Source organism: Molothrus aeneus (genome assembly GCF_037042795.1).
Source record: "Molothrus aeneus isolate 106 chromosome Z unlocalized genomic scaffold, BPBGC_Maene_1.0 scaffold_33, whole genome shotgun sequence".
NCBI lineage: Eukaryota > Metazoa > Chordata > Aves > Passeriformes > Icteridae > Molothrus > Molothrus aeneus.
The window spans coordinates 1,884,521-2,017,872 of NW_027098761.1; the positions used below are offsets into that span (position 1 = coordinate 1,884,521).

The following is a 133,352-nucleotide window of genomic DNA, read 5'->3' on the forward strand; positions in this document are numbered from 1 at the left end:
ATTGTTACTTAAACTGAGCTTGAAATTAATTGATACAGACTGAAATATCTCATAAATATTTGGAAATAAGCTAGCCAAGTGTTACAGAAAAATGTAATTAAGTTATTAAATTCCGTATGCTATAGAGGTCTCACTTGAAAGAGTTGAATTTTTATTCCTTTCCAAAGGGAGAAGAGCTTAAATTTGAAATCTACTTTTTTGAAATCTAATTTTTTCAATGCTTTTGAGAAATCTCCAAAGCAATTCTATGTCCTTGTGTGAAAGATGCTACAGGAACACAAAATGTGATTGTTTCTCTGTAGTGAAACTGGAAGTGTTACCATTCCAGTGTTTCACAGGATATCACAATACACAGAGGAACTTATGTTTATTATACCTTTTTTTTTCTGGACATGCTTATTTTTTTCTTTTCCTTTTCTCTTTTTTTTTTTTTTTTTGTAAACAACAGTAATGAATGACAGACATCAGCAGAAAGCATCAGAGACTGAGAAAATAGTTCAAAGTGATCAGTGGCAGTTTCAAGAGGAGCAACAAAGATTTGCAGTGGAGAGGGATAACATCCACAGAGTACACCTTGCTGAGCTAGAATTCCTTTTTAAAGAAAAAGCTGAAGCAGAAATGGCTTTTCAGGTATGATGTAGTAATAGATGGAAAGTTCCATGAGATGCTGGCTGAAAGTTTTTTGATGCAAAGTGTGCGGTGGGTTGGAGTTTTTCTGGTTTAAGGGAGAAAAAAATCCCCCAAATAACTAAATACTGCAGAATAGTTCTGAAGATTACAGAAGTCATGAAGTTACAGAATTATGAAGTTACACTTGGTGTGTAATGCTGGTTTGGGGCTTTGATGGAAGGAGTTGTGCCTGTTTGTCATGGGAAACGCCTAACCCAAGTTATCAGTACACAGTGGTAGTGAAAAACAGAGGAGCTTGTGGACAGGACAGGAGCTGTGGACAGGACCTAATGTCCTTCTCAAAACAAGCCAGTTTTTATTCAAAGCTGATTCTTGTAAAGGTAGGGCAGGATATAGGCTGTGAAGAAGCCTACTTTTAGATAGGGTTTTCTTTTTTAAGTTGCCAGGGGCAGCAGGGTCAGCTCTGAGTTCTGCCTAACAGTGAGTGGCTGAGTTAGTTTGCGGAGGCTCTGGAAGGGTATTGCCTTCTGTTGTGCACAGTGTTTTGTAGAAGCTACCTTCAGAGAGTTTAATGCTGCATCAGAAATCAGTGTTGAAAAAGTATGCCATGCTCTGTCGAGTGATGTTTGTCCTTGAAAAAGGACAAGAGGAGCAGTGTATGTCTCAGGACATTGTCTTCTCTGTCAGTTCCATATCAGTGTTCTCTGACAGTGGTTGTAGAGGAAAGGGTTTTGTTGGTAAATGTATTAAAGCTACAAAATTGTAGGAAATGTAATTCACATGAGTAGACTAAGATTGCCATGAATGCATCTAGCTCGTTAAACAGGCCAGAGTGAGCTGTAGGGTTTCAGGATCTTGATGTCACTGGACTCAGAAATCTTTCAGGACTTCCAAAACTCACTGCAAGGAAAATGAGATTCCCTGCTAGGTGTCAAACCCTAACCTGCCTTCAGTAGTAAAAATGTTACATTTTTCCACTTTGCTTTTGTAGCTGTTCCCCTGCCCACCACAATAGAGTTATGTTATGTATAATTATAAAATGCTGGGAAATAAAAAAATCTTACATCTTGATTGTCCTTGACTGCATGGAAAGCTTAATTCATTTAAGCTTGTCAGATGAACATCAGTTATATCTGGGTTTATAAATGATGACTTTGAATGCATTGCAGTCTTTTGTGTTGTGTATTTATAGGCCCAGTTTAAATCCTTTAGTTATTCTGAGTTTTAAAATGAAATGAGTTATAAAATGAAAGGAGATTTAATTGTGGTCTTAATACGTGCAGAGAAGTGCGATTCTGAGCATGTAGGCAAATCCTGGCTGGAAAAACTACACTGCACAAACCGTAATTCTGAACTTGGCTGTGAAAATGCTGAGGTAGGTGTGGGAGTGGAGTCATGGAGTATTGAAATGTGCCTCTGGAACGAGCACACAGGAAAAATCACCCTCCCTGCTTTGTGACAGGATCTATTGGGCGGATCCTGGCCTGGGGTAGGAGGGGTCGGATTTGGTAGGAAGGGCAATAGCAGCAGCTCGTGGTTAGGGAGGAGTTCATATCCCTGCACGCTTTTTTCCTTCAAATACTTGGGAGAGTGTGTCGTTCACAAACGGTTTAAAAAAAAAAAAAAAACAACAAAAAACCAGCTGTGTTTTTCATGAGCAAATATTTGTATTTGCAGGTGGCTACGGGGATAGTATTCAACAGTCATATCACCTCCAAAAAGTTCAGAAATTCTTCAAAATTCTGAAATCCTACAGCTCATGCCGACTTGTTTAACGAGCTTGATATACTCACAACAATTTTAGTTTTCTAATGTTAATTATATTTCCAGTCGAAAATATTTTAAAATTTTTTGTTGTATTTCACAGCAAACTATTTGTTACTTATTTCACATTTCCCAGTTCCCATTTGTTAATATTTGGAAGATAAACCTGAAGAAATAAATATTTTTCTGTATCTTTCCAGTTATAGAGAAGAAATGTTAGAAAATGTAGAAAACAGTTAATTTTGGCTTATTTATTTATTTATTTTGCATTCTGAAAGGTAGAAACCTGTCTTGCTGGATGTGCAAAGCTAGAGGATTAGCTTAAATTTAATCCAAATTCATATGGACAATGAGGATTCTGTAGCATTGACTTGATGGAGCTGCAGTGTCCAGTAATGTCAATAATGCTTCCAGCCTCTAGCTGAGTTCAATTTCTGTATGCAGAAATTGAAGTGGGGACCATCTTATTTTATTCTACTCAGGACTTCATATTTCATAAGTTTTTAACCTCAGTTTCTAGAAAGAAGAAAATGCTTTTCAGAAAAGCAGAAATCAGAATTATTTAGTCTGTGGGACTAACTGTTTCTAAAAACATCTGAAGTTTCAGCAATCAAAATCATAACAGAAATGAACTTTTGTCCCCATGCATAATTTCACCAAATGCACTCTGTTTCTCTCATTACCACTGAGTTGGGAGACAGAAGAGATTGGAAGGGCTGTACTCTTTTAGGGAAAGGTTTCCAGTGGAGATCTGGCTCTGATTTTAGTGTTACCACAGAAGATCATGTTCACAGTGATTTTTGGGCCAACACAGATTTCTTGGTGGTGAATCAAAAGCACGTCTGCTGTTGGGTAAACACTTCTGTTGACGGGTGCTGGTGTCATAGATTTTAAAATTCTAACATCATCTTCTGATGCAGTCTCCATTCCTCTCAAACTGCAGCTGAACTCTCAACTGCAATACTTTATCTTAGAAAAAGTGCCTCTTGATATATTGATTCATTCCTTTACCTATTTATCTTTAGAAAACTAATGCTGCCCTGCAAAGCATAGCCAAGAAGTTGAAGGATATGGAGGCAGAGCACAGTGGCTGCACCAAGGTGCTGAAGCTCCAGGCCCCTGTCTGGAAATCAAGAATAAACGGCAGGAGAGGCTCCTCCAAGAACTGGAGGTAAAGCTTTCTGCCTGCTGCTGGGAGCCTCAGCAAACACTGGCACAACTGAGCAGTTTCATTTCTGAGGGGTGAAACCTCTGAGTTAGGCTATGAGTGCCCCGTGTTTTTTAATAACAAAATGCAGAGCATCACTTGCCAGGAAAGGTGGATTCACAGGTGGATGCTGCGAGCCTGACCTGAGAGTGGTGTTTGAACTGCAGATGGAAAGGGGTTTATGTCACTGGGAAAGTACTCTTAGCAATATGGGTACAGAGGGAGTATTTGCGCAGGATTTGTGATTTTTTTATTTTTTATTGAAGCATCTTAAGCAGATAGATCTTGTGGGAGGAGGCAAAGCTTAAGCCTTTTGGCTGATGCTTTTGTGGAGTGGGTTTGGTAAGCTCTGTGCTGCGACTTTCTCTTTAATAGGCCTTCCACAGATCGCTGTTTCTCAATTATTTCCTTTTGTGAATGAGTGAGCTAATACAGAGTTTAAATTTATTGCCAACAGCTCATATGTTCATTTGATGTATTAATTTATTTTTCAGTTAACGTTTCCCTAACTGAAGTGCTTGGAGTTAGGATTCAGTCTCACATGCTTGCTCCTTTGCTTTACCTGTCCAAAATCAATGACTTGACTTGTATCTGTGTAACCTTGAGTGTCTTAAATTACTTTTAATATGAATGTCCTTTTCTTCATCTTTCTGGCATCACTTGAAGGCAGAAGTCATTTTGGGGTGTATTGTCCTTTTCAAATCAATCATCAGTCAAAGTGAGATGATGCTTTTGAAAGGAAACAATGTAGTTGAAATTTCCTGTGAATTTCTATTATAGCGGCTCTGTAGTTACTGCTTCTGCTAAAAACATTTTTTCAACTGAAATACCATGTCCAGGCCTTTATGTAGAGACAGGTATCTGTGACTATAAAAACTGTAGCAAGAACATAATCCTACATCAATTTCTTTAACTAAATAGAAAATATTACTTTAATATTCTGGATATGTAATTGTTTCCTTTTATTTATTTATTGACATGAGTTTTCACAGTTCCAAAGTGCAAGTAGTTCAGATACCACAGGTTGGTTTATGGAGCCCTAATAAACTGAAGAAATTAAGTTGTCTTTGCATGATGTTATCATCTTTCTGGACTTAGGTATTTTTTAAATGTACTTACTTTTAGGCAGCTGCAGTGAAAATAAAGGAACTGGAGGATGATGCTGCAGCAGCAAGACTTGCACATGTAGAATGTAAATACACTACAGAAGTCATGCAGGTAAACTTTTGATTAAATATTTGGTAGAAGTTTGCAGTAAAATAGAAGATGAACTTGTAAAGGTGCCATCTTCCAAAAATGTTAAGACTTCCTTGCTCCAGGGAAAACACTGAGTAGAGTTTTTGCAATGATTGTCAAGACTGTAAAAGGTAATAGAAAAATATCTCCTTGATTTCCAGGGAACCATCAAGTTAATAGAATCAATGGTCAAATAAAATGTCACATTCTTGTGTTTTAGAATTCAAAGGAGCATTGAAAGAGTGAGGGAAAAGGAAATGTTTCACAGTAGTTAAACTGCTAAAATATTCTGTCCTATATCTTTGGAATGGGCACTTAGGTAATTTCAGATAGAGTGCATTCACCCAGCTTCTCTAGGTGTGAGATATTAATGCATCCTGAGACTGCAGTTCCAAATGTAACTATTCAGAATACATTTCAGCTATTACATCTGATGTTACCAGAAAAGTTTGAATAGATGAAAAAATGCGATATGCATACTTGATTATTAAATTTTTGTATTACTAAACTGTGTCACACAGGGTTTGATCCATTAAAGCAATTAGGGTTTATTAAAAAAAAAAAGTGAAAAACCCTGTAAGATGATTGTTGAGTGATCTTGTACTGACTAACGAAGCCGTCCTAGTGGATTTTTGAAGAATTAAATGAGAAAACAAAAGGGAATTTCCTATTTTTTTTCTGGTTTTCTGAGGAACACAAACAAGCATTGCCACTTCTTCAGTCAGTTATTTTCTTATGACCTTCTCTAAGTACAGGCATTTGGATTTCTGAAGTGATTATTAAATAAATTGTGATGCTTCAGGTTCTTTTATTCCCTCTCTACTTTTACAACATACAAAGGAGCTGGAAAAGTAACATTCCATGAAGTTAGAGATTTATCTTTTATGGGTGAAGACCTCAGAAGGTTTTCTTCCTTGTTTATGTACATGAACAAGCTCCACATGAGCTTGCTCTGAGTGCAAGTGTAGCTTTTACTGTTCATCCCACCCTTTTATGACTCTACTTCATAAATAGAATTCCCCTGGGAAACTTCTGTAATATAAATAATGGAAAACAGGAAAATCCAAACACCATGCAAGGAGAACAAAATGTGCTTTTGGTCAGCATATCTATTTCTCTCTGTTTTGAACTCTATGTATTAATCCATTTTTATGTGTGTTAAATGCTTTCTAATTCCATATAGAATTAATAGAAGATATTCACCTATAAAAAGCAGAAGAGAACAGTGAACAGCATTCAAGACCATGGTAGTCTTTCCTAACTTCCTTTAACTGCTGTCTTATCACTTGGTAGTTGAGAATTCAAGAACTCGAAAGCATTTTGAATGAAGAGCAATGTGGCAGGAGAGAAGATTTTCCAGAAAGGATAGCAAGGGAAGATTTCAGAGAGCCAGTAAGTGCACTTGAGACAGGGAAAAAAGCGTAAGTTTCCTTTTAAAGCCATTGCAAAATGGCAGTAGACAGCCTCAGTACAACTCGCAGTTTACAGTCCCTGCATTTTTCAGTCAGCAGAAAATCTGGTGCAATGTGCCAAACCAAACTAAAGGTTCAGAACCTGGCAGTCCATCTATAACAGGCCCATATCAGTAACCAAAGGTATCGTGAATGGTACAGATAATAACTAGCCTGTTACAGATTATTTGCCAAACCAAAAATTTTGAAAATCATAGTTATGGTTAGGTCCAGCCTGCAGCAGTGTTTGGGGTGAGTGTAGGAAAAGATATCCGGCAGGTCTAGAAAAGATGCCTTTTCTAGATACACTTATATTATTATGAAAACATTGTTTTCCACTTCAGTGAGTCAGTTGGATCTCTAAGACTCCTGTCAAGAAGTTGTGTATCATTTATAGTGGATAATCTTTGTTTTCAACTTTTGAATGGCTGTAGAAAGCTTTAAATGGTTAAAAAATATTGAAAAGTGTGAGAGCAGAGGAAATCTCTTGGGATGTTTCCTGGCCAGCACAGTCTGCTGTGCCTGTGGTAGCAGAACTTGGGTGAGCTCTCTTTCAGCCTAGAGCTATATGGCTCTGTATACACAGGTGTTTATGTTGACTTACACAAGTAGTAGTGGAGAATGAAAGAAACTGTGTCCGGTTCGGCTGTCTGTCTCTGCCCGGACACGGGTAGGGTGGTTCTTGGGTGGCACGCCTTTCAAAGGACGAGTCTGGACTCTTCAGCTTTTCGATCTTCAGATTGTTTATTGTTTCTTATCTACAAAATTTTCTGTCTGCCCAACAGAGGTCTGACCTGCAAGGCAGCCAAGGGCACTCTGACCACCCACGGGGCGGTCATGTCTTTTTATACTAAAATCTATGTACATGATATTTACCATTATTTTCCAATACTTTTCACCCATGTTGGCAAGTGCACCTTCACCATAAACCAATCCCCAAGTGCCAACATCACCACAGAAGATGGAAGACAAGAAGAAGAAAGAAGGACGAGACACGCCCTGATCCCTCCATCTTGTCTCCATAACCCCCCTGTACCAAAAACCTTGAAGTTTATATTTCACCCTATAAATGTGTCTCTTTTTACACCCTTCACTCTAAAGTGATTCTCATGTCCTCAAACTGCTGTCACTTCTGTGGATGGATCAAAATCAAGCCACCAAACACTCCTGGCAACATTCCAGGATTTCCGAGACCCCCAAGGATTTTCTCGGCAACTCTGGACATCCGGAGTGATGTGCTGAGTTCCCACATCTCCCCCTTCTGTTTGCACCAAGAATACTTCTTTGGCAACTTGACTCATGACACGTCGCACACATAAAAAGATGCATGGGACGATGAGCATGAGGACTAAGAGTATTATTAGAATATAAAATCCCATTTTTAAAAACCCTCTCCATAAGGGAGAAAGATCAAAAAATCCCGCCACATCATCAATCCATGACCCAGTGATTTCACTGAGTTTCTTTATACTGTCTTTCATTTTTTGAATATTTTCATGAATTGATCTTGAATGATCTGAGAGATTCATGCAGCACATTTCCTCAAACTCTTCACATCCATGTCCATGACCAAGCAATAGATAATCGATTGCTGCTCTATTTTGAAGAGTTGCCTCTCTCACACTACTTATGTCTTTTAACATATCATTCAAAGCGAGAGAGGCTGATTGAGCATGCTTGCTCAACCAACAACCCATGTGGTCCAGTTGAGTAAAGGCCACCCCCGACGCTGTCTGAGGTGAGAAAATCGCTGCCGCAATTCTCCTTGCCTTGTCCCAGGTGTATACTTCATCATCACAATCTGCACTGTAATGTTGCAAGGACCTTTTCTCTTTATGTTTTTGCTCTCTCAATACTTTCAAATCTGGTGATAACATTGGAATCTTCTCAATGCTGCATGGACCTCCTTTGGCATTTGCAGGAATGCCATGCCAAATTCTGTCCCCACAAATTAAAAACAACCCACGTGGCAATTGCACTGGGACCTGGATTGATCCTTTGGCTGTCGTCTCAATGTGATTGCACCAAGCTGATGCGTTTCTATAAAACTTGTGATTTGGAGTGACATCAACGCTTTTGTTTGTCCTTGACACATTAGAAATTTTGAATTTCATACATAGTTCCATTGTCATGGACCCAAAAATTTCCAATTCCTGCGGTTCGGTAGAAGCCACAGGTAAAAGATGTGTCCAAGCACACCATTCATTCACAGGATCTTTGATGACTTGTGAAATCTCCATTGGAGAGTGCCCTGGAATTGGCCATTCGTCTACTGGCAACCCAACCATGCATGCTGTGAATGGTTTCCCTGGTTTCGAATGTGTCAGGCAGATACTTTCTAAATTCACTGCCTGGGCTAAAGTTTCCCAAACATTTTGTTTTGGTTGATTGATGGGTAGATTTGCTCCATTGCTTAAAGCAACAGATGAAAGAATCAGCATCATGAAGCTCATGACTTCATCCTTATGAAAAATCATTGTCATGTTCTCACTCAAAGCCCCAAAGGAAAAAGCCCCAAAGTTTTTATTCCTTTTGTCCCTCTTCTGAGTCGTTGTTCACAACTTGAGTTTCTTCCTCCGTCTGCGTGCTCGTTTCTCTGCTTCTGGGATCAGTGCTCTCTTGCTCTCTTGTCCGAAATGGCTTCACGTGTCGCGCTGACACCCGCTTCAGACCTCGCCCTGTGGAAACACAAGCGAAACCCTTGCCCCAGGTGATTAGTTTGAAAGGACCCTCTATTTGTCCTGTCTCTGGGTTTCTGATCAAAACCAAAGGATTCTCCCTTAGTTTTGCCTGAGATCTGTTTGAAAAATGCCTCACAATTGGTGGATTGGGTTCTGAAGACGAGCTGTTAAGAAAATTCAACACATACCATGCTTTGTTTAACTTCATGTGTGGTGTCGCCTCTGGCTCCCCCCTTTTCTGCCTATCCAAAAGGGATTTCAGGGTATGATGTGTTCTTTCAATGATTGCTTGACCTGTGGGTGAATGTGGAATACCAAATGTGTGTCTGGCACCCCATCTTTTCAGGAATCTGTCAAGCACCCTGCCTGTATATGTTGGACCATTATCTGTTTTTATTTCTTGAGGTACACCTAATGATGCAAATGCTTGTAGGAAATGTCGACAAGCGTGTTCTGCTGTTTCCCCTGCATGTGCTGAAGCAAAGACTGCCCCTGAGAATGTATCTACTGAAACACGAACATTTTTGAGTCTCCCAAATGATGGATATGTTGTGACATCTGTTTGCCACAGCTGAAGACTTTGCAGTCCTCGTGGGTTGACTGCTCCTGTTGAAGCAGGTGGTTGCACGAGTTGACAATCTGGTCAAGCAGTAATGATTTCCTTCGCCTGAGTTTTTGTGAGACAAAAGGATTCCATCAGCACCTGCGCATTCTGATGAAAAAATGCATGACTCAGTCGTGCTTGCTCAAAAATGTCCAGAAGTGTTTGTGAAATGGGCATTGTCAATCTGTCTGCCTGAGCATTCCCTTCCACTAGAAATCCTGGAAGTGTTGTGTGCGCTCTGATGTGAGTGATGAAATATTCTTCTTCCCTGCATTCTAGAACTGTTTTCATGCTTGCCAGATAGGAATATAAAACTTTGTTGCTGACTTCTTTCAAGAGCGAACCTTCCAATCGTTTGACCACACCTGCAACGTATGCAGAGTCCGTGACCGAATTGAGCGGTTGTTGGAACAACTGAAATGCTCGGACAACAGCTGCCAATTCCACAATTTGTGGAGAGCCTTGAACTGTCTTCACGTTCGAGTCCCATTCCCCTGTCGTTGAGTTCATTCACGTGATCACTGACTTGTGTGTCTTTCCTGAACCATCAGTGAACACTGTGATGCCGTCCAGAGGTTCTTCACTTATTTTTGGCTTTTCTCTGTAGCATATCTGTGACTGCAACATTCTGTGTTGCAGAAAGATGATTGTGCAAGCTCCTGGAAAAGCTAACAACGCAATTAACAAATCTTTTGATTTCTGCATCGCCCAATCGAAATAATCTTTCTTCAAAGGCAGATAAATCTTTGAAAATTCTCGTCCCGCCATTGTCAGCAATCTTGTTCTCCCCTTTATGATGATCTGTGCTGCCATCTCCAAATCTGTCAGAATTGTCTTTGAAGGCCTATACGGTAAGAAAATCCACTCTATGATTATCAAAGGATCTCTCTGGGATGCATCCCATTGGAAGATCAAACCATGGAATTGTGCTTTCTTTCCCAACACTGCCAACTGGAAAGGCAACGATTCAACGAATCTATGTGCTTGTCTCTTCTGAATAGCATCTGTAACTTTTTCCAACTCTTTCTTCGCTTCCTCTGTGAGCGTTCTGGGAGATCGAATGTCTGTGTCTCCTCTCAAGAGATCAAGCAACGCTGGAATGTCATTGTTTGTGATTCCCAAAATCGACCTCATCCAGTTGATTTCTCCTAGAAGTTGCTGTAAATCATGCAGATTGTTGACTTTTGTGCTGATCTCCATCTTTTGAGGCCTTGTTGTTTTCTCCGAGATCTTCCACCCTAGATATTTCCAAGGCGCAATCTCCTGAATCTTTGAAACACTGATTTCCAGACCTGCCTTTTGCACTTCTGCAATCACACAGTCACAAGCCTTTTGCAGCTCTTGTTGTGTTGATGCCGCAATGAGCAAATCATCCATATAGTGAATGATTTTCACCTTCGGGAATTTCTTCCGCGCTGGTGACAAAGCTCATGCCACGTACCATTGGCAGATTGCTGGCGAGTTCTTGAGACCTTGAGGAAGAACCACCCAATGGTACCGCTGCAGAGGCGTTTCCTTGTTGATACTTGGAACTGAAAAGGCAAGCCTTGGAGCATCATCTGGATGAAGTGGAATGCTGAAGAAACAGTCCTTGAGGTCAATGACCACAAGTGGCCAATCTCTGGGAATCATCGAAACAGATGGAAGGCCCAGCTGAAGCGGTCCCATGTCTTCGAGAACTTCATTGATCTTCCTGAGATCATGCAACAGCCTCCATTTGCCTGACAGCTTCTTTTTGATGACGAACACTGGAGAGTTCCAAGGGCTGTTGGTTGGCTTGATGTGTCCCTTCTGCAACTGTTCTTGGACCAGGGTTTTCAATGCACTCAACTTTTTTCGCTCCAGGGGCCACTGATCCACCCAGACTGGATCATCCGTTCTCCAAGTCAACTTCAATGTGGCGAGTGCCGCAGTGACCCCGACTAAAAATCCACCTCGATCTTCGTGCCCCATTGTGCCAAGAGATCTCGTCCCCAAACTGTGATTGGCTTTTGCACAACGAAAGGACGAATGATCGCCGTCTTGTTTCCTGGTCCCGTGACAAGGATGGCATTCTCACTCTGCAGACACAGAGAAACTCCCCCTATGCCTGAGAGAGATCCCAGGGGTGCAATCAAGCTCCAATTGCGAGGCCAAAAGATGTAGGATATTGCTGTGACAACTGCCCCTGTGTCGAGCATGCCTCTGACCGCTACTGTTCTGACTCCACAAGTCAATTGACACGTGAGTGTGGGTCGATCTCGACCTATGTGCTTTATCCATGCGGTATGTATTTCAACATGTTCCTTCAAAGGAAGCCCTTCTTCATCGAAGATTGACATGACTTCTTCAATGGCGTGTGGTGGCAGAGCAAAAGCTCTCGCGATCTGAGTGTTTTCTGCCATGGTCAATTGTGGATGAAGTGCTTTTGCTAAAACTGTCAATTCCGTATTTTTGTCTGCGGAAACAACTGATGGATAAACAATGAGTCCAAGGATTCTGCTTTTGTCTTGTCCTATTATTAAGAAATCTTGGTTTTTGTATGAATCTCCGTGGATCCCTGTTGGAATCTCTGCATGACTTTCATCCAGAAAGCAAATTAACTTTGAAGTTGCCAGTGTGCACTGTGCTCCTGGTGGAAGGAGGTCTGGGTCGCTTGAGAATCGACTGAGGAGTTTGCTGACGGCGTCTGCTTGACGTTCCCCGATGACTGTCCTGTTGGCTGTTGTGCCACCGCCATCACTTGTGTCGACGCACGCTGATGGTTTGTGGGTGTGCTCCTTCTCCCGTTTCCCGGAAGTGGTAAAGGATTCCCTTCCACGTTTGTCTGGGAATAACATTCCTTCACAGAGTGTCTTCCTCTTCCGCATTGCGCACAGAGTGGCTTTTCAGGTTTTTGTGTCTGCACTTGTGCGTGCGCTTGTGGACAATTCTTCTTCAAGTGTCCAAACGCTCCACATTTGTAGCATTGCCCTCCCGATGGATTGTTCTTTGCAAGAACTTTATTCGTGTTTTCATTCTGTTGTTGGAGTACCTTTTCCAGCATTTTTTCAACTACCTTGTCCTTATCTTCTGACTGCCTCTCCGAGTTTCTTCTTATCTGTTCTTCCCATTCTTCTCTCAGCTCATCCCTCATGATCGACGCGACGTGCTGAGGTGTTCCCACTCTGCTGCATGCCTCCACCATCTCTGCCAAGGATGGCCGTCCTGGCATTGCGCTGATGACCCGTTGACAATCCGGGTTGGCATTGCCGAAAGCTAGACTTTCCAAGAGAGGTCGTTTCGCCTCGTCAACCGTCACTTGTCGATCCACAGCTTGCGAGAGTCGATCTACAAATGATGAGAATGGTTCTGTGGGACCTTGCCTGACGCATGAGAATGGAACGTCCGGAACTCCCGCCGGAGCAATCTGCAAGATCGCTTTGCTCGCTGCTTCTTTGATGTCATTCAACACCCGTCGTGGAAGCCGTGCTGCTTGTTCCGCTGGATTGTCATCTGGAGGATCTCCTGCCAACTGTGCTTCTGTGAGATTTGCGTTTGGCCCACCTTGACAACTGGTTCTCAACTCTGTGAGGTATCTTCGCCATCTTCTGTCCCAGATGAGACTTTGTGTGTCAGTGAGAATCGTTGACACAAGACATCGAATGTCATATGGTGTGAAATCGTACCTATTGAATGTCCCCCTCAGGAGCTGTTTGAAGAATTGTGAATTCAGACCATTGTTCTGAATGGCCTTTGCTAAGTCTTTGACTACTTCATGACCCAACCTTTCCCACCTTGGATTTTGACCTTGTGCATCATATGTCACTGGCATTATCATGTCTCCTGATCCTCTGATCAGACCCTTTTCTTTTGATAACTCATTTCTAATTTCCTTCCAGTCTATTGGTTCCATCGGCCATTCTTCTTCCTCCTCTGAAAACTCCATTGGCCATTGCCTGCACAATGGAATCGTGGAGGCCCTTGGTGATCCTTTGCTCCATGTTCTTTGTCTTGAGGTTTTCAGTCTTGCTCCTAAATCTGAAAAAGAAGCTTGAGGTTCTCGTCAACACGTTCTTTTTGCTGCATCAAAAGACTGCAGAAGATTTCTTGCTGCTTCCGCTGCCGAAAACATCCATGCTGGAATTCCTTCTGATGCTGTAATTTGTATCATTTCTTCTCCTTGAGGTTGTGCTTCATCTGAACTGTCTTCAACTTCATAAGATCCTGAAGTTGATGGAAAATTATCCTTTTGTTGTGTTGTTGTTGTTGTTGTTGTTTTCTTTAATGTGGTTTTCTTTTTATACGTCGTTGGAAAAAATTGTTGTATTGTTGCAGTTTGGCCAACAGGTGATGTGGTGGCGCTGTTGAACAGGTCCGACATGTCCTGCATTGCGGTCATCCCTCCACGAGGTGGCGCTGTCGTCTGCCTGGACGACCGTGATGACGACACGAACTCGATCGGTTCCTGCTCAGCAGACTGCAACATTTGCGATCGTGTTTGAGACCGAGTTTGCATGGCTGTTGACTGAGCTGGCATTGAGGGTTGAATACTTGAATGTTTTTTTTGAGTGGAAGAGGTTTGAACCACAGGGATTGAGGCTGAAGGCATCGGGACCGGAGAGGGGGTGGAGCCCTGGGATGTCGAACCCCGAGCGTGGCCCCTCCTCCTTGCCTGAGACGTCACAGGGGATCGGACCCGCCCCTGACTGCACTCCGTCCGCACCTCCTGCGCACGCGCGCCTTCGGGAACACCCCCTGTCTCCCCTGTACTGACGTCATTGTCTCCGTCCCGCTCCACCACCGAAATCTCCTCCCTATTGTCTGTTCCTGTCCCTTTCTCCTCCTCCTCTGACTCTGTATCCACACCCCCCGCTGAAGCGCGCGACCCTCCCCCTGGCAGTATCCCCTTTTGCTCCACGATCTGAGCCGATCTTCGCCTCCAGACCTCCGGGTCTGACATCACCACCGCGTGTCCCTTGCGTCTCCCCACAGTAGCCTGCTAGAGCCCTGCAGCTGCTCCACCCTCACTGCCCGTGTCTGACGCTGCCGCATCGGTTTGAGAGCCCTCCCCAGCTGTCCCGCCAGCCTTGCCCCTCGCGCGCACTTTTGGCACTGCGCCAGCCGAGGCTGCCACTGCTCTCGACGCTGCACTCGCAAAAGCCACACCAGAACCCGTGTCCCCCATTGCCTCCGTGCCCCTCCCGCCAGCTGCTGCCACCGCCGCGCCGCCGCGCCTGCCGCGAGAGAGCGCATCCCCCCTCCCCTCTTGTTCCCCTTCAACCCCCTTTCCCGACTCTGCCACTTTTGCCACCTCATCTCCCTCTGACTCCTGTGAATCTGGGCGATACGCACCTAAAGAGCGACCTGTCTCCTCGATGTCGCTGGGAGAGAACCTCATTTCATCAGGGAGTGAAATGGTATCATCTGTTCCTGAGTCGGAGCCTGAAGCCCCTGCACTCTCTGGGGTCTCAGGACGCTTTGGGGTTCCCTTGGGTCTTTGGGATGGTGGGACTGAAGGCAATGACATTTTTCCTTGTCTCCCTTCCTGGGGCGCTTTTTCCCCCGGGCCAATCGGGATCAGAGCCAATCTCCGTTTGGAGCCTTGCTCTCCTCCCTCTGTCCCTGTGGGATTTGTACAAGTTGTTGCCTGGCCAACCCCCTAGATTGAGTCGAGGTTGCCTCTAACATAATTCTTGCTGAAGACAGCAATCTCAAGGCTGTCTTATCATCATTGGTGGCTATAAAATATAGGTGTCTATTAACTTCTTGCAGAAAACCCACTTCAAATAACAAACGTGTCTCTGAGTACGGGTAATTACACCGCACCCACAACAACAGCTCTCTAAGCTTTTTCTTTGGGATTCCCCTAGTGTGTGTGTCTGCCACGCCCTGTAGGTCGGACAGATTCTCTATTTGTTCCTGGGAGAGTGTACCCCCCATGTTCTTAATTTTTGACCTTCTCACCAAATTTGTCGTCAGAGCAGTCTGAAGGCTCCTGGTCACTGGCCCGCAGATCACAGGAGATGGATTCAGAGGCGCCTTTCCGATTCCATGCTGTCCTGCTATGAAATTTTTTCGGCCAAAGTGGAGTGCGATGTTCTCTGTGGCTGCTGCGTCTTCAGATTATCCTGTCTACTTTCTGGCTGTTTTCCCAAGGAGTTATCAGCGCTCTCCTGGGAACGAGTTCAGCTCGGGAGCTGCCCACTCGGTGCTTCAAGGCTGCCCTTGTTCGAGAGGTGCACACCAGAGCTCACCGTGGCTCAGCGAGTGCCCGCCGGATGCTGCTGGGTCACCGGTCGCCGCCGGGTAGCCCCCCGGGTCGCCCACCGGGTGCCCACCCAGGGACACCAAATGTCCGGTTCGGCTGTCTGTCTCTGCCCGGACACGGGTAGGGTGGTTCTTGGGTGGCACGCGTTTCAAAGGACGAGTCCGGACTCTTCAGCTTTTCGATCTTCAGATTGTTTATTGTTTCTTATCTACAAAATTTTCTGTCTGCCCAACAGAGGTCTGACCTGCAAGGCAGCCAAGGGCACTCTGACCATCCACGGGGCAGTCATGTCTTTTTATACTAAAATCTATGTACATGATATTTACCTTTATTTTCCAATACTTTTCACCCATGTTAGTAAGTCCACCTTCACCATGAACCAATCCCCAAGTGCCAACATCACCACAGAAGATGGAAGACAAGAAGAAGAAAGAAGAAGGACGAGACACGCCCTGATCCCTCCATCTTGTCTCCATAACCCCCCTGTACCAAAAACCTTGAAGTTTATATTTCACCCTATAAATGTGTCTCTTTTTACACCCTTCACTCTAAAGTGATTCTCATGTCCTCAAACTGCTGTCACTTCTGTGGATGGATCAAAATCAAGCCACCAAACACTCCTGGCAACATTCCAGGATTTCCGAGACCCCCAAGGATTTTCTCGGTAACTCTGGACATCCGCAGTGATGTGCTGAGTTCCCACAGGTTCTCGTCGGTCCTCCAGGGGTCTCTACTGCTAGGCAGTTGGCCTAGAGGTTCTGGCTCAGGCAAAACCCTAGCCTAGCCAGTTCCTCACTCTTGCCATTGCCTCTGGAACATCACAGAGCTAGCCAGGGCTCCGGAGGCCAGTGACAGTGACCCATGCCCTGGCATGCCACAGCCCCCAGAGCCGCACCTGCCAGGCCACAAGCCCCAGCCCTGGTCCCCACTGCCGGCCTCGGGGGCTCCTGGGCATCCTCACCCTGAGTGAAAAGGCAGCCACAGGAGCCCCCCAGGGCACTCTGGATCCAGGCTGCAGACACCCTAAAGCCAGCACTGAAAGGGTCATGGATGGGGACTGCAGCTGGATCTTGCAGTGCTCACCACCCCTACCTGCCCTCTGAGTGAACCCAAACCTCACCTGCTGCACCTTGAGCACATTTACCCTTTTTGCCCATCCTGGCATGCGTGGTGTTCCCACATCACAGAGCAGCCCTTTGCAGGGAGTGACCAGCTCCCAGCTGCTTTGCTACCCTGGCTTAACTTTCTGTTTCCCAGCAATGAACTTAACGGATACACTCATGAGAATTCTAGCACAATCATTGGCTTCTCAGGAACTCTTAGGCAAAAAAACTCCACTGATGACTAGTTTTTGCACAGAAGAGGAGGTACTGACAAGCATAAGACGCAGGCAGGCTCTGGCATAAGAATTCCTGAGCCACAGGATTGCACGCACTGCTGTTGCCAGCTGCTTTGCTCATATTTTTAGAGCCAGTTCAAAGGACAGGACAAAGGCTGCTGTTGACAGAGTAGGAAAATGTAGAGAAATAAAGGTGCAGGACACAAGCAAAAAATCTCAGGAGGGAAAACACTAAGAAATAGAGAGTTCAACAGAAGTCCTGGGAGATGGTTCAATGGAAAATGGCAGCAGCAGTGAGCAGAGCCCGAGGCTGCTCACTGCCACCGCAGGGGCTCCTCAGTCGCCTGCTGCTTTGTGTCTGATCCCTGCTGGGCTCTCTCTGCCCCTGCAGCAGACGCAGCCCTGCCTGGAAAGGGCTCCATGCTCTGGTGTTCCAGCCTCCTCCAAGCTACATTCTTAGCAGCACTGAAAGAAGAGGTGAAAGCAAGAGCCATTTTCTGTCCTGCCTGGAAACTCCTCTCCTTCAGTGCCACTGCCAGAGATCATCCCTGTGTCAGCTTGGCTCTGTGCCTGCTGCATTCTCGTCCCTGTGCCTTCCATCAGCTGGAAGTCTCCTGCACATCAGCACTCGCTGTCCCACATGATGAAGAGAGAGCTGTGTCAGAAGAGCAAAGATTGCATTTTCTTGGTCTTTTGAACAGCCACAAGAAACATGAGTCCAAAGAACTTTGTTGTTTGTTCCTGGCCTCCTTTTAGCTAACTCCTTTCTGCTTTAATGCAAAAGTCTCTTTTCCCACGTGGATGGAATGATGTGGAATTGGCAGTTGCTTCAGGCTGTCAGGCAGCATGGGAGTTTTCTCTTGTCTCTGATGAGGATTTGGTGAATTTTCCATTGGTCACTTGGTGGTGTCACCATGGGCTGAGCTCAGCAGCCGACTCTGCTGTCCGCAGGGGATGCATTGGGACGCCAAGGCCCTCAGGGCTGGAATTCAGGGGAGGGCGGGCTCGGAGCGCACGGAGGCTGGGCCCGTCAGGAGCTGCTGCTGCTGGCGCTCGCTGTGCTCAGCCCGCTGGGCCGAGCAGCCGCGGCCATGGGGACACAGGTGGGAGCTGTGGCCGAGGCCGGCAGGCGGCCTGGGCCAGCTCGCAGCTGCGAGGACGCCGGCAGCCCGTGCCCTGAGGCCGAGGCCGTGGCGGGCAGTTTGCAGGCAGGGCTTTTCCGAGCCGGCCGCAATGTGCTGCCTCCCATGTGGGCCCGGCTGCGGCAGAGGCGGGCGGGAGCGCGGCGGGGCCGGCAGCGGCGGGCAGAGGCCGCAGAGAGCAGCAGCCCGGCCGGGCCCGCCGCGGAGCGGCAGGGAGCTGCCGGGCAGCCCTCGGCCGTGTCTGTGCGCACAGGGCAGGAGCAGAGGCCGGAGCAGAGGCAGGAGCCACAGCAGGAGCCGGCCATAGCGGCAGCTGGCCGTGCCCAGGGCCGCAGCCGCAGCTCTCCCCTGCCGGCCACAGCAGCAGCTGCTCGCCTCCGAGGCTCCGGCGCTTGCCGAAGACGAGGGGCCCGGCCCCCAGCGCGCCCTGGAGCCCCGCAGCGAGAGGAGCCGCCGGTGCCGCAAAGGCAGCGCAGAGGGCGCAGGTTGAGGAGGAGGAGGACGTGAGGCTCGCTCTGGGCCGCGCTGGGGCAGCTCTGCCCTCTCGGCCTTCGCCTTGAGCCCTTTGCTGCTTTTCCATGAGCCCTGATGGCGGTCCTCGGCCAAGGGTCCCTGCAGCCCTTTCCAGGGCTGGCAGAAAAGCTCCCTCAGTGACAGAATCACAGAATCACTGCCTTGGAAGACAGCCACTTTCAAAAATGATTGAGTCCAACCCATTTCCTAACACCTCTACTAAAGTACGGCACCGAGTGCCACATCCAGTCTTCTTTTAAAGGCTTGCAGGGATGGTGAGTCCACCAGCTCCCTGCAGGGCTCTGTCCCAGGAAGAACCAAGATAACACTGGGGCCTTCTACCCCCCCCAGTGCTTGGAGCTCTGCAAGTTTGTCTTTCTGCTTAGGCAAAGGCCATGGCAAAGGACTGGGAAAAGTAGTCACAAATAGAGTAGTCTACAGAGCTCTAAATAGATGTGCAAGCAATACAGAAAAGATAGAAAAGAAAAAAAAGGCAAAACCCAAATGGCATCAGCAAAGTCTTGGGCATGAACACATAGCTGCAGAGGGTCTTCTCAGCCCTATTTCTTTGTATTTCTGGGAAGCAGAGGAATCCTGCTGGAGCCTCTGGGGAGATGGGTTTGGGAGATAAAAGTTCATTGCTTTTTTTCACTGTGGGGCAGCTCCCTGACATCAGCTGAGCCTCTCTCCAGCCTGATGTCTGTTGTGCTAGTTGCAGCAAAACAATTGATGGCAGACAGAAGACGCTGACACTTGTAGAGGTGTGCCTTTTTCCAGTGCGAGATTGCAAAGGAGCAAAGTTTTGCCATTTGGGCACACTCCTCCAGGTTTCTTTGCTCAGGCCTTTGGTGAGCAGAGAATACATCTACATGGAAAACTTTTGACTAGACAGGATCTTTTGGGGCCCTTGTCCCCCAAACTTGTGAACAGGTGGTCCCGTTGTAATGCCAAGTAACAAAGAGCAGCACAAATGACACAGAGAAGCCATGGCAAAAGAGGAAGCGGAGCGGCCCAATGAGGAAAGCATGTGGGGAGACACTGGCACATCGAGTGAGCTGCACTCCCAGAAGCTCTAGGCTGGCAGGTCCTGGTCTCACATTCTCCTTTTGGTTCATTTCAATTTCATTTATTTATTTATCTATTTATTTATTTATTTATTTATTGAAAAGCAGGGCACCCCCTACCAGGGAATGATTGGCATCTGACTCCATTGATTCAGAAGGCTGAACAATTTATTAAAAGTATATTATATTCCATTATACTGGCTTTATTAAAGAATACTAAAGAATACTAAAGAAAAACCTGTGGCTGTCTTGTGACAGCCAGGACACAGCATTGACCCAACAGGCCAATTAATATGAACAACCAGAATCCAATTAGGAAGTCCCTTCAAGTAAACAATCTTCCTAACACATTCCTCATGTGCAAAACAACAAGAGCAGCAAGCAGAGTTAAAAAATGTTTCCTCTTCTCTCTCTGTACTTCTCCAGGAAAAATCCTCTGAGAGAGAATTCTCTCTCTGTTCAGAGAATGTCAATGCCACATTTATTTAACTTTTTAAAATCATCCAAAAAATATATACAATTAAAAATAAGTAATCAAAATTTCAAGATAGAATGAAAAGACAGTTATTCAAAACTACATCTAAAGATCTGAACAGATGTAACATCTGCAACTATAAAGCCTAACATATAAATCCTAATCTTCCAACAGTCTTCTAGCAGGTGCCAACTTCTTCCTGTGCTTGGAGGAATGAGGGCTCTTCTGGACAGGAGGCAAGGACTTCGTGGTGGAGAGACAATGGGAAGTGTGCAGAGAAAACTTCTTGGTAAGAGTGTAGCCAGTCAGGCCTGCAAAGTGGAAACACAGAGAGTAACAGAGGCTGCAATGCAAACCTAAAGCAGCTAAAGGTACATGTTTCATGGGATACATTTCCTGGAAACTTTTCAATAGTTGAACAGGGAAACATGCCCCTGCTGGCAGACACTTGAGGTAGGCCAGGGCGATACCCTGCCCCACTTCCCCAGAGCTAGCACAGGAACAGCCCGGCCTCTGGGCTGCCCTGGGAGAGCAGGGAGCCCAGAGCCCTGTGCTCTCCAGGAAAGGCTCAGCTGCACATGCACCCTCCTGCTCCTCTCCCTGCCCCACAGCTCAGCAGCCCTACAGCTCCACGGGGCACTGGCAGCAGCACAGCTCCTTGCAGGGGGCACATGCAGGGCACAGCTGTTCCCTGGCAATGCGCACAGCCTCTCTGGGCTGCCACAAGACCCTTCCTCCCACCAGAGAGCGGCCCAGCTCCCACCTTACCTCTTTGTGAGGCTGATCCATGCTTGGTCTTCACTTTGTCCTCAGCCTGGCGTTGCTTCAGGCCCTCCATGCCATGACTAGGAAGGGCAATGGAGAGAGCGGGGGCAGATGCACGCTCTTCCTTAGTGTTTTGTTATTTTTGGCACAGCTAACAAGTCCCATCCGGAGGTGTCCAACTCAGCACTTGGTCAGCTCTCTGGAGAACATCAAACCTTCACCAGCCCAAAAGGCTGGAGAGGTTTTCCTGCATGTGTGGAGGCTTGCTCTCAGCACACTTAATCATCTGGGTGCCCATCACATGGCAGAGGGCACAGGCAAGCTTGGTGACCACGGCGCAGACGTTGGCGCTTCACACAGGCAGCGCCTTGTTCTCCAGGCAGCACCAGAGCACGGGCAGGGCGTAGCGCTGCACCACTTCAGGGCTCCTGGCATGGACCCATTCCACAAGCACTGCCGGGACAGAGACACAGCTCCTTACCCACCAGCCTCAATGCAAACAAGGATCTACCTCTGGGTTTGCTTCTTGGAAGCCTCTCTGGCCAAGATCAGTGAAATAGCACACAGAGCCCCATGGCCCAGAAATGGGCATTGCAGCTGATCATCCTTGAAACAGAACCACCAACCCCTCAGGAGCAATTTCTCCAGCTAGAGCTTTGTACCTGTGGCAGACTTTGTACCTTTACTAAATCATTTCATAATCTGTTTCTGCATGAACAATGACTGAAATGTCAAACTTCCTTTTTTTTTTTCCATTAAGAAGTTGTCGAAACCCACACGGAAGATTTGGAAATGCACCCTAGAGAGGCAATGGAGAGATTTCTAATAAAAGGGATGATTCCATCTTTGTAACTTTGATGTCAAGGGCCAAAAGTCTCATCTGGCTCTTCCCTTTGCTCTGTGGCATGCAGCAAAGGGCAGTATTAGAACACACTTCAAAACTCCAGCCCACCAGAGATGGCTGCTGCTTGACAGCTGGATGAGAAACATCAGTGGCTAGCTGGTGTCTTTGGCAGAATGCTTTTGTGGCTTCCAGCAAAGAGCTGTTGCAAACCTCAGGGTGCCTTAGAGAATTACCCAGACCCCATTGCCCTGGCATTTGAGCATCTCCACATTTCTATGGCATTTCCCCTCTCAATGTTAATAGCATTTTTCCTTATAATGTCCACTGAAATAGGGGTAATAGAGAGAGAAGACTAATACACAGGGGACTGAAATTTAACCAAAACACAATTGCTTCCTAACATCATTGTCTCTGAAATCTGCTCTCTGCTCATTTTCTGAACTATATCAAACACAGACAAAAAATGACTACCAACAGGCTTCTTGCATGGCAAATTTGGCTGAGAGATCAAAAGCTGAAATATGCTCTGGAGTCCATTCTTATTTTCTGATCATGCAAAATGTTATGCAGTAGCCATTTATTACTCTGTGGTGGAAGAGACTTCATTTTCTCTATGCTGTTAATCCACCAGCACCTTAATGCAACAATTCAACACTGAAACATCTCCTGAAAGTACCCAAAACCAATTCTGCTAAGCAGAAAAAGGGTTATGGTACCCATTTTTTATTGGGAGCTCATTTGAGTTTCAATGTCATTAAAGACATTGGTGACTACTGAACATGAGGAACAGCTGTCTGTTCCTACTAAATCTCAGAGAGAACATCTGCTCTTTCTAAAGTAGTCCTAATTTATGCTTCATTCCTTTCTTTGAAAAAGAGATCAAAATGTCTGCAAAACTAAATTCCCTATTGCTGGAGATCTACTTTATTAAATGCTCTTTAAAGGGCCTTTGACATCCTAATCACTGAACATGCCCTTTTGAGATTCCCAATGAAGACACCAAGTGTATTACACCTTGCATTTAAAGATGTTGGCATAATTAGCAGTGGATTTAGCCCCAGTTCATGCAAGGCTATCAGTTGTCTTCTCTACTATCTATTGAGATTATCATTTTTCCATCCCTTGGCTACTGCTGACATAGCAAGCTCCTCTGAGGAATCAATTATCAGCTGCATTTGTAGCATTTTGGACAGTGCAGACACAGGAAGACACTGTCTGCACACGCTGAACTGCTCAGTCCAGTGCCACTTGGACAGCAGAGGCAGGGAGCCCCAGCACTCTGCTTCTACCCCTGTGTCCCCAAAGTCTGCCTTGCACTAAATCTGTGCCTCTAAGAGCTGTGTTGAGTTTTGACCTAAGCTGTGACCCCTAGGCTCTGCACGGTTCAGCCTCAAAACTTTCCAGGAGAAAAACAAGGATTCTGTGAGAACAAAACAGATTCCCTGAAACAGGGTTTGTCACCCTTTTCCCTTAAGGATCACAGATGTCCCTGGGCTTCCAAGAGAGGAGCCAGCTGGGGTACTTTTTAGGCCCTCCTTCTCCTGCAGGTGGGTTCTGAGATGCCCCAGTGAGAGCTCAGCCCCCAGGCCGAGCTCTGCCCCCATCTCAGATGCTGCACAGCTCTGCAGCAGCCAGGGAATGCCTTCCAGCTACACCTGCCTTGGCTATTGGGCAGGAGGGACAAGCTCAGCACCTCCTGATTTGGAGGAGCTACTCTGCTGTCTGTTCACAGGCATTCCCTGTAAATACTCCCCCAGAGACTTCTTGGCTTAGAAGGGGAGGCCATACCTGTGATACGCTCTGTGACATCCAGCAGGGCTTGGCCACTCAGTTTGCTCCATTGGTTGCTGAGCTCTTTCATCAGTGACACTTCATCTACAAGTGAAACACACGTTTCTGCTCACTTGTGTGAGGGCATAGCAGAAAGGAGAGTGAGGAGGAGGGAAAGAGCAGGGGCAACCTCATTTTATACAATAAAATCAACTTCTGCTGATTTTTGATTCCTTTTTGTCTTTCCTTCCAGCCTACTTGGCAGAGTTTTAAATTCCAAAAGAAAAGCTCTCCTTTCACATTTGTGAATCCAAAGTTGTCTGCTGTACCAGGAGCTATGTTAAAACATTTCACATCAGGGACCTCAACAGTTCAGTCACACGGAAGCAGTGAAAAAGTTTTGCATCCCAGAGCAAAAGGGAAGAAGCCCATATTGGGACACAGAAAGGCACTGACTCAGGCAGTTTGTGAGTTCACAGAGCAGCTGAAGTGGAGAAAGTGGAAACTCCCCTTGAAGACCTGCCTCTTCAACACTCCATTTTTCAGGCATTTTCAGAGCTGACATAAATCTCTGTGGCAAAGGAATTTACAGCAGCCCTTGCCTAGGCAGGTATATGCTGTTGCCATCTTGCCCCATACAAAACGACATGTGGAACAAGGCATCATTGACAGCTGGATTTAGACCTGTTTGTTCTAAAGAAATGAACTTGGTGAATCATCAGTTCCTCTTTGGAAAAAGAAGACAAAGAAGAAAGGTGGGAAATAGGCAGCTAATGCCTCTAATGTAGAGCCTTCCAGGTGGCTGCTCTGCAGAAGCTCTGATGGGCCGGTGTCCCTTCATGCCAGCAGCAAAGCTGGTCATTTGGGAAGTCAGACAGGGCCCAAGCAAACTCCAAAACTCCTTTGCCTCTGAATTGTAGCAAAGCTGGAGTCCAGGACTTGCTCTTCAGACAAGCAGCACAGAGCCAAGGGAGCTTGGGACTGTTGGGAAATGCTGCTGCACATTCCAGCCTGTTGGGGACTGGTGCATAAGGACTGCACCTGCACAGCTCCTGGTGGGTGTCAGCTGGAGCGTTCCACAGACAACAACAGCTCCCAAGGCACTCAGCGCTCTCTCGTGTGGGACAGACAGAGACACGGCTGAGGAGAGTCCATGCCAGGGCTCAGCCTTACCTAAATGAGCAACGGATTTGTCCAGTGCCTTCACAGCTGCGGCATGAACCCCAGGATCCTTTGAGTTCAGGTTCTTTGTTATGCCTTCAACCAAAGGGGTCATCACCGGCTTCAGGGCATCTTTCAGGAGTCCAATGATTTCTGCCAGCACGTCCAGCGCCTTTTCCTTCACTCTCTTGTGGGTGTCATTTATTCTCAGGACAAAATAATCAAAAATCTGTGGAGAGAACAAACAACATGAAAGCTGGATTAAAATGACCTTGTTTGAAGAGGGGATGTAGAAATGAGCACTCAGCAATATAAAAGATGAAAGTGGTCCTTTCTGTCAGGTCAGCCCTTGCTTGCACAATTTCACTGTTTTCCTGTGGGCCACTCACTGGAATGGTTGCACAACCTGATGCTGCTGGAGAGATTTTCATCTGTTTTTAAGAGGTTTGGCTGGGGCCAGAAAAGTTCCTATGGTATTTCTCTCCATCTATAAATCATTAAATCGATTCCATTTATTACTGTAAAAGGCTACCTTTGCTTTACAAGTATGGAAGCAGATATTTACCATGCCCATTTTTCTATACAGTTGCCTCAAGTACTGAGGGCAGTTATGATTTTATCAAGACTGTGGCTGGAGGAGATCTAAGTTTTATTTTGTCTGTCTCAGAACCTGCGTCTGGTGAAGTGCAGGACTCGGATCAACTCTTCCAGGATCCAGACCATTTCTCTAACTAACAGGTGGACTTCTGAAATGGAATGTGCTCTACAGCTCTCATTAGAGCAGGTTCAGTCCCTTGACAGCCACATCATCAGGCACCATTTTCTGGAAAAAGGGAAAAAGCAGCTGCTGGGAGGAGAAGGCAGAGATCCGTTCTTAGCTGTTTTCCTCCTTTTCTAAAGAGAAAAAAGGTCCCCCCAAGAAGGGTGAGCACCATCTTTACCAAGAGGAATAGGGATGAGGATGGAAATGAGTAGCCAGAGTTGTGCTCGTGCAAGGCAAAATGGAGTGTACAGAAGTATCCTTTTAAAAATAACTGGGTTTAAACCAACCCAGCCTGATACTTCTCTTCCCCAGGAAAACCCATCTTTGGTCTGGAGAATAATTGCCATGCTTTCAAGGGCTGGTTTTCCCTTCACTTCACCCAGCTAGCAGTAGGAGACAGCAGCAGTTACACCAGCGAAAATTCTGCCATCATCTCTGATGAACAGCAGCAATAGGCACCTGCCAGACCTATACAACTAGACTGAAATAACTTATCCTGAAACCTGGACCAGAATTAAATTTGTCTGGGTAAGAGGGAACCAGCCTGTCCCAAACAACCAGGATGTAGTGCCAAGACACACTGAATTAAGTTTGCTTCTCCAGGCTTGGGAAAGGAGCAAAAGGAAAAGAGCAATGAAGATGCTCTACATACTTGGACAATGTTAGTGGAGATGAGCTGGGGGCTGGTTTTGGACAGGTCTAGGAGGAGTGCCACTCCTTCCATCCGTGTCTGAAACCCCTTGGCTTCCAGGAGATGGTAAAGCTTCTGGAGTGACTCCCTTCCTTCCACAGCTGCTGGTAATGTGATCTGGGCTTTTGCACGGTGTAGGAGGTGTCCATCAGAGGTAGATTTCACCCTGGAAAACAAAACCAAATTAGGACCTGTTGCTGATAATACCTTCAGTTAATTGTGAGCCAAACATCCCGACAAGTTTTCCTAACAATGTGATTTCAAGCTAGAAAATCATGAAGCTCTGAAGAACAACACGGACCTCGTGACAATCATTATGGGAGAGACAATCTGCAAGTGGCATTCTCATCACTGCTCCCTCAGGAAAACCAAGGATGAGATGCACCTGATCTATCTTCAGATGCCTTCCAAGGCACACAGGTCACATTGCTTTGTGGGGAAAGGGAGACACTACTTCCAAGTTTAAATGCTTCCTCATATGGCACGTGTGTGTCTTATAGTAAGGAAACTCATCACTCTGGAGAAGTGTCTGGAAAAGTAGCTCAGATGCATCTGAACAGGTGAACAGGGGCATATCTGAAGGATCCAGAAAATCAGTAACAGAGATAGAAACAGAAGCCAGACCTCCAAGAATTACACTCACATTTCCTTTTCTTCCCTAGAGACTAGATGCACAACTTAACAAATTCTCTGGGAGTAATCCCCTTGGATGAACCTGTCTCTTCCATGAGCACGGGAAGATGCTAGCCATGCTACTGAGGCATGTGGTCACTTTCCTGCCACTGCTGAGCAGGACAGAGCTCAAGAAATTCCCTCTCTTATCAGAGGAGCAAGTAGCTCTGCCAGTGGCATGAAGAGACAGCAAGGACCAAATTCCTGTCTTCAATGCTGATTGCAGCACAGGGGGAAATAAACCAAACATGCTGTCCATCAAGCAAACTCTATGAAGGAAAGGAATACCAAGACAAAAGTCCACATTGAGACACCTGTTGACCAAAATGGCTCAGGAATTGCCTTGCTCCTTACTACTCAAACTTGGCACTGTTTGAGGGTAAGAAAGCCATGATTCAGCCAGGCCAAACCACATGGATGGGAACTGCTTGTTTGGGGAATGGCGTGTTGCTTCTAGACTGGGACTTCTCATTAAAACACCCATCTAAAAAGAGTGTTTTATTTATCATTCCACTTGGATGAAAAAAAAAACCTGGTTGAATTTACTTGTCTCAAGGCAGGCAGCAGAAACTCTGCCCTCTCCTAGCCTGCACAGCACTGCCCTTGCCACTGCACTGGATGGGTTGAGCTGCAACCAATGGGTGTCTTTTTGTCACCCAATTTTTGTGGAAAGCCCTCCAGAGAAGTTGTGTTCAACACAATGCAGAAGGAGACGTTTTTTATCCTAGAGCATTTGTAGGAAAAGGAAACAATCTCTTGCACTGGTCATCTCCAGCAGAAAGATTTTTCTGTGGAAGAGGCGTGCAGAGCTTGTCATGTGCTTTGTCACATCTGACAAAAGTGCTCAGTACCGTTTGCTAGAAGGCACTGTGGCCTGGGGCTCCTTCGAGCCATCGTTCCTCTTCTCCACCGGCTCCTTGACAGATGGGCGTTCGCCCTTCTGCTTTTCCATCCCCTACAAAGACATAGAGAAACCCTATGAATCTTCAGAATATAAAATAGGAAATTCCCTCTTTAAAACACAAGTTAGAACCTGGATCAATGTAGTACCAAGGCTTAGGGAAACACTTCCTAACTTACAGAAATAAACAGACCAGAGATTCATTGGTGCCAACTCTTTGTTTTCAATAGCCCAAGGCAGGTTATGGGTGCTAGCACACCGAGCAGCAGTCTAAATTCCCAAATTCACTAGTCTTGAGCATAAACGAAAATAATGCAAACTGATAGGCAATGAGTGGTCTTAAAGGAAGCAGCAGAAAAAATGGGACTCTGGGGGTTGGCCCATTGTGTTGGAAGTTGATTTGGTTCAATGCTCACTCTCCCTGCTCCTGCACAAAGGCACACTCCCCAAGCTTCTTCCAGCTCCACAGGGCTTGAGAGCAGGGCAATATTCCCAAAAGACAGACAGAAATTGTAGTAACTAGGACTGACTTGGACATCTTTTGTATATTTGGAAATTTTCTTGGCACTATTACTTGCAGTCACTTTTGCAAAGACTCTGTTATCTTCAGACTTTGTTATCTTCTGTTCTCACTTAATTGCTTTACTGGGGGCAGAGTCAGTAGGGAGAGCGTGGTGGGGGCTTACGCTTAAATGTAAACCCATGTTCTCCTCTTTCCCTTTCCTCTTTGTGACTGATATTCAAAATCTTCAAAACCCCACTTTTCCCCTAATAATAGCAGTTCCTTTGTGGCCTGCAGATGAACAGGCTGAGGATTAACAGCTCATTCCCAGGAGCAAAGTGATTCAGCAGAAGAGGAATGAGATAAAGACAGATTTGGTATGTTTGGTCTCGTATTAGCAGTGGTATTACTTGGACAAAGGAAGCATTTCTTCTGCCAAGCACTTACTTTCTTCTTAATTCTTGTCAGGATATCTTCCAGGTCATGCGTGGAAAGAGATTGTTCCAGGAGCATTTTAAATTTTTGATGACTCAGCAACATCTTCACCATCTCCTGGCCATAATGCCTGAGGAAGGATGGAAGGAAGGATGGGAGAAAGGAAGGGAGGAAGGGAGAGAGGGAGGCAGGAAGGAAACAAAAGAACAGTGAACCAAGGAAGAGTGTTAACAGAAGGGGCTGGTACCTTCAACTCATCAGGTGCAATCCTTGCATGAGAAGGCACAACCTACTCAGCAAAGAGGGAGATTTAACTCCACTTGACACTGCACAGTGTTGTCAGCTGAACACAAGAAGCAAGAGGAGAACGTGGGGCCACAGGAAAACACCATTCACTCTGAAACTGTGGGTGTTCCCAGGGATCAAGCAAAACACATCTGCTTTGTTGACAGAGTCTATTAGCAGTGTCCTGCTGCCATTGCACAATAATTTGCCTTTCTTTAACTGGCAGAGAAGCCAGGACAAAACACCTCCTGCATCCTGTTGATTATTCTATACTATATGTATGCACAGGGTCAGCTAGTTGTTCTGGTGTTCTTGGCAACTATTAATAGGAACTTCATCATCAAAGTAAGGGGATCTTGGTGGTTTGGGTTGATTTTGCCACTAGGAAACCACAGTTTTCTTCAAGAAGAAATTTGGAGGACAGTGTGCCCCACGTAACAGCATTGTAGAAATCTGCAGAAGGGGTTTAGGAAGAATGAATACATTGGCTAAAGACCCCGGAAATATTTCTAGGAAAGTCTTCATGACTTTCCCAGAAACAGATGTTTGGGATCCTTCAGTGATAAACATTAGCGAACACTTTGGCTTTGTGTTGTATACCTAAGGCCATAATAAACTCTTGTACTGGCTAATATGAGCTCTTTTGAACTCAATAAAGAATACTTCAAGTCACAGGAAGTTGGCAATGCTCCTTCTTGCTGGCCAACCTCAGGTTTCACACTACAGTCATTTCCCCAGGCAACCCAGAGCAGCGGTCACAGCACCAAGCCTGACAGAGCTCAAGAAGCGTTTGGACAATGCTCTCAGGCACGTGGAGTGATCCTTGGAGTGCCCTGCACATGGCCAGGAGCTGGACTGGATGACCCCGATAAGTCCAATCCAACGCAGCATATTCCACGATTCTGTGACCCTCATCCACACAGTGAGGTCACGTATTATTTCCTTGAGTTTCCACTCTTTTGTAGTTTTACCTTTAAAGCCAAATGCAAAACAGTTTTCCTGGTTTTGGAGGTGAAAGGAAGATCATTACCTTGTGTCCTTGTGACAGTCCTGAGCCAGTGTCCCTGCCACGTGTGCCAGCCTCTCAGCCCTGGGGGTGCCTGCAAGCTTGGTGACTCCCATTTTCTCCATCAAGAACAGGAGGAGTTCGGCCGCACACTTCCGCACCTGGACATAGCGGCTCCTGGGAAGGAGAGAACAAACCCTGGGGCACAGGGACAAGGAGCAGCAGCAGCACAGGCCTTGGCCAGAGCGTGCTCCCTATCCTTGCTGGGGGAAGGAGCCTGGGCTCTCCCTGCAGCTTCAGGCACCTGCAGAAGGTTCTTTCCTCAGATAAACACAAAGTTAGCATTGTACAGAAGGACTGCCTGCATGGAAGAGGGAGGAATTCTGTCTCCCTGCACTATCTGATATTCCATTTCTTTCCCAAAATTTACTCGAAGAAAGATTAAAGTAATAAATCACATGTGAATTATTTAGAAATTAAGGAAAATTCATGCAGACCCATCAGAGGGCACCCACTACACAGAGCTGCAGCAGGATGAGGCTCTTTCCACCCATTTCTTCCCACATCTGCAGACCTCTGGGATGAAACAAATGCAGCGAAAACATGCTGTGGGGTGTGAAGTTGCGGAATATCCAGCAATACAGCCTCTTTCTTCCGTGAGGCTTGGCAACAGATACATCTGAGTGCTTTACGCTATTGAAAAGCTAAGGAAAGGGGGCAGTCAGTTTAGCCAGGTTGTCCTGATCTAGAGATTGTCTCTTGGGAACTATCAGGCACCAACACTTAGGGCAGGATTTGCTTCAGCTGTCCCATGGCACTCGGCCTGTGAAGGTGCCTGTGAAGTGATTCATCATCTCAAGGCTAACATGAAACTTCATTTTGAATAGAAAGCAGAGCTCTAAGGCCAGCACAGTCACACAAGGCTCCTTTTGGCACGAGCTGCACCTGCTGTGCAGGCTGTGCCACACCCAGCACATTCTCCCCCATGTGCTCCACACCCCAGCAAGGACCCTCCTTATTTCTCAGGCTAATGGCATAATGAGGAAAACGTGGTTTTCCCCAGGGTTTTCCCCCGTGGTTTTCCTCTGTGGTTAGTGCTGTGAAATATCAAAGAGCGCTCACAGCTGCAATTGCAATTGTCCCTCTTCCCACAAAAGCACAAGGCTCTATCCTTAGCCTTTGCAGGCACTTGCATTTCCCCACTGTTCACCATATCTAGGAAACTCTGACAGACTGGGAGAACTCCAGGAAGCAGCAGGAAACTGACTCAGAGGAGCGTTAGTTTGGATATCAGGAAAAAGTTTTTCACCCAGAGGGTGCTTGGGCCCTGCAACAGGATCCCCAGGGCACTGGTCACAGCACCAAGCTGACAGAGTTGAAGAAGCATTTGAACAATCTCAGGCACACAGGGTGACCCTTGGGCTGTTCTGTGCAAGGCCAGAAGCTGGAATTGATGATCCTGAAGGGCTGCTTCCAACTCCCCATATTGTATAGTTCTGTGATTCTGTGACCCAATGGGCTGCAGGAGGGCAGAAATAGGTGGCAAGAGGAAAGAAATGAGGTTGATGGGAGAATCGAGTACCTGAGTCCAGAGAAGATGCAGGATGCCGGACCCTTCCCTCCCAGCATTCCCATTCTTTCCCTCATCCCTCCCCTCACCCACACACTAGAAGGTGAAGAATAGCACTAAATGAAGAAGAACCTACTTGACTCCCTTGTCCATGAGAGCAATCATTGCTCGTGCAGGAGTCACGTTCTCCACCATGATCCCTAGGCTCTGAGAGGCTGCCTTCTGAACAAACTCTGGTGAGTTCCAGACCATCTGGAGAAGGACTGGAGCAACCTCATCCACCTGGGAATCCATGTCCTTCTTCAAGATTGCAAAGAGCTCTCCCAGTGTGACGATTGCAGAGTAGGACACCTTGGACCGGAGGTTGGTCACCTGGGGAAATCGGGAGGGGAAATATAATTATCACTTTGAACAGAAAACCACTTGCCTTCAACACAAGTCCCAGGAAATGACAACACATCCCACTGTGTCCAGAGGATCGTAAAAGTACATTAAGAGCAGGAGAGCACAAGCACAGAAAGGCACTTACTCTGGCACCAATTTCTGACCTCACACCTGCTTACTGCAGGCCTAAAAAAAATTTCACCTAAGTGTGAAATTGAACCTTTCTACAATGGGCACTACATTGATTTTAGGCTCTTTCACTAGAAAGTCAAAACAAGGGCTGCTTTCAAATCATAAAGGCACAAGTCGTAAAGATAAAAGTGTCAGATGCTCCTGTTCCAGAAAGCAACACCAGCAGTTGAAGCACTCAGACAGGAAACAGAAAACACAGGCTCAGGTCTACAGACTCATTTGCAGTGTTGAATTACAGCTTGGGCAGAGATTAGGACTCTGCCAAATAACATCATTAGTGTCTCAGTTTCTGCATTTGCACATTGCATTCAAATGGCACCTCATGACAAGTGCCAGATACCCAAGCTGCCAGTAAATACAGCTGCACGTACACACAGATCCTACAGACATTAGAAGTAGAAGGTCTAAAACCAGAAATGAGGGCAGTCCCTGAGCACACATGGAGATGAACAAGCACATATCTACTCTACAAGCCGTGTATGAAGTATGGGGAAGAATTCAGAACAATGTTCTCACCTCGCTGGTAACTGCCAAGCAAATCTCACGAAGTCGACAAAGCAGGACTGCTGCATGGGACTCAGCCAGGCGTGCGATGTTGAAGAGTCCCTTCTTCTTCAGTTCCCTGAAAGGCAAGTAACAAAAAGATTGATATTCCTCTCTACCCAAGAACTAGGCAGCACCCCCTGAAGTGACCAGGCTGGCAGCTCAGTCAAACAATGGGAGGTGCTTTTCAAGGAGCACTTAATGAAATGACGGAACACACTGCCACTGGATGTTGTGGCTGTCAAAAGCGTACACAAATCCAAGAGGCAAAGAGAGGGCTTTCAGAGTCTTCATTTGTGGCCATTTGAGAAGACAGCCTTTCTGAAAGCTCTGGTACGTGAAGTGCCTCTCTCACTACTTCCTAGAAGCTGTGAGGCTGGGCCATGCTGCTGTTTCTTGTCACCTCCCTGTACCTGTCCCTGAGACACAGTCCCAGCAGGCTGCTACTGGGACATTTTCCTTCTTTGTCAGCCCCAGCAGGCAGTTCAGTACTGAGAGTCAGCACTGCCACTCTGGAGCTGAGTTCCCACTCCACAATCTAGGCCTGTCTGTCACCCACTCCACTTCACCTCACACATTCCCCAAAAAAGCAGCAGGATGTCCCAGAAGATTAAGATTCCATCCCTGGACAAGAACTGTTGAAACTCTGGCTTTCCCACAACACTCCTACCTAAAACAACCCCCACAACAGCAACATGTTATTTAAAAGGTGCAAACAACTCCATCTCTCAGCACTTGCTTTGTGCAGGCCCTCAGCCACAGGAAGGTATGTGAGGCATCAGGGCTGCAGCACAGGGCTGCTGACCGATCCCATGGGCACCCCTGAGTGTCATCAGGATCCCCCACATCTGCAGAAGCTCTCTGTACCTCACAGGGCACCAAAGAGAAATGGGGAAGAGAAAGCAGAAGAGAAAGGGCAAAGCAAAGGGATCTGCACAAGGAGATGCATTGTGGCCAGTTTTTCATGCTTATCCCAGTGTGAATGCAGGCCTTGCCCCTGTGTGAATGAAGCATCCACCAGGGAGTGATCAAAAAGCCATCAAAAAGAAAACCATTATCATCTCATATTTGTAGGGTTATCACCTCTGGGCCACCTTCTGCCTGTGTATAATTTTGGGACACATTGGGAGTATTGACAAAACATCTCAGTATTGACAAAACATATGAAGCAGTGAGAAGGAAATAGTTGACTTCCAAAAGTGCAAGATTCCTAGAGGATTTTATTTCTTTTTCCTTCTCTTCTGCCATGAGCGCTTCACCACTAATGACATGCTGATGGACTTGAAAGCACAACTCAGTCCATTTCTCAGAAAGAGGAACTCCCTGGAGCTGCTTCTGGGACTCACATGCAGGAGTCCCTGCCATTGCTGTCAGCAGTGGGAGCACAGAGGAATCTTACTCAGTCCCACTGGGCCAGTGGCCCAAGGCACCCAAATCTCTACACTCAAAACTGCTGCCATCCTGCTTCTTGCCTTCAGCCAGCAAATCATCTCATGCCACAGCTTTCTCTCTTCCCTCAATATTTCCTTTGCAGCTCCATGGAGCAGCAGGCAAAGCAAGGAAACAGCACAGGCCTGCTGCAGCTGGAGCACTGCTGCAGAGCAAGGCCAAGAAAAGGCTGCTCTCCAATCTATATGCTCTCCCTGCTCTGCAGGGGTTTCACCTGTGCCCTTTGGCCCTCGGGGCTCTCAGGGCTCCGAGGCACGAGCAAGACACGCTTCTGACCGACCTTAACGCTCAGAGGGACACAGAGGGAACGGGGCCTTTCTTACCAGTCATCGCTGCCCAGCATGGAGAGTGCCTCCTGCAAGGACTGCTGTGGGTCTGAAGAGGCTCTGTCCTTCTGCCCATGCGCACGGAGCGGCTCCTCTTGGCGCTTGGCACCAGTGGCCGTCTGCGGGGTCACTGTAAGGAGAGGGTCGGCCATGGGCGCTGCAGCCCCGGGGCAAGGCACCCGCCCTGGCGCGGCCTGCAGCCCCATCTCCCAGCCAGGGCTCTGTGTGACACACGCTGCCGCTGGGTCAGAGGCTTCCCTGCTGCCTGGATCCTGGGGCTCCTTGCTTGCTCCCAGCCTCCCCCAGCTGGGCACAGCTCCAGGCTGAACCTGACAATTGCCCCCACAGCGCCAGCTCCCAAGTGCCACAGGTGCCACAGCCAGCGGCAGCTTCCTGAGGCTGCAGAGCTCCCGCTCCCTGCGAGACAGCGCCCACAGCACTACTGGCCAGCCCAGGAGGGAACCCCTCAGGGGCCTCTCTTTTTTCGGTGTCCTCATTTCCCCCAGCCCTGAGGACAGGGACACTCTGCAACTCCCTGAAGAAAGACCTGCAGCTGCCTTGTGACAGCGCCAAGCCAAGCCTGAACAACCCAGCCCTGCGGGGCCCGGCTCAATGCCCACGGAGCAACGACCAGGAAACAGCCATACCTGACCCTTCACATCTGACCTCTGTTTCCATTGACTTCAAATATTCTAGACAGAGGCAGCTGAGTGCACATCCATGTTAGCCTACTATTGGGAAGGGTAACATGGAATTACCCTTCCCAGTAAAAGGGAGTCTTTCATGTATTTTGTTCTTTCCAAACATCATGAATCTTTCCTCTTTTAGAGGTCCACACTGGCTGTATTTCAAAGATGCTAAGGTGAAATTCATTTGTCATCTAATGGATGTGTTTGCAAACTCAGCAGTTTCTAAGCTCTCTTGTGGAAAAAGCAATTTCCAGACGAGACAGTTGATAAAAAAAAGCCTTCCAGATGCACTTTGAGGATAAAAATAGGCAAATACAGATGCACATTGTTGCAGACAGACTCTCTTGTTAATCAATTGACCTGGATTTGCCTTAAACGAATTTCTGGGTAAAGAAAAAAAATTACAAGGCATGAAAAAAATCAGATGATAAATGCATTTCTTATGAAATCCATTTGTCATGAAAAGCACTGTCAATCAAAAATTTCACATCATGTACTCAAAAGCTCATTTTCTAATGTGTAGATGGCAGCATTTGAGCTGTCTAAAATGAGGGAGTATAAATATTGCACAGAACCTAGATGAACTCTTCTAGACTCTGGAGGAGTTTTGTGCTACCTTGCATGCTCTCAGAAAGTATGGAGGAACCATAACATCAAAAATATTCAGACAGGAGCTAATCTGGGTGTCACTGATGTACCCCAGTCACTGACATCAGTGATGGCACTGCAGAAGTATGTAGACACACACATCTAGATTCACTGTGAATGGAGAGCCACGTCAGGCTAGTTCTGGTCAATTCTGAACATGGAAGTAGCATCACTTGGAAAGAGCATTCCAAGTATCATTCCTAGCTCCCTTCCTATAACCTCACCCTCCTTGGGATCACAGCACAGGCTGTGATCACTGGCTGTGTAGCCACAAAGGAGAGACAAGAGCCACTAGGGCTATCTGCTGGGTATTTGCTGCAGGCAGCAAACAGCCTGGGAGCAGCAGGCAGCCCCTCCTGGCTGCCATCTGCTACACACGGCCTCTGTATTGGGTGGGTGACACAGGAGGCGCTGCTTGTTCCCTCTTGGCATTGCAGGCCGTGGGATGGCGGCAGCGAGGAGCCATCGGGCACTTCTGGGAGCAGAGGCACGGCTGCACCACGCCGCTGACGGCCATGCAGAGACAGCCCTTGCTGGGACAGCAGAACAGCTGGCTGCAGAGCAGGACAGCAGCACAGGCAGAGGGCCCAGATGGTGAGTGGACAGCTGATGGTGGTGGCACTCGTAGGTGCACAGGGAGCACACCCTGGCAGACTGCCCCGCAGCTCATCCCTGCAGTCACAGCTGCCTCCAGGCACCAGTGCTGTAGTTTGGACTGCCAGGATGGGCAAAAGCCAGAGCTTAGGCCTTTACCACGACTTTATTCAGCTCCACTTTCTGATGGATCTCTGAGAACCAAACCTCTGCTACTACCAAACTGGAGTAACTCAAAAGTAGATTTGCTGTTCATTCCAAGGGCAGGCTATGGGCTCAAGATCCCAGCTGTGATGGCTGAGGCAGGAAGCAGTTTGTGCTCCTTGTGCTCCTTGTACCGGAAAAATCCCGAGTGGGAAAAAGCTGCCACGGAGCAGGCTTACCTGAGGAGCTGCGTGGGAAGCTGCCATCCCCATGGATGACGTGCTTATTGGGCGGTAAGTGCACGTTGTCCTGCTTTCTCAAGACCTTCTTCTTCAAGGCACTACCAGGGTGTTTCATCTGCACACTAGGAGCTGTGCCATTGATAGGTGGTAGGCTAAAGGCTGCAGGGAGCAAAGAGGAGCTTGTAAGTGGAGGCAGCTGGACAGGGTGATGATATAAAGGGCCAGAAAATTTGCTGGAGCTGGGCAACGTCTCTTTGTTATTGCAAACAACTCCAAGTGTAACAATGGTATACCACTTTATACCAAGTATAACGCTAACATGGGACATTGATCACAGAATCCTAGAAGAATTTGGGTTGGAAGGCACCTTTAACCACCATCTAGTCCAACCCCTGTGAGCAGGGACATCTTCATTGAGATCAGGTTCCTCAGAGCCCCATGTAAACTGGCCTTGAAGACCTTCAAGGAGGGACCAACAACAGCTTCTCTGGGCAAATCCTGCCAGCTTTTCATCCCCTTCATTATACAAAAAATTCTCCCTAATATCTAATCTAAATCTACCCTCTTCTAGCTTAAAAGCAAACTGGTAATTCTTCCCCCAGGAAACCAGGAAAAGCCAGTATTGCTTTGCTTTTGTTCTGTTCCAGAGGCAGGCAGGGCAAGTTGCCAAAGAAAGTGCAGATAACCCTGCGTGATGCCCTCGGGCTGAGTGCTGCCTCCTCAGGGCCCTGCTGCCACCCTGGGGCAGCGCTCACAGCCCTGCAGGCAGAGCCCCTCAGCCGGGATTCAGTCAGGAGCACTGCTTGCTCCTGGGGCTACAACAGAAGCCCTGGCTGGGGCTTCAGCACAGCTCTACAGCGCCAGCTCCTCAGCAGGGAGTGGCAGGAGAAGGATAGCTGGTGTTTTCATCAGAAGGAATTGAATTTGTTTCTTTCAGGTTGCAGCCTGGTTGAAAAGCATTCTTTTGGACTCACCTTCCTGGAGGCTGCTCTCCAGGAGAGAGTCTGAAGCCCCAGCGTACTTTGCAAGATAGAGTTTTCTACTCTGAAAGACTTTAGAGGTGAAGGTGGGAAGCTGCAATTCTGTTACTGACCCAGTGAGGCCATGGGCAAGACACTTCATGCCTCTGTATTTTTCTTTGGGCAACAGAATTAAATCCTAATGCAAGCTTCCACTCAGATGCAAGCGGAACAGCCCCCCCCAGTCTGATTGCAACATTGTGCAAAGGGCAAGCAAGTGGTCGAAAAGGATCACCACAAGTGTAGCCACCACTTACTTGCTTCAGCTGCATCCCCAGGCTCAACTATCTCTGGAGGAAGCTGCAAGAATCTTTTCTTTTGTCTTCTTTCCCTCATCTCTTCCACAATATGCTCTATGTCCTTTGGCTCTAAGTTCTTTTGAGCCAACTTCCACAATGCAGCACAGATCTAGGTGCAATGGAAATACAGTAGACTGTAAGCAGAGACACACAAACCAGACACAGCATCTCATCAGGAGCACAGAGTGCCATAGGCTTCAATGCAGCTCCATATACATTCCAATAGTTTCAGAGGAATGTCTCCAGTCCTCACCTGGATTACAATTACACACAGTGAGGTGGAACACTGTAGTGCCACAACCTTCCACTGCTGCAACTGCAACCTATGTCAGGAAGCCCTGCTTGAAGCATGAAACTCATAGGAGTGCTCCAAGACAGATGAAGAGCTCACATGACAGTGAGCAGGCAGTTCAGTTCCTACAGGCCGTGGCAGGAGAATGAAAACCATGTGCAATACCCAGCAAGGAGGGCTAATGAGCTGTAGCTTAACACTCATGGCCAGCAATTGCAGCTGTTTCTCACTTCCTGGCTTCTGAGGGACTCAGCTCTCAAGCACTTGGTCTCTGAGACCAGCAGACCAAAAGGAGGACTCCTTTTGGTGAAAACAAGTTGCAGAAACACTGATGTTAATGAGCAGAAAAATTGATAATGAGGGGGCTGTGAGATACAGCCACAAAGGTAACCAGGAAAAATCAAACTCTCCCATTTGATTTTGCAGCCTTGCTTACACTCAACATTAGAATCTTTGCTTCTCTGCTTCCAAGGAATGCACTTTGCCCACGTTCGCGGATGTGTAGCTTGCTCTGCCATTCAGAACTTCTCTAAAAGAGCCTTCGCTCTAAAGAACGCTTCTGGCGTCACCTTAGCACCATCTCCAAACCAGTGACCTTGGCACCACTGGAAATAGCCAAGCAATTGCCCTGTAGCTGTGAAATATATTCCCAAGAGAATCCCCCTCCTTATCCTCCAGGAGGAGAAGATTATGATTTTCAGTGACATTTTGGGCCAAGCACTAAACAGCCACTGGAAAGGAAGTCTGCTCATCCCTGTCCTTATCCCTTACCTTTCCAAAGCCGTCCCTTAGCTCTTTGTCCCTCGTAAGACCATCGCTGCTGGGGTGATCCGTCTCCTTGGCCTGGCTCAGTGGGATGCCTGGGAAAGGAAGCAAAGGTTCCTGTAAAGCTCTGGCAGACTTCAAGCCCCCAAAAACGCCATGCTGGCCAAAAGGCAAGACATGTTCCAGATTGTAGAGCTCGCCTAAAACACAGAGATTGGGATTGAGAGCAGCAAGGTACAATGCCTAGGCCCTCTCCCAAGGGATGGGCCAGTGGCAGCAGACATGACATTACTCTGTTGGCCAGCAGCCTGAAACCTGCTGCATGACAAAGGCCTCAGGCCCTGCATGCTGGAGAGCCTCTGTGTCTGATAGAGAAGGGCAGAGATGGAGATTGCTCTTGACAGAGATTCTTATCTGCCCTTATTCATGCTGATTTTAGTAAACATCTTCTTTCTGGTTCTTAAAAGAAGTCCCAGGTTCCAATACCTGTAAGCATTTAGATCAATGTTTTCTTCTCTTTGTTGGAATATTTTAGAGGAAATTCAAAGAAAATCACTGCATTGCTGAAGTGATACCCAAATGTGAACTGTGTTCCTGATACTAGATAATTCATTTTCCCCAAGTATTTTCCTTCTAAACTATGTGAGATTGGGTGGGTTTTGGGCCAGGCTGACTAAAGGCTGGTTTTTTAATTGCAGGTAGAACATTGGGGCTTATTCTGAAATACTCTCCAACAGAGCTCTTAAAATTCTGAGAACTAATCATTCTATACAACAGCTTCAGAGATGATACAATCAAGTAGCAGCAGAGTAGAAAATACCAATGTCTTAAATCAGGATTTTTTTACCCCTGCAGAATGGTCAGCTTAATAATAAAAAAAGAGAGTTAGATATGGGCTTTGAGGAAGGAGGGCAATTCCAGATGGAAGGCAAGGCCTTGGAAGGTAAAAGCGTTTGGGAAGTTGGCAGGGAAAGCACAGATCCCAGGGTAACCTCCTTGGGACCATGGCAGTCAGTCAGGCCTGCAAAATAGACACACAAAATGTAACAGAGGCCATGATGCAATCTAAAGCATCTGAAGCTCTGTATTGCATGGGACACATTTCCTGTAAGCTTCTAAACAGCTGCACAGGGAAACATGCTCCTGCTGGCAGACACTGGAAGCTGGCCGAGGGAAAACCCTGCCCCACTTCCCCAGAGCTACAGCAGGAACAGCCTGGCCTCTGGGCTGCCCTGTGCTCTCCAGGAAAGGCTCAGCTGCACATGCACCCTCCTGCTCCTCTCCCTGCCCCACAGCTCAGCAGCCCTACAGCTCCACGGGGCACTGGCAGCAGCACAGCTCCTTGCAGGGGGCACACGCAGGGCACAGCTGTTCCCTGGCAATGCGCACAGCCTCTCTGGGCTGCCACAAGACCCTTCCTCCCAACAGAGAGCGGCCCAGCTCCCACCTTACCTCTTTGTAAGGCTGATTCATGCTCCTGGGGCTCCTGGGCCAAGGCCCCCTGAGCCGGCCGGGAGCCCAGACCTCCATTCCCAAGGCCGGGGTCTGGCACATGAGCCTCCAAGCCAAACAGGTCAGCCAGTTTCCTTGGGAACAGAGGCATCCCAGGTCCTATCTTGCACCAAGTGCTCTTTCCCTTCTTCCTCTGGGTTTTTGTTGTAGATTCAGAAGAAGCTGTCAACCAGGTACAAGAGAAGAAGTGAGTTAATTGAACTCATGCCTTTACCATCAACCCATCTAATGGGTGAGGAATTCAAAGCGTATTTTAGTTACTGAAATGATTGCTTGTTTTTTTATTTTTCATGAAACTAGCATCAGTTTAATTTCTCTGAACAATATGGAGCTGGCAAGCCAAGAGAGAAGAGCTCTACTACTTCATGTGGTGCCCGTTGCCTCCCCACTACTACAGGATTGCTTTCCTTACAAAGAGTTGGGAATTCACAGTGCTCTCTAGAATCTGACAGTGTCTAGGAAGTAATTGTTTTCAAAAGTGGTTTTCAAGGTCTTTGTTTCTGTAACTCCCACTCAGTTCTGGGTTGGGTTTTGCAGTTTTGGGGATTTTTTATATTACTCTTTACAACAAAGGAAGTTCTGGGACACAAACTATGGCACCATGTGTTTGATGCAAAAGCAGCTTTGCTTTCTCTATTAGATGTGCCCAGTATTCTGCGAGCCTGTATTTGTAGGGAACAACGTGTTCATCCCAAAGTTCCACTTTTGCTCTACTTACTTGTTCCAGGGGTTTATTCTCTGCTTTCTTTTCAGCAGAGACACCCAAACGCAACATAAACGCAACCTATCTCAAAACAGTTCTGATCCTGGCTAATAGTGACAATTCAAAATGTCCTTAATGGAAAATAGCTGATGGCCGGTCATTCTGAAATACTCCCCAAGAGAGCTGTTAAACGAGGAGAACTAATTCTTTACGTGGACGCACAGAGAATAAAATCATATGGCAGCCAAGCAGGATGAGTGTCTTAAGACTGGATTCTTTCCCCATGTAGAATGCTCGGGTCAGTAATAAGAGTGAAACAGGAAAGGTTTAAAGAGATAAGTCATTTCTAGTCCAGAATTAATGCAGAAAAAAATATCACCTTATTTACTGAGCAGTACTAGTCCCTAGCTTCATTAAGCATTCAGATGCATATCAGCAATGAAGGAGTCATTCCAAAGGGGCCATACCCAGCATTTGGCAGAAATAACCCTGATCCCTAAAGGGACCAGGAGATCTGATCCCTTTTGCTGCATCAGCAGCATTATTTCTTCAAGTCTCATCTCTCCTATCATTACACACCCAGAGATGCCCAAGGAACAGCAACAGTGTCAATGAGGCTTTCAACTTGAAAGCACTGTCTGACCCAGATGCACCAGACACAGCATTTTGTCTGGCACAATTCCACTTGTCAGGGATCAGGCAAGGCAGGGACAGGGACAAGGCAGAAGGCATCTCCTGCCCCAGCCTCAGCCTGCAACACTGACACAGGCAGAGAGAGCCAGGGAAGAGATTTGTCACTGTGAACCTGCCACAGGTGGCTTTGGGCTTGTGCTGTCAGAGGATGACAAACTCACACCCTGCCTAGGCTGCACCATTTGGAAGTCTCCCTCTCCTTCACTGGAAAAAATCAAAAGGACTTTCTATCATAGGAGGTTTTCCTAATTTCTGCCAATGCAAAACCAGGCAATATCCATGAATCTCCATCGTATCTCAAAGGGTTCAGCTGAGAAACAGCCCCAGGGAAAGGTTTTCTCCTTCAAAAGCAGGAGGAAGGAGTGGGAACATTTTGCATTTCATGCTAAATGCCTTCTTTTCCCCTACTAATTGTGACACCACAATGATTACAGGGAGATAAAAGGCATGTGCAGGGTAAAGAGGAAGGTTTCCTTTTCCTCTGCTGCATTTCCAGGGCCCCGAGGTACCACTCCAGCTCTTGCTACTCAACACTTCACACTGGAGGAATTTCACTGCACCACTTCTACTGCTCTCGGAGAGTCCACTGAGCACATCAAGGAATTAAAAAGAATTAAGTGAAATTTTTTAAAGAATGGGTTTTAACCAAGCTTTCCAAATGTCATCTCTGAGTCAAGAATACAATATTCATTCCAGGAAAGACATGCCCTCTACCTACCTGCATCTTCAGAATTCTCTTGGCTTCTGCTGCTGGGTCTTGGCCTTGAGAAAATGGAGGACAAAAGGACATATTAGGAGGTAGAAAGAGAAGGGCGGGAATGGCCATACCATGAAAGGAGGCATGACTTTTTAGCATGGTCACTGTGATGAAGGAGGAAATGTAACACATAAACACATAAAGATGAAAAGCTGATTAATTGCCCTTAAGCTTTCTGGTGCTGGAGTCACACAGAGCTGGCCAAGCTCTGGCTGAAACACAGCTGTCATTCTTCAGTTTGCATCATAACTCCCAATTCTGCTGCCTCTCCTTTTTGGAGCCAAGTGGCTCCTACAGCCTCTCTGGAGCAGCAAGAGCTGCTGAGCTGAGACAGGAGTCTGTAAGGAGGGCAGCTACTTTTGTGCTGCTGCCAAAGCTTGACTTTGCCTGCTCGTGCCTTACCCTGGTGACAGCCTTGTGCTACACGTGGTCAGAGCACTGCTGTCTCCTGAGAATGATATAGCTCTTTCCAGAACAAAATGACTTTTTCTGACTCAGCTGCCAGGGAAGGATATTCACATGGCACTTTAAAAGCCCTACCAAAAATTTTCAATTGGAGTGATACTTCTGGGACTCCTGCTTTATTATTATCACTTGGATAAGCTTGATAGCTACATTTTCTCATGCATCTCCAAGCCAATATCTTTCCTCAGATACAGTCCTAGAACTCTTTTCTAGCACCATGCCCTCTTTGATCTTAAGCCCAGATCAAAATATTAAATATCAATCGGGTTATACATGTATACTCCAAAATTTTTCTGGCATCTCATTTCATCATGGAGGCCGTGGCACAGTGAAGTTACACCTGCTGATTACAGAAGCAGCTCCTGAACTTGCAGACACTTCTCCTATAGCCAATATTTGCCCATGCATATTCTCATGGCAGCAGAAGTTGACAGTCAAGGATAACAGCATTCAAAGACCTGCAGGACCCTATCCCATGCAGTACAGCTCCCAAATGACACAACAACAATTACAGAGGGAATCAATAGCCAAGTCCAGCAAGGGACCCATCTTAAAGGTGCTTTGAATCCCTGCCTCCTCTTCCCCACCACCACCTTGGCTCTTGGGTTATATGATGCTGGGTTTGACATTGTGCTGGATCATGATGGATGGGTAAAATGGTGAATACACACAGGTTTGCCTAAATACAGGGGACAGTTCACTGTGCAAAATCACCTCAGGGGACGGGAAGCGTGAGGTGAGCAGCACACTGGAGCAGCAGACACTTTGGCTTACCTCATCTCCCGGGACTCCTGGAAATCCAGATGGGGAGAGCTTGGCAGGGACCCTGCAGCACTGCCCCCAGGGGGACTGCCTGCCTTGCGTATTGGGGGAATCAGAGGCAGTCCCAGTGACCTCTTCTTCATTTCCCCACCAGTGGAATACAGCAAGGCAGCCTGGAAAGAGTAGAACACAGTGCTCAGATCAAGCATCCAGCCTTGCCCCCATTCCTGCCTCAAGACATTTAGACATGTGTTTGACTGGAACCTGACAGGAAAAGTCAAACTTACAGAGCAGATTGGCCTAGGACAGGGAAAGTTGACCTAGAAAAGGGAATTTGTGCGGGAGAGACCATGTCACATATTTGATACTTCTCCCCTCACACTCACTTCTCTGCAAGTGTGGCTGCATTCCCGGCTGGTATCCACATGTTTGATATCAAGATGTTCTGGGGTGCCACTGCCTCCACTGGCACTTTTGGATGGCTTGGGAGTGGGTTTACATCAGTGTTCTCTTGCTCTGCCTTAGGCACCCAACAGCCACTGCTGATCTCCGGCCATGGCCCCACAAAGCCATTCTGCCGGATGCCAAAACCTGCTTTTCTCAAGCCCCTCCTTTCTTCTGCTGCTGCCCTTCCCTCCTACAGTTCCCCAGCAGCCTTTGAGCCCAGATGCTGCTGAGCTCTTGGCATGCTCGCTGCTCTCCAGCTCCCACACATCCAGCATCTCAGGCTCCCTGGCATTTGGGAAGCTCAGCAGAGCTCCCTGCCCTGCTGCTCTCTGCAAGCTCTCTGCCTGCCCAAGTCCCTCCAGGGCCCCCATGCCATGGCCATGAATGGGGCTGGAGGCACTGGGGGTAGATGCACACCCATCCTTAGTATCCCATCATTTCTGGCCCAGCTAAAGAGTCAAATCAGGACCTGTTTCAACTTCACTGAAAGGGTCAGTTCCTGTCAGGGTTACATTGGGCCCTTTCTCAGCCAGGCTGAAATCACGTACCCGTGCAATTGATTGGACATTTTGTTTACCAAAGCTATTGTTCATCTACCTCCTCCTGCACCCCATGGCAAACCCAGAACAACTGCAGGTCCTGGCCCTGCTGCAAAGGCAATTGTGTGCCTGGGCTCTGGGCTGCTCTCCCCATGGCCGCCTCCCATCCCTTCCCTCTGGACAAAGCCATGCCAGAGCACACAGCTGCCCAGAAGCTGATGGAGTCTACAAATAGCAACAGAGACAACTGTGCAGAGGGTGTGGCTCTCACCAACTCAAAAGCTGAGACCACCTGGAACCGACTTTCCAGGACTGTCTGCTCCAACAAACACCTTTTTGCTTCCAAAGCAGACACAGCTGACATAAAACACCACCAAGACATAGAGATGGCTCACAGATATCTGTAGTTTACTCAATCTAGGATAGCTTCTGCAGATTGGACAGCTTTAGCTGCTCTGAGTGCTTGTTGGTGTTTTCTCAGCCATAAGACAGAGGAGGAACCACGACAGAGCCCAGAAACCGTTCAGAGACCTCTCTTGCTGTTGATCCACGCTGAGCATGTGAACTCTCCACTACACACCCATTGCAATCACAGCCTGAAGTGCAGAGTCCTGCTGAGCTCTTCCTTGACTCAGCTGCTTCCCTGGGCTCACAGCATAGGAAAAGGGCTCACAGCTCTGCCTACAGCAAATAAACTGAGAATCTACTGCACAGGTCTTAGCTTAGTCTCCTTACCTTATAACATTTTCCATCTGAACCCTGCTCCCGGTTTTTTCTACTCTCATCATCATAGCCAGTGCCATTGTTCTTGTTCTCTTTCTCCACGCTGTACATTTCATTGGTGTCAGAGGAAGGAGAGCTCTCCTGGATGGGAGGCAACGGCTTGGAGGGAAGCAAGGAAGAGGGACATGGCCGGAAAGACTTGGAAGAAATGGACCTATTCTTGCCTGCAAAGTGGAGGAATTTTCACTGCACCACCAGAGCACACACTCAGTGATGGGGCTCTGGGAAAGTCCACAGAGCCCATCAAGGAATCAAAATTAATTTAAAGAAACTTCAAAACGAATGGGTTTTAACCAAGTTTTCCAAATGTTACACTGGAGGCAAGATTGCAATGGTCATTCTAGGACAGACATGACCTCCACCTACCTGCATCTTCAGAGTTGTTCACTTGGATTCTGCTGCTGGGTCTTGGCCTTGAGAAAATGGAGGACAAAAGAAGATGTGAGGAGGTAGAAAGAGAATGGAGGGAGTGGGCGGACCATGAAGGGAGGCAAACCTTCTTAGCATAGTCACTGTGATGAAGGAGGAAATGCAACACATAAACACATAAAGATGAAAAGCTGATTAATTGCCCTTAAGCTTTCTGGTGCTGGAGTCACACAGAGCTGGCCAAGCTCTGGCTGAAACACAGCTGTCATTCTTCAGTTTGCATCATAACTCCCAATTCTGCTGCCTCTCCTTTTTGGAGCCAAGTGGCTCCTACAGCCTCTCTGGAGCAGCAAGAGCTGCTGAGCTGAGACAGGAGTCTGTAAGGAGGGCAGCTACTTTTGTGCTGCTGCCAAAGCTTGACTTTGCCTGCTCGTGCCTTACCCTGGTGACAGCCTTGTGCTACACGTGGTCAGAGCACTGCTGTCTCCTGAGAATGATATTACACCTCCTGGCTTTTTCAAGAAGAAGAATCAGATGAAAAGCCCTTGGGAACAACATAGTGCTACATCATTATAGATGGGTAAAATGGTGAATACACACAGGTTTGCCTAAATACAGGGGACAGTTCACTGTGCAAAATCACCTCAGGGGACGGGAAGAGTGAGGTGAGCAGCACACTGGAGCAGCAGACACATTGGCTTACCTCATCTCCCGGGACTCCTGGAAATCCAGATGGGGAGAGCTTGGCAGGGACCCTGCAGCACTGCCCCCAGGGGGACTGCCTGCCTTGCGTATTGGGGGAATCAGAGGCAGTCCCAGTGACCTCTTCTTCATTTCCCCACCAGTGGAATACAGCAAGGCAGCCTGGAAAGAGTAGAACACAGTGCTCAGATCAAGCATCCAGCCTTGCCCCCATTCCTGCCTCAAGACATTTAGACATGTGTTTGACTGGAACCTGACAGGAAAAGTCAAACTTACAGAGCAGATTGGCCTAGGACAGGGAAAGTTGACCTAGAAAAGGGAATTTGTGCGGGAGAGACCATGTCACATATTTGACACTTCTCCCCTCACACTCACTTCTCTGCAAGTGTGGCTGCATTCCCGGCTGGTATCCACATGTTTGATATCAAGATGTTCTGGGGTGCCACTGCCTCCACTGGCACTTTTGGATGGCTTGGGAGTGGGTTTACATCAGTGTTCTCTTGCTCTGCCTTAGGCACCCAACAGCCACTGCTGATCTCCGGCCATGGCCCCACAAAGCCATTCTGCCGGATGCCAAAACCTGCTTTTCTCAAGCCCCTCCTTTCTTCTGCTGCTGCCCTTCCCTCCTACAGTTCCCCAGCAGCCTTTGAGCCCAGATGCTGCTGAGCTCTTGGCATGCTCGCTGCTCTCCAGCTTCCACACATCCAGCATCTCAGGCTCCCTGGCATTTGGGAAGCTCAGCAGAGCTCCCTGCCCTGCTGCTCTCTGCAAGCTCTCTGCCTGCCCAAGTCCCTCCAGGGCCCCCATGCCATGGCCATGAATGGGGCTGGAGGCACTGGGGGTAGATGCACACCCATCCTTAGTATCCCATCATTTCTGGCCCAGCTAAAGAGTCAAATCAGGACGTGTTCAAACTTCACTGTGAAAGGGTCAGTTCCTTTCAGGGAAAAGGTCTCCCAGCTCTGCCTAAATCACATAATGTGAAAGTTTGGCACACAGGACTTAGCGTGGTCTCCTTACCTTATGGCCTTCTCCCTCGGAACTCACCTCCTGTATTTTTACCCTGTACTCATCACAGCTGGTGCCATTTTTCCCAATCTCCTGCTCTCCACTGCGTATCTGACTTGGTGGCGTGCAAGGAGAGCTCTTCTGGATGGGAAGCAATGGTTTGGAGGGAAGGAGCATAGAAGGATTTTCCAGGGAAAACCTCTTGGCAAGTGGGTAGGCAGTCAGGCCTGCAAAGTGGAAACACAGAATGTATCACAGCCTGCAATGCAAACCTAAAGCATCTGAAGTTCCGTATTTCATGGGACAGATTTCCTGGAAACTTCTAAACAGCTGCACATGGAAACATGCTCCTGCTGGCAGACACTTGAGGCAAGCCAGGCAAAAACCCTGACCCATTTCCCACGACCTACCACAAGAACAGCCTGGCCTCTGGGCTGCCCTGGGACAGCAGGGTGCCCAGAGCCCTGTGCTCTCCAGGAAAGGCTCAGCTGCACATGCACCCTCCTGCTCCTCTCCCTGCCCCACAGCTCAGCAGCCCTGCAGCTCCACGGGGCACTGGCAGCAGCACAGCTCCTTGCAGGGGGCACACGCAGGGCACAGCTGTTCCCTGGCAATGCGCACAGCCTCTCTGGGCTGCCACAAGACCCTTCCTCCCAACAGAGAGCGGCCCAGCTCCCACCTCACCTCTGTGTGAGTCTGAGCCATGCTCACAAGGGAAGAATTGAGTTACGTGAACTCCCACATTTATCATCAACACCTCTAATAAGTGTGTCAGTCGAGTGAAGCAATTTTTATTTATTGGGAAAATTTCTCTGGTTTTATTTTTCATGGAAGTAGCATGTTTTTAGTTCCTCTCAACAATATTGAGTTAGCATGTCTGAAGGGAAAGGTGGAAGTCTCCATTGGTAAGAGGGGAAAAAATATTCCTTCTTGAAACTGGCCTACTGGGAATCCCCAGGAAAGACCCACACAGCTGTGACTGCTAGTTCTGCAAACCACAAAGGCCTCTCAGAGAGCAGGCAGGCCTTTCTGGTGTTTCTATAGCACCATAATACCATCTTCAGGGTTGGACCCTATCAGCAAGCAGAGGAGGAAGGGGAAATTTATCCGTAGTGAAACCCAACATTAATGGCAGGGAAAGCAACAGGATTTGCATCTCATGACCATGTCCAATTTGGGGTCAGCTGTGGCCACAGTCCCTGTCCTGGTTGACAGTATGAGTGATTTGGCTACTGTCAAAAAGGAGAAAGCAGCGTAAATAACTGAGACAATGTTGTGATGCTATGGGTGTCCTTGCATGATCATCTGTAGCTGCCAGCCACCTACTCTGACACAGAGCCAGCACTGACCACCATGGACCAGTTTTCCCTGAAATCTGGGGGGATTGTTTTTCCATTCGACTTCAGCCTTTCAGCTCCTTTTTATCCTCACCTTTTCCTTCCTGGGTCTTTCCTTTTCTAGTAAAATCCATCTTTGAAGCCGTGCTTCTGCCTGGCAGAAGTATCAGGGTTTGAATCTGGGAACACGCTCAGTGTAGACAGCGACGGGAGCTTGGTCCCAGCCTTAGAACAAGGCCGGGCGACTCCAAGCGCCAGCGCTCGGCACAGAGAGGCAGAGCCAGATGCGTCTGCTGCCGCTGGGGCCGTGTCAAGCACAACCTGCACCAGCCCAGCCTGAGGCTGCCCCTTTGTGACACGCTCCCCATGGTTCTCTCGTTTCCATGGCTGCAAAACCCCACCCCAACTCCATTCCCTTCCAATCCCTTCCCAAGGGCAGCCAGCCCTAAGCCCAGCCAGGCCAGGCCTGAGGGTTTTACACTCTCTGAGAAGTAGACCATCTCTAAGGCTGCTTTTCAAGGCCTTTATTTCTGTAATTCCCACTCAGTTCTGTGTTGCAACTTGTTGATGTGGGATTTGCTTTCTTTCTCTTCCCATCAAAGAAAGTGCTTGAACACAAACAATGGCACCAGGCAGTAAAAGAAAAAGCAACTTTGCACTCTCTAGTAGATGACTCCTAAATTCAGCTGGCTGAGAGCTGTAGGGAACAAATTCAACATCCAAACATTCTAATTCTGCTCTGCTTCATTGTTCCAGGGGTTTGTTTCCTGCTTTCTTTATTGCAGAGACAGCCAAACCCAACATAAACATGATCCGCCTCAAAACATTTCTGATCCTGGCAGTTCCTGACAATTTCAAATTTTCTAAATGGAAATAGCACAGGGCAGGTCATTCTAAAATACCCCCCAACAGAGGAGATAAAACTAATCCTGCTTGATTTGGCAGAACTAAGCCTGAGCCACGGGACACGTGGGTCTGATCCCTTTTTCTGCATCTGCAAAATTATTAGTTCTAGTTGGAGCTCTCCTATCTATTCAAAGAACCTTTGCACTCCGCATCAGATGCCCCCAGTGTTCAGTGGGCCAATATAATCAGTGTATCTGTAGGGTGCAAACTGGCCATGCAAAGTTCTCCTTCCTTGTGGCAGGGGTTTGTTCCTGCTTTCTTTCCTGCAGACACACCCAAACCAACATTACAGTACCTGCCTCAAAACAATTCTCATTTTGACTGTCCCTGAGAATTCAAACCTATACTCAGAGCATTTCCCTGTGCCCAGGGACAGGCTCCAAGGCTGGACTCTCACCTGCACAGAATGAAGAAGAGCTGCTGCACCTGCCAGCGGCTCCGGGGTCTCGCAATCAGGGCTTTGAATGCAGCTTTTGTACACACTCTGCCCCCTGAGCCCAGCAGCATTCCTGGGCATCGGCACCACTGCTGCAGGCCAACGTGCTCCAGGCACAGCTGCAGGAAGGAGACTGCAACGCGTCCTGGCTGAAGGAGTCTCCAGGCTGCTGCAGCCCTTCACCAGTGGCGGAATTATCTTGCGCTGTCCTGGGGGGAGTCGACGCCAGATGAGCCACGGAACTTTCACCTTCTGCTGGAACTACTCCATGATAGCTCCTGCTCTTCCTGAGGGTGAACCCAGCGCCATCTTGGAATGCGTGTCCTGGGGGGATTTTCCTCTGGCATTTTGGGTCTTTGTTCCAGTGGGGGGATGGTGAGGTCTGACAGTTTGATATCTAGAAGTCACTGGCCTTTTTCTTCCTTTTCAGGCATTCTGCTTGTTAATTAACTGTTGGGTTTTTTCCATTGTCATCTATTAGTATTCATTTCCTATTGCGGGAAATGGATTGTTGGTACACATTAAAGGAGACAACTTATTGCAGAGTGTCCTGTTTTAAGTTGTCTCAAACTGTGTGGGACAGATGGCTTCACACAGGAGCATCCCCAAGGCTGCTGAGGGCAAGGCACAGAGGGAGACAAACCCAGTATTTCTGAGGGAAATTCCTTGACACCAAACCAACCTGAGTCATCAAACAGCTGACCTGACGTTTCGAGACATGGGCCAAAGGGGAAACCTTTCAGTGTGTTTGGTCCAGGCTGGGCTATGCTCAAGGCAAATGTGTGTCAGTGCACTTGGCTCCTTCTCTCCTCATTGTGTCCGGCATGCACAGGAGCCCATAGCTCCTGCAGAAACCATCACAGCACTCAGTGGGAGCAACTCATGTCCTGTGCTCACACAGAGCTGTGGTGTCCAGCACTGCAGCTCACTGGAATGAGGAACTGTTCTAGCCCTCTTGGAAGGAGCTAAGGAGCTTTGGCCTTCAGATCAGCTCCTTCCCAGCTCTTGATTTGCTGCCCTGGGTGAGCTGCTGCTTGTGGCAACACTTGTTTCACAGCTGACAGCCCCGCTCTGTTGGCCAGCAGCCATTGCAGGAGCTTGTGCTAGTGCCATTGAACCTTTCAGATCTTCCTAAGGAAAGCTCAGGGCAGAACTTGTCAAAAGAGCATTGCATGGGCAATGCTTTTAACATTAAATCTTTCCTCTGTGCTCTGTGCCACACACATTAAATCTTTGAGGAAACAAGTTTGCTGCTCCAGAAATTCCTCAAATCAGTCCATTAAACTGTAACAGAACGCAGTTTGGGATCTGTAATCTCACTTTAATCCATTGGGCAGAAAGCTACAGGAGCACTGCTTGTGAGCTCTGTGTCTAACCTAAGTGACCTTGCCAGCAAGATCTTAGAAAAGAGAGGAGAGATGGAATCAGTAGCACAAGGATCTGCATTGTGATTCTCCCTGAGGACATGGCCCACTTCCACTGGGCCATGGCTTTTTACCCTACATCAAAACTTTGTTCTTCAGATTGTGGTGGTGAATGCCCCCGGCCTTGTCCGGCCACACGGTGATCTGGGAAATGCTTGTCTGGCCTTGGCCTTGCTGAACAGCCCCTGGGCTCAGCTCCTGCTGAGCTTATCAGAGACCCAGAGTGCTCCCAGGAACTTGTCCTGTCTAAGGAGCTCCTAGGGTGTCCTGTGAACAGCCTTGGAAACCACTTTTGTTGCCTGAATGGCATGGCATCCTTCCTTTCCTACTTTCAAAGACAGGCTGCTGACCCACAGTCCAGCCATGATGAAGCATTTTATGGCTGAGGCCCACTCTCTTGTGACCCATAAAGAGCACTCCAAAAGGACGCCCTTGAAGCTCTCCTGGACCACAGTGGCTGCCAGCAGCAACCTCCCTCTGAGTGGGGCCTCTCTGAGGCAGTGAGCTCTCAAATTTGCTGCACTGGTGGGATGACTGATCAACAATGGATCCTGGGCCAATAGCCCCACTCCTGGAGATTCCAGTTTAACCACCGTTAAGCTTGAGTGCTGTTAAGCTTTTAGGTGGCATTCCTTTTGATTCACGTCTTTTCTGTCCCTTTCCGCCCCTTCTCTCCTTCCTCTAGTAGGAAGTCTCTGCAGAGAGATCTGGACAGGCTGGATCATGGGCTGAGGCCACTTGCATGAGGTTCAACAAGGTGAAGTGCCCCGTCCTGCCCTTGGGCCACAGCCACCCCATGCAAGGCTACAGGCTGGGGGCAGAGTGGGTGGAAAGCCACCCAGAAGAAGAGGACCTAGGTTGGCAATGGCTGAACATGAGCCAGGTGTGCCCAGGTGGCCAAGAAGGCCAATAGCATCCTGTCCTGGGATATGCTTTAGTGGTGGCCTTGGCAGTGTCAGGGGTCTCAGGTTATTGGGGGGGGGTCTCTAGAAAGGTCTTTTTCAATGGAAACAATTCTGCAATTTTAAACTTCCATTCCTGTTTTGAAGGATGCTGTTGTGAACGGCGGAAGAAATGCCTCACACAATATGCGTGAATGGCAAATCCCAAAGTTTATTGAAAGCTCACACATATTTATATTGGTGTTAATGAAGCTTATACATATTGCAAAAGCTGAGCTCATTATTGGTTAAAGCACACTTAGATCAACCACACCTACTTCTATGCTCTAATGATTATTTTGTTTCTATGTTTGCATTCTTCTAGCTTCTCTACCTAGGATATCTACATTTTCTGGCAAGCAATTTTCTCCCCCGTCTTCCTGTTTCAGCGAAGGTCACTATGACCTTTGTCAGTGATTGGACACTGGTTACTTAATCCCCAGCTTGTTTCCCCTATCCTTATCCATCGGTATCACATCGAAATGGCCTTTCTCAGCTAACCAATTATCCAAAAAGCTCTCTACATTTCCCCCGTTTTTCTGTTGAACAAGCATGGTTTGATTAAATGCGGTAGTTATCATCTTTCGCACCATATTCTGCAAGCATATACAAAAACATGGCAATACTAATATTAACAACAAAGCTACAATAGCTACTACAATGCTAGCCTTAACAATAGAGCGTAACCATGACCCTAAGCTTAAAAATTTAAGCCATCCATCAATACCAAGGCCTGATTCTACCTGTAAGTTCCCAGTTAACCTCCGTAACTCAGAGAGCTCTGAGTGAACAGACTGTGCATGATCAGAAAGATTCATGCAACACATGCCTTCAACTTCATCACAGCCATGGCCTTGTGCAAGTAAGAGAAAATCAATTGCAGCTCTATTTTGAAGTGTCGCATGGCAAATAGAATCTACATCAAGCAAAAGACTAGAAATCGCTAAAGAAGTTGCATTTGTTTGTTTAGCAAGCCAACACCCTAACCTATTTAAAATAGCATGAGCACGTGCTGCTGATACCCCTGGAGCTAAGAAAGATGCTGCAACTATGGCCACTGGGGACCAAAACTTTACATCATCTCGGCAGTCAGCTGCAAATGCATGAGCCATTCGTTTGCCTCTACGATGGCAGCGGCTCATGTTCAGTATCATGGATATGTTAGGTGTAAGTAGAGACAGCCGTCCAAGTGTACATGGTCCCCCGTGCAGCATTGATGGGATACCGGCCCAAGCACGGTCCCCACATATCAGGAAATATCCTGCTGGCAATTGAATAGGGTCATTTGATGAGACTGACACTCTCTTTGTTGTATAATTGCACCAGGCCGATGCATTTCGGTAGACAGCCATGCTGGAAGTTACAACATTAGAATGGTTCTTGACTGACAGCAGGCTTCTATGGTTAAAATGAATGCATGCATCTGCCATCACTGACCCTAACAACTCCAACTCTTGGGGCTCTTGTGGTGCTATAGGAAAGTGGGAAATCCACTGATCCCAATTATCCACACTCGTCCTAGCATTGCTGGCCTTACAAGTTGGTACATGTGAAGGGCACGGCCAGGGATCTGCTGGTAATCCAACCAAACAGGTTGTGAATGGATTGCCAGGAGAAGATAATGACAGGCAAATAGTCTCTTGTTTAGTCAAGTTTGCCAGGGTGACCCATATGTTAGTCTTGGGCTGAGGTGGGGCCCATGCCTGATGGTCCACACTGTCCACAAAAGAAGCAAAAACTAATAAAGCAATAACATAAAGTTTCCATCAAACACAGCTGCTCGGGTCCATTTAGCAGGTACCCACAGAGATCCTGTAGGGGTAGAAACACAAAGATATCCGCGGCCCCAGTATAACACCTTAGCAGGACCTTGCCATTGTCCTGTTTTAGGATCTCTATATCTCACCCATACATCCTTCTTTACACCATCTGTTTCATGTACATAGTGACGAATCACAGCAGGAACCTTATTTTCCCCAAAAACACACAGGTGGTTCAAAACAAACAAACACTTTAACAATCTTTCTTGTGGCTCTCTGGTATCTATATATTTACTCAGATATCTTTTCAAGGTACCATTTGCTCTCTGCCGCTGCATAAACAGCTCATGTAACCTCCTGTTTTGAACCTCTTTTATGGAGGCATCCTCTATTCACTCACACACTCCTGCAACATACAAAGAATCTGTTACAATGTTAAGAGGTCCAGAGAAATGCATCATGGCCCATACAACAGCCAATAGCTCCATTGTTTGCAAAGTGTCCAACTCAGTAGCTTGGAATATATGATGATGCCATTGTCCCTCTTCTTGCCAGGTCACTGCAGCGGTTTTGGATTTTCTTCCTGCATCTGTGTAGACAGTTATAGCATCCGACAAGGGCTTTAGTGATCTTTTTGGGCACTGAATCCAACCCCACTGTCCTATCCAATTCAATGGTACATTGGGAATATCATCAGTGGCAGTCACACTACCGGCTCCCAATAGGGCCTCTTGTAACTCCATACTGTTTGCCAGATACCAGGTCAATGTATCTTTCTTCATTGGTATTTGTATCTGATCAGGTTCCTTTCCCATAATCTGTACTGTCCGTTCACGACCCTTTTTGAGCAGATCAGCTAAAATTTCAATTTTCTGAAGAAGGGTTTTATGTTGTTGAAGTGGAGGAGATATCCATTCCAAGGCCCATATCTCCCCCGTTTTTCTGTTATGCTGAGTAAGTGCACCCAGTAAAAATTTTGGTCCACACCAAACTGTCAGCTGTATAGGGAGATCAAGATCACGTCTCCGAACACTGCCTTGTGTAACACAGTCCAATATCTGCTGCAATGTGTCAAGCTGTTCAGGGGTTATACGAACAGGCTGTGCTGGATCAGTTCCCTTTAACAAAGGTTCATCTGACAGTTCATTGTTAAAAGAGTAAGACCCCCCGTGGATCCAAATCCATGCTCTCCTCTCGACTGTGCCTGACGAGGGGGTACAGTTTTAGCCAACTGTTGCAAAGGAATCAATTGAGCTATCCTTTGTCCTTTTTCGATTCGCATAGGTGGAAAAAGAGTATGCACCATAATGGAAATCTCCCCTGTATAGTCAGCGTCTATTATTCCAGATAAAACAAATAATCCCATCATTGTAGCCGAGGAACGTCCTAAAAGCAGAGCTCCCATAAGTAATCCATCAATAATGAGTGGTCCTTTTACCCCAGTTGGAACCTTTTCTGGGTGAGTAGACAGCAGGGTTACTGTGGCTACGGCTGCCAGGTCCAATCCGAGGCTCCCGGTGGTGGCGGGCTGGAGGCAGGTCGAGCTGAAGCGGTGACAGCTGCTACTCGTGTCCGGGCGCAGGGAGCTGGTGGCCGGGAAGCAGAACCACGCCGGGCAGCCGCGGGGCGGGCGGACGCCCCGGAGCCCGCTTCCCCACGGGGGGTGGGAGGCCCGTCCTGCCGCCCCCCCGGCTCGGGGGTCGGGGCGGCTGCGGAGCGGAGCGGGAGGCGGCCGCGCTGCAGCTGTTAAGCCGCTTAGGGCCGGGGCTGGCATGAGCCTCCCTTCGCTGCTGTGCAACGGCTCCTGCTAGGTCACTCTCTGACCTGGGGATGGGCGCGTTACTAGGCGGAGGAGGTGTAGGGTTCGACACAGGGGCAGGCGGCGCGGACGGCACTGCTGGAGTACGCGTGGGGGGGGGCTGCTGCCCGAAGCAGGAACTGATACAGGCAGGGAGCTGCTGTTTAGAGCGGGAGCTAGTGTCGGCGGGGAGCCGCCGCTTAATATAGATGCGGTGCCGGCAGGGGACCGCCGTATGAGGCAGGAACCGAAGTCGGCGAGGGGGGGGGGCCAAACCAGTCTCCGTAACTCCTGTTTCTTTCATGGGCTGCACTAGCCTGCTAGGCAGCTCTTTCCTCTGCATGGTAGTTCAGCAATTCATCATGCACGACTCGCCATAAATTTCCCAACCTTCTCGCGGTCTTATCATCATCTATGACTGCCTGCCACAACTAATCCCCAAATATACGGCAGTCTGATAACCTATGCACTGCGTGAGGATTCCGAAAAAGTCCTTGAGCATACCCATGAGCTAACAACCCATGAAGCTCTTTCTGCAAATCTATACCCTTAACCTTACGCTTTTATAAAAAGCTAGGAAATAAATCATATGATGCTTGCCTTTCTTTATCCATGTTGAAGATAACAGCGCGCTTCTTGCAGCCCTTGCAGGCTTCCGGCAGCACGTATCAGCCGGGGTCTCTGACGAGGTCCCCAGGGCACGGCACCTTCCCTTTTTCAGCGGTGCTTTTGCCGTCCTCAGCTGCGATAGGACCCGACTCCGTTACGCCACTCGACCGTGGCTACTGTCGAAGAAGAACGTCCGGGGTTGCCATTTGTCGGAAACGGTGGAAGAAATGCCTCACACAATATGCGTGGATGTCAAATCCCAAAGTTTATTGAAAGCTCACACACATTTATATTGGTGTTAATGAAGCTTATACATATTGCAAAAGCTGAGCTCATTATTGGTTAAAACACACTTAGATCAACCACACCTACTTCTATGCTCTAATGATTATTTTGTTTTTATGTTTGCATTCTTCTAGCTTCTCTACCTAGGATATCTACATTTTCTGGCAAGCAATTTTCTCCCCCATCTCCCGTTTCAGCGAAGGTCACTATGACCTTTGTCAGTGATTGGACACTGGTTACATAATTCCCAGCTTGTTTCCCCTATCCTTATCCAACGGTATCACATCGAAGTGGCCGTTCTCAGCTAGCCAATTATCCAAAAAGCTCTCTACAATTCTCTACGTTTTTGTTGTTTGTAGACTCAGGAATAGCGATGAATCGTGCTATTCCACTCGTCAGGCCTCACTTGCCACCCGAGAGGAACATGGATTCCCTTCTTACACAAGGTAGTTAATATGACTGTCTGGTTTTGGCGTGTGATCCTATGCAATTGGTGTTGGAATTCCCATGCCAGGGCCCAATCTCTTCTCTGTTCTAGATTTTCAACTAGTGACGCTGCTTCTCTGTCAGGGATCTCCCCCTCTCCAGGGATCCTTATAAATTCTTCTAGGGCTCTTAATGGATTTGCTCTTCTCCAATCCCAATCACAAGTAAGACATCATGCACTCCCCACCAAATGTGACTGGAGAATCCACCATTTGTCTTTACAGCCCCCGCAAAAGATTTTTACCCACGCCCAACAAGAAGATTCCCGACATTTAAGACACTCGGTGTAATTCTCACCTCACTTCAGCCACTACTGAAAGTGCAAGTGTCATTTCAGTCCAGGTTTTCCACGGCAGAGGGCACTTGAACTCCTGTTCCAGTTCCTGTAGGGGTTTTCTTACCAAGAGTCTCAATGGGTATAGTTCTCTGTCCCCTAATTCAGTCATTCACGTTACCAGCTGGCGCAGGTTCCTGTGCCTTCCGAAGGGTTAGCCGTAGATCTCCAGGGCGACTGGTCACCTCCCAAGGGGTGTCTGCAGTGATGGGTCCTTTCGCTCGACTGGCATGCGTCCAGCCTTTTTCAGCAGTTCGGATGGCTGTTTCTGTGGTAAACAGGACAACATAGGGACCTTCCCATTGGGGTGTTAGGGATGTCTCTTTCCAAGTCTTAATTAGGACCCTATCTCTGGGTTTAAGCTTATGCGTTATTATATCCAAAGGGGGTCTTTGTACCAATAGCCCTTTTCATTTTAATTCCTCCCTCCATTTCATTAACTGTGGTATGTAACCCTGAATTTGACTGTCTTGGATGCAAGGATGGTTCCCCGGGAGTTCTAAGTCGTAAGGCATTCCATAAAGCATTTCAAAGGGAATGCATTTCTAATGTTTAGCAATGCTATGGGTAAACATCTGACCCAAGACATTTTAGTTTCTACCATGAGCTTGGTGAGTTGCTTCTTGATTTCTCCATTTGCCCTTTCCACCCTCCCAGAGCTTTGAGGGTGCCAAGGGGTGTGATATTGCCATTTAGTGCCTAAGGCCATGGTTACCTCTCTCAGTACTTTGTTTGCAAAATGGGGACCTCTATCAGAGTCTAATATTTCTACTAGTCCATACCTAGGGATTATTTCTTCCAGCAGGGTTTTAATCACCACATTTGCAGTAGCCCGCGATGTAGGATATGCTTCTACAAAGTGGGTTAGATGATCTACCAGTACCAATAAGTACTTGTATCTCCCTACTTTCGGCAGCTCAGTGAAATCTATTTGTACATGTGAAAAAGGTCGGTGTGCTAATTCCCTTCCTCCTGGAATCCTTTCTGGAGCCTGATGTCTGTTAACTCTTTGGCATGTTATACATCCCCTAACTACTTGTTTTGCTATATCGTAAATTCCTATACACATGTACTTAATAGTAAACTGATCTACTAAGGCTTGGGTTCCCCAATGAGTCTGGTCATGCAGCTGCTGCACTATTCTTTGGGCCATAGATTTTGGCAGTACCTCCCTATCGTCTGGCAATTTTCGAATACCCCCATTCTCTTTTATTCCCATTTTTCTAATTTCTCCTTTTCCTGGGCTGTAAAGCTCAGGACTTGAACTTTCTGATCATCTCGTGTTCTCCTTATCCCCTGATCCTGGAATTTTCTGAGAGCAGCTTCCTTTGCCTCTCTGTCTGCTGTGTTGTTTCCTCTGATCAAATGGGAGAGACCCTTTTGATGTCCTTTAACATGTGCTATTGCTGTTTTCTTTGGGCCTCTTAAAGCTTGTAATACCTGAGTAATTAGTTCCTGATGTATTAATTCTCTTCCTCAGGAGTTTATTAACCTTCTTTCTTCCCCAATTTTCCCAAAAGTATGCACCACTCCAAAGGCGTATTTTGAGTCCGTGTAGATGGTCCCAACATTAGCTTCCAAGAATTTTAGAGCCCGCAATACTCATACAGCTCACAGGCCTGGGCTGACCAACTAGGACTCAAAGGTCCAGATTCTATTATTTCCAAATTTTCACCTCCTACAATCGCATATCCAGAGATTCGCTTTCCCTCAACAACTCTAGGGGACCCATCCACAAATAACCTTTCTCCCTCTTCCAGTTCTTCCTCTTCAAGGTCCGGCCTAATTTTTGTTTGTTTTTCTATGCTATGTAAGCAGTCATGAGTTAAATTCTCCTGTGGATCTCCAAACAAGAATTCAGCGAGGTTTTGCAGAGAGATGGTTTCAAGTATCAACCGAGGGGATGACAGTAAAATGCCCTCGTATTTCAAAAGTCTTGAGTCTGTTATCCATTTTTCTGCCTTTTGTTGCAATACTGCCCGTATGTTATGAGGGGTAAAGACTTTCAGTTCTCCTCCATAGGTAATTTTGAGAGCTTCTTCCACTAAGAGGGCTGTTGCCACTATAATCTGCAAACATGTTGGCCATCCTCTACTTACGGGGTCTAGTATTTTAGAAATAAATGCTACTGGTTTTCGACTGCCGGCCCAGTCCTGAGCCAGTACCCCAAATGCTACTCCTGCCTCAGTGTTAACAAACAAATAAAAGGGTCTCCTAACGTCCAGGAGGCTTAGCACCGGGGCATTAGCCAATTCCTCTTTTAATTGTTCTAATGATTCATCATCCTTCTCAGTCCATTTCATCAAACCTTCAGCAGTTAGTTTTTCATACAAAAATTTTACTTTACCACTAAAGTTTTCAATCCATTGTCTGCAGTATCCTACAAGACCCAATAGCTGCCTAATTTGTCTCTTATTTCTTGGGGGAGGAAGGGAGAGGATTCCCTTAACCCTCCCTGGGTCTAGTGTTTTAGTTCCTTTACTAAGTCGGTGTCCTAGGTACTTCACTTCTTCTTCTACGAATTGCAATTTACTTTTGGACACCTTCAGCCCCTGGATGCTAAAAAGTTCAGAAGCCTAATGCTTTCTTCTCTAACTGATTCCTCGCTTTTTCCAGCAATTAAAAGGTCATCTACATATTGAACAATGGTTATTCCTTGGTTCGGGGTATAGGATTTCATTATTTGCTCTAGTGCCTGCCCAAACAAATTCGGGGATTCTGTGAATCCCTGTGGGAGCACTGTCCACCTTAGTTGTTGCTTTCGGTGGGTATTGGGATCTTCCCATTCAAATGCAAAATAATCTCTACATTCTTCTTTCAAGGGGCACGCCCAAAAGGCGTCTTTCAAATCTATAACACTATACCAGTGATCATCTGGTTTCAATTGACTGAGCAATGTATGGGGGTTTGCTACTACAGGGAACCGGGCAATGGTTCTCTTATTTATTTCCCTTAGATCATGTACTAATCGGTATTTTCCGTCTGGTTTCTGTACAGGTAAGATGGGGGTGTTGAAGGGAGACATGCAAGGTTCCAAGAGCCCTTGTTGTATTAACCATTCTACCTCTGGTTTTAGTCCCCTTCGCCCCTCATCTGACATCGGATATTGTTTTGTCCTTACTGGGATTTCTGGGTTTTGAATGTTTACTGTGAAGGGCTCTATATTCAATCTTCCTGCTGTATCAGGGGTATGCCAGACTTCTGGGTTGATTTTCTCTTCGTCAGTGACCTGTAAGGGGCATAACCTGACTTTCATCTGTTTTTCTTCAATATTTATATTTATCCCTAATTCCACCATTAAATCTCTTCCTAATAAATTGTAATCAGCTTCAGGGACCAGTAGCAGTGATCCTACCCCTATTTTCTTCTCTGATTCTATTAAGACATCTTTAATTACAGGAACCTTGAAGGGTTCTCCTTTTGCCCCAATAACCTGTACTGTGGAAGGTGAAATCTTACATCCCGGGAGCAAAGACTGAACTGCTATCTCTCAGCCCCTGTATCTACAAGGAAGGTTATGGGGATTTGCTGGGGACCCACCTTAAGTTTTGCTAAGGGCTCCGATTACATTTGGGTCCCCAAGAGATAGAGCCCTTGACCCCCCTAATCCTCTTTGAACATTTTCTCATCCCTAAGCCTCTTTCGACATTCCCTCTTCATGCGTCCTTTTCCACCACAATAGTAGCACACTGTTCCTTCTCTCCCTCCAGTTGGGGCTCCTCCTAAATCCCGGGGACCTCTCCTCATGCCATTTCTTTCTCGTGGTGGAGGGTTGTTTTGCTGTCCCTCCCTGACTGCCGCCACCATCATCTGAACTTGTCTTTTGTGTGCCTCATCCTCCTGTCTAACATATACCTTCTGAGCCTCCCTGAGCAATTCATCAAGTCCTCTGTCCTGCCAATCCTCTAATTTTTCTAATTTCTTTTGAACATCCTCCCATGATTTGGCTACAAACTGTGTTTGAAGGAGTGCTTGCCCCATTGGCGTCTCTGGGTCCACCCCTGAGTATAACTGAAAACTCTTCCTTCATCTTTCCAACCATTCAGTGGGGGTCTCATCTTTTCCTTGGCACTCTTTGAACGCCTTGCTTATATTTTGTCCCCGGGGCACAGCCTCTCGTATACCCTGGATTATGATGGTTCTTAAGTCCTGCATATGACCACGATGGTTGGGGTCCTGATTGTTCCAGTTGGGACTTTGCAAGGGCCATTTCACATCAGCCACAGGACCTTGAACATGTTGGGTGTCCCAAATCCTCATTCCTGCCCTTCTAATCATCCCTCTCTCCTCTGTTGTAAATAGGATGCCTAGAATGGATTGCATCTCTACCCAAGTATATATGTTTGGCCCTAGGAACTGATCCACTCTTTCTGCTACTCCTATAGGGTCTCCTAATAATTTTCCCATCTCTTTCTTAAACTCGTGGACATCTCCCGAGTTCAAGGGGACAGTGACAAACCCCATCCCAGCTTGAGGTCCTCCTAATGCTATTTCCCTGAGACGGAACAACCCACTGCTCTCTCCTTCCTCAATTACTGTCCTCATCTGACTCCAGGTACGCCTTCTGCAATCCGGGGAGTCCATGACCTGCTGTCTATTAGGGGCTGATGCCGGGGGTGCGTTTGGGGGGGGTTCAGGGGGAGCTGGTGGTATATATGGGGGAGGATAAATAGGAACATATTCCTCCAGTCTTTTGAGACTTTTTCTTTTTTTCCTCCTCCCCTTGACTTCCCTTAAGGGGGAACAGCCTAGCTGTTTGCTCATTACTTTCTACCAACCATAATTTAGCATATGCACTCTCCTGCGGGTTCACTGTCTCTTTAGAATTCACATAAATGTTCAGGGCTTGACAGACCCAATCCTTGAAAGATCCGAAAATGGGCCAGTATATACTTCCTGAATCCAGATTCTTGCCTCCGCACACTACCATGCAATAATTTATCATTTTTGCCTTATCCTTCCCCTTTCTGGAGGGAAAGCCATCCCAATACTTAATCATTAATCCTAATGGACTGTCCTTAGGTATTGGGGGTAACTGGGGACCCTCCCCCATGGGATCAGAAGGCTTGCTTTTCTTCTGCCCCATCTTCCAAGGCACCTCCACAGACACACACACACAAAACCCCTCGGTCGTGGCTCGCTCCCTCGTGGGCTACGAGAACTGCACTACTAGAGGGTCCCTCTCACGTCGTCCGCAGGTGGACGTCTCCTTCACCGTGCCCTGGGATCCCAACCCCAACCGAGTGGTTCATCTCGTATACTCACGCGTCCTGCGTCGTCGCTTGGATCTTCGTGCACAAAGTTTACAGGGTTACCAGTGTTTTCCTTGCTTATTCCCGAATTTAGGTTCATCAGTCCAGATGAGGGGTCGGGTGAGAAGGCCAGGGCCACCAGGTGGTGGGGCGCCCCCCCAGGATTCTCTGAACCAACCCCATTTTCTGGATCCGAGTCATGGAACCAAATTGTGATAAACTAATTCACTGGATTTAAGGATCATACAATTTTTTTTGATTATTATTATGCAAGCAAGAATAAGCAAAGTTCAGCGCTGGGCGGCCAGGAGTCTCCGCTCCTCTAGGCTCGCACTGTTCCTATCCCCAAAGTTCGCCTTTTATTGCCTTCTTCTCCCGGGTCCAGGCATGACGGGGTCTGTCTTTTGCGCTTGCTCGTTCAGTTGCTAGCGGGGTCTTTTTCTGCCTTCTGGTGGTGGTGGGATGAAGGCTCCAAGTCTTCCCCTTTTAACCGCTGAGTGAACTGTCCCTTATAAGGCATACCTATACAGTGGAATTTTCAGAACATTATGCGATTCCTGCAAGCCTAAGCTATTCTTGCGAGTTTAGGGATTGTTATTACAACCTTCCTCTGTGACTGCTGGGTGAATTTTTCCTTATAACGTATGTCTTTACCATGGAATTCCCAAAACACTATAGGATTCCTGCAAGCCAAGCAACCATACGTGGCTGCACATTTAAGAATCAAGCTGTTTTAGCTATTTAGTTATTGCTTTTATATTGTATAATTATTTAGCTATTGATTTAATTAATGAACAAAGGTATTGCTACTTGTTACACTGCCGAGCAGCCCAGCTCCCTGCCCCGGTGCCCAGAGTGCTGCACACACTGCTGACCTTGGCCAGGAGTTGCAGGGCAGCCGGCAGAAGAGGAGGAATCCTCAGCCAGCCCAGCGGCCCTCGGCTGCCCTTTGCCTTTCTCTGCTCCTGGGCACACTCCAGACGGCCAATGCCTCCAGGCCGGGCTGTGCCCAGCACGGCTGCGCTTCCCCTTGGCAGCAGCCAGCTGCCACCTGGGCTCTGAGAGCGCAGGATTCGCCCGCTCCCAGGAACAGGCACGCAGGGCCCGGCTGCTGCCTCGCAGCTCCAAGGGCCTCCTTCCAGCCTGCCTCTGCTGGGGCTCAGCCTGCTCCCGCCTCTGCCTGGGCTCTGCTGGGGCTCCAGCCCAGGCAAGGCCGGGCCCGCTCTCACCTCACACGCGCTCACAGCTCTGCACCACAGGAGACCTTGCCGAGCACCCTCTCTGATCTTTCTGCTTTCTCACTTGAGCAAGGCTCTCCTTCCGCCAAAGACATTGCATTTAGGGATCCAAATGCAAGTGGCAGGAGCCCAAATGCTCTCCAGTCACAGCTGAAGGCATGAATCGTCACAGGATGTTTGGGCTGCCCCATTCTTCCTTTGCTTTTGCCTGCAAATGCCATTGTCCTTTCTGCCTCACCTGGAAGTGTCACAAATGTGCCAAAATGGGACAGTGGGCCGTATTCCAAAAGCAGTGTGGTCTGGAGATGATGAATGAAGAAGAGTCTTCCCCACTTTCAAGGCACACCAAAGAAGCCATAAATGTCACTTTGCAGCTTTAAGAGACAACTGACAGCTCAGAAGGAAGTGCTGAGCTTATTCACAGAGTGAGAAAGAATGGAATCTTCCAGATGAGTTAAAATTTCAGAAACTTTATTGATTTACAATCCTACTCTATAATCCTGCAGGGTCATATTTACAGAAAAAATGGACAGCTACTGAACAAACTAGCCTAACCTACTGGAACTAAAGAACTAGGTCTTGTTTTTAATAAAGCTTAATATCCATCTTTGTGGATAAAAATTCAATGCTGCGAGCAGAAAGAAGCAGCAGAAGAGTTGCTGACAGACAAAGGGGTAGCAAGCCAAATCAAATGACCTTTACAGCATTTACCAATTAGATTAAGAAAAAAAGATGCGTGCTTGCCTCAGGATAAAATAGAGCTACCAATCAAGAGATGCATGGACAAAGCGCAGCAGCCAACCAAACAATGCATTACTCTATAGACCTATAAGATAGGAAGTAAAAAGAAACAATGTTTAGAAGCACAATAAATGGCTTCTCCTTGATTCACATTCAATTGTGCAGAGTCCTTTGTCTTTTCTTCACATAATCCTACTCTAAATCCTACACTACAATCCTACTCTACAATCCCACTCTAAGATGCCTATGGAGTAAATAGTGCTGATGTGATGATCACAGTTTTCGCATGTCTATCCTCCTCTTCACTGAGCTGATGAGTGGTGCCAGGGTGTATGCTGGCTTGGCTGATGTTACAAATGGATGCTGTCCACAGGGAAAAAAAATAACAAAAAAAAATCATTACTTTCCCAGATCAGTGCTTCACAGGCTCAATCAGGATTGCTCTGGTTCTCAGACAGACCCAGAAAGAGGAGCAATGGGATCATCTCCCAGACGTCATGTGCAGGAGCTTGCCATCACAGGCAAACCTGGCCCAGAATCCCATTCATCCATTTATTCTGGTTTTTTGATCTTGTTGGGATTTTTGCCCTGCCAGTGCTCTAGAAATGGTGCTTTCTGTCCCTGGCGTTTCTCCCTTGCAGGAAACTCCAATGACTCACATAGGTCCCTGCCTTTGCAAGACAGGCACTGTGCTGATTCCCACAGGGAGACAGAGCAGTGTCTGCCTTTCCATGCCCTGCCCCTCGTGTGCTGGATGGCACCTTCCTTCCCAGCAGGGCCAGCCCAGTGGCACTGGGCCCTGCAGTTCCCTCTCTGCCACACAACCTGGCAGTAACCCTGGCACAGTTCCCATCTGCTTGGGCGTGCCAGGCAGCAGATGGGGCTGGGACAAGTCCCTCCCAGCTGTCCCTGTTTGTGTGGCAGAAACCTCTAAGGGTGGGCTGGGGGGCACAAACCAGGGCCCCTCCGAGGCTCCCAGTGAGCCCCCCACAGCCCCTCCTGCCCACAGCCAAATCTCTGACTGCTCAGCTGGGACTGGCTTCCTTGGGTTCCACCACCACCATTTCATGTCTCTGTACCCTGCATTGCTCTGCTTCAATTCTTTTGCCATTAGATAAAACTGAACACCCACCAAATTACAAAAGAGGGTGACAGAAACGGTCAGAGGACAGAGCAGCTCTCCCCTCAGGAAATGCGGAGGGAGGTGGAGTTATTCAGTTTTGTGAAGGACAGGCCCCAGGGAGACTTTCAAGACTTCAGAGTGGTTTTGAAGAAAGTGGGGACATCTTTTTTAACAGGGCCAGTTACAATAGGATGTGGGTGAATATTTTTAAACACAAAGGAGATCTAATCAGAGTAGGTCTAAGGAAGAACTTGTTTACTCGGAGCATGGTGCAACCCTGGCACAGGCCGCCCCAAGAGCTTGTAGGTGCCCCATCCCTGTAACCCTTCCGGCTCCAGTGGGAAAAGATTCTGAGCAACCTGATCTCTTTAAAGATATCCCTGCTCATTGCAGCACACTTGCACCACAGGACATTTACAGGACCCTGCCAATCCAGCCCAGTCTAGGATTCCTCACCTTTTCATTTGAAGAGCACCAAGAGTGGAGGTGAGGAGGAAGGGGGCTCATCTGATGCCTTGGACTTGAGTGGAGGAGGAGCCCATCCCTCAGAGCCTGTTTCACCTGCAGCCCCTTCACATTTTACCTGCAGGAGCTCCTTGGCAGACCAGCACTGCTCCTCGTCTCTCTGCAGGCAGCAGCCCAGGAAGTGACGCAGGCAAGGCGAGAATCGGTTGGGCTGCCGCAGCCGTGGGGTCCTTTTTATGGCTATCATGAGTTTAGCCTGGGGAAAAAGGAAACACCAGGTTCCACCAGGTCCTTTCACATCTCTAAGTGCTCTCCCACATCCCTTTGTTTAACCTCTGTTCTTCAGTGGTAGTTTCTGCCCTGGCAGAGACCCAGAGATGATTTTCCTTTTCCAACCAAAAACCCAAACCCCGATGCAGCCACAGCTTTTCCACCATCCCGCAGATCTTGCCTTGGCAGCTGATTTCATTGACTGACCTAGTTAGTGGGAGCTACATCAGCAAAGGCACATTTGCTTCTCTGAGGATTCACACCAGCTTGAGAGGCTTTTTGGAAGAGGGTCTTTGCTATACTAACCAATTCTAAGGATTAGTACATGAAAGGCATCTCTGCAGTGCTTGTTGGTCCCTTAAGCACAGATGCCTGTGGCGGTTTCAGTTCAAAACTGGGCAGAAACACTAATTTTGTCTAGTGGTTTTGGTTCCCCAATTTAAGATTTCCCCAGTTCTTAGTTTTTCCCGGCTAATGTATTCAAGAGTGTGGTGGGTTTGGTGTTGGTCAATTATTAATATACTTACTTCCTGTTGTGAGCTAGGAAGATAGGATTAGGAGAAGGTAAAACAGGCTTAAAACTTTCAAAGAGTAAAAAGAAAATGTTATTAATAGCAACTAAAAGAAAGAGTAATAAGGATCAGAATAAAGCCTTCAGAACATTTCTCCTCTTCCCAGAACCTTTTCTTTCTCACTGATAATGTAAAGAAACAAAACCTAAACTTTCCAGTCCATTGACTACTTTGAAAATAGTCTTTCTTCAGTTTACTTAGGGAGAGAAGTCCCTCTTGTTACCTCTTGTTAATCTTATGGGGACTTCTCTACAAGAAGAAAAAACCAGTTTTCTTGTGGTTCTTAATTTCTTCATCAATAACAGCTGCCTGGGGAACCCTGTTATCATAAAGTTTCTCCCATTTTCTAAAAGCTTTCCCCCAACTTGTTTATGGGCCATGTTGGTCTATGGGGTATTGTTTTAAAGATGAGTTGTTCAAAAGTAAAAGTTTTCATTATCTATTTTTAAAATCATTTTTATCCCTAGGAACAGACAATCTTCTCCTGGCACTACAGGACTATTCTTCTCTCTTTCTCTTGTTTCAACTTCTCATATGATTATAGTTACTTTAATAGCTGCTTACTTTAACGTGGAGGCCTTTGTTCACTATCAATTTGAACTCTTCATCTCCCCATAGTTTCATGTGTTATAAGAAAAAAACCTTTTTCTTCATCATTTCTAAGAGAATTTTAGCTCTAAAATTATTTCCTCATCCCTCCCATCTAGGACTTCTTGCTCACTGATGATAATGTTTTCATATTTATTCCTTCACGTACTTATATCTTGTTCTTTTCTCTCATTCGAGGGAGGATCGAAGCACTAAAAGGATTCGTATTTTACCTCGAGCCTATAAATGGTCAGCCTAACACCAGTCGGACTAGGGGTTGCAAACAGGAGAAACTGGGGCTAGGGGTGCAGCTCAGATCTAATCAACCAGCCCAGGACTCAACAGTGACACCCAGGATAATAGAGAGGAAGTTCCTCCTTCCTTCTGCCCGATGGTTGTGAGTAACTTCTGTGGAGGTCAAATCCCAGCCTGGAGCCGGGGCTACTCCCGGGGCCGGCGAGCACAGCTGGGCCCCGGGCTGGGCGCAGTGTAACAAGTAACCAAATATTACCAAGGCCGGCTCCATCTGGCTGCGCAGCACCCCCCTCTCCCTGCCCAGAAATCGATGTTAGGGGGCCGGCAGGCAGCCTGGGAGAAGCGGGGGCCTAACCCCGCGACAAGACCCGCCGGCCTGGCCCCGTAGCAGGGGCCACCTGGCCGTGTTACCTCCCTCCCAGCCGGAAGGGAAAGAAAACGTTTCTTTCCTCTTTTAACATCTGTTTTTCACAGAGGTGTGTCCCGCTTTCCAGTGGTTAAAAGTTTTATGTCACTTCCCTAAATGTCCCTCATGTAAAACCATAACAATGCCATAGAACAAAACTCATTAAGCTTTTTGTGCTGTTCTTGAAAACAATGGCAATTGGAAGAAAAGAAAGGAAATCCATCAGTTAATCCCCAGAGAAGGAAACAAACATTTACAATCTCATCTTCAACACAGACACATTAAGATGCCTGCACAAATGTACTGGGATGAAAATGCCTGCTTGGCCACACAGGAGCCACCTGCAGCTCTGTCTCTCAGCAGTCTGAAAATTTCAGCTTCTCATTTTTCAGCAAAAGAAAATTGTCATGGTCAGAAGAAGGAGAGGTGGCATCCCTGTGGTCACCCTCTGCTCATTTGGCTACTCAAGTCAATGCATCAATGGTAGGCCCCTCCCCAAAAGTGCCAGGTTTTGGCAGGCTCTCCACATCACCAGGCTCTGGCTTGGTGACGTGGACAACGTGGCTTGGGCTATGAAAGAAACACGGTTACTAAATGTTACTGCGGCCATCTCCACAGAGAAAAGAACTGGAACCACTTATAACCCAAAGGAAAGTGTTGCCTGAGAATGGAGTTTGTTTGCATGTGGTGAGGCTTGAGTTCCCCCACTGATGCAACCAGAACTAGAGCAGATGCTGATGTATTGCAGGGACATTTTGAGGAGGGGACCTTGGTGGAAGTAGTTCCAGCAGATGGCAATGGGATTTTGTCCAATGGCATGCAGGACATGGGACAGGTGAGAAAGACAGTGGGATCAGTGAGTATTTGCTCCTTACCGTGCCAGAACTTTCGCTCCAGTAAGGAGGTTCTTGTTCTACCATTTCAATCCCCACAATTCCAAAAGACCATACATCCACTTTGGGGCCATATGGTTGATGCATCACCACTTCAGGTGCCATCCACCAAGTAGTCCCGACTACCGAGCACCGTCTGCTCTGCTCAGGGGTGAGCTGAGCAGAGAGGCCAAAATCAGCTGAGGAGAAAGCAAAATACTGGTTTTATTTCAATTCTGTGCAATTAGGAAAGCAAGCAAAAGAATTCCCCAGTAGAAGTTGGAAAATGTGCTGTTGAATCTCCTGGCATTGGCAACTTAAAAAATCCCCCCATTTTTTACACTGCCTCCAGCAGTGGCTTTTGTTCCTTGGAAACTTTAGACTTGTAACTCCCTCCCTCTGGAAGGGACACACACAGAGCAAGGCCACCCTTGACTGCTTGTTCCTTGTCCTACCTCTGTGCACGTTGCAACTGTGCCCTCAGCTCACAGCGGGTGTCCCTGCACTGCCAGCAGCACCATTTTTGGGGAGCTGGCAGTCACTCAAAGCAGCCCCACAGCCACATCCCTGGAATGCTGCACCTGACCAAGAATATACTGACCCAGCTTGACAGAACCGTCGGTTCTGAGAAGGATGTTGTCGCTCTTCACATCTCGATGGATCACATCGTTTGAATGAAGAAAATCCAGTCCTTGCAGGCACTGAGAAAGAAAACAGAAACAGGACGGCAAAAATGAGTGATGGGATTTCATCACACCAGAAAGGAAACAAAGAATCTAAAAGATTCCCTCTCCAGGGGAATGGGGAGTAATGGCAGAACACAGTGCCACTGAGAGGAAGAGCTTGCTGCTCCAACACTTGCAGAGCAGGTCCTTTCTGAGGAAAGGCACGTCAGCTTTTGAAAGAGCAACAGCACCTGCTGTTGTAGGCTGTCCCCTGCAAACCAGCCAGAATGACTGCTGCTGCAGTGCATGTGCTCAGAAGCAAAGAGCATTTGGGCTGCACTCCTGTCCTTTTTAGCTGAGGACTGAGAGAAACGAGTCTCTCTTTTTTCTTTGCTGCTTGTTTCAAATCCTGCCACCAGCACCTTTGCTCTCACAGGCAAGGAATGCAGTGAAGACAGGCAAAAGTTTAGCGAGGCAAGATGGAGAACAGCAAATACAAGAGGCAGAGCGAGAGTACAACAGCAGGAGATAAGAGTACTGGCACTGAGTACAGGGAGTGCAGGGGCACTGGCAGGCCTTTCACTTGAGGTGCTTTTACTTGCCCATAGCATAGCAGCCACACAGAAACAAAGCCTGGCACAGGAAATCCCTCCTGATCTGAACCCCCGTTTCTCAGACAATCTTGCCCAAGCCCTCGGAAGCACATCTCTGACCTCCCGACTGATGGCTGCAATGTGGCCTTCAAAGATGTTAGACTCATTGATGACATCTCTCAGAGTGCCTCCGTCCATGTACTCCATAACCAGCCAGAGTTCCTCGCCCAGAAGGTAGCTGAAAGAAGGAAACAAGGGCATGGAGATAAACATGCATGGCTACCTTGATTTTTTGCTTCCAGGTTTCTTGTTTCAGGTCCCTTTGTGACAAGGGCAGAATAAAAGGAATAGAGATCCCCTCTTGGCTGTGCATTGTGCATTTGCAATCTGTGCAGTCCCAAGGAGAAAGGCACAGCTGTGAAAAAGAAGATGTCTTAGACGGCCAGCAAGTGAAAAATGCAGTTTAGTAACAGCCCAGATAAAAAACCTGTCAGGCATGGTGTTTCTGGAAATAAGCACCTCGTCTTCCTGGCATGTACAGCAATGGCAAAGGGGCGACCATCCAAGGGAAATCATCTTTGGAATAATATTCAAATTTGGTGTGCCAGAGAAGACTCATGCAGAAAAAATGCAATCTCTTCTCATCCATTGGAGATGAGTAGAGAAATATGAATAAATAATAATTTACAGCTCTACTTTCTGCCAGTGACCAAGTGGGTTTTTAACCTCTCACGTTTGCTGTGTATAAATGCGCATTCATGGGATAAGACCATGACCACTCACCTGTCTAAATAATTCACAACATTGGGACTCCTGTAGCACTTCATGACTTTGATTTCATTGACAGTTACTTGCTTCCTCTTCAGTCCTTGAAGATTTATTTTCTTTATGGCCACCTAAAATGACATTGAAAATCAGTAACTCGAGAAGTTGGTGGCATGAGACCGAACACACATGGAGCGTGTGATTTTGCAATGACACAGCTGAGCTGTGCCAAACTGCCTTGTGATGAGGCACTGCAGTAATGAGGAACTGACATCCCAACAGCCCATTTCTCTGCTCCCTTGGGGGCCAGTTACAGCACACGTGGGGCCACTGACATTTTGCCTTGACCACTTGGTAACAGTGGTGTCTCAGCTATCACCCACAAACCTCTGACCACACTCTCTGCTGCTTTGGATGGGATTCAGAAGAAGTAATCCATGCCTTAATACTCTGTGGATACATCTTGGCCTATGGGCAGGGCTTCTAGGGACACCTTGCAGATCTCTCCCTCCATGCAGTTCCCAAGTGCAGCACTGCAGCTGGCTAAGGAACTACCAGGAACTTTCAGATGTATTTGCTGGCAGCCAGAAATGAGAATTCAGGACTCTGAAGCTGTAGCCCCAAAGAGCAGTGAGGTGCTCAAAGGCACCACCTTTGTTTTAGCAATGGAGAGCGAGTGAGCGCGTCCTTCTCGGAAAGGAACCGCTGCCCTCCGTGCCTTCCTTCCGGCAGCTGAGGAGGACAAAGTCCCAAATGTATTTTGCAGGCTGGCACCAGTCTGTGCTTCTTGTGCCTTTTCAGCACAGCTCTGCCCAAAGCTCCAGCCCCAGCTCACACCAGAGGGGAAAGCCCCTCAAGAGCAGCAGAGTTTGCAGGGCCTGTTGACATCTACCTCTCTCCCTGTGGCATTGTTGAGTGCTTGGCAAACATCTCCAAAACTCCTAGAAACAAAACAGAAGCAGAGAAAGGAGAAGCCATTTAGATCTTGCAGTGAAAGCCAGCCCACACAGGAGATCTGTGCTGTAAATGTCTAAAACCTGCAGGATGCAGGAGGGCTCTGCCAGAAGGCAGATGATGCATTTTCCTCCCAAGTGCATGGGCACTGGGCCTGTCCCTGAAGTGTTGGGCTTTACTGTCTCAGCTCCTAAAGACAGCTTCTTCTTTCCTCTTGGGTTTCAGTTTCTAAACTGTGCAGTTTCTATCCTGACCACAGAGTATTTCCTTCAGCAAACTCTTGGAATGAAATGTTCCTGAGAACTGTTAGCTCACAGCTTTGATAGGGGGTAGGCTGCTCTTTCAGGCAAGCAAGACTACTTTTTCATTAGTGGGCCAGTATGATTTAGAGACATCCAAAAATGATAAATTGAAACAGAACTGTTCCATACTTGTGTGACAAGGAGACCTTCAAGGTCCTGTTCCTTGATGCAGGCAAGACCTTGGCAGCATGGACCTGTCGCTGACAATGCCTTCTGAGCCCACTCACAAATTCTGCGCAGCACTGAGAGATGGGACAATCTATCCCCAGTGTGTGAACATCTTTGCAGCTGGCCTGACTTCACGCTGGATAGACATTCCACCAGAAAAACACCTGGCCCATGGTTGTGCAGGAGTAACTGCGGTTGGACTCACCCGCTGCCAATATATTCCAGCTCAGTGTATTTCTTCACAGGATTTTCAATGGGGTTCACCATTCTCCCTGAGGGAAACAAAATGCAGGATGCTGACTTGAAAGCACAGATCCCAGCTTCCAGGAGGTACAAAAGGAGGTACAGCCCCACTCTCTGGAGCTCTGAGCCCTTTGGAGTTTGCTGGGTAACAACAACAATCACAACAGCAACAGGACAGGCAGCCCTGCAGTACAGATGGCTGGCACAGAGACTGATTTTGTACAGTCCTTTGAAGAGTTCTCTTGACAGGAAAGAAAGCACAGGGAGATGCATTTCCAGGAGAGGAGGACATCTTCTCCACCTTTCAGCAATTTGCCAAAAGAATGCCTTCCCATTTGTAAACCAGAGCAGCTCATGCTAGAGCTAATCCCAACGGGCCTTTCAGCATCAGGACCCTCACCTGTTTATGAGCAGGCTGAGCTCAAAGATGCCCCTCTCCCAGCTAAGGAAGGCTCCAGCCTCTGCAGTCCCTCCAGCCCAGCCCTCAGGGGCAGGGCAGTGACTACAACAAGGCTGGCAAAGCCCAAGCATGAGCACTGACAGGCACTGATGGGAAGAAGCCAGAGTGAGCCTGAGCCCCTTACAAGCTGTTGCCCCATTCAGGACACAACAGGATGGGCTTTGAGATCAGCCCCACCGAGGCACAGATCAGTGCCCTTTTGGTCCCAACAGGTGATGGTAGACACAGAATCCACCGGGCTCTGGTCTCAGCCCCACCAGGTCTTATCTGAGAGCACAGCACTGGCAGCTGTTCCGGGCAAGAAGCAGATTCATTGGGTGGTGCTGCAGAATCACAAAGGACTTGATGTGTTTTCCTAGGGACTGATCTGAGCAGGGCTTGGGCCAATGGCTAGGATTCTAACAGTCATGGGAAAGAGTGGGAATCAGGTATGGAAAAATACCCATGGATCTAAAGAATATACCATGGCTGGGCTGGAGGCTCTCTCCTGAGAAATTCCTGCATTACACTTTTATCTGATCACACCACTTGGATGTGTCTCTTGGACACATCTTGACAAGCATAAAACTAGAAGATTAAATAAAAGTTGTTCTCAAAGTATTGCTTTTTTCTTTGGGGGCACATGGAAAACACCTCGTGCTCTCTATTTGTCCTGTAACGTGATGTTCTTTCAAAGTAGTTCTCTTTGACAAAAAGATAGCATTCTCATGAAAATAAACTGCAGATGTAGTAATAGTAACATTAAAAGTCATAAAAATGACATCACCAGGACATGTGAGGCAGATGGGCTCCTTCAGGATAGAGAAAAACAAACGCCACCAAAAAAAACCCCACAAACAAAATAAACAAATAAAACCCCACACACAAAAAAAAATAAACCCACAAACAAAAAAAAAAAAGCAACAAGAAAACTGAAAACAAACACCCACAAAAACAAAACCAAACCAAACCAAAACAAAAAAAAAAGCCCAATAAAAAATCCCCAGCCAAAAAGATAATACTCCAAAGCCAGTCCAATTCACCCAGAGGGCTCTCTCGCTGCCTCGGAGCACAGCACTTCCTCTGGGGAGTCCTAAATGGCCCTGTGACACCAAACTCAGGAGGAGCATTTGGTACAGCTCTGCTGACACCTGCACACAACACACTGTCCCTCAGACAAGAAACACCCCAGACGTACCCAGCATCTCCAGGTACTTCTCCTCAGTCTCCTGGTTTGGAGCAGCCATGCTGCTCTCAGCACTGGAGATGAACAAACTGCCCGAGCTCGAGATCCCAGGTTTGACAACAGAGGTTCCTCGAGGTGATGCTGCTGCGGCAGCAGCTTTAGTGCCAGAGCCCGTGTAGATGTGCTCAACCTGGAGCACTTCTGGTGGGCACTGTTCCTGTGCCTCATGCCGACCTTGGGGCTCTTCATTGCCAGACATTCGTTGGAAGTCTTCGCAGGCTGCCCGGTGAGATGTCAACACTTGCACCTCAAGTCAAACAGAACAAAGCAGTCAGACACTACAGCTTGTCCCTGTCAGCCAGGAGTCATCCACTGTGAGAAAAGGGAAAGAACAGATTGACAGAGGATACAGACAGCTTGTTCCAATCCTCCATCTGGGTCACCACATTCCACTGTAAAAACACCTCAAGAAACAAGGAGAGCAGGAACAGGCCAGCAGGTATCAATTTGGATGACTGCTGGCCAGAAGGCCAAAGGACGAGTTTCACTGTCAAGGGCAGCAGTGGAGATTCAGCACACCAGGAAATGTCCTTCAGAGTGACTGTGATACACACTACAGCAGGACAGCACTCAGAGGCATGGCCCCACTCCCTGCTGCTCTGAGTGGAAAGGCAAGAAGGGCAGAAACCACCAGCTTGGTGACTGCAGTGACTGCATCCCTCTTTCACTCACTTGCTTTTGCAGAGCCTGAGGGAGGGGATTAGCTTTCTCTCTGATGATTTTCATGTCTTCCTCAAGCCTCTTCTCCAATGCCCTGATCCTAGCATCAGTTTTCTGCAGCTCTGCCTGCAGGTAATCCTTGATGTTCTGTAAACAAGGAGGGAGAGGACGCCTTATGACTGGAGTGGCTGCCACTCTTTCCCTCACCTGGTTTTGTTGATCGCCCCTCTGTTGATGGAGATTCTCCTCTTGAATTCTTCCTATGTCTTCCTTGTTCCTCCTCTTCACTGCCATGATGGCACTCTGAGCTTCGGGCAGCTCTGCTTGTGGCTCTGCCTTCATCTTCTGTACACACAAATGCAGAGCAAGTGACTGGGAGCTGCCATCAGGCTCAGCATTTTCCTCTTGCAGCGTTAAAATCACATCTATTCAGCCCCTTCTTTCTGCTTCCCTCCCCACATCTGATTCCAGTGTAAGCCTCCTGTCCCAGGGCTGATCTCTGCAGATTCCAAGGCCCTGTGCTTCCAGTGCCTGTGGGACTCCTGGCCTCCTCAGTCCCAAGAGCTCTGGTTTATGCCCCTCTTCCTGCCCTTCCCTCTGTCCCCTGGCCAGTCAGGCTTACCTGGCCATTCTCCTGTGGCTCTTCCACCTGCTGCCTGAGCTGCTCTTCCTGCTCTCGCGCTGGGAACAGCTCTCCCTGAGTCTGCCATGGCATCTCTGATGAAGCAATCTGCTCCTGCTCTTTCTCTAGAAGCACCTGAACAGAAAGCAAGAGAAGATGGGTTTCAACTTCCCATATAACCTTTGTGGGCCAAGACTCAAAGACTGCTGGGCTCACATGTTCCCAAAGCACTGTGCTGCTGCTCTGCTGGGTCATTCTCTGTTCGAGGGGAGGCACAGATTCCAAAGTGACCCTGGCCCTACAATCAGGGGCCATCTGGGACTGAAGCTCCAACAGCCTCTCAGGCAGCTGACAGGGAAGGTGTGGCATTTCTCAAGGGTCTGCTGAGGGCCTCCCTCTGCTTCTGCCATGTCCTGTTTGTCTTTCAGTAGTGACTGACACCCCACCCTGTCCCACAGCTCCATCCTGGCTCTGCAGGTGGCTTCCTGGGTGAGCTCAGCCCTTGTGAGAGACACTTCTGGAGTTCAAGTTCATTTCAGGCCTGCACCAGCATTCCTGCATACCTGACATCTATACTCTTGTAAGAAATCCTGGTCATTCAGGAGATAAGAATGTGTGCAAGGATCCTCTGATAGATGTCAGAGAAACTCTATGGCCACCTCAGTATATGGAGGAGGACCAAGGTGTTTCTTCTCCCTCTTTTGTCAACTGAGAATTCTGACCAGCATTTTGACCCACGCAGCTCCCCAGCCACAAAGGTGCCAATTTCACTTCAGATACAGCAGGCACCATTGTACGATGGCCTTCCTGTTCTGAGCAACACAAGACAGCAGTCAAGGACTTGCAGCTTCACCCCCACTCCAGGCTCCAAGGCACTTGCCAAAGCTGCAGACTGCACCACAATATGCATCAACAGAAACTGGCCGCTTCTGCTTTTGGCCTCACAAGAAAGCTTCGCAACTCCGCACTTTGTTTCTTTGGCCACATGGGACAAGAATGGCCCCCCACAGCTGCATGGACCACACAATCCTCCCCTTGCAGCTTATCAAAAGCCAAAAGACAGCTGGCCCAAAAGAGACTGTACAAGTGAAGAACTACTCAAGGAAAGTGCCGACCGCTTTCACAAGCCAAACACGCCTTTCCAGAAAGGAAAAACAAACAAACCAAGGCCTGGCACCTCCAGCACTCCCTCCTTTGCCCTTGGCCATAGCACTGCAGAAGCCAAGCGATAGAGCTTCCCTGAGCCAAGCAGCCAGATGCTCTCCCAGAGGCACCAGCCCTTTGCTGCCTCAACATGACAGCTCAAAGGCCAAGTTGTGCGGTCGCTAGCGGGAGGAAATCCCCAGCTCCTGGCAGGACTCCAGCACCCAGCATCCTCAGCCAGCAACAGCAAAGTGCTGCCTGCTCCAAACCTTGCAGCTCTGCCTTGCACTAAAGACAGCACCACACACAACTGGCACTTACAGCTTCAGAATATCCAGGCTCTGGTCTGACCACTGATGGAGGCTGGTGGTCATTCACCTCAGTTTGCTCCTCTTTGGCTTCTTCTCCAGGAGCAGTGGGAGCCAGGGGAGAGACGGCTCTTGCTTCTGTCATCTGTCGCAAGACAGAAGCACGAGGGACAGGCTGTTACCTATCATTTAGAACCTCATTTCTTTTCAGATCTACCACCACATCTTCTAAGGAGAAATCATACATTTTTTTGGTAATGGGATTCTAAGTCACACCAACCTCACCAACCAAATTCAAATGGGCTAATTCAATGGAATTCTATATAGCTATGAATTCAATATTCCTCCCTGTCTGCTATCAGCAAGCAAGGTTGTCTTGGCAAAAGGGAGCTTTTAGTTCTTGAAAGCACTGAAATGGAAAACTAGGAAAGCGACAGCAATGCCTTTGCTACTGCTGCTGCAGACGTGGAAAACTCAGGCTGGATCAGAATGCCATCCAGGGCTGCAAAAGGGCTGGAAACATTGTACAGAAGCATCTTTACTTGCTGCAAAAACAGGAGAATGAACAGGCCTTCTCTTCCTAACAAAACTATGAGCCAACAAACCACCAGATGGAAGTGTCACCCACTCCAGTGTCTAGAGCCCTTGGATGCAGTGAGGGGATGTTTGGCCGTGAACCAGCCCTTGTGCTGAGCACTGTCATGCAGGGAATGATGGAATTTTTCTGAAAGGTCCCTCAAGAGCCTCCCATTGTCCAGGCTAAAGCTCCCTCAGCACCTCCTCACTGGCCTTGTGCTGCACACCCTTGCCCAGCTCCCCTGTCCTTCTGTGCACGCGCTGCAGCCCCTCAAGGACTTTCTGCTGCCCAGGGGCCCACAAGTGCACCCAGCACTGCAGCTGTGGCCGCAGCGCTGCCCAGCACAGGGCCACGCTCACTGCCCTGCTCCTGCTGCCCCACTGCTGCTGACACAGGCCACCATGCCCTGGGCCTTCTTGGCCACCTGGCCACATGCTGCCTCATCTTCAGTGGCTCAAGGCCAGCAGCAACCCTGGCTCCTTTTGGCCCACGCAGCTCCCCAGCCACAAAGGTGCCCATTTCACTTCAGATACAGCAGGCACCATTGCAAAATAGCCTTCCTGTTCTATAATGACATCTTCTAAATAGATATCATAAATTTTGATAGGAACAGTATTCTAAGGCACTCTGACTAAATTAAAATGGTCTAATTCTACTGTAAAGGAAAGTGATCCTAAGTAAATATTCCACCCTATCTGTTATCAGCAAGCAAGGTTCTCGCTGCAAAAGTAGGTTTCTAGTTCTTCAAAGCTCCGAGATGGAAATTTAAAAATATCCATCTCTGGCTTTGTTATTTTTGTTGCAGGCATGAAAATGGATTTTCATTCAGCCTTCCTAGCTCTACCTTCTATTGCTACTGGCCAAGCTCTCAGCTTGCTCTACAATTCTTAATCACCAGGAACATGAAATGTTCCTTTCTCACTCACCTCAGGATCAGCACCTCTGAATACACGCCTCAGGTGACCTGTAGTGGGCAGGGGAAATGAACCAGATGCTGTCAGAAAACTGCCTGGGCTGCTGAATCCCACAGAACAAGTCAACCCAAACAGAGGTGATTTCCCATTTCATAACATCCCTCCCAGAGACACATTTCATTCACACAGCCAGCAAGAGACCAGGTCAATGTTCTTGGTTGTGCCTACACTTTGGCCTGTTGAACCAGTAAATGGCTACAAACATGACCAAGAGAATGCAATTGTTCTTTAACACTCAATGCTCCTCTTCTAGAAAACACATTAAACTGCTTTTTAAATCCTCTTCTTCGGGTCTTTTTTTTTTTTTTAATCAGTTGCATGCACTAATTCTCATTTACTTGCTGGAAACAGTTGCTCAGAAAAGCTTCCCCAAAATTCCCCTGAGCTGTGGTAGATGCTCACTGCTTTGGCATTTGCACTTCCTTGCAAAGGGAATCACTATTTTAGCACTTGGTAAAGGTCAAGTTAGACAGTCAAATCCCTTCATGACAAAATTTAGAAAGAAAGAAGCTTTCCCTGAATTCTGGGAACAACTGCAGAGTTTTTAGAAGGCATTCCCTGAAGGTCTGCCAGTCTACATTTTCAAAGGTGTCTTGCTTGTCCCAGCAAACTGAGGAAATGACAGACTCTGCTGCCACATACTCTCCCGTGGAGAGAACAGAAGCCCTGCAGGTTGCCTTGCAAATGCTCCCCCTGTGGCTACAGACACCCCCTTTTTAGCTGAACACCTTGACAGGAGCTTTACCAAAGCAGTGGCATCCTAATGCTCTCTGTGTTTCAAAATCAGAAGCTCAGTCACTAAGAAAGAGCAGGAAGACAGACAAAAGCCAGGTCAGGTTACACCCTAAGCTAAGCAGAAGAGGAAACATCTACTTACGTGCGAAGTGTGTAATGAAATATGCACCATAAGTAACGCCATATGTGGCGAAAAGGACAGGTGCAAGTCGCTCAATCATTGTAATAGTGCTCTGCAAGTCTGCAGGCTGTGCTCACTCAGTAGGAAAAACAAGGCTCCTGTCAGTGTGCAATAGCCCACTGACAAAAGCCTTGCCCAGGAGGATTCTCCTGAACTGAGCAAGCGCTAGGGCTGCTCTGACACTCAGGCCTTCCGTGCACCAAGGCACCCTTCTGATGTCACCACGACAATGTGGCAACCATGCCCTGACATCACAAAGCAAACGCTCCATGTTGCTCTGTGAGTTTTTGCCAAGCACTAACCAACCTTCCCTACAGCAAACACAAAAGAGCCTGGGAAGTTCTCCTCTGTCACAAAGTAGCACAAATTCCCCTCGTGGGCCAAAGCCTGTCGTTCAAGGGATCCAAGAGGAACTCCAAGAGTGCACAAAGCACCTACAGCCTGTAGCCCAACTGAGCACTCAGATGGGACACAAGCAAAGGAAACCAGAGCAAGAAAATGGCCCAAAGCATTGCCCATCTGAGAAACAACACTTCCTTTAACTTTTTAGAGGTTTATTAAACCTTTAGAAAGGACTGAATAAGGAAAGATTGCAGCACTGGGAGTCTCCACGACTAGCAGCCACATGCTCATCTACAAAAGGGATGCTCTGCCTTTCATACCCTTAGCCCCTCCAAAAGTTTTGTCAGTCAACTCTTTCTCTGCTGTCCATTGGTGGAGATTACTTTCTTGCACCTTGATTGGAGGTCAGGTGTTGTTCCACCCCTCCTGCTGGTCACAAGCCAGCGCTCCCCAAATGCCCTGACTACCAAGGCTATTACAAGGGGGATAAGAAAGAGGACTGTGGGAGGACATATTACAATAACAGCACTTTCCATTTGAACATAATATCTATCCACATAATAGCTATCTCTTAATTGTGAGAGCCAACTACTACATTACTCACCTATAATGCACAGAAGCAGGAGAGAAGGCACTGTTGGCATCACAGCTGAAATCATTCCTTACAAATCTCCCCACATGTTTGCACATTTATTGGACATGGCCAGGACTCCTGTGGATGTACAATTCTGCCTTTCTTCCCCTTTGGAAGCAGTCAACCTGGCAACTTGTGGGGAAACCAAGGCCTTTGTGGGGGCTGCATTGCTCTGCACACACCCAGGCTACACATGGCACAGAGCTTTGGTGCCTAAAAAGATCAACCAGAGGAAAACAGCTGAAAAATATTTCATTTTGACCTTTCTCACCTGCTAACAGAAGTTGCCAAAATGAAAGTTTCCAAGCAGGGCCTGATCCCTGCTGCCAGCTGAGCGTTAGAAAGGAGGCATCACTTTATTTCAGTGCTGGGTGCATAGGGAATCACTTCCCTAAGGCCTGCACAGCCAGCAATCTCACCTACCAGTTTGTATGCATGGAACTAAGACATGTTCAATACTTTGCTGAAACTCACAGGCTAAACATTACACCAGATTTATTGACATATTTCAATCACTTCTCAGAATTTTTTGACATCAGAGTAGGAGTGTCCTGTAGGTCCCTGGTTTTCGTTGCCACAGGTTCAGAAGGAGACCCATTCACAAAAGAACCTAAGACACAACTGAGCTTGCAAAGCAAATTTATTCCATTAGTTGCAGTAGCAAATAATACATACTGACCTCTGGATTCCCAAAAATCTGCTGAGCAGGAGAAGGAGATGGAGCATGGTTCTCGGCACCGGGGAAGGTAGGCAGTGCACTTCCATGACATCCCCTGGATCAAAACAGTGTGCATCTCATCCTTCTCACCCTTCCAGCTCAGAACCAGGCCTTGTATCTCCTGCTCAGGAGTGCCATTTTCCCAGTTACGGCATCAGCTCACACATGGCTGGCTGTGAGATGATGGCTCAGGATGACTCCATGACTCCCTGCCACCAAGGGCTCCATTATGCACTGTTCCCCTTTCAAAGCTTGACTGCTCACTGATTGACCAATAGATTGTTTCTCTTTCAAGGGTCAAGGTCCCACCTGTTAAACAAGACATTTTTCTTCATTGTCTTGTCAACCTGCTCAACCATGGATCAAACATGGCAGGGCCTGGGACACGACTCCAGTTCCTGACACAGTCATTTGGGAAATAATCCCATTGCTCAAACTCTCCTTTGGTGGCCAAGAGCCTCCTAAAAACACTTTTTTCCCTTTGAATGCATTCCAGCTGCCTTTTTAGCAGGACCACTCTCCTTATTCTCAAGGCCAAGATAGCCACTTGCACACAGTAAGCACTGCAGTGGGGGAATACAGGGTTCAGCACTCCTGTTAAAGCTAAAGGAATTCACAAGACTAAGCCCTGTTTGTTACACTTAACGCCTCTCCTTCCTATTCTGGGAATCAAACACAAGCGTTTCATCAATACACCCTGCAAGTGCTCCTGCTGAGTGAAGCCACATTGCTGTGTCAATAAAGCAGGTGGGACTGAGTTTCTTCATGCAGGGAAAGCCAATTCTTTATTCACATAACTCATTTTTATATTGTTTTCACAGACCTCGTGTTCAACTCCAACTGGCTGGTAGTTTCCTTGCCACACAATTGATTGCTTAAAAGGTGTTTTGGTGTGTACATGCTAAGACTTTCTCTTTTTATGACACACTCTTAGTCAGGTGATTACATTTTTCTTTCATGGACGCTTATGGGACTTGTTTATTCCAGATGCAAACAGCTTTCTTAGCACAATAGCTTGTTGTGCTAACTGCACTCATGACTATTCCCATGGGAAGTTAGCTGGCTGCACGTTGAAGACGGAACAGGGAAGCTGGGAATTTCCCATAGCAAGGCCTGATTTTATAAGGACTTTCTTTTCTAATAACCCTACCTGTGTGCAACACATTATGACTTTCTTTCAGAAATTAATGAAGAAAACACAAATTGCCTACTGAAACCCTTCTGCCCCCCTTCCAAATCAGTTCACTCCTCAAGCACAAGCCTCAGGCACATCCCCGACTGCCTCTCTCCCAGCAGCTCAGAGCTGCACTGCACAGCGCTTGCTGTGTGCCAGAGAGCACCAAGCAGGCGGGCCTGGTGGGCCTGAATATTTCTGCCAAACACTCTGCATCTCACACCTTTGCTCTGGCTGAGTGCAGAACTGCAGGATTGCAGGCGCTTCCTGCCAGAGCTGCGTGAGGCGCTGGCTCCTGCAGACGTGCCCTGCCAAGCTGTCCCTGCCTCACGCTGGCCTCGCTTCCCGTGGCAGACGTGCTGGGCCTGAAGGAGGCTGTCCTGTGCTCCAGCCTGCCGAGCAGCCCGGCTCCCTGCCCCGGTGCCCAGAGTGCTGCACACACTACTGACCTTGGCCAGGAGTTGCAGGGCAGCCGGCAGAAGAGGAGGAATCCTCAGCCAGCCCAGCAGCCCTCGGCTGCCCTTGGCCTTTCTCTGCTCCTGGGCACACTCCAGACGGCCAATGCCTCCAGGCCGGGCTGTGCCCAGTGTTATAAATAAAAAATCTGCCAATTTTTTTTGGGAAAAAAACAAGAGTTGCAAAACCAGTTGGACCGGTTGCCAGCCAAGGTGAAGTTCTACCTATTTGGTATTGTAATCACGGGTCCTTTGAGTTAATTGCTCCTTTTGTATTGGAAAGACCCTGCCTGAGGCTAATTTGATAGTTCTATTCCCCAGACAGTGAGGGGAGGGGACATGGGGTGGAGGCATCAGAGAGAATGCAAAATTACCCATCATGACCAGCATGCCGTGGGAGGCTACCCCACCAAACTTACCGAAAAGACCCCAAAAACAATGAGCCAATATAGAATTAAGAAATTAGAGTGATGTCTGGACGTGAGGAACAGAGAACCAAGCCTGCAGAGATGCTGAAAACCATTAGTGCCCCTCGCCCTAAGAAAAAAGACTTCAACAGAGATGAAGACCCTGGATGGCAAACCCAAAAGTGGGGAAACATGCGGTATGCCCTCTGCTCTCATCAGGGTGGGACACCCAGCTCTGCCTTTTAGGGGACAAAGCAGCACATTTCTCCTCCTCTGAGGCACCCTGGGAGCGGCGACGGCAAACCACGGACCCGTTGAGCTTCCCAACCTTGAGCTGATCACTTTTAATAAATGCATTAAAGGGAGAGAAAGTCTCCTACCCTGTTTATTTCAGCTGGGGCCTCGTCCAGGATAGCCATGCCCAAAGAGGACACCAGGACTGGCCATCTTGGACCTCCAGGACAGCTGGCTATCAGGAGCAGAGAGATCGGCTCAGGACCAGTGACGCAGAGGAGCACCGGACTGGTGAGAAATCCGGCGGCGGGAGTAGGAGGCGAGTGAATGGAGCGTGAGTGAGACGAGAGCGGGCAGCTCGGACCCTCGCCCTCAGTGTGGAGCCCTCAGTACCGCGGTTGCGAACCCCCACGAGCGGGCCGGCCGGGAACAGAGGGAAGCGAGTGGAATAAGCGTGAGTGAGTCGTCTCCTAAGGGGCAGAGAGGGCCCCCCCTCTGGGCGTGAGGAGGAAATAGTGTATGAGTGGCACGCACCCCAAAAGTCCTGGCAGAGGGAAGTCAGGCAGATTGCAAGTCCCGAGAAGGATTCGGGCAAGCTCACAAGCCCTGCAGGCAAATCAAGTCCTGACAAAGGGGTCAGGCACAAATCCCAGTGAAGGAAGCTGGGGTTGGTTTTTAAGTCCTGATATGGTGAGGCCTAACATTTGGAAGGTTAGGCAAACTAGAAATCAGGCAGCTGTTTTTCCTGACAGAGGGGAGTCAGGCACGACTCGGGCTCTTACGCCGGGGTTTCGTGTTTTTAAGTCCTGATAGGTATAAGATCTGATATGAGTAAAGTTGGGCAATCAAGAGATCAGACAGTTGTTTCAGTGTAAAGTCCTGAGCGTCAGGCAAATATATTTTTCATGAGACTACCTGTCAGTAGAGGCACCTTTGGGATTTTTTCTGTTAAAACCTGAAAAATAGGAGAGTGTAATAGTAAGAAGACAGGCAAGAGATTAAGGAATATACCTCCAATTGTCTCTTAGGGGAACTGTTAGAGAAATGGGATTCTGTAGAGGCCATGGAAGGATAAGATAAGGTGAAGATGATCCACTACTCTGTACAAGTCTGGCCAGAATTAGAGGTACCAGGAGGATGGCCTTGGTGTGGGACAAGGGACAAGTGGATGTGTCAACAACTGAGTCATTATCTGACAGCTGGGGAGGATACCAATCCTGAGCAATTATTGTATGTAGCTTGCTGGTTAAAGAGTGCTACTGGGGATGAAGGTGTGCGAATTTGTAAGGTGCAGAAGAAGAAAGAGGGGAATGAAGGAGGGGATGCTAGAATTGGAAAAAAATGGGACCCCTTGGATTATTTGCCTCCTGCTGCCCCTCCACCTTTTAATCCTCTTCCTCAGGCACCTCAAATGGCAGATCCGGTTCTTCCCCCGGCTGCCATCTCACTACCGCCTTCTCAAATTCCTTCTTCTACCTCTTTGGCTTCCCCTATGGTATCTCCCAGTATCTGCCCTAGTAACCACTCTCTCACCACCCCCTTCGGCTCCTCCAGTTCCTTCTGCACCACTACAAGTGCCTACTCCACCTGCTGCATTCTCCACCCCTTCTCCAGCTCCACTTAATATGTACTCAAGCTCTTCTCCCCCTCCTGTTGCTGTCCCTTTACCTCCTCCTAGTTGGGACACAAATGCCTCCTTGCCTGCTAAACAGTTACCACCAAATACACCTGCTGATCTGCAGAAAGTTTAGAGTAATCCTCATATCTCTCAAATGAGTAGTTTGGCGTCTGGGCCATACTGTAGTACCAGATCCAGGACCTCCAAGGCAGAGAGACTTTTTCCCCTCAGAGAAGTTCCTATGGGAGGAGTAGTGGGAGGTGTTGGCTTTGTGAGTGCTCCTCTAACGGCTTCTGAGGTGAAAGGATTCAAGAAAGAGTTTGGGCATTTAGTTGAGGACCCAGCGGGCATAGCCAACCAAGTGGATCAATACTTAGGTCCAAATATCTACACTTAGGGAGAGAGGAGTTCCATTCTAAATATATTATTTTCCCCAGAAGAGGTCCAGATGATTAGGGTGGCTGGCATAAGAATTTGGGAGAAAGACAACCGTCCGGGACCCCAGGTGCCACCAGGTGAACAAAAATTGCCACTAATGGATCCCAGCTGGAACCCTAATCAGGAGGAAGGGAGGAAGGCCATGATGGAATATAGATCTTTGATAATACGGAGGATCAAAGAGTCAGTTCCCAAAGGAACTAATACCAAATTGGCATTTGAGGGTACACAAGGGAAGGATGAAGCTCCTGCTGCTTGGCTTAATCGCCTAAAGCAGAATTTCCAACTGTACTCTAAAATAGACCCAGACACCAGAGAAGGTCAAGTGCTACTAAAGGTCCAGTTTGTTACCAAATCTTGGCCTGATATAGGGAGAAAACTGGAAAAGACTGAAGATTGGCAAGCAAATGACATTAATGAGCTATTAAGAGAAGCATTGAAGGTGTATTTAAGGAAGGAAGAAGAAAAAGCAAAGGCCAAGGCTAGGATCATGGTTGCGGTAGCTAGAAAAAGTGTGGGGTGGGCAGGTCCCCCACCAGAAGGAGGCAAGGATAGGCCTCTTGTACTGTCAGGCACAAGAGGGATGGAGAGACCTCAAGTCCCTTTGAGTGAACAACACTGCTATTATTGTGGAGAAACGGCTAAGTGGAAGGATATCCAATAGCACCAGGACTGGCCAGTAACACCTCAACTCGTAATAAGTGATGTGAAAGTAAAAGGTACCTTACTGTTGTCTTATTTTGTGTGTAATAGTGAGTCACAAACAAAACCAGGCTAGTGTTCCCCAGGCAGGTGGGGCTTTAGCTGAAGGGTGTGTGTGACCTGCACACCAGGCCAGTGTTCCCCCGACGTGTGAGGGGGCCATAGCTGAAGAGCGTGAGTGACACACAGACAGCCTCACAGGGGAACGAGCACCGGAGGCAACCAGAGTCAGAGCCCTTTTCCAAGAGGCCCAGAGATCCTGAGACCTAGAGGCCAAAGCCAAGGTGAGGGGGAGGTCACAGAAATTTACTAGCAATAAGGATCCACTTTGTGTCTTGAGGGTGTGAAGGAATGTGTGAAAGTGAATGAGAAATAAAAGACAGTGAATGTAGACAAATTAAATTATAGGTAATGTAGATTGTGCATTATAAGTTTTACCACATCTCCTTGGAAGGAGGTGTATCGTGTTGAAAAATAGTGTGAGAAAAAATTTAAGTGTAAGGGGTTGAAAGAAAAGTAGTATTTAAGCTGTTAGTGAAAGTAAGAAACAGAGGCAAGAGATGAATAGATAAGATCTTGAAAATAGAACAGAAAACCAGTAAGTTAAATACACAGAAAAACAGGAGAATAAAAGCACTTTTGGAGTTAAGATAGCTAACAGAAATACAACTCCCTGCAAAATACAGAGTATGCAGAAGTTGATGAGAGAAACATGCAAGCTATAGAAAAAGAGAAATTAGTCAATTATACATAGCATTAACTGAAGAAACTGAGTTTTGATAGAATCATAAAATAGCAGAGCATTAATGCCTATATTTGAAAGCATGTTTCAGATACTCCTCACTGCTAATTCAACTGTGCAAACCAAAGGAAAAAAGTTGAACCCACATCACCAGATTCCACATCACTCTCACCCCCTGGCATTGGACCAGGATTCAACATCAGTTTGTCCCTCTGGCATTGGACCAGACTCCACATCACTCTCACTCCCTGGCATTGGATCAGGATTCAACATCAGTTTGTCCCTCTGGCATTGGACCAGACTCCATCCCATTCTCCCTCTGGCATTGGGCCAGACTCAACATCAGTTTTTCCCTCTGGCATTGGGCCAGAGTCCACACCACTCTCACCTCCGGGCACTGGACAAGAGTCAACCACATCACAAGTTAATTCACCTGAGTACACCGTTATAAAAGGGCCAAAAGACTTAAAGTTGACTCTCAGAAGGAAGAGTCAAAAGACTGAACTGTACAGGAAAGGGGTTTGGTATCAGAACCATAACATAGCTTAAAATGTTTCAAAACAGTTCTGTGTGTAAAATAAATTTGTAAAAAGTTTAAGACTGTAAATAAGTAATTCTGGTTAAGTTCCCCCAATTTGGTTCAAAATTAATCCAAGTTAATCCTCTACAGAGCACTCCCCTAAGAGAAACCAAACTTAGTAGAGAACAGACCAAGAGAGGTTTAACCAGAGAAGCGGGTAGAAGAGACTCTAAGGAGCTTGGAAGCTTCTTCTCAGTAAAATTCCCCAAGAGGCCAGGCCGGGTGGGCAGGCTGTGCAAGATGACCCATACCGGACTCTTGGGAAGGGTAGTAATGATGGCTCTAATTGCTGGTGGTGCTCTGGGGAGCCCAGGAGAGCCGTGCAGTAAGTGCTACCAACCCCTCTATGAGGAGGAAAAAGGGAGCTCCTTGTCTAGAGTCCACCTCAATTCTAAGCCTAATTGTGTTAACCTCTCCCAATTGGTCCTTTATCAAGAAGATAAGAGAATGTATGGGATAGTTGGAATACTGCCACTTTTAGGCAGCCACTCCTGGGAGAGTGCCCTATAGGAGAAGCCTGGTTGTGCTTTGAATGTGATGCTGCTGAAGCAAGCTCAGTAGATCTAGTCAAAAGAAAAGAAATGGTAAAAACAGTAAGAAAGGTGGTTTGTAACAAGTATTTAGCAGTAAAGAATTTGGCTACCCGGTGGATCCCAAGAGATCCAAATAAATTAGAGTCTGTTGAGAAAAGAAAAGAAAGAGACAAGTGTACCCACCATGAAGTATATGAATGTTATGAGTGTACTGAAAAAGGGATCAACCCCTTTTGGAAAATGAAAGAACGGTGTAGATATTGGGAATGCCCAACAGAAACTAATAACACATTTCAAGAGAGCCTTAAACACCTGGTTTTGATCTCTAGTACTACAGCATACACTAAATTGTCAAGAGACTGGTCTGGCAGCTGCACCGCTAGAATGACAAAACCAGCTTTCTTCTTATTACCCAAAGAAACTGGATCAAGTTTAGGAGTTGCTATACACAATGATTTAAGAAAACCAAACAGAAGAAGCAAAGTGCAATAGAAATTGAGAGAATCCAAAATGCTAAGGGCCAAGTTCAGACCCCAATATCTATGTTAAATAGAATCATCAGACTTCAAGCAGTATTAGAGATAAAGAATGCAATCATTAGAAACATCTCAAACAAAATAAAAAAAAAACTAGCATGTGTAAATAACCAAGAACAAACACCTACACTTGATTCCAGTTGGTAAGATAATCTATAGGTTTTCAAAAAAAGATGTATGGGAAAAAGCAGTTTTCCTCACTGTGTGTATACTTGGAAGATTGCTCCTTTTACTATGCTTATTTCCCTGTTTCATTAAAATAATAGTATTGGCCCTACAGACCAAGCTAAAAATCTCAAAAAATTCTAACCTGAAAAAAAAACCCAAGAAAAGTAACAAAGTTGAATAATCATGATTACCAGAGTGCTCAAGAAATTTATTTAAAAAAAAATTAAAGAAATATGAAGCTCATGAGTCAAGAATTGCAAGTTGATGTGAGCTTAAGTTTAAGCTGGATCAAAGGAAAAGAGGGGGGACTGTTATAAACAAAAATCTGCCAATTTCTTTTGGGAAGAAAAAGAGTTACAAAACCAGTTAGACTAGTTGTTGCCAAGGTGGAATTGTACCTGTTTTGTTATTGTAATCACGGGTTGTTGTAACTAATTGCTCCTTTTGTACTGGTAAAGCCCTGCCTGGGGCTAAACTGTACTTCTGCCCAGGCAGTGAGGGGAGGACAGGTGGGGGGGGGGGGCATCAGAGAGAATGCAACATAGCCTGGAGACCAGCATGCCATGGGAACCTCATCAAACTTTCCAAGAAGACCCCAAAAACAATGAGCCAATACAGAATTAAGAAATTAGAGTGATGTCTAGACATGAGGAACAGAGTGCTGAGCCTGCAGAGATGCTGAGAACCTTTGTTGCCCCTCACCCTGAGCGAACCTCATCTGAAACCAAGACCCCGAGCCGGGACTCCCTGGAGAGTTGAAAAACCAGGGATATGCTCTATGGCTCTTGTGAGGATGGGACCCTCAGCTCTGCCCCCAGTGCCTCTGTGCATTCCTTCTCCTCCAAGGCACCCCAGGATGGATGATGGAGACTGCAGACCCATCAAGCCTCCCAGTCTTAAGCTGATCACTTTTAATAAAGGAATTGAAAGGAGAAAAAGTCTCCTGCCCTGTTTATTTCAGCTTCCTTTCTTAGCCCTGTCCCTTTGGTCTTGCCCTCAGTTTTTATGTGTTCTTTGTGCCTGAGAGGAAATTTCCTATCCCTCGCTTTCACACTGCCAAGGTGGGACCATGGTGCTGAAGTGCTGCCTTGGTGGGATGGAAGCTCAGCTGCAGCAGAGATTTGTGAGAGCTTCATTTGAGGGCTCTGCTAATTAAATCCCATCAAGGAATGGCCCTGCTCCTGGCAGGGAAGAGTTTCCCAATTACCAGGCCCAATAGAGGCCAAGGAAATGAATCTGTAGTCTCTGTGGAGCAACTCCTTAGGTGCCTGTGATCTTCCTGAGCCAGGCCAAGAACCCCTGAGGGCTGGTGCACTAGGAAACCCTAGCCCCAAACAAACACATCTAAATATCCAGAAGAGGAGAAAGGAGAGGTCATGGAGACCCTTAGGAAATAGCATTCCACTGAGGAGCCCTGGTTGATGTGCTCACCTTCCCCTAGGCTGAGGCATTGCTGTCATTGCCCTTTTCAGAAAAGGACTTTCAGCGTCCCTTTGCTGCAGCTTTACCACAAAGAATCTTGTTATGCCCAAATTCTTACTAAAGCTGGTGTTTGGTTGATTTTTCTGGTTCTCCTGCCTCTGGTCCTGTCTGTCTGTTCTCCCATTCTTTGTCCAGTTCTTGGAAACATTTCTCACAAGCTTTAAACTTCAACAGTAGAGACGCCTAATTTCTTCCTTCCTCTCCTTTCAAAATGTGCTCAGCTAGAGCAACTTTGGTCCCTCTGGCTGTATCCCCAGTGGCTTATTCCTGACACATCAGGAGGGCCAGGACGCTGCATTATTTCTGCAGTCATTTTGTCATGGCTGCTGGGAATTTTGGCAGAGATGTCGTGTGGCTTAGAGTCTCAGTGCTCCCTGTGCTTGGAGGCTGTATTTGAAGTCTGCTCCTGAAATCAAACTGGGAAGTTATTGATTTGTGACATTTCTTCCTAGGGTCTAGTGTTTTCCCTGTAAACCTAATTTGCATGGAAGGTGCACCTGTCAGAGGTTTGTCTCATGGGTGTCCCTTCTGTGAAGCAGGGAATCTCCTGCCTTCCTCCATCCCCTCCCTGCAGGAAATACCAGATACAAAGTGAAAGGAGTTCATCCCAGGCTCTCATACGATTCATTATCTTGCTGAAAACATTCAGAATGTTTGAGTAAAGCTTGTAAATGATGAGGAATCCTGAAAAGTGAGAAGGAACACGGCATCCTGCCTTTCCAAGGGGAACCTGGGCTGCTGAGAGTCCCTGCCATGGTGTAAGAGCTGTTAGAAGGAATGAGAGTAGAACCCACTCCCCTTTCCCTGGAAGTTGCTCCTGGGATTACAGGTTCTGGCAGCAAGCTGGCTAAAGTATGGTGTGGTAATGCTGCTGGTAGATTTTGGGGAAAAAATGCTTCTTCAACCAGGACCTGGCTCATGAACAAACTGTCTGCATCTTCAGTTTGCTACAGCAGCAAGAGTTCCTTTTACAGCTGTGAACAGCAACCTGAACTGAACAGCCCCTCAGAACTGCAAAGCCCCTCTGTCCATCCCCAGCATCTCTTGTATCACCTTTCTACTGAAATGAGCTTATGTGCACACTGCCCAGGTTGGCGTCCCTCTGCTCCTGGCAGGAAAAGGATACTTCAAACAATCTGCATTAGTTTCACAGAGGAGTTTTGGAAACTCCTTTTCTCACTTAGCAAGAAAAATTCTTGGTTTTGCTTTAAAATAGTAGCTTATTTCAAGCTCCTTTTGGAAGTGACTGGGTTTCTCTTGGTGGATAGAATTTAAACACTGATAAACAGTGAAAATTTTAGATGGTCTGTTTGCCAGAATGCACAGGAAGAATTCAAATTTATCAGGACTAGAAGTATTGGGCTAAAAGCAGTAAAGGGGTGACAACCTTTCTCAAAAGGTTCTCTAAATTCAGCGTCTGATGTGCTGAGACCTCAGCAGCAAGCCTGAGCCAGAGCTGACTTACAAGATGAATCCTGGGGTCATCAAGCCCATCAGTATTTAGCTAAAAATAGACTACAAAGACACTTATGCTAGCTCTGCATAACCTCATGAAGTTATCTGCAAGAAACATATCACTTTAGGAAACTTTCCCAACTGACATGAACACGGGCTTCTGTAGGGTATTTTAGGGGAAACTCCTCCCAGCCCAGCCCTGAGCTCTGGCTGAGGCCTGGCCCTGGCTGGTGGGGAAGTGTGCCATCAGATCCAGCAGTAGGTGTGCTAAGGATGCAATCAGGTCACTTTGCCCTTCTCGCAGCTGTTGCAGCACGGGCACCTCAGGCAGGCCTGCAACACACACACAGAGCTGAGAGGGGCCCTGCGGCTGCTGTGCTTTGGCAGGGCAGTCATTCATCCCCTCAACACAAGGGCAGTGGATTTCAACTGCAAAGCCTCTCTTTGCAATGGGATTGCTTTTGCCCGGCAGCCTCCATGGACAAGGGCTTTGTGGGAGAAGGGCCCATCTCAGCCTGTGTCCTGGAAACAGAGCCAGGAAAATGAGCAGATCCTGCTGCCTTCTGCTACTGCTGATCCTAGCAGCAACTCCCTGTCACTTCCTCCAGGAAACTTCACACAAAGGGCTTCCATCATTTCAGCACTTGTGAGATCTTCTTGATTCCCAGTTCTCCAGCCTCCTTCTGGATTTTGGGGCATCTCAGCACTTGTGTCCATGGCCCTTCCTTCATGCCCAGCCTTTCAGCAGTCACAGTCACTGCTGCCTCCCCCTTGCTGCAGCTCATTTGCCAAAGTGCTGCAAAGGCAGCGGAGCCGGCTCAGGATCCTGCTGGCTTTTGGTCAGGGATGAGCTCCAGAGGGACACTTGGAGCGCTTCCTAAAGAGCTGCCCATGGGATGGGGGGCAGATTTGTCCTCCCCGGGTGGCTCCTGCTTGGATTCTGCGCTCACTGGAGTCCGGGAGTTTTCTCAGCAGGCCTCTGCAGCGAGTTCTGAGCCAACGGGGGGCTCTGCTGCCAGCCCAAATCTGCGCTTCCCTTGCCCAGCCTGAGTGCAGGTGGGGCATGTGCTGGGCATGGCTGGAGATTTGCATGGCCAAAATCCTCCAGCATTTACATCTGCTCATGGCTTTGGGGAGCACAAATCACAGAACACCCATCGCAGCTGACAAATGGCATTTCTTGCAGATTGCCACAGCCGCATTGCTGATCCACAAATACACGAGAATCAATTTCAGTTGAAAAATGTCATTTATTACAAATTGCAATTGCTACACCCACATTGACAATACAGAACAATACAAATCTCAACTTAGGTTGAGAATTCATTAGATTATTCATTAGAATTAGATTCATTAGATTATTACAGCCAGTCTAGTTAAAAATATAAAAATACAACTTCATTTTAAAAAAAAAAAACTTATAGCCAACCTCTACAACAACTCCCTATACACAAAGATCAATTAGGTATTTAACAACTTAATTTATTACAAACGACTACAAGCATACAGCCCATATAGAAATACAAAAATGTGGATTCTCTCTCTAAGTAATCCTGTACCAACAACTCAGAGAATTATACATAGAACCAATAGAATTATACAACTAGAACACTCCATACATGTTGAAACAGAACTAAAACCATATGTAGACACCAATATATATAAATACATATATAACAATCTACAGATGCAAATATGGATTAAATATTACAGATAACATACAACATGTATTTAAACAGATATATAAGACAAACCTATCTATAAATATAAAAAATTGTGCCAAGCTAAATATCCATACAAATGCATCAATACAAATATACAGCTGTACATCTCAATATATATGTAAATATAATTACATATATCAATAGGTCAATATACATATAAAAATATAAAAATAGACATATATACCAACACAAATAGGAATATCCCTCTTTAAAAAGACATATGCCAAAAACTCCATCAATATGAATAGATACCTACACAACTGTATACAAATGGAAATCTAAACACAGATATTACAACATACATAAGAAGCTAGATACACCTACACACAAATATGTAACTGCAAACGTGTATGTATGTATTTGTACATATATACATAGTACATTAATAAATATAATAAGTATTGTGTTTCTAGAAATATAGTTAGTATCATATATGTAGAAATGTACCAATACAAATAGCAAGATATGTACAGATTGATGTAATTACCACTGCCTGTGTGCAAGTCCATAGAAGTCCAAGCAGAGGGATCCCAGCTGCCCCATCTTCAAAGCCTCTCCCTCGGTCTCCTCCTCCCGTGCAGAGCGGCTCTCCTGGACAGGAACGGCAGATGGGACATCTGGCAAGGAAAGGGAACACTGAGTGAGTATGGGGACGTTTCCCTTGGCAGCAGCTGCACTTTGATGTGTCAGGGCCTCCCCAGGGGGGTCAGAAAGAGAAAGCAGCCAAGCGGGCCAGGCTGTGGTGAGCACAGCCGCGGCAGGACTGTCCCGCAGCCCCGGCAGCCCGGCAGAGCTGGCACAGCTCCCGGGCCCTGCTGGCACAGCTGCCTTGCCCAAGGACAGCCCCTGTGCCAGCCGGGGCAGCTGCGCTGAGCAGCCCCAGCACAGGCAGGGCCCGCTCCTGCCCCGCCGGGCAGTGCCCACAGCCACAGCCCATGCCAGCCTCAGCCCCAGCCTGCCTCCCCGGGCCTGTGGCCTCAGCCGGGCTCTCTCCAGGCTGGCAGCAGCAGGTCCCCGTTCACTGCTCTTGCTGCCGGCCTTCAGCTCCTCCCTGCTGGCTCCCGTCAGTCTCTGGCTGTCCTCAAGGTCTTCCTTGCAGCTGTGGCCAAAGTGGAGGCTCTGGAATTGCTTCCAAGGCCTGGCACAGCTGCAGTCCCAGACTTCTCTGTGCTCCCTGCTGGTCCCCTCCGTCCCCTCAGCCCCGCCATGCTCTCGGTGAAGCCCCAGCCCCCTTCAGTTTCTTCAGCCCCTCACAGTCCTCTCATCCCCCTCAGTTCCTTCTGAGCCATCCCGTCCCCTGAGACCCGCCAACCCCGCAGCCTGTGCCACTTCCCTGTCACCTCAGTGCCACCATGGCCCTCGGCTGCCCCACAGCCCTCAGCCCCAGCAGCAGCTCAGGGTCACCGTCCCTTCGGCGCCACTGCCCTCAGCACCCTCAGCCCCCTCAGCCCCCTCACCGTCCTTCAGCAGCTCCTCAGGGGACAGTGCCTGGGGCCAGCGGCAGCTCCCACCGCTCCAGGGACAGCCGGGGCTGGAAGTGCTGCTCTGCCCGGCCCGGCCACCAGCTGGGACCCAGCACAGGGACAGGGGACACAGGGGGCACCAGGGGAAAAGCAAGAGGTGAAAAAGGCAGCCGAGGGGGGAAAGAGGTAAAAATGCACCCCAGGCCTACACAGCTCAATCTATGCATCTAAAATTCCACATACCTCTAAAGAAATAACTACACACATTTCTAAATCTATATCTAAGCATCGAAATGTAATGGTCTAAATGTAGGCATCAAAATGCAACTCTATAAATATATAAATGTAAATCTCAAAATCTAGAAATGTAACTAATTCTATCCCATCTATAACAATATAGATCAATTTACGGTATAGATGGATATATATATGCACATATAAACACACCTCTATAAATCTATAAATTTAACCATATGCATATAGAAATACAATTGTAGAAATCTATAAATCTATGTATACACCAAGGGATTCCACCTGCCTGATGGTCACAGGCTCCCCCTCTGATTCTTCTTCCCACGCAGGATAGCCCTCCTGGCAAGGCAGATCAGGTGGAAATCTGGGAAGCAAAGGGAACACTGGGTCAATATTGGCCTCTGTGCATCTTTCCCTTTGGAAGTAACTGTCCTTCTATCAAAGTCTGTAAAAGATAGCCAGAAAGGCAGACTCTCGCTTGGCAGTTTAAAGCCTGCTCTTCAAAGAGCCAGACTCCTTCCAAGTGTTTACAACTTTTGAAGTTTTGAAGTATCCCAATACACTGAAAGCCCTCACAGTGCAAAGGGCCCCCACGAGAACTTGAAACACAGACAGTGCCAGCTGCCACAAAGAAGCCCAGCCTGGTTCTTTCTCTGTGCTGACAGAGAGACCTCAGTCCTCACTGAAATGGCTGAAGCTGAAGGTGCTGGGAGCTGAGTTATGAACCAGCACCGTTCCCTGCCATCTACAGCCTGCCCTCTGCAGTGAGCAGCAGCTCCTCCAAAACAACCAGCAGCTCTGGGTCATCCCAGAGGGAAAGAGCTCCCTACCAGGCCTGCAGGCTGCACCAGCTTTGCTCAAGAATGCAGATCCAAAGTGCTCTCTCTCTCCTTTAGTTCTCGCTAATTTAAAGGGGTAATTTCAGTTTTTCCTTGAGCTACTGGACTTGTGACGAATGATTTCCTTGGCCTCAGAGTTTCTGCTCCTTGTATTTTTAATGTATCTCACTACACCTATCAGCAGACTGGTGGTATTACATTGATTTAATGCTTGGAGACAAAAACCTCAGCCTTCTACACTGGCTTTTTGCTGGGCTTTTCCTCTCTTGCTTCAAGAGTCACTCAGTGTTGCCTCCAGAGCACTGGCACCCTGCAGCAAACTTATCCATGGACATCAGCACAAAACTGGGACACCCGAGTTGGTGACACAAGTCCCACAAGGTCAGGTTTATTCCCTGCTCTCTTGCCCCAGCAGAGGACTCGGTGTCAGAGCCTCTGGAGAAGTGTGGAGGGCAGGGCTCAGGCAGGTTGTGCCCGTGCAGGATTTGAACTCAAGGCACCAGGAAGCACCAAGCCTGCAGACAGGAACTCAACTCTTCTCATCTCCCTTGCTGCCAGAGGCAGGCTCAGAGCAGCCATCTCACACCTCTCTAAACCACTGGGGGCTCTGTCCTTACCAAGCTCCTCGGGCTCCTGGGAATTGTTCCTGCAGCTCTCGGTGCCAGCCAAAGCTCCCTCTGCTGCAGCTCTGTCCACAGGCTCCCCTCCTGAAGACTCAGGGCCAACATTAATATTCCCCTTGAAAGAGAAACAGAAAGGAAGAAACCCTTCTCACCACTTACATGAAATACCTGGTCCAATGGCTCACACACTTAATCCCTTGTTCCTAACAAGAACTCTGGGCCCCAAAGGCCTTCAACAGTCAAAAAGATGTGACTTCTCAAACACAGTCCAAAAGCTGTCAAAGCTGACAGGGTTGAACATGGGGGTGACACTGAACACATGAAATGGCTGCGAAGGAAGGAGTCCTGCCAGCTCCTGGCACAGGGATGTGCTCCTCCCTCCACAGCCCTGAGCACAGCAGTCTCATCCAGGCTGCAGCTTGGCAGAGACAGCATGGGAACACACATCTCTTCCCACAGAGATGCCCAAGAGCAAGGGGACTGAGCTCTGCAACATGGACAGCAAGACTGGCCAGTTTGCCCAGCTGAGGATTTCCCAGATGGAAACTGGACTGCAGGCAGCAACTTCCTGAGAGGACAAGAAAGTGCAGCTCCAGCCCAGCCCCAGCCACGGCTCTGGGAGCGCCTACACGCACGGCAGGGCTCACACAGCAGTAGCAGCTGCAGCCCAGCCCTTGCTTTGTCTTGGCCTTCCCAGCCAAAAGAGGCACAGCCCACATCTGCTGCTGCAACAGAGGCACCTCTGGCATGCCCCTCCCTGCACGGGACACTTGGCCTTCAGTGCCCCTTCTCCAAACACTCTTCTCTTCTTTCCCATCAAACAAAGCCTCTTAGAACCTACAAAGCTTCCATTTCCTCACCACAAATGCCCCTGCACCAGGGATTCTTCCCAGCAAAACAAGCACCCAAACGTGGCCAACACAGGCTCACACCTTTTCATCCTTACTCAGGGATGACATTTTCATTCCCTCTTCTTTAGGAAGTCTTGCTTTACCAAGCAAAGCCTTCCCGGTCCATTCAGAGCTGAACTCAAGAAGCTTTTCCTTCTCAGCCAAGCAACAACATTCACAAGCTCTCAGTCCAGCCCCTTTCCCTTTCTTCCCTGCCCAATGCAGTTACCTGAGCATAGGGAGAAAACATCTCCTCCAGCATCTCAAGCACCATGTCCAGATCCAGGGGTGGCAATTCCTCTTCCCCAGGAGTATTGCACAGCCAGCAGGGGGCTGTCCATGCTGCAGAACCTGCACTGCCACCTGGAGTGCTGGGGGCTGAAGTGTCTGGCCTGGCTGCAAGAATCCAAACACATTGGTCAGGTTCCACGATGTGTCTTTGGGATGCAGAGCTCTAGTGCTGCCTTGCATCAAACATCACAGGAAGCACACAGCAACCTCTGTTCCAGAAATGTATTCAGACTTCCCAGGGGATTGGAGGAGTCAGTTCTTCCTCTTAAAAATATTTATCCTAATTGACATGTTACATAGATTAAAGCATGGATTTTAAATCTGATATAGACACACACACACACACACACACACACACACACACACACACACACACACAATCATCTTATAATCACAGCCTTTTGCATTTTCCCAGCACCTTTGGGATTTGGCTACATTTGGTTTCTCATTAAAAAAGACCACAGAAAATGGATTCACCCAGGAACAGCCAAGACCTGCAGACATGCGTGCTAAACTTCCGCTGTGAGTTCATTCTAAAAACAACCTTGAGGGTGAGGCCATATTCTGCAGCTGCAGCTGCTGTGGGGCACACAGAGCTCATTTCAATGGCACGCCTTGATTTGCAGGGCAGGCAGTCTTAAACATCTGCAATATTCTATCAGAGTCCTAGTCTGGCTTCATTCAAAGAAAGAGGAGAGTGCACCTTACACTGACCACTTGTTAGGCAATATCTTTCACCTTGCCCTTGTACCCCTACAGAGAGGCTCTCTGGAAAATGCCCAGAACACCCTCCAAATCTGCAGCAAGGACAGGAAAAGCAGGCAGAGAATCTTTCTGTTTTCAAGGTCCCCCTTCCTAGGCGACTTGACACCTTCTACCTGATTCGCACTTGAGATCTACCCATGATAGAGCACTGCAGGAAAACACTTTAAAGGGTCATTAACCAGGACCTGCTTGGAAAGCAAGGGTAGAAGCTCTTTCCCTCACTGATGGGCTGAGGGCTGGCAACTGCTGCTCTGAAGATGTGTAGCTGCTCCTCTCTGGAGAGACCATGGAAGGGCTGTGATTGTCTACGGGAATCAGTAGGAACGATGAGCTCAGGCTGGCATTTAAGCTTCATGGGAACAAGCAGAATGAAGAGCTCACAGTGGAGATGAAATTTGCCTGTTCCTGGTTCCTCCAATGAAACCCCAAGAAGTCCAGAGGAAGCAAACACCTCCTCCCAAGAAGCTAGGAAAACCTCAGAGTCCTGAGCACCTGCACTTAGCCTGGAAGGGCCTGGAGGCAGCTCTGAATCCTCAGGGGAGGCAGCACTGAGGTGCTGGTATGAGAGCGCTGTGTAGCAGTGAGGGAAGGAAAAGGGAAGCAAAGGGAAGGCTGGGTCACTCTTGGTCTTTGGGTGTGTTTCCCTTGGCAGCAACTGTACTTCTGTCAGGGAAAACAAAAGCTCCCTGAATTGTTAAAACTGAAAATCAGGGACAAAGACTCTCTAACTAGTCAAAGTTACAAAGTGGTATGTTCATTACGCCGGCGGGTGGCACAGGGGAGGGTCATTCCCAAAATGCGTGACCGCTGGCTGCGCTCAGCACAGCATGGCATGGCACAGAAGGTTCCAGCAGGACAGGGAAGGGCAAGGCAGGCAGGGATGGGCAGGGCAGAGCACTGGGAGCAGTGACAGGCTCTGTCCCCACGCTGCATCCCGTGCCTGGGTAACCATCGGGGACAGAGAGGAAGGACATTGCTCTGGCTTGGCTGCGGAAAGGATGAAAAGGGGGGGTTAGAAAACATTCATTTGGACTCCTTTTCAGCACACTAGCTGGTGTTATCTCAGCATGTCTGCCTGTCTTTGCCAGAGTTGGCACATTTCTCGTGATTTGGAGTCAGCTACAGCAGCAGGAAGGGGCAGCAATTTTGTCAGCTTTGATATCAAAGCCAAAGTGCTGCCCCATGGATGGATGTTGCTTTCTTCCAGGGATTTCTGGCCTAGAGTTGTAGTGAACTCATGCTGGTGTCTTCCCAAACAGCGTTGCCTTTTTCTTTCCTCAGGAATCTCCTCTTCTTTTTCTTTCCCCATCTGGGGAGAGCTCCAATGCAAATGCCTCCTGCAGCCAACTCTTGTCACTGCAGACTGACAAAGGAGATCTTGCAGTGGAGAGAGACTCCCTAGAGCTGCTGTGGAGAGCTGAAGGGGGAAGCTTTGTCCCTTAATCTTGAAGTCTTCTTGGGGAGCTGCTTGTGCTCTGGGGGACGGACACCAGTGATGTTTATCCAAGCCTTGCAGGTTCATTCCTGAGCTTCCTGACACACCACAGAGACTTTGGGGTTGTCGTCTTGGCAAACAAATTTCAGTCTGGGCACTTCTTGAAATACTTCAATTATTCTTTTTTTTTGCTTTCCTCCAGAAATATTGTCATAATCTAATGCTTCCAGAGAATATTTTCCTACTTCTTGGGGAATTCCTTTTGCTGCCCTCCCAGATCAGGCCATTTCCCCAGGCTCCTTCCCAAAGTGAGGTGTAGCCCATGGCCTCCACTCTCCAGCTGGAACAGAAGGAAGCACAGAGTTTGCTGTTGTGGGAGGGGAGCTTCTCTTTCCTGCCTGCTTTCCCTTTGGGACAGGTTGGTGTGTGCCCATGTGATAAAGGCAGCTTTAAACTCTGAAGCAGTTGTGTTTCAAACTGCTCCCTCCTCAAGCTCTTCTGTGGGTATCCTTGGACAAAAGGCCTCCTGGTGGGAGCTCCCTGTGGGCAGGTTAAGGAAGGAGGTTGATATTTCAGTGTTGTGACTTCTGAAAGCAGCTGGTTTCTGGAGGTGTTCAGAACTGGGAGTGGCTCCTTTTCTCACCTGCCTGCAGAAAAGGAAGTTGCAAAGTGGGAATTTCATTGGTGGAGATGGCCACCAGGGGTGTTTGCCAAGAGATGGGCTGGCAGAGAGGCAGGTCTCATGCTAAATTGGCTGTGTGTTTGTTTTGATGGTGGAGAGGGTCAGAGATGCAGACGCAGACACCAGCTGAAGGAACGGTGTAATTTACTGTAATGCAGAAGTGCAAGAAAGAGTCAGGAAAGGATAAGCTAAGCAATGCACCTCAGCATTATTACAAAAGGGTGCCTCTGGTGATTAAGATACATCACCAGGTACCCCAATGCAAGCCCTCAGCTCAGAATTGAGCATTACACCCACTGCTCCTCCAGCTCAGAGCAAGAATGAAGAAGCTGCTGCCTCTTTGGGGGGGTTAGGTTGCAGAAAAAAGGACAGTTGCACTCAGAGTTACAAAGCTGTTGATAACAGAAGCGAAACATGCTGTAAGTTAAAAGGATAAGGAAGGAGACGTATTATGAATGGTGCTTCTATCAAAGAGGATTTAAAATCTTTAGTAGACAGTTTGCAAAAATTGGTAATTCAACAAAAGGATTCAGTTGTCCCCAAAAGAGACTATTCTTTTGAGAAAATGGACTTGCCAATGATAGTAGGTTCAGACAGACACCCAGGGAAGCGCTTACCACCCTTTCATTTTGTCTCTGAGCCAGCATTTGAGCCGGTTAAACAAAATCCTCCCTCTCACGCTGTAAAGAATGTGGAACTAGAGTTGGAATGTGACCCTGAAATAGAAGCAGCTCGGAAATGAAAGTAGAAAAAACTTCTTCCAGAAGCTATTGTAGAAGGGACTTTTCTCTCAAATGATGTAGAAGCTTTTCCTGCAGTAACTAATGCTGCAAGTAGAGTTTGAGAACCTTTCGATTGGAAGATTTTAGAAAAGTTGAGAGCTGCAATTTCACAATTTGGTGGAAAATCCCAACTTCTGCACAGTCACTTCTGCAGTATATTTTTCCATCTAACACATTAATTCCAGCTGATATGCGTACCCTAATAAAACTTAGAATGCCACCCCACCAGCAGGTGATGTTTCATAAAAGCTGGGAGGAAAAGTGTGCTCAAGAAGCAGCAAGACCTAGAGTGCAGGGTGATCCTCTGTATAGTTTAACAGCACAACAGTTACTTGGCTAAGGGCCCTGGGCTACTGCCACTGCCCAGCCTAAGAGCATTGGTCTTACAGATGAGCCAACAACTAGCATATAATGCTACCCTTGCACTTCCAGAAAAATTACACACCATGTCTTCTACACAGATTTGCCAAGGAAGGAATGAGGACTTTGATAAATTTGTAGACAGATTGCATGAAGCTATCTATGATCATCCTGATTTGGATTCAGACACAAAGTTACAATTGTTTAATATGTTTGCTTTTGACAATGCCAATGATAAAACTCGTCAGATTTTGGGAACACTAAAGAAGAGAGCTGATGTTCCAGAAATGCTGGAACTTATGGCTAGAACTACAGAAAGACAAAAAGCCGCCTATGTAGCTGCTGCAGTACAGGATGCAGTAAAGCCATTGCTTTCTAAACTGCAAAAGAGAGCCGAAGGAAACAACATTAGGTGCTTTGGATGTGGTAAAATCAGACATGTTAGGAGTCAGTGTCGCTCATCAACAATGAAACTATGAAAAAAAATTTGTTCTATCTGCAGAAAATATTACCACAATACTAAAGAATGTTGGTTCCAGGGAAACGGGCCTTGGAACGCGCCATCTCCACATGTGCCAAGAAAAATACAGAGAGCTGCCCGGATAGCTCAGCCTCCCACGGAGGAGGAGGAGAACTTTGCTCACTCAGATCGTCAACTTCTAAAAGCGCCAGAGTGGACATGGAAACCGCAGTAGATGTTGCCATCATGGACTCTGCTGTACACCTGATAGATACTACTGTAAAAAGACCCTTGGGGGATGGGCTTAGTGGTTTTCTGTTAGGGAGATCATCTGCCAGTAAAAAGGAATTGGATGTAATTCCTGGGGTTATTGATGCAGACTATCAAGGGGTTGTTAAAATTATGGTTAGAACATTTTTCCCTCCTGTATCTATTCCCAAAGGTTCACAAATTGCTCAGCTTATTCCTTTTAAGTCTTGTGTCCCCTGTACAGACTACAAGGAACGGGGAACAGGAAGCTTTGGTTCCACAGGTAAACAAGAAATATATTGAGCCATAGACATCACAAGACGTAAACCAGACAAATAGGCAACCTTGACACATCCTAATGGTGATTCTATTACAAAGAAACTCATCATTGACACTGAAGCAGATGTAACCATCATTTCAAACACAATATGGCCAAAACATTAGGCATTGGTCAATTCTGCCTTAGGCATTGCAGGTATTGGAGGGACTCAGGCAATTCAGATGAGCAGGGAAGTAATTACTTTTACTTTCCCAGATGGAGTGAAGGTATCTACAAGGCCTTATGTCATGCAAACTCCTGGTAGGTTATTAGGTTTGCTTGGAAGGGATCTGTTAGGCCACTTAAAAGCCACCATTGTTACACAGCCGCAGCGGCCACTGGAAGGCAGCCGATCCTCAAAATCAGCTAGACCACTGATAGCCCTGTGTGGATTGATCAGTGGCCTCTGTCAAAGGAAAAGCTGCCCATAATCCAACCATTAGTGCAAGAAGAGCTGGAGGAAGGGCACATAAAGGCATCCATTAGCCCTTGGAACACTCCAATTTTTGCCATCCCAAACAAGAGTGGGAAATGGAGGTTGCTCCATGACTTACGTTCTGTTAATGCAGTCATGCTAAGTACGGCTGCCTCGTAACCTGGTCTTCCATCTCCTCCTATGATACCTGAGTCATAGAATCTATTGATCATTGATCTCAAAGACTGTTTTTTCACCATTCCCTTGCATCCAGAAGACACTAGTCAATGTTACATTTTCTGTTCCATCTATCAAGAAGGCAGGATACTACAAAAAGTATGAAGAACTTTGTTTTCCCCAAAGCACGCAAAATTCCCCTACGATGTGCCAAATTTATGTGGCTTGGGCATTAGAAGCTGTTGGGCAGCAATTCCCTGAGTATATCATCTATCATTACTTGGATGATATGTTAGTAGCTGCAAAACAAACTCTGTAACTATTCTAAAAACCATGACAGTTTTGCTAGAAGAAAGGAGTATAAGAATTGCTCCTTCTAAAGTGCAATCTTTTGCTCCTTAGAAATATCTCAAGTAGCAGATTGATCAGTCTGTAACAAAGCCACAAAAACTCACCATTAGCACTGCAATGTAAAACTGTACCTGATGTCCAGAAGTTAGTAGAAGATATTCAATAGATAAGACCTATTTGTGGGATAACTAATGAAGAACTTGGATCACTAATACAGTTACTAAGTACTTCGTCTCGAGCAGATGAATGCCAGACCCAAGATAAAAAACAACAGCAAGCCTTAGATCACATTGCCACAAAGGTTGCTACCTCACATGCACATCCTCTGATTGAAGATGTTCCAGTTCAACTGATGATCATCACCCAGAACAAAGAAGATGACAATTATGCCAAGCATCCTTTCACCTTGATTTATCAATAGGTTAAAACTCAAGCTAATCCTTTCGTTATTATAGAATGAGTATTTTTACCTGTCAAACAATCTAGAAATATTACCACTCAACTAGAACTTTTTGCTCATTTGACTATGAAGGGTAGTGAGAGAATATTAGAAATCTAGAGACATGAACCATATTCAATTGCTGTAGCATTAGCTAACTAATATCTTAAATCGAGAATTAAGCATTATGTTTCTTTACAGATAGCTTTTGCTGGATATGACGGTAAAGTTCACTATACTTTTGCATTTTCTGTTCCATCTATCAAGAAGGCAGAACCCTACAAAAGGTATTAATGGATTTCTTTGCCCCAAAGCACGCAAAGTTCCCCTACAATGTGCCAAATTTATGTGGCTTGGGCATTAAAACCTGTTGGGCAGCAATTCCCTGAGTATATCATCTATCACTACATGGATGATGTATCAGTGGCTGGAAAACAATTAGACTCTGTAACTGTTCTAAAAGCCATGACAATTATGCTTGAGGAAAGGGGTTTGAAAATTACTCCTGATAAGGTGCAATCTTTTGCTCCTCAGAAATATCTCGGGCGGCAGATTGATCAGTCTGTAGTGAAGCCACAGGAACTCACCATTACAACTGAGATGAAAACTGTACATGATGTCCAGAAGTTAGTGGGGCATATTCAATGGATTAGACCTATCTGTGGGATAACTAACGAAGAACTTGCACCATGAATACAGTTACCAGGCACTTCGTCTCGGACAGATGAACGCCGGAGCCTGGATAAGAGACAACAGCAGGCCTTGGATCACATTGCCGCAAAGGTTGCTACATGGCATGCACATCCTCTGATCGAGCATGTTCCATTTCAATTGATGATCATCAATCAGAGCAAGGAGGGTGACCATTATGCCAAGCATCCTTTTGCCTTGATTTGTCCATGGGTTAAAAGTCAGGCTAATCCTTTCGTTCTTTTGGAATGGGTATTTTTACCTGTAAAACAATCTAGAATTATTACCACTTGACTGGAGCTTTTTGCTCATTTGATTTTGAAGGGCAGAGGGAGAATATTGGAAACCTGGGGACATGAACCATATTCAATGGCTAACTGGTCTCTTGAATGGGGAATTAGACATTCTGTTTCTTTACAGATAGCTTTGGCTGGAGATGACGGTGAAGTTCACAATACTTATCCACGGCACCGGGTGTTATCTTTAGTGGAGCATCAGCGTCTGGAGGACAGACCCTGGAGATTTGACTGTCTGGTGTCTGGGCAGGCAGTATTTACAGATGCAGGTAAAAGGTCCAAAAGGGCTGCCTGCACTTGGCAGCAAGACAAAGTGTGGAAAAAGCATGTCATTTTTGGAGAGGTAAAAGATACGTTGCAGACAACAGAATTGAAAGCTGTGATTTGGGCTTTTGAAAATCGGAATAATGAGGTCATTAACATTGTTTCTGATTCGCTTTATGTAGTTGGCTGTGTCCAATGCCTTGAAAGAGCAGTACTTAAGGAGGTGACTAATAAGCATTTGTATTCCCTTTTTATGCCCATTGCTTAAAACCCTAAATCATTGACAGCAAGAATACTTGATTACTCATGTTCGTAGTCATCAAGCTCTCCCTGGTCTGTCTGAAGGTAACGCTCGAGCTGATCGGTTAGTAGCCACTGTCTGGCCAATGCCAAACTCTGATAAATTTCAGCAAGCCAAAACTCCCCATGCATTTCTTCATCAAGCTGAAAAAATGTTAGGTAAACAATTTGCTATTCCCCTTACTGATGCTTCTGGTATTGTGCGATCCTCTCCTGACTTGTCAACAAGATAACATTAGTTTAAGCACTAGTGTTAACCCTAGGAGTACTCAACCCTTGCAATTATAGCAAATGGATGTAACTCATGTAGCAGAATTTGGTCAGAAAAAATTTGTCCATGTTTGCATTGATACCTATTCTTGAGTTATATGAGCTACTCCCTTAACAGGTGAGACGTCATGTTGAGAAACATTTGTACAATTGCTTTGCCATATTAGGTATCCCCTTAGCAATTAAGACTGACAATAGTCCTGCGTACTGTTCCTTAAGATTCCAATGTTTCTGTAATTTGTGGGGTATTCGACGTGACACTGGTATTCCTCACAATCCTTCTGGACAGGCAATTATTGAGCGTGCCCATCAGACATTCAAGGGCATGCTGCGAAAACAAAAAGGGGGAACTCCAGGCTTATCCCCTGAGGAAAAAACAGCTAAAGCCATTTTTGTGCTTAATTCCCTTAGAACAACAGGAGAGGGAAGATCCACCTATTCTTGTGCATCATGCCCTCACACGTAATCCAAGTGAGGAATTGCCTGATGGCATTCAGGTCATGTTCAAAAGTCCAGAAACAGGGGTGTGGGAAGGACCAGCTACAGTCAAATTAAGAGGAAGAGCTTCTATGTGCTTACTTACAGATAAAGGCATTCGTTGGATTCCAGCCACGGGGGTGAATCCCTATCTGAAAGCACCGTCCTCAACCCATGTTGTGCCCAGAGGCGGAGAGTCGGCAAAAGCACTGACTCCAGACAGCCCTGAATCCAATTCTTCGACAGCTGACCGCTGAACAATGGTTAGAATATCTACCAAATTTGCTGGACTATGCAGAGGAAGTACTAGCAACTCCACATAAGCTTAATACACACAGGTTAGATGTAGACAGACTTCTTTTACTTTCACTTCCATCACAAGCTGTAAATCAGATAGAAAATGCTTGATATCTGCATGGTGTGCATGTAAGCCATGGCTTAATGTTCGTTGTGTAAAGCGTAACAAGTTTTTACTTGGCGACAAGTTTGTCAAGAACATCATTTAGCAGTGGTCCGAGGGAAAAAGCAAAAATTTAAGCCTATTAACCTAATATGCAATAACTGCTCTTACACACTTAACACTATTACCCTGAGAATGGCATGAGCTAAATCTTTAAGGCATAACTCAAGAAGATATCAGAGTTTTCTCCAAGATGTATCTTTGATAGAAATACATAAGCAAAGATTGTTACTGTGGTTGCAGTTTAAACTTGCTTTAATTGCTGTAGTAAACCAAATTGTACTAGAGAGCAAGATAATAGCTGAATGGAGAGTAAGAATAGCAATACCACAAATACGTCACTTTAGAGATTTTGAGTGAGAACAAGCTAAAGCAATTTGGGCAAAGTGCAGGCGTGATGGATGACAAGGGCAACAATGGCACCAGCCTGGCAAATATTAACAATGTTGCTTAGTGGAGTGATTAAGGAAACGCAGGGAGTATACAATATAGAGCAGCGAGCTAACATGAGGGTTACACAGGCTACCAGAAGAGGGCAAGAATCTTTCTGCTTATCACTAGCTACACCTTCGCATCCATTTTGCACCTGTTTAATTGGAATTCCTTTAGACTCAGTGGAAGAATTCGGAAATTGGACCAGAGCTCACATTTATGGCAACTTAAGTAAGGCCTGGTCCAATTGGTGTACTAATCAAAATGGGATGATCACAGAAAATTGCTGTGAAAAACAAAGGATCCCTAGAAATCCTTTAGGAGTTCAGGCATTTACAATCGCTCAAGGTTTAAATACTACAAGCCAGTGACCGCAGGAATTGGATATTTTGGGATCGGTGCCAGGAAATTATTGTTTGTTCTTTGAGTACCACAAGGGTAAAGAGCTGATTAGGGAGAAATTAGGAAAACCCAGCGACGACAGCACTTGGATATCTCCTCTTTCTTCCTGGTATTACAATACCACGGCATACTCTGCCAATTGGACATGGTCTGTATCCCTGAAACAAAAATCTGCAAGGATGTTACCTCCTGGAGTTTTTCTCATTTGTGGAGATAAAGCTGAGCCTGCGATTCCTCAGAAAGCATTAGGAGGACTGTGCTATTTTGGGAAATTGACATTGTTTGCCCCTAGCATTCAACAGATGCTTGACATCAGGCACAAATTCCCTGCAAAATATCTTCAACAACAGGGCTCCACTCCCTGGCCGGGAACAGCCCGGTTTTGCTGCCCTGAGCGCAGGCAGGAGCTCAGGCACGTGCAGAGGCAGCGGGCAGCTCATGTTTGGAGGGGCCCGGGGCTGCACGCCTGGAGCGACGCATCGAAACAGCCTCGGGGGAAGGAAGATGTGCTCCAGCTGGAGTGCCTGTGCTGCAAGGAGCACAAGCAATTCAGCCTTGCCAGGGTTTCTTAAGTGTTGAGAATATTTTGCAGGTTGAGGAATTTTTGCAAGACAATGGCCATATTCAGCCAATGCACAATCCAGCCTGCTTGTAATAATGGACAATGAACACGTTCACAAAGAATGAATTATGGACATATTCAGAAATGGGCTCGGTATATCCTTGAAAAAGATACAAGAAGAGTCATCAGGACTCAGCAAGTTTGTCAGCAAGCTTGGGAAAGTGAGCCATGGGTGGGCCAGACAACCACAGCAAGATGCATAAAAAATTAGATGATCCAATCAGCATTCTATTTTAGATGCATGAACAGCTAGGATTAACCAATCATGTATTAGCTAGAGACACGTGGACAGTGGAAATTTATTATAAATATAGTCTTTTTAGGGATAATAAATTTGGCTTTGCTGGATCATATTGGTCATGGTGTGATGTCCACGAACTTCCACACCCCGCACTTAAGAGTGTGTTGGTGTTGCCCAGGAAATGTACAAATTTGGGGAAGTGCCCTTGGAAGAGAGGGGCTTGATTCCCAAGGAAACTGCTTCTCCAGGAGCCCCCAGTGAGATAGGTGCAAGTGTCTCCATTTGACTCCCTGTGTTTCCTTCAGTAGTTGAGGCCCCTTGCACTTGGCAGAGGGGCAGGGGAAGGATGTGAAGAGCAGCTTTGGCATCTGCCTGGGCCTGCAGAGACCAAGCCAAGCACCTGCAGCAGGGTTTGTTGCCCACCTTTGAGCACAGGTCTGAGCCGGATCGTGTTTGTCCAGCCGAGTGCCCCAAAGCTCTCTTGGGGAGCTGTGAATTCAAAGGCCTTGATGCACACATTCATGCCATCTCCCCTATCTGGTGTGCCTTAACTCTTGGCAAGATGCATTTGCCCTGTGCTTGCTGGAAGCTGCTCTGCTCCAGAGCCAGCAGCGAGCTGGGCTGTGCTGGCCAGGCACCACGGAGAGTCCTTTCCTGAGCACTTGGCTGGGCTTGGTGTGTCTTAGACACTTGGGGCAATGGATTTCTTCCAATCAGAGGCATTTTGGGCAGGGTGGGGGTGGCCCCAGAGCACTTGGCAGCGTGTCCAAGGGCCCTTGCTGACACGGCGCAGCATGGTTACCATGGAACGGAATGGAACAGGACCCTTTGTGACACGTGGTGACATGGGTGCTGGCGGTGATGAGGCAACGCCACAGTGCTTGGTGGATGTGACGAGACAGGACGTGCCAGAGCTGTGCTGTGAGGAGCCCCACACAGCCGGCTCTTTCGTCGCTGACCCACAGCTTTTCCAAGGCGTTACTCCTGTGGCTGGCCTGGTGGCCAGACTGCAGGACTTCCTGACTCGGAGCTTTTCCCAGGCATCTGCCATCCCTGTGGCGGTGCCCTCGTGGCCAGGCCATAGGACTCAGTGACCTCCATTGCTCACAAGGAGCCTCCTGTTATTGTGGCAGGAGGCCTCGAGACCAGAGTGCAGGACGCGCTGTCCTGTAGCCTTCCTGAGGCCTCTCTGTTGCAGGCACCTGCAAGGCGCTCACTGATTCAGACCTTTGCCCAGGCATCTGGCTCAAAGGTGTCCTCAAGGTCAGAAAGCGGGATGGCAGGCAGAATGCTCAGCCTCTTCAAGGTGCTTCGGGGGAAGAAAAGGAAAGGCCCTGCAGCCTTCCCAGTGCAGCAGCCTGCAGAGCCGGAGCAGTTGCAGCCACTGCAGGACGGTGAGTGGCAGAGCTGGGCCACAGGGCTGGTGCCTGTGGCCGTCCCGGCCCCTGTGGACGAGCCCGCAGACAGGACGGAAGAGGGGCTGGGGCTGCCCCCCAGCAGCCCTGCTCCATCCCCTGGCCACCGGGGGGCTGTCCCTGCCAGGGCTGGGCCGTGTTCTCGGGCCTCTCCCGCAGCCCCTCAGCTCTGGCTGCACTCATTCTTTGCCAGATGCGGGCAAGGATCAGACACGAGAGCAGGACCCCACTCGCGGCCGCTTCCACAGAGCAGCGCAGGTACCTGCGGCCATCCCCACCTGGGCCGGGCCTGCTGGCACTGCTCGGCCCAGTGCCGCGCTTGGAGCAGGCCACGGAACATCCCTCTCTTCCTGCCCTTCCTTCTGCTGCAGATACTGCGGAGGTTCCTGTGCTTTCGGTGCAGAAACACCAGCGCCACAGCAACCGAGGGCACGGCCAAGCTGCGGGCAGAGCTTGATGTCAGCTCAGCCTCCCCTGAGCAGGCAGCAGACTCTGTCAGGGCAATGGCTGAGGGCAGGCCAGAGGCTGTCACGGCCCTGAGTGAGGACGCAAGGACTCAAAGCACGTGGGCCCTCTCAAAGACCAACACCAGGCCCACTTGCACTGCGGTTCCTGCTCCCACTCAGGATTTCTTTTCATCTCAGCAGCAGGTAAGCAGCCTGGGGCCAGGGCTGAAGGCCTCCCAGGATCCTGTGGCCCCTCAAGCTACGTCTGCTAGGCCCCCTCAGCCATTGAAGCCAGCAAAGTGGGATGGGAAGGCAAGCACTTCTTGGGGGAAGCTGGGCAAGTTGCCCCCTTGCACAGCACTCCATGCATTCCCCATGCCTCCTCTAGGTGCCAGCCATGGTGAGGGACATTCACCAGACACTCGTGTCCCGTCTCACTGTGGACGCTGGGCTGCAAAGGGACATTCTGAGCCTGGCCCAAGAGCACCCTGCTAATGTGGTGATGAGCCTCCTGCGCTGTGCCCCAACCTGTGACAGGTACAGAGCACAACTGCCTCGAGAGCTTGGTGCTCAGTGGCCCCTAGGGCCCTCCCCCTGTCCAGCCTGTCCAGTGGGGTCTGCCAGACAGGCGGACAGCTCCAGGACCCTGGGGCCCCTCTGTTTCCTGAGCCTGCTGCCATGCCCCCCCCCGCCCCTCAGGGCACCGGGGCTCTGTCACCCGGCCCCACCCAGCCGCACGGGGCACGGTACTGACGTGCAGCCCTGGTCCCACAGAGCTGCTGCATTGATGTGGAGAACCATCGGCTCCTCGGGATCCGCAGTGCAGAAGGTGCTTCCAGCACTCCTGTCTGTGACAGAGGACCGGCCGCATTACAGCATGTTCTTCTACAGTGGGGATGACGAAGCCATCTTTGCCCTGGCTGTGAGTTTCTAGAACTGGCCTTTGCTCACCCTCCAGGTCACCTCTCCAGCAGTTCTCCATGCTCTCTCCCTGTCCTGCAGCTCCCTGCCTCAGGCGCTGGGCCGAAAGCTGGGCTAGGGGCAGACTCAGGGGGAGCAGGCTGGCTGCTCCCACTGCATCTCCCCTTGGGCCCTGCAACATGGACACCTGGGCACTGACTGCTGCCTCGGGGTGCTTTCTCCTTTGCAGGCAACTGTGGTGCTGTGGAAGACTGTCCACATGCCTGAGTGGCATGAGGTACTAGTCCTTCATTCTGCCCGCCTGTTTGTGGCTCTGCTCTTCCAAGTTTTTGTCACCACAGAGCAGATGCCAGAGGAGGTTGAGAACTTCTGGAGAGCGTGCCGGGAGGAACACTGCCTTCCCACAAAGCCCAACAGGTCTCAGTCGCCCTGTCCTTCCCATGCCCTTGTGGCCAGGGCCAGTGCTCCCAGCGTGACCTCGCCTTTGCTCTGTACACAGGTTTGCAGTGCAGGCCATGAAGGCTCTGCTCTGCCTGCTGGACTTTGAGAAGAAGCTGGTGGCTCTGGAGCGCAAGCGCCTCTGGGACACCCTGCTCTGTGCCGACACCCGGCACCATGCAGTCGGTCTGCTGGCCAGGTGAGACCCCCTTCTCCTACCGCCGCCAGCGTTTGTACCCCGTGCCCGGAGTGCCCCACGCAGTCCCCGTGGTTGTGGGCAAGAGGGCCTTGTCAGCGACGGGCGACCAAGCAGACCGGAATAGGCTGGGAGAGGAGGGTGCCCAGGAGCAGCTGTCTCCCAAAGCACCCACGTCTCCTTGCACGGTGCTGGAGAAAGATCACACCTCTGGGAGTCAGTCCTAGCAGAGGTTTGCCTGCCTGGCTCAGGGCTTTTCTGCCTTTTTTCCCCTGCCAGGGAGATGCGCCATAGCTTGACCCCCTTGTGTTCCCGCATTGCCTTGCACCTGCTCAACCTGCTCATTGGGAAGCAGCCCTGCTGGGATCTGCCTGCCCTGGCCTTCTTTGTGGAGGTGAGCCTGATGGCCAGCACTGCCTGGCTGAGCTGCCTCCCAGCTCTCTGGCCTCTCGTAGCTGCAGCCGCCTGGGACGCTGCCCGCGCCTGCTGCTGCTGCCTGGGCCCGGCCCTGTGCGCTTCTGGGCTCCTGCTGGCCGGCTCCCCTGTCACTACCCTGTGCCTTTCAGGTCCTGCAGTGTCTGGACTTGACCAAGCACGGTGCCAGTGCCCTGTCGGTTGTGTCCAGGCACCTGCCGAGCGAGTGCAGGGACAGGCTGCGCCTGGAGCTCAGAGGCCTCGTGGTGCTCAGCAAGGAGCCCTCGCTGGTGAGAAGGGGCAGTGGCTGAAGCTGCGCTGGTGGGGCTGGCCAAGGCAGACCTTTGGCCTTGGCTGGCCTTTGGCAGCAGAGGCAGCTGCTCCCAGCTCTCCTGCCTCCCACTTCAGCTGCCCAAGTGCCCCGAGCTGCTGCTGGTGCTGTGGCTGTCCTTGGCTTCACAGCACGGCCTGCTCTTGCACACAGGGCGGAGGAATACGCGGCCTCTATCAACACCTGCTGGAGCAGCTGGCGGATCCTGATGCAGAGATGGTCGGCATGATCCTCTCTGTGCTCACACACATGCTCCAGGAGAAAGACCTCAAGATACCCAGCGCCACTGCCCTGAAGCTGGCTGAGCCACTCCTGCCACACTTGGAGAATGTAAGGCTCTGTGTCCCCAGCCAGCCCCCAGCACTGGACGCTGCCCAGAAATATTGTGCCTCGTGCACTTTTGGGCCTCTGCCCTGATGGGCCTGGAGTAGTTGGTGCTGAGGTCTTTTCCTTTCCTCCAGGACAACAGCCACGTGCAGCTGCTCTCCATTCAGCTCTTCTGCAAAGTGATGGAGCTGGTAGTGGAAGAGGGGGAAAAGCCTCTCACGAGAATTGTGAGCCGGAGCCTGCTCCCTCTCTTCCTGCACTGGCACAATGAGAACCGGAGTGTGGCAAAGGTCAGCTTTTGTGGGATGCTGCTGCATCCCTGGCAAGGAGCTGGGCTGCCTCCTACCCTGGCAGCTCGCAGGCTCCAGCCTTCCCTGGCCTTGGCACAGGCATGTGGGTCCTGTGCCCTGGGCTCTGGTGCCACCTGTGGCTCTCCGCTGCTCTCCAGGCCTCTTTCCAAGCCCTGCTTTGTGCGGCCCGCTTCCGGAGGAGGAGGGACCTGGAGGAGCTGCTGACGAAGCAGCAGCGCATGAAGTTCGCCGAGCGCCTGGTAAGGACAGCCCGGGAGCCCCAGCCGCAGGCTGGAGAAGCCCCCCCTGCCCCCCGTGCTGGGGCTGGCAGCTGTGCCCCTGCCCGGCGCCAGCCTGCGCCCCACACGCCGCTCCCTGCCCTGGGCCGTGCAGGCCGGCTCGGCCGCTGCTGGGCGCAGGGAGCGCCCGGCCGAGGGGCAGAGCCCGCGCCGAGCCTTCCCTGTCGGTGCTCCCCGCAGCTGCTGGAGGACGAGAGCCGAGCGGCCGAGCACCTGCGCTGGGCCCTGCCCTTCCTGCAGAGCCCACAGAAGCGCCTGCGACAGGCGGCCGTCAGGCTGATCGGTGAGCCAGCAGCCCCGCGCCTCTCCCTGCCCCCGGCCCGGCTGCTGCCCCGGCTACAGTGCGAGCCGTGCCCAGGCCGCTGCAGCCCCGCCCGCCCTCGGCGCTGCCGCCGCCCTCCCGCAGCCGTGCCCTCGGGCGGCGGCGTGCGGCAGGGGCCCGGCAGCAGCCCTGCCGGGGCAGGAGGGCGTGCGGCCGCAGGGCTGCCAGCGCCCGTGTCGGGCAGCTGTGCCGCCTGGCGCCGCCACGGGCTCTGTCTTGCCAGGGGTCGCCGGAGTGCTCATGATGGGGCAGAAGGAGGAGCTCCAGGTCCTCAGTCAGGGTGAGTGGGGGCAGCCGCGGGGGTGCCAGTGGGGGCCGCCGGGGGCAGCTGCAAATCCCAGCTCCGGAGCTACAATCCCTGCCCGGGCTGCCGAGGGCTCTGCTCCCTGTGCGGACGGACGAGGGCCGGCGGGTCAGAGCCCGGAGAGCTTTCAGGCACACGTGGGGGAGCCGAGGCCACAACCTTCTGGCCCAAGCCCTTGTCTCCGGCTCCCTTCTGGCCATAGCAGGAGCCAGCTGGGATGGCCCTGGCAGGAGTGTTTCCCTGGATTCCCGCAATCCGGCCTCTAACCGTGGCTCTGTGCTTCTTTTTTCCAGCCCTTCAAGCCCTGAGGGAATACGAGTGCCCCTCCTTCATCAACCAATTTATCCAGCTGAAGTTCGAGGCAAGAGCTGCCGAACTTGGTCTGCAGGATCAGAAGAACCCGTGTCCTTCGGCAACCCCCAGTTCCCAAAGAAGATGAGACCACCTGCAGAGCACAGGGTTCCAACTGGAACTCCAGGCACAGCTCTTGTTGGTCACAGCTGAGCCTGTGGGAAGCTCCAGGAGCTCCTGTCATCTCCCTCCCTGTTGGCAGCTCCCTCCCTCCCTCCCTCTCTCCAGGCCCCACGCCCTGCCCATCCCCTTTTTTGCCTCCCAGTTCACCCCTTTGCTTTGCCTTCCCTTAATAAACAGTTTGGCTTTGTCACTTTACCCACGTGTCCGTGGAGCTGAAGCGGCACAAATCCTGAGCCTGGGGACACGCGGGACCCCGCTGCCGTTCTCTTCCATGCTGTGTTCTGTGCACGGGCAGAAAGGAACAAGGGCCGCTCAGGCTGCAAAGGTCCCTGTCCTGCTGCTTCAGTTGCACAGCACCATGGAGTTGAAGGTCGTGCTGAGCACGCTGAAGAGAACAAGCACCCTGGGTTTTAGAAAAGCCAGCTTGAGGATGCTCTGAAGCCATCTCTGAGGGATTCCACAGCATGCATCTATGGAGGGCACAGGAGCTTGCAATGCTGGAAGTTTTTCCCAGAGAGCTTCCTGAAAGCACAGCAATGCTCCATCTCTACACAGGGACAGGAAGAAGGCAGAAGCAGAGACCGTCGTGGCCTAACAGTGAGCTTTGGGTGTGCCTAAAAGCGGCAGCAGCAGCAGCAGCAGGGAGTGGCTGAGCCCCAGAGGCGCGACCGTCCCAGTGGCCGCAGCACTGTCAGGCAGTGCCTGCAGGCTCGGTGTGGTTCTGCAGCTCTGGTGTCCCCACAAGTGAGGAATGGCAGCCCCTGCCTCAGGCCCAGTCAGAAATGACGCCAGCTGGGGGTTTATTTACAGATGCGAACAGGATGGGGCTGCTGGGAAAGTGCCTCGAGCTGTTTATTTTTTCAGTATCAGTCTTGTCACATGATTGTGACAATGGGAAGATGCTAACAGCTCACAATGAAAACTTAATGTTACAACTTACTTTATAAGCTTCTCGACCAATCAGACAAAGCAAAAGCATACTGAGAGTAGTTCTATCCAATCACCATTAGCACACATGCCTTTGGTTAAAACAATGCTTGCTTATTTCGAATACAATACCCGTTTGTACGACACAACGCACAGAGCTCCATTATTAAGCTTTAACCTTCCTAATATTTTGTTAGATAAACTTTCTGCAACTTAGAAAGCTATTCAGACAAGCATTAATACATAGGCTTATTGTTCTATTTGCCCTTGCCTTTTCTACAGTTTAAATAATTTTTCTGCTGATCTATCTCATGAATGTTGCTTTAGCACTGTTCACAGTTCTGCTGTATCTGAGGCCTGCCTTTTGCAGCTTTCCTAAAACCCTCTAATTTTATGGATTCCCACAATTCCTCCTCTCTGTTCACTTAAAAAGAAACTTTCACAATCTTGTCATTTATTACTTGCGTTTCGTAGCTTTACTATAAGATTTTTGCTTATTATCTCCTTAAAGCATGTTCTTGTTGGCACTAAGCATTGCTATATTACAAAACAGCAATTTAATGTTGTGAAGGTCCAGTCAGTGGAAAAGGCATAAATTACGTCTGACAATAGTTACAAGTCATTGTTCAAAAAACTCTTGTAGATTCCAGGGTCTTAACTCAAAACCTTCTTCTATTTCTATACCTTCATCTACCATCTCTTTGAGATTTTGAGCACTTTCTGTGAATCTACTTCCTACTTCTCTCTCTTGTATGATAAAAACTTCTTTGACAGTTTGTTCATCATTCGTCACACACACTGGAGTATACAGGGTATTACTATTAATATCACTACCAAAACACCCAGTACATAGAGACCTATCTTGCAAAGTTCCTTTAGCCAAGGTGCAAAGCTCCATTCTTGGAACAAATCATTTAACTAGGAGCCACCATCATCTTTAATTTGGGCTGTCAAATCTTTCAGTTTTTGTATGCTTTTGTGGATGGATTCAGAATGATCTGACAGGTTCATACAGCACATTCTTTCAAATTCTTCACAACCACGTCCTTGTGCCAATAAAAGAAAATCAATTGCTGCTCTATTTTGAAGGGTAGCATGTCTAACACTATCAACATCGGTCAACACGTCACTGATTGCAGTGGATGTGGCATTAGTTTGTTTACTCAGCCAACATCCAACCTGATCTAATTGTTTCAATGCCATTGCTGAAGCCAGTTGGGGTAAAAACAAACCTGCTGAAACTCTTTTTGCAGCCTTCTAAGGCATGAAATCACTTTTACAGTTCTCATGATAATGACGAGCAGATTTTGTTTCCCTTTGTTTCTTTTTCGTGACTGCTTTGGCAGTGGGCGCAATTACAGCGAGCATCCCAATGCTACATGGGCCGCCTTCAAGGTGTGATGGAATGCCCTGCCAAGCCCTATCTCCACAAATGAACCAATATTCCTTTAGCAATTGTCATGGATATTGGTCAGCCTCAGAAAGCACATCTTAACTGTTTGAAAAATTACACTAAAAACTTAAGTTTCTGTATGCAAAATAATGGGGAGTAACATTGTATTTTGGAGGATCACCTTCTTGCCAACCACTAGCTGTAAAGGTAAAGCAAAAATCTTTTGTTAAAGAACCAAGGATTTCCAATTCTTGGGGTATCCCAGAGATACTGCTCTGGGAAGTTCTTTCGCCCAAACGTTCCAATTCAATGCAGGACTGTTCTCATTGTTAATTTCACCTGACTTACCATTGGATTGCTTTTTGACCAAAGGCAAATCTTTTACTGGCTCACCAACCACCAGATGGGTTGAGAAAGGTTTTTCGGGTTCTGAATTACACAAACATATGGTATCCGAGCCTGCTGCCTTGGCTAAGGCCACCCAAACATTTGTTTTTGGTTGTTCTACAGGCAAATTTGCATGACAAAAAACAATTAAAACCTACCAACACCAACATACAATTTGATTTTGCTCTATCTTGTTCATGAGCTAAGTTTTGGCAAAATCCTTACATATATATCAATTTGAAAATTTTGCTTTTGACCTTAAGATAAGATTTCACCTTGAAGATCCAATAGAAGGGATCTATAACCTAATAAAAACAAAAGCCTACACTTTTGCCAAAAATCAGCTCTACAAAACAAACAATTGACACACAATTGACACATTTATAAATAACATTAACACAAAATCAGAGTTTGCAGGTTCTACTGATGCACAAGGAACGTCAGGAGTGACCCAGGATCCCTCTTTTTGGCTCACGTCGGCATACTTGCTTCTTCGGTTTTGGACTCGTCAACACGTTCTGCGGTGCAATATGGTTTGACGTTTTTGGCTGGGACCCACTTAATTCCTGCACCTGTAGAGACAGAAGCATACTCTTTGCCTCAGGTGATTAATCGGAAAGGACCTTCAATTTGTCCAGTCTCAGGGTTTCTAATTAAAACAGGAGGATTTTCTTTCAGGTTTGCTGTGTGTTATTTGAAAAATGCCTAAAAATCAGTGGATCAGGTTCTGCAACCAAACTGTTTAAGAAATTAAAAACATACAAAGCTTTGTTCAACCTCATCTGTGGTGTTACCTCTGCTCCCCCTCTCTGTTGATCTAGAATGTGCTTTAATGTCTGATGTGCCTTCTCAATAATTACTTGGCTTGTGGGAGAGTGAGGAATACTAAAGATGTGACGAACACCCAATTCTTTTAGAAATATGGCCAATTTTTGAGATATATATGCGGGACTATTGTCAGTTTTTATTTCTTGGGGCACAGCCAATAAAGCAAAAGCTTGCAAAAAATGATGACAAGCAGGATTACTAGTTTCACCTGTGTGAAGAGAAGCAAAAATTGCACTAGAGAACGTGTCTACTGAAACATGAATATTTTTAAATTTACCAAAAGAAGGGTATTTAGTGATATCCATTTGCCGTAACTGCAGGCTTTGCAAACCTCGTGGGTTGATCGTTCCTGTAGAAACAGGAGGCTGCACAAGCTGACAGTCAGGGCAAGTACTGATGATAGCCTTAGCTTGACTTTTGGAAATTTGAAACATTCGCACAAGTGCTTGTGCGTTTTGGTGAAAAAAGACATGACTCAATTTTGCTTGTTCCAAAATGTTTGGCAAAGCGTTTGAAATAGCCATTGCCAGTTTGTCCGCTGTTGCATTTCTTTCTACTAAAAATCTAGGAAGTGAAGAATGAGCCCTGATGTGAGAAACAAACTATGGATTAGTTCTAAATTGCAAAGTTGTATAAAGACATGAAAGCCAATGATATAAAGTGTCATTACTAACATCCTTTAAAATTGACCCTTCTAATCTCTTAACTACATTAGCAACATAAGCAGAATCTGTGATTAAACGAAAAGGTCGTGGAAAGAGCTGAAAAGCTTGAACTACAGCAGCAAGCTCAACAATCTGAGGAGACTCTTCTACTATTTGAATGTCTGACTCTCAAGCATTAGTGTTTTGGTTCAACCAAGTTACAACTGATTTGTGACTTTTGCCAGGGCCATCAGTGAAGAGAATTACTGCATTGAAAGGTTCTTCACTTAATTTAGGTTTCTCTTTTAAAGTCAGTTTTGCTTGTAATAATTTGTGAGCTGGGTAATGAAGAGGACAAACACATAGGAAGTCTAATAATACATATTGCAAATTATCAGAATTTTGCATTGCCCAATTAAGATAATCTTTTTTCAATGGTAAATAGATAACTGCAAATTCTTGACCTGCTAAAGTTAGCAATCTGGTTTTGGCTTTAATTACAATTTCTGCTATCACCTCTAAAACTGTGAAAATAGTTTTTGGAAACCTGTAGGGAAGAAAAATCTATTGTATTATCAACAAAGGATCTGTCTCAGTAGGGTTTCACTGAAAAATGAGACTACAAAGTTGCATTTTTTCTCTTAAAATCGCAAAAAATAAAGGCTTTTCTGGAATACAGCGATGAGCTTGTTGTCTTTGGAGAGCTTCTATGACCTTATTAAGGGCTGCATGAGCTTCAGGTGTTAAGGTTCTTGGAGAACTGATTTCACAGTTTCTTCTCAGTAAATTGAAAAGTGGACCTAGTTCATCGTTGGTGATTCTCAGAACAGGTCTGACTTAATTGATTTCTCCTAGAAGCTGTTGTAAGTCTTGCAGATTGCTGACACTGGTCTGGAGCTCTATCTCCTGCAGTGTTATTGTTTTCTCAGTCATCTTTCATCTCAGATACTTCTAGGGTGGAACTTCTTGGATTTTTGTTGCAGAAATTTCAAGTCCAGCATTTTGAATTTCAGTAACAACACTAGCACGGGTTCACTCCATCTCTGCCTGCGCTGGAGCTGCGATGAGCAAACCATCCATGTAGTGCAGAATCATGGATCTGGGAAACTTCCATTGAACTGGAGACAAAGCTTAGGCAACAAAATACTGACAAATTATAGGCAATTTCTTCATTCTTTGGGGCAATGATTTCCAGTGCTATCTCTTCATGGGTTCTCTTCGATTGATGACGGGAACTGAAAAGGCAAATCTTGGAGCATCATCAGGATGAAGAAAATGTGTAAAAACCAGTCCTTTAAATCAATGACAATGAGAGACCAGTGTTTTGGGATCATTGATAAAGAAGGGAGTCTAGGTTGAAGAGGTCTCATGTCTTCAAACACTTAATTGATCTTCTTCAGGTCATGAAACAACTTCTGGGAGTCTGATGTCTTCTTGTGGATGACGAATACTGGTGAATTCCAGGGACTATTTGTGGGGATGATGTGATTTTGCTGTAATTATTCTTTTACCAATTTTTTAAGGATATTTAATTTTTGCTCTGTTAAAGGCCATTGATCAATCTATATAGGAAGACCAGTTTTCCAGGTCAGCTTTAAAGTGGCAGGTTTTGATGTGGTTTCCATCACAGTCTCACCTCCAGTTTTGCTCCCCATTGGGGCAGGACATCTCTCTCCTAGACGGTGAGAGGCTTCTGAACAACAAAAGGATGCACCGTTGCTGTCTTTCTTTCAGGACCTGTAATAGTAATCATGGATGCACTTTGAAAACACACAGTAGCACCTCCAATCCCTGTGTGGGAACCTGAAGCAGCCACCAAATCCCAATCATTGGGCCAGAACATGTGAGAAATTACAGTGACATCTGCACCAGTATCCAGCATGCCTGTAACATAAATTGTTTTACCACAGTGAATTAGGCTACAAGTCAGTTGCGGTCAGTCACGGTTCAAACATTGCACTCAAAAGACCTCTGGACCTGAGGTACTAGATGGCACAGACACAATTGAATTCTTTGGAAAGTTGTTTTGCGTGGGTGTATTAATGGGTAACAGAACTGCAATAGCAATAGGTGTTTTTGGTGGAATTACTATAGGAACATCAAGTGCAAGAGCTAAAATCACTAGCTCTTCATTAGAATTTACTGAAACAACAGAAGGAAGGATTGAGAGTCCAAGAATTTTGTTGTTGGCTTTGCTTAGAATCAAAAAATCGTGTTTTTGTTGAAAAAGATTGACAATTTCAGTAGGAATACTCACACAACACAAATTATTTCATAGATGAATCAGTTTTGAGGAGGCTAATTTGAACCTTGATACTTGAGGGTATTGAGTTGGAACCATTTGAGGATTGGTTGATTGAGGGATAAATGACTGAGGTACTAACCCCACTTGACTGGGTAACTGGATGCCAGGGGGTACCACTACTTGTATCTGAGCACGGTGGTAATCTGCGCTGTTTTTTAAGTTTAACAACAAAGGTCTGCCATCGATGTCAAACTGAGAGTGACAGTACTTAGCAAGACACTTCCCTTTTCGACATCGAGGGCAAATAGAAAGTTGTTTTGGTTGGAATGTTTTCATATGACAATCCTTTTTAATGTAACTTGGTTTACAAGCAAAGCAACAAGTCTTTTTATCAGAGTCTAACTGTACAGTGCTAACAGAGTTTCCCCAAATTTTTTCTTGTTTTTTTAGGAGCTTTTATCTATATATTTATAAATTTATCTATTCATTATGTCAGATTATCTTCCAATGTTTTTCCTAAAGCACTGACCTGTATATTAGCAAGATGTGGAGCAGTAAGCTTACTGCAAGCTGTTAGCATCTGTGTAACAGTTGGAGGCTGATCAGGCAAAGTTAAAATAATTTTTCTACATTCTTCATTAGCATTTACAAAAGCAAGGTTTTGAACAATACAGGAGCAAGCTTGTTCATCTGGACATTGTTTTTCAACTGCTTGGGTTAATCTATCTAAAAAAGAAGCATAGGATTCTGTTTCACTTTGTCTGATAGTAGTATAAGCATTTACATGGGTACTAGCTGGCTCAACTGAAAACAAAGCAGCATCTTTAATATCTGTTAATACAGGCCGAGGCAATTCTACTGCTTGATTTTCCGGTCTGTGGTAAGGTGGGTCACTTGCTAATTGGCTAACATCTGTATCTTCATAAGCAGTATTTGCATATCTTTCAACCAATTTATTAAGAAGTTTTTTCTATTGTAATTATCATAAAAGATATTGTGAATTGGTTAAAATCAGGGCAGCTACATTTTGACAATCAGCAGGGATTAAGTCATAAGAATTAAAAATACTTTTCAATCTATTATTAAAATAAGGAGAACTCACTTTCTTTTAAAGCCTAACACAGTTCTTTTATATCATGGTGAGAAAGACTTTCAAATCGTGGATTTACATCATTACAACCATGTCTTACAGGTAATGTAAGGAGTTGTTTCTTTGAATCTAAATCTTTTTTTAAATTTTGATTAATATTTGACTAATTAGGTAATCGCAATGGAGGGTCAACCTCTAATTTAGATTGTTTTTTATCTTTCTCACTGCTCTTTTGTCTGACTCAGGTAGCATGGTCACTGACATCAGCTGTTCTGGGAATCTGCTAAGCTCGAAGTTCTTGGCAGGGGTGTTGCCACAGCAACAAACTTTTCTGGGAGCGTTGCCTGTATGGGCGGGGGAAGAGAACTCTGAAATCTTGGCAACAGTGCCACCTGAACAACACGCTTCTTTGGGATCACTGCTAGGAAGGGCAGAGGAGGAGACTTTCATGTTCTCAGCAAACTTCATAATGGAGTTATTGGCTAAGGACTGGTTGTATTAGTGCCAGGAAAAAAGCCAGAGCTTGGTTTTTGCTCTTGAACTGCAGATGCTGAATTTGTATTTGTGACACTTTCTAATGCACTGTTACAGGTTCTACACCGCAGCTCTGCCTGCAGGGAATCAGCTGGAAAATTGCCAGCATCAAGCTGCGACCTTAACACGCTATTTTTCCCCTCAGCAGCGAATGAAACAGATTTCAAGGCTTCTAAGCAATCTGTCTGTGTTTCTACAGAAACTTTTCTGAGTTCCCTTGCTTCTGCCCCAGGCATCTCTCTGGGCAGAGCTATCTTGTTCTGGCTCGGCCTCTGGCTGCTGCCTGCTGCTTCTGTCTTCTTTCCTGCCCGGTCTTCTGAAGGCAAAGCTAAATCTAAAGCTCCCTTACTGCCTGTATCTGGAGGCTGGGGAACTAAAGAAAACTCTGGGAGAGACTTGGGGGAGGAATTTACACAAAAAGAATTCTCAGAATTGCAAAGCAATCTGCCTGCTTGAACCAGATCTGAGGGGGTGTCTTCTTGAGGAGGGGAAGCAGTGGCAGGAGTGACTCTCACAGCCTTTCGGCTAGGCAGAGCAGACTCAGAGCCCTCCCCGGCAGTCTCTGCCTGCACAATTTCAGAACAAGCAGCCACTGTATTGCAAAGCCTCTTCAAATTCTCGTCTCTTGGGTCCGCGCGACTTCTACCTTCTCTTGAACGCAATCTCTGAACTCCTACATTCCTGGAACGCAACGAAAATCCTGAATGCTTTTCTGGGCATGGCAGGAGTGGCTGCTTTTGCGGAAGGATGGGAGGACGGCTCGTCACAGCAGCAGGGACGCAGGGAATCTTGGAAGGAACGGAGGGCACGACTGAAGCTGAAAGCTGATCTGATTCCTATTTCCTGGGGATCGGGGTGCTGCCCACACTGCCTGGAGAAATCTCGGACACCCCAGAAGGGAAGGAACTCTGAACAGAAGTAGAAATCTTCACAGAAGAGGATGACAGCTCAGCATCACTTGGAATTAACGTCTCAGAATGACATGTTCTGTTTTGGCATTTGAGAAAGTCGCTGTTATGATCATTTTGTTTCAAGCTCTCCATTAAAGCTCAGGAGACAGGCATTAGTCTGCTTACAGTCTCTTCCTTTTTGAGAGAGAATAGATGATAAATTTTCTAGTTTATCTGATCTCAAAAATCAAAGGTAAAAGCAGACTGCAAGTCTGTATTTTGAGTATTCGCATTTACCCAGATTAATAAATCTTTCAGTTCATTTTTTGAGATATCTGAATGTCTTTTATCTTGTAAAATTTTCTCATTTCCCATTCTCTTTTAGATCAATGATTTCCCATGGCATAGCTCAAGAGCCCCTTAATAAAGTTACTTACACGGACATCAGGTGCAGTTGGTGAAGGGGATGGTTTTTTCCTCCTTTTTAACAACTTGGGCTTCTGGCGACTGAATTTGCTACGATTTTCTGTATTCTAGTCTAATGTAACTCCTCACAGAGGAAGCACCATTTGATGCCGGCCAGGGGCTATTTACAGACACGAACGAGACGGGGCTGCTGCTGAAAGCGCCTCGAGCTGTTTTATTTTTCAGCATCAGTCTCACTGCATGATTATGACAATGGAAAGATGCCAGCAGCTCACATTCCAGGCAGCAAGCCTGAAAACTTAATGTTACAACTTACTTTATAAGCTTCTTGACCAATCAGACAAAGCAAAAGCATACTGACAGTAGTTCTATCCAATCACCATAAGCACACGTACCTTTGGTTAAAACAATGCTTGCTTATTTGGAATACAATACCTACTTGTAAGCCTTAAAACACAACGCACAGAGCTCCATTATTAAGCTTTAACCTTCCTAATATCTTGCTAGATAAACTTTCTGCAGCTTAGAGAGCTATTCAGACAAGCATTAATACACAAGCCATTGTTGTATTTGCCCTTGCTTTTCTACAGTTTAAATAATTTTTCTGCTGACCTAACTCATGACTGCTGCATAGCTCTATTCACAGTTCTGCTGTATCTGAAGCCTGCATCTTGCAGCTTTCCCAAAACCCTCTGATTTTGTAAATCCCCACAGGAAGATGGCAACATGCAGCCAGAAGTTTAGGATAAAAGGAGGCTACATCCTCCAAAATTTCAAGAGAGACCCCATGGGGTAATGTCTAGTGAACTCTCTCCCTTTACTTGAAAAAAGTTGCAGGACTGCTCTCTCTTTCATGGACACTGGCTTTTCAGAGTGTGGTCTTCCGCACACTTTCAACACAGGAAAGAGCTTCCGACTGCTCCTCATTGTAGAGTGGCAAGAGTTAACTGCTATTTTACTTGAATGAAGTGGTCTGGTTGTTCCCTTGATGATACAGGGTGTGTGGAGGCAGTACAAGTTGCTTTAAGTCCTGCAAAAAAGCAGAATTTTGACCCTTGTGATAAGCAGATGTTGCATCCCAGGACACAGAGGGAGATGTGAAGGCAGGGATGCCTTGGAAGGAGACACCCCTTTAGGTCAGAGTGAGACCAAAAGATGCTCTCTCACAGTTCACTGCCATTATATGTTGATGACCCAAGTCACATCATCTCTCTTCTCCTCCCCAGTTCTACAATGTTCCACGCTCCTGCTTTTCCTATTGGTCCCCATTCCTTACAGCTCCTCCCCTGAATTCCAGTTTGTTGTCCCTTTGCAAGCCCACCTTTGTACTGCCTCTCTTCCCTCTACCCATTGGCCCACAGATCTGACGCTCTGCCTCCCTTGTCCCATATAAAACCCTAAACCCTCCTTTGCTCTTGGTTCTTTTGTCCCTGAACCTCTTCAGAGTGTTGGCCAATAAACCACCACTGGAACTCCAAAGAAAGAGCCCCTCCCACCTGTTTCTTAGCCATTGACCTTCAAGATACAACATGTAGTGCGAGTGTCTGGTGTCTATCCCTTTCCTAGAGGAGATGCTCTTGGCAAGGCGGTGGTCTTGGCAGCTTCTGCCGCACGGCCACAAGCAGATCTTTAAAAAGCCAGAGAACACCAGCTGTGTGGGGTTGAAAAAGTCCTTCAGAGCTTTGTACTTGGAAGAAGCTGCATATGGTAATAATAAGGCTCACACAACCTTCTCCATAGTTGGCAGTCGCTGGTTTTAGACACAGAGCATGGCTGTAATACCAATAGTCACAGAATATTCAATACAACTTGTAAGAACACCTTTGCTGAGAGTGCTTCATTTCCAGAAGTACATTTGCCGACACAGCTCACCCACATCAAAGCTTCAGGTCTGCCTGTCTTAGATGCTCCACAAAAGTAGAGGTGGAGCATTTGCCTTGCAATTTTTGCATATCAGACATTCCTTCTTCCTGTGCATCTTCTTTGTGATGCCCACTGGCAAATAAAGGGTAGCGCCTGCTTCATTCTTTTTTAGAGGTATCCATACTTTTGCTTTGGCTATTGGCATTAGTAGGCTTAGAGTTCTTGTCCCATTGTATAAAAAAATACCATTCTGTAGAACATAACTGTGTAGACAGAAATGGTTGGTTTGATTTTGAGAGCATGGAGGAGATCTCCGTGATCAAGGAATGCCCCAAGGAGGGCAATATTCACCCAGTAAAGCTAATAGAGGATTGCTGAGTGATGAGGGCACATAAGCACCAATTTGCGACACAGTACAGATTTTGGGAGGATCTGAATTATCCTCTCTCTTTTCTCAGAAACCAGTGGCTCCCTACCTAAGACAACAAATGCTTAAATCAATTTGGTGTCCAACCTGTTCTGGGCAGATCTGTTGTTATCTCAACCTCTAGTACTGCATACTGGGTATCAATTAAGACTGTGTAGTTTACAAATGGTGCTCTCCAATTTAGTACTCCCACTAAAAACACCACCACGTCACCTCCACATCCCCTGCCCCCTCCAGCTGAATGCACAAAAAGTAAAGATCACAGGTCAAGATAAGGACAGTTTACAGGAAACAGCAATGAGGTAAGAAAATTACCAGTAATAGCACTGATATTATAATAAAAAGTATAAGAAAAGAAATTAATTACACAGGCATGCCCTGACAATAAACACATGCCAGACTGCTCTGTGCACCACATTTTCTCAACCAGAAGGGACTCCCTTCCCCCAGAAGAGAGAGAGTCATGTCCCCCACCTCTGGCAAAGACATGAGGTGGTCCTGAAAGTGAGCTGTTACTGACCAACATCTGAGATCCAAGCAAGCCCCCTCCTGGATGCTGCAAAAATTAACCCTCTCCTGGCTGAAACCAGGACCTGTCCTTCAGCCACACAAGTGTCTTCAACAACATCCTCTCAAGTGCCTCTGTCCACATTTTGCATCACCAGACAGAGATCTTCATCAACAAGAGAGGTGAAAGAAGAAAAGAGTGGCCTAGAGAAGAATGTGCACAGCTGAATTACCTTATGGAAAAAACTACAGTTGAATTTTGCTTCCAGGTCACTTGCAATTGAAGACAATATAGTGGAGAGACATTCCTTTTCAGCTAAATACTACTTGGAATCTGCATGGTCTAAGTGAGAAAGGAGATTAACATGATCTCTCCATAATTAGGTCACTTACAACCAGGGCAAACAACCAGGGCTGCAAAATTTGTCACAGTGACTCAAAGTGAAGTAGAAAAAGACCCTCCAAAACTCTCAGTTGGGGCACTGCTATTGTTCAGGTCTGTAGCTCACAAAGAAGCCCCTCAGCACTTGCCCAAGTTCATTAGCTCATACGCTATTTTAAGTTATTCTCCCATGGTCTGCATAGCTGTATCATGAAAAAGTATATCATGAAAGTAGTGATGTGGAACACACTCTAGTACTGGCTGTTCCATGTGCAGCTGCAGTGCCAAAGAATAAAGACTTTATTTTTCTTTCAGAGACCTGAAGCAAAACCTTCCGGAGATCTGTCAGACCTGGCAGCACATTCTTCCAGCAAGTGGCTAACAACCCCATATCAGTTGGAAGAATGATGAAAATCAGATTATCGGACAGCCAGAGGAAAGGTGAGAGTTCAGAAGTCTGTTTGCACTGACATATACAACTTTTATCACACCCAAAACCTACCTTTTAAGCGTCTTCACTTTTCCTATGGAATTCCAGCTTTCAGCCTTCATTCGGTTACCTTCTTGCTAAGGACAGATTTCAGCATTAAATGCCAGCTTTGCATTTAATGGGAAAAGAGTATTTATTTATCTATTTATAAATACTCATTTAAGGGAAATGAGTATTTGCCTTCGAATCAGCTCCAACCAAGCTCCACAAGTCAAATGGGCAGGTACATTTCACAAAAAAAAATCTCAAAAAAGCAATGGCAGTCCACATTTCTTCATCTAGATTAGGATATACATCAGATATGAATGTTAAATTCTTAAGAGGAATTCAGTTACCAGACAGGAACTTAATCAACACTGCCACCACCGACAAAAATAACTTCATTCAGAAGGAAAATGTTGGTTTAGAAGCACACACTGCAAAGGCAGAACATCATACATTCACATTCCTATGCATTCACACTCAGTATTACAGTGTTGGCTTCTTGGCTTTAACCTTGTGAAAAATGCTAATCACTTGTTTTTAAAATTTTAAAAGTTTAATAGTAATAAAATGGTTATAAAAATAGCAATAAAATTAGAGTAAGAAAAATTTGGACAATTAGGATTAGGGCAATATGAGACAATAAAAACAAAGGGTTATGGACAACCTGGGTACCTTTTTCTGGGCAAAATAAGCTTGAAAAAGGACACACATTAACAGAGGATTAATTCTTAAAAGTAATAGTTTGCTGTATATTCATATATTTGATATATGAAGCATAACTTTTATTTAAACAAAGGATTCTGTCTGGTTAGTGTTAACTTCTTAATCTTGATGGTGTCTCAGGGCTGAGTGAGGTAGGAAGAAGTTAGTTTCTTTTGATAAGGGAGTAATAATTTTTTTTTCTCTGAAAGATTTAGGTGTCTTGTGGCTGTTATCTCAGTGTGAGTACTTCATTCCTCTCTTTAAAAAAACTATCTTACATAGCATAGTTTCTATTTTAACATTACGTTATAACATAAAACTATATTTAACACACTACTTAAGAAAATTAATACAGCATAACTTTCTAACATAACACATATAATATTAATTTTAATATTTGTGAAAATCCAATCATAAAATACACATTTTTCACAACCTGTACTCCCATGAATGACTATGTGCCTTAGAAGAGGCAGAAATACAATGTTCAAATATATATATGAACTGAGAACTGCAATGGTTTTCTTCTTGTTCTTGACTTTACTGACATTCGGGCAAAATATTCAGGGTTTACAGTGACAATGCAGATCCTACTGCATAAGAGGCAGTGAGATGGAAAAGGAATTGCTTACAGCCAGACTGGTTAGAGGCTGCTTCTTAAAAACTTTGTTTCAAGTGCCACAGAACCAAGTTTTGACTTGGAACAGAAAGTGAAACACTGCAAAGATTTTGAGCCAAATCCCCATCTCCCTCAACCTTAATGTAGGACCTTGTCCATGGGGATATTTTAATGTGACAGAGGGAAAAGTGCTACACAATGCCAATAATTAAATGACCAATGAATCTGAGGCAGATGTTGATCCAGCAAGCTCACACCACACTGATGGTCTGTACAGGATGCCTGTGATTCACCAGCAGAACACCATTCACCCACTTCCCAAAAAACTATTGCCCATAGATCTTGTCAAAGTACAGACTACAAACGTCTTGTTTAGGAGCACCTCTTGAAAGAGATGTCAAATTCATTTTTCACAGGATTCATCTGTAAGCCAGCACTATATTATACCGGGATTGTTAGGAGATGGCACTTGCACAGAATCACATCAACTATTTAAGAATGGGACTTAGAACAGCAAACAATGCAGCTCTTTGTGTCAGAGACTGCCCTTAAACATTTTCACACCACCGTTCACAAGACCAATTCAATCCTGATGGCAGTGACTCAGATCTGCTACAGCCTAAAACACAAAGATCACTGCATACAGATTTTACTCAAATGCTGAGATTCAACAACAGTAATAGCACTGTTACAATAAAAAAGCAACCCCAAATTGGAAACAGTAATCCTTGGAAGCAAGCAATAGAGATCCTTGATGCACCAGCACCAGGACACAGAAAATCTTTTTAAGAATAGTTTACCTGTACACCTACAATATTTCATTCTTAATGCTTTAGTTATTGAATATTTCTACACAGAAGTGATCAACTATATCACTAAATACATTTTTACACTACTACAAGAAAAACTGCAGCTTCCATTATTTCCTGGAATCTTTCCTATTTTGAAGTACCACAATGGGAGCCTCCTATTCAAAACTATGCTAGCTATTCATAAACCATTGGGAAAGAAAAGTCCCAAAACAAAACAAAACGAAATCCCAAAGCATAGAATTAATCAACCCAAACAACACTTTGCAAAGCCGCTACTACCTGGCAACAAAAAACCCTCGACATCTCAGTGTTATAGATACGTAATGTGATGGATTTACTTTCAGAATTAAGGGATGAAAATTGTATATATGTTAAAATAAGTTTATTGATATGTAGTTATGTTATCGTAATCTTGTTTAGACATCCTTTGTTCTACCCATAGTCCCCTTCCCCCCTCGCTATTGTCACCACCAGACAGCCTTGGCTGCGAAAGACTTGTGAAGGTGATGTACACACCGTGTCCTCCGCACACCAGCAGGGCCTTGTCTGTCTCCGCAGGAGACAAGCTGAGATGAGCAGAGCTCCTCCGGGAAAATCCCGGGGCGCGCCTTGGAGGTCCGTCTTTCCCCTCTGCCCCTGAGGGGACAGAGACGATCCCATCTGGGTCTCCAGAATGTTTTGCGGAGATACTCAAAACTCCACAACTTTTGTGAAAGTTGTAAAGCCAGTATGTTTATTACAGCACTGGACGCATGTGGGAATCGCTCCCCTCAAAATGACATGCGTACTTCTGGGAACTTCAGGTCCTTTTCTATCCCCCTCTCAGATACATATCTCAGATACATATGCATACAATTTCACAATAGGTTCATACATGTTCATTTTTACGAATTTCGCATGACATTTGCCGATAGCTTTTCTTTATCAGGAAGAATTCCTAGGTCAGGTCGATGGCTCTCACAGCAGTCTCTCTGTCTCTCGCTATCACGCTCTGTCTCCCCCCCCACCCCTTATCTCTGTCCTTCATTGAAGCAGTTTCTCTGAGCCTAGGTTTTGCAGTCAGGCTAAATAGCAATAGCTATGTTTTCTAACCACAGACTCAACTCAAAAATGTACATTTCACCTAAATCAAAATGGATTTCTACCCTGGAAAATTTCTACTTTGCTTCAAAGGGAGGATGAGTACACTGTGCCCCTTGCAGGAGATGGGAAAAGCTTGTTGCTAGCAGGCGCGGCTGTGACACCACCTGACCTCCAATCAAGGCGCAAGAAAGTAGCCTCCACCAATGGATGGTAAAAAAGAGTTGACAGACAGACTTTGGGAAGGGCCAGGGTTAGTGATGTAACCACAGGGGTATAAAAGGCGGAGCAGCCACTGTGTAAAGAAGCACATGGCAGTTTGATTCCATGCTTTCACTGGTGCAATTTTTCTTTATTCAGTCTTGTTGTATTTTATAAGAAACCTCTGAAATTTTAAAAGTCAGCATCCTTTTTTGTGAGGTAGTATTTTCTTCTAGTTACTCAAAATTATTCATATTCAGTAACTACTCCAGCAGCAAATAAACCCACAAGCTCCTCCGAGACAAATCAAAATAGGACAGAACCTCCATGGAAAATATACCTGTTTTCTAGGAACTGCACAGAAAAATGTCTCCTTGTTCTCTTCACTTAAAAGCCTAGGTAAATCCAGGCTCATAATCATGATACCCAAGAATTTACTGCCAGAGTGAACACATCAAACTCCAACACACAGGGACTCAAGGACACAAACTGCACACACATCCCTCACACCCAAGATGGCTTGGAACCATCTTCCTGCTGTAATATATGTTAGAAATAATTCATGCTATAAAAGAATGTATTTTATAAAGATTGCAAAATCCAAACGAGTCTCAGACCACAAGCAGCAAGAGAGGCGGACGTCTATTCAAATTCTGAAGTTCCTGAAGGTGGCAGGAGAATAATCAGCAGTTAGCTCATGAATAGACACACCCAGTGTGATGATCACTGTTATCCCGAGCCATCGGAAGACGCCTAAGAGTGATCATCGATCATCGCCCTGTTGATAACATCGATCAAGATAGCCAAAGTCCCCAGAAAGATGCATGTGAATACACGATTTCTTGGATTTGATCAA

At 47.2% G+C, this 133,352-nt stretch overlaps 1 protein-coding gene and 1 pseudogene across 1 annotated transcript; both read right to left on the reverse strand.

Moving 5' to 3' along the window:
• Positions 1-20,494: 20,494 nt before the first annotated feature.
• On the reverse strand, positions 20,495-40,889 carry LOC136569482 (TOG array regulator of axonemal microtubules protein 2-like; annotated as a pseudogene).
• Positions 40,890-65,846: 24,957 nt separating this feature from the next.
• On the reverse strand, positions 65,847-80,970 carry LOC136569483 (serine/threonine-protein kinase PAK 3-like). The gene is given in 11 exon segments (XM_066569876.1): positions 65,847-65,936; positions 67,280-67,417; positions 70,128-70,324; positions 70,726-70,825; positions 71,503-71,620; positions 72,166-72,278; positions 76,172-76,504; positions 76,782-76,916; positions 78,246-78,377; positions 79,736-79,773; positions 80,661-80,970. Coding segments are annotated over 11 exon segments (1,704 nt in total).
• Positions 80,971-133,352: the final 52,382 nt, after the last annotated feature.